General features: G+C 47.7%; 11 protein-coding genes and 3 long non-coding RNA genes across 20 annotated transcripts; 3 read left to right on the top strand and 11 right to left on the bottom strand.

The window, feature by feature from the left end:
- Positions 1–12,266: 12,266 nt before the first annotated feature.
- HOXA1 (homeobox A1) lies at positions 12,267–14,961 on the bottom strand. The gene is made up of 2 exons (XM_065665935.1): positions 14,151–14,961; positions 12,267–13,725 (listed from the first exon to the last, which is right to left on the bottom strand). Exons 1-2 carry the CDS (start codon positions 14,767–14,769, stop codon positions 13,367–13,369), a joined length of 978 nt encoding a protein of 325 aa, XP_065522007.1. The 5' UTR covers positions 14,770–14,961; the 3' UTR covers positions 12,267–13,366.
- Positions 14,866–18,895, top strand: LOC136007749 (uncharacterized). Its single transcript, XR_010609839.1, has 2 exons — positions 14,866–15,184; positions 18,446–18,895. It is a non-coding gene; the product is annotated as an uncharacterized LOC136007749 (long non-coding RNA).
- A 213-nt stretch (positions 18,896–19,108) lies between these two features.
- On the bottom strand, positions 19,109–25,429 carry HOXA2 (homeobox A2). The gene is made up of 2 exons (XM_065665932.1): positions 20,859–25,429; positions 19,109–20,171 (listed from the first exon to the last, which is right to left on the bottom strand). Exons 1-2 carry the CDS (start codon positions 21,343–21,345, stop codon positions 19,426–19,428), a joined length of 1,233 nt encoding a protein of 410 aa, XP_065522004.1. The 5' UTR covers positions 21,346–25,429; the 3' UTR covers positions 19,109–19,425.
- Positions 25,430–25,839: 410 nt separating this feature from the next.
- On the bottom strand, positions 25,840–71,037 carry HOXA3 (homeobox A3). Of its 5 annotated transcripts, XM_065665930.1 has the most exons (6): positions 70,662–71,035; positions 58,663–58,767; positions 44,533–44,725; positions 44,045–44,156; positions 40,751–40,829; positions 29,102–29,380 (listed from the first exon to the last, which is right to left on the bottom strand). In XM_065665930.1, exons 1-6 carry the CDS (start codon positions 70,852–70,854, stop codon positions 29,184–29,186), a joined length of 879 nt encoding a protein of 292 aa, XP_065522002.1. In that variant the 5' UTR covers positions 70,855–71,035; the 3' UTR covers positions 29,102–29,183. The 5 variants fall into 5 exon arrangements, with proteins under 5 accessions (XP_065521999.1, XP_065522000.1, XP_065522001.1 ...); XM_065665931.1 differs by lacking the exon at positions 58,663–58,767 and having other exon boundaries at positions 70,662–71,037; XM_065665927.1 differs by lacking the exons at positions 40,751–40,829; positions 44,045–44,156; positions 44,533–44,725 and adding an exon at positions 25,840–27,366 and having other exon boundaries at positions 28,792–29,380; positions 70,662–71,009.
- Positions 46,180–48,535, bottom strand: HOXA4 (homeobox A4). Its single transcript, XM_065665936.1, has 2 exons — positions 47,868–48,535; positions 46,180–47,358 (listed from the first exon to the last, which is right to left on the bottom strand). Exons 1-2 carry the CDS (start codon positions 48,457–48,459, stop codon positions 47,030–47,032), a joined length of 921 nt encoding a protein of 306 aa, XP_065522008.1. The 5' UTR covers positions 48,460–48,535; the 3' UTR covers positions 46,180–47,029.
- On the bottom strand, positions 59,733–62,576 carry HOXA5 (homeobox A5). The gene is made up of 2 exons (XM_065665940.1): positions 61,718–62,576; positions 59,733–60,722 (listed from the first exon to the last, which is right to left on the bottom strand). The coding sequence occupies exons 1-2, from the start codon at positions 62,280–62,282 to the stop codon at positions 60,472–60,474; spliced, it is 816 nt and encodes a 271-aa protein (XP_065522012.1). The 5' UTR covers positions 62,283–62,576; the 3' UTR covers positions 59,733–60,471.
- HOXA6 (homeobox A6) lies at positions 63,457–67,655 on the bottom strand. Its single transcript, XM_065665943.1, has 2 exons — positions 65,978–67,655; positions 63,457–64,615 (listed from the first exon to the last, which is right to left on the bottom strand). Exons 1-2 carry the CDS (start codon positions 66,411–66,413, stop codon positions 64,356–64,358), a joined length of 696 nt encoding a protein of 231 aa, XP_065522015.1. The 5' UTR covers positions 66,414–67,655; the 3' UTR covers positions 63,457–64,355.
- An 898-nt stretch (positions 71,038–71,935) lies between the features above and the next one.
- On the bottom strand, positions 71,936–75,440 carry HOXA7 (homeobox A7). The gene is made up of 2 exons (XM_065665944.1): positions 74,839–75,440; positions 71,936–73,770 (listed from the first exon to the last, which is right to left on the bottom strand). Exons 1-2 carry the CDS (start codon positions 75,212–75,214, stop codon positions 73,487–73,489), a joined length of 660 nt encoding a protein of 219 aa, XP_065522016.1. The 5' UTR covers positions 75,215–75,440; the 3' UTR covers positions 71,936–73,486.
- Positions 75,441–80,916: 5,476 nt separating this feature from the next.
- On the bottom strand, positions 80,917–84,336 carry HOXA9 (homeobox A9). The gene is made up of 2 exons (XM_065665942.1): positions 83,492–84,336; positions 80,917–82,362 (listed from the first exon to the last, which is right to left on the bottom strand). Exons 1-2 carry the CDS (start codon positions 84,039–84,041, stop codon positions 82,124–82,126), a joined length of 789 nt encoding a protein of 262 aa, XP_065522014.1. The 5' UTR covers positions 84,042–84,336; the 3' UTR covers positions 80,917–82,123.
- Positions 82,686–85,993, top strand: LOC136007750 (uncharacterized). The gene is made up of 3 exons (XR_010609840.1): positions 82,686–82,997; positions 83,293–83,621; positions 84,791–85,993. It is a non-coding gene; the product is annotated as an uncharacterized LOC136007750 (long non-coding RNA).
- A 4,131-nt stretch (positions 85,994–90,124) lies between these two features.
- HOXA10 (homeobox A10) lies at positions 90,125–93,262 on the bottom strand. Its single transcript, XM_065665934.1, has 2 exons — positions 92,388–93,262; positions 90,125–90,962 (listed from the first exon to the last, which is right to left on the bottom strand). Exons 1-2 carry the CDS (start codon positions 93,205–93,207, stop codon positions 90,688–90,690), a joined length of 1,095 nt encoding a protein of 364 aa, XP_065522006.1. The 5' UTR covers positions 93,208–93,262; the 3' UTR covers positions 90,125–90,687.
- A 7,620-nt stretch (positions 93,263–100,882) lies between these two features.
- Positions 100,883–112,865, bottom strand: HOXA11 (homeobox A11). Of its 3 annotated transcripts, none has more exons than XM_065665938.1 (3): positions 112,787–112,865; positions 104,418–104,964; positions 100,883–102,983 (listed from the first exon to the last, which is right to left on the bottom strand). In XM_065665938.1, exons 2-3 carry the CDS (start codon positions 104,944–104,946, stop codon positions 102,751–102,753), a joined length of 762 nt encoding a protein of 253 aa, XP_065522010.1. In that variant the 5' UTR covers positions 104,947–104,964; positions 112,787–112,865; the 3' UTR covers positions 100,883–102,750. The 3 variants fall into 3 exon arrangements, with proteins under 3 accessions (XP_065522010.1, XP_065522011.1, XP_065522009.1); XM_065665939.1 differs by lacking the exon at positions 112,787–112,865 and adding an exon at positions 105,085–105,409; XM_065665937.1 differs by lacking the exon at positions 112,787–112,865 and having other exon boundaries at positions 104,418–105,409.
- LOC136007751 (uncharacterized) lies at positions 102,063–107,266 on the top strand. The gene is made up of 3 exons (XR_010609841.1): positions 102,063–102,151; positions 102,312–102,477; positions 106,978–107,266. It is a non-coding gene; the product is annotated as an uncharacterized LOC136007751 (long non-coding RNA).
- Positions 112,866–119,978: 7,113 nt separating the features above from the next.
- Positions 119,979–121,492, bottom strand: HOXA13 (homeobox A13). The gene is made up of 2 exons (XM_065669195.1): positions 120,820–121,492; positions 119,979–120,223 (listed from the first exon to the last, which is right to left on the bottom strand). The coding sequence occupies exons 1-2, from the start codon at positions 121,490–121,492 to the stop codon at positions 119,979–119,981; spliced, it is 918 nt and encodes a 305-aa protein (XP_065525267.1).
- Positions 121,493–138,340: the final 16,848 nt, after the last annotated feature.

Consider the following 138,340-nt stretch of genomic DNA (forward strand, 5'->3'; position numbering starts at 1 on the left):
CCCCCTTCTCCATCTTCCCACCTCTTTTGCCTATCACACCAGCGGCTTAACCGCTGGAGGCTGGGGGGTGTGTTACTAACCAGTCTATTTTGGGGTTTGATTTTTTTTTCAGGAGATGGGAGACGATGTGAAGCTCATTTAGGCCAATAGAACCATTATCTTGCCTGCAGAGGGTTTCTTACCAATGCCAGAGCTCCTGAGTCCAACCAAGGGGCTTAGCAGAGACTGTGCAGCACTGTGCTGAGTGCTGCCTCTGGGTCGATGAGACACCCATCCTCCCTTTCCTCCACATCAGAGAACTGGTGTGGTCAGCAGCAGGGTCAGGGCTCAGAGGGTTGTAAGTGACCAGCCAAGTGGCTCAGACAAGCTCCTTGCTGCCCCAGCTTCAGCTTCCATGTCTTCAGCCCGGCAATCATTCCTCTCCATGGCATACAATGAGCTCTGCAGAGGAGGGGCTAGAGCTGATCTAATTCTTGACACACAAGGTTAAACAGATTCCTTGTATCTCCAGCAGCCTTATTCCCTGTGCTGAAATTGAGTATATCAAATCCCTTGCCACAGTGTTATCCCTAAGACTAGATGTGAAGGAAGTGAAGCCTGGAAAGGTACCCAGGTATTTCCCTTCTTGAGAACTCTGTCACGTCAAATTGTGGTCTCCTGGCACTGTTCACATGAGTGCAGTTACTCACAATACGAGGCCACATGCAGTTTTGAGCCCACGGCTTTCTCTCTAACCACTGCTGCACTTGTTCTGACATTTCCAGCCTCACTTGACCAAATTATATGTGGTTTTAGGCAAAGACATTCAAAATTTAATGTGGAATAGATGCAGATTGAGCCCACATGGGAAGCAGGAAATACAATAGAAATATGCAACTCCATTATATGAATTTATCAGTGTACATTCTACATGCTTTATAAATTTCTCTAGCATGATCATCTGTTTCATTCCTAGAAAAGAAAAAGCTAGCAAATATGAATTTCTGGAAATAGGCAGCAGAAAGAGATTGACTTGAAATAAACAAAATAGTTGAAATTAAATTTTCTTGGCAAGATTTGCTTGTGTTGTTCATCAAATAAATGTACATTATGTCTTGCACTGTTACTCAGCTGTGATCCTATAATGTGTTTTCTGCATCCTGTCAGACATATGATCCTTTGTCCCATAATAGACCCAACTATCTCACAACCAGCTGAGCTCAGGGTCATCCCAGGGTCAGGCTGGTTAAAGATGGCTGTCAGTTCACTGCCTGACTCACAGATGCACTTTAAATCACCTTTATCTTACTTGTGCTGATGCTTTCCAGCCATCACTGTAGCAGGGGCTGTAGCATCTGTGTACAGTGTAGGGAAATGTCTTGTAGAATCCCTGAAAATTTCTCCGTGATATGCAATGTGCAATGTGCCCAATATAAAGCAAGTGCAGCTTGATGTATAATGTGAAATAAGAACTATTTCAAATTCCTTTATGGAAGGTAACTAAACAATGTGGTTCTCACCCACCTTCCAAATGAAGACAAAAATTCAGAGTGTGAAATTATCACCTTTCAGATCAGAAATGTAATTATTACTTAGCCTGAAATTTCCAGCAAAAGGAGTATTTGCATAAGGAGAGATAATGTGGGAAATGCATCACCTGATGTTTTTATTGTGATAAATACCTCCCTTCAGTTTCTGATGCTATACAACTTCTTAATGTTTGTCACTACTCTCCAAGGTATAGAAGAAAGACAGGCCTTAATTGTAAATTTACACATGCTTTATTGCCAGTGCAATGGCATGAACACATTTAACAGGATTGTCATTCCAGTTAATTATGCTGATTCTGACATGTACCTATCACGTCTAAAATTGATAGTGCTTTTCGACCAGTTAGTAGCATTACAATATGTGTGCCTTTCTCTCTAAGGTTAAGCATCTTAGGGGCCAGAGAATGGCAGGAGAAAAGAGTCTTTGCATACTAAGTAAGCACTGCTAGCTCAACAGTCAAACCTCCTTATAAGAGAACTGTAGGTAGCTCAGCCCCAGCACATGTTCTGCATTTCTATGTGTGCTCCAGCCCCAGCCCACCTGCCCCAGGCAAAGTCAACAATCTTTATTACACCTAATAGTAAACAACACCATCCAAGCCCCTCAGAAACTCTTGGTCTTGTTCACAGTGCGTAATGCTAGGCACCCAAGCAGATGGTAACACTTACTAAAGATATTAAAGCAGAATAAAAGACATCAGAAAAGGAGGCAACTATTAGAAAACACTTTGTAGCAAGGGAAAAACAATTTCCATGTTTTCCCTGCAGCAGAATTCTGAGTCTGTAAATTCCAGACTGAAGAAATTGAGGGAAGACTTGAAATCAACAGCAAACTACAAACAAATATCAGAGAGCAAAACACCGTCCTTACCCTCAGCAGAGTTATCATTGCTTGGATCAAAGTCTCACTTTAAAACTGCTCACTGAAAAGGCAGATAGGAATCTGGGGAAACCATACATCCTCCTTTCCTTCCCACACATCTGAGTATAAATCTTGTGGGACATCCCAGAAGGGAAATGGAGGTATACATATATCTTACAGTCACACCTGGCTGACAAGGGTAATATTTTCAGATTGTGGGAGGAAGGGAGGGAGTGCGGAAGGAGGCAAGGAGGGAAGGAAAGAAGAAGAGAAGGAGGAAAGAGAGAGGGAAGAAGATGTTTGCTTTTGTAAAAAATTTATCAGAAATAATTTCTGTCACATGATCCACATGCCTTTTAAAGAAAAGCAAGCTCCTGTGTTACATCCAAAAGCACAAAACCATGGGTGATGCGGTCCAAGCTAGAGCAGACAGCACAGAAAGGAAGAAACCTAGAGGAATTATAAAATACATTAAGGAATAACAACTGTCTTGAATGGTCATGTGAAATGCAACTTGGAATACCTCCCCATGCACTATAGCAGCTTCACACTGCTCCTGGGAAAGGAAAAGGTATCACCACCAAAGTCTCTGCTCTCTATGCTGTCCCCTGCTCCTGCCCAGCCGGGGCAGCAGTCTGTCCCTCCAGCTACCCCACTGCTCTATAGCAAATATCCTTGGGTACAGTGGCAGCAACAGCCAGCAAAGCCCCTGCATGGTGGTCCTTCTTCTTTCCTCATATCAGCCTTGCCCTTTTGACCACTTTCATCCTAACCTGGATTAAAGCATTGGCTGCACCAAGGGCTGGAAAACTGGAAAAGCTTGGAGCACCAGTGAACAGATCCTGAAGAGCTTGTCTCATAGGTGTGGTTAAGCATCTGGGAAACATCTAGATAAAGCTTTATTTATTTATTTATTTATTTATTTATTATTATTTTAAATAAGAGAGTAAGCTGTGTACAAGGAGAGATTTCTTCCCCCAGTTTTCCCAATAAGAACTTCTGCAGCTCTTCACCTTTTGAGTGCGTCCAGAGTTTATTTTGCTGGTCAAGAAAAAGCAGTATTTTCAGTAGTGGTACTCTGGCTAAGCACACATCCTCCTGTTTACACATGAAGGAATGTCCTTCCGATAGTGTAGAGCATGGTGCCTGCCTTCAAACCCACATTGAGCAGGTATGTCTCAAGACAAGGTAGCTGACACACTCCATTCCCTTCTCCCTTTTCTCTTTAAGCTCAGATAGTGTTAATTCCCCAAGTAGTGACTTTGAGGGCTACTTCCACAGTCCCTTTCCTGAGAAACTCGCCACTGAAACTGCTAGAGTGTTTTATATAGCACAAATACAGCAGGAGTTAACCTTTTCTGATGCCTGATGGCATTTTTTACTTTAAACATTTTAGTACAATAAAAAAGTCCTACCCTCTGGGATGTGAGTGATAAATCATAGATTATTTAATCTTCACTGAAATGCAGATTGTTTAGAGTTTTTTCTAAAGGCTGATGTATTTTCATTGCCCTGGAAAATATTTAGAGACAAACAAACCTAATTTTAAAGCTCAGGCTGGACTCCATCATCTTTAGTGCTGCTGTTTCAGACTGATATGGAATTGCACTAAACAAAAGACCTGTTTCAAGGATTAAAAAATGAAAAAACATGCCTCATTGCCATGAATCATCAAGGACACACCCATGCACCCATAGATCACTCTCTTCCTTCAACATAGACACCTCAGACACATTAGCACATGAGGGAGCTCTCAAAGGTGCTTCACTGAGAATGGCTATTTGAATTTCCTGTATGAAGTAACAGCATCCTTCTCACTGAGGTTACACACTGAGTGCAGTCACCAGCAGTACAGAGAACCCTGTACAGATGTGCAGGGACCGCCATCCCACAAGGCTGGACACGCACGCTGCCCTCAAGGAAGGGGCCAGGTCCTTCTTGTCTCCTCTCAGCAAACACGCACCTGAATGCTGTTAATATTGCTCAGCTCTTCCATTCATCTCCTGAGCAGTGTTTTGGTCTCTAAGACAAAAGGAATTTTATGAAACAAAGATCTAAGGATTGAAAATGTGTGTGCAAAGGAGGAAGGGAGTGTGACAAACCTCATAGTCCATGTGAAAGGTTGTTTTGCTTCTGGACCAAAGGGGAGGAGGCCTGATCCTGCTCCCATGCTAGATAAGCAGATATCCTGCAGGCAAGCAAAGCTGGCAACAGCCTGAAATCATGGTGAGAGTTGAAAAGCTTGTTTTTCTGTATGCACAACAAACCAGATATGTTGACAGAAAAGCAAAAGAACATCTGCTCGTGCTGATCTATGAACGCTCTCCCTGGCTCCATTAACCTCCATTCTTTCTCTCTTTTTTCTCTAAACTGAAAATTATAATTTTAAATGTTCAAGGCTTTCATTTCTCTATTAATCAAATTAAGTCCCCTTAGCCACAGTTAAAATACTCTGTGAGGTGCTTCAGCCAAAGATCATTTGCCTTGCAATTAGAACTCATTTTTAATACAACAGAGGGGAAATAGAGAACCACAGCTTTAGAATCAATATAACTATAAATTACATGGAAAAGGAAACTGTAGTATCCTAGCTTGAAACAACAGATTTATTATCAAAGTGGGTAGTATTGTATCGACAGAGTACATAAGGTTTATAAAGAAAGAGGGAAGAAGACACACAGAGAGAAATCAATGTTAGCATGGGCTCACTGTTGCTTTAAATGCTGCATTTGTGGTAATTAATTTTCACTTATTATTTTAAATTGTAAAATGTCACATTGAAAAATGTTTAGTGGCTCAAAAAAACCTCTCTGCAGTACTTTCTAAGGCAAAACTCTACAGATTTTAATGAAAAAGGTCTGCAAAAGATGGTTCCATTATGTGCTCTGTATTTAATCCTGGTTAAGACAAGTCACTAAAGGGCCTCCTCAATTCCCGTATTTTGAACAGCATTATAGTTAAGGTTGCAACTAAGATTTATATGTAAACTTAAATGGTTTGCATTTATTTTGATTCTCACCTACTGGGTAGGGTGACAAAATTGTTATTTCTGGTAGCAGTAAGTATTTTATATGCATCATCGTTCCCTTTCACAAGCAGGATTCCCCTGTGGTTGCTCACATATACAATACAAAAAACCCTTCGATGTCTGACCATAGGATTTCTTGTTATGTTTCAACTGCTTTCAGTGCACAGCCTGCCCTGCTGTCTGCAGTTAAAATCAGAAGAGAAATTTTAGCTCCTTACTGAATACAGAGTTTGCACTTAAGGCCTGATCCAGAGCTCAGGGTAATAGTTGTGTCTTCTTCTGTCCCAGCTCCAGTGAAAGTGAGGCTCAACCTGTATGGCTGACTGGTCTCAAAACACACTACTGTACTCAAAAATGGGAATACACAGAGATTATATGGATTTCTAGAATCTCTCACCTGATTTGCAATTATGCCATTTTGAGATTCCTGTTAGAGGAGACTCAGCAGAATTTTCAGTGTGTTTGGGTTATGTTAATGATAAGCTTTACTGTGCTGTTCAAATCCTGGGGTGAGAAAGTTGTGATCTGAAGAGAGAAAAGTTTCTCTTTTTCCTGGATTAACAGGCTTACGGAGGCTAATCTTTTGATTTGCAGACCTGAGGGCCCCAGGTGAGCTGAATCTTCCTGGGAAACCAGCCACAATAGGTCCCACTCAAAGCCAATGTATGTGTGGGGTCAGGTACAAGTCTCTGCTAATATTAAACATCTGTTAACATTCTTCAAATGAATCTAAGTTCTGCGGGAACATGTTCCTATGGATGAAGACATTGGATGTTTCCTGTGCAGTGTGAGCTGAGGTATATCACTGAGGATGGGTCTTCTCAGGCCCTTTTTGCCTCCCCTTCTATTTTGGTGATCGTTGCCTTGCCTTCTAGCACTGCCAGAAATACAAAAACTTAAATATTGGGGGGGGGGAGGGGGAATGGTAATAAACTACAAAGCCCCACAGGGTCCTGCCTGTCTGCAATACCCACTTCCATGTCTAAGCATTGTTTGCACTAATATTGTTTGCTGGAAGGAGTGTTCCTTGAAGATAACATGTTTTGCCCTGTGAAATATGCATGACTCTGCTGGCTCACCTCGCATGGGATCACCTTTCAGTTTCTAGACAGTGATTTTATTTTTTTTTTTTACTTTCTTTCTTTATTTTACTTTCCCCCCGCCCCTCCCCCCCCCCAGCACAGCATGAGGAACATAACACTGCCCCAGCCAATGCAGTTTGGTCCATGATCCATCCATCCTCAGAACCATGCATGGATATTAAATCCACTGATACTACAGAGTAGCACTGCAGGGATTCTATTTTTTGCAAAATAGACTAGTCTGGTTAAAGTCTCTGCCATTGCTGGGTACTAACAGGAATATTTTATAACTATGCTACAAAAATAAATTGAGACTTGGGTGGCATTTCCACTGCAACTGATGTTTTTGCGCAGGAGTTGGTTGAGGTAGTAGACCTGTTGTAAAAGTCAAGAAAAAGCTTTGCTTTACTGGTACAGAGCAGATTCAATTAAAACTGTCTACAAATCCCCACCCCTGTGGTTTAGCCCTTTCCATAACCTTCACCTTCTTAGGAAGCCAGGGAGAAGTCTGGACAAGTGGTTATTCTCTGAGACTCCTTCAATGTGCTGCCACTGCTCTGTCCCCAGATGGAGTCTGTGATTTACACAGATGTGCTTTGCACCTGAAGGCTTGCTGGTGTACAGTGGAAGAGAGGTTCCCACTCCCTTCCATCCCCCATTTCCACCGCCAGCCTCATCCTCACCCCCATCCCTTTTCATTACTTAACGAACCCGGTCTCCTGTGTTTTCTCTGCTCTTTATTCCATGTCACCGGGGCTGAGTGACTGCTGAAGATGAGAGGCGATGAGGAGTGTGAAGAAGGAAGCTTCTGCCTTTGGTCTGAGCCTGACAAGAAATGATGAAAACCACATGGGCTATGAAAAAGTCCAGTCCAACTTTCTGTTTACCGAGCTCCCTAGAAACGTCAACATCTGTCACCAAGTTACCCCTAAAAGGGGCACCCCCTTTGCTACGGGACCCCGTTGGCAGGTCCCATCCCTCTTCCCCCAGCAAAGCCTGGACGGGAGGGGTGTTGACAGAGGCAAGGGGAGGTTATCCGGGATTTGGTGATGGCTGTATTAATAGACAAAGGACAGCAGAAGCGATACCCCTACCTCAGCCCTGCCATGCCACCGGCAGCGCGGGGGGGGGCGGCCAGGCACCCTGGCTGAGCTCGGCGTTTGCCCTCCTTGCAACGGGGCCTCGGGGAGTCACCCGCGGAGAGGCGCAAAGCGGCCCAGCGGCCGCAGCCCTGCTTCGTTGTTATTACAATGCACACAACGAATTTTCCCCGTATTAGTCATTTCCCGAAGATCAGACCAGAGGACAGCTGCGAATGCAATCGATCCCTACAAAATGTGTTAGCAAAGCATTCAATCAAAGTAGATATTTCCTTGGATTTATTTCTTTTTTATGTTTTAGTAATCGATAGCATATTGCCTTTTTTATTTTATTTTATTTTCCTCCTGGCGGCGAGTGTCCCACCGAGTTACAACCCCGCGTAGGTTAGAATTAGAAAATGTATAAGTACTTATGCGCAAAGCCAGGCGTATCGCATGCAAAGAGCAGCCGCTCCGCCGCGCCGGGACGCCGGGCAGGCAGCGGGCAGCTCCCCCGGCTCCCGACCGCTCCAACACTTCCTACACGCTCCAACAACTGTTGCGAGCGAAACGCTCCATGAGCCCCTGTATTTTCCTAATCCGTCCGCTTCCCGCTGGCTACACCACGTCTTAGACCCATGCGAACACGAGAGTTGGTGGCTGAGATTGTCTTCGTGTCCTCTCGCCTTCCCTCGTTTGGGCTTGTTTTGTTTGTTTGTTTGTTTGTTTTCTTTTTCCCACTTTTACTTTCTTGGACAGGGAGAATTTTTTCAATACGTTGAGTTTGTATTTATAAACTGAGCACTTGGCAAAGTCATAAACTAGCTGCTGGTATCATTGTAATCGAGGTAGATCATTACATTTTTATGAGAATCAGTAGTCCTGATTTAACTTAACGAGATACACATTTCTAAAGAAAATAGACTGGGAAGCCAAAATAATTTTAAAAGTAATGGCTGAAACATTCTCCCTGTGGAGCAAATGCTTAAAACACATCACTGCCCTATAAAAAGAAGCGTGGAAGCATTTTCCGGGCCAATTTCTGCTCGTAGTATTAGAATGTGTAATCCTTTCGAAGTTGCATGGCAAAGAGTACTCCTCACATGATCAAAATCAACAGTTTCACCCCAGATTCTTAGGCACAAGGGAAATCTTATTTTCCCTAGAGTTCCCGTTGATGCCAATGGTCTTTCTGAGCTTGAAACAGGAGTAACTGTGACCTGTAATACTTTATGACACAGAAAATATGAAGGGGTAATGTTGATAGTGAAAGTCGGCCGAGTAATGTGCCTGGGGGGGGGGGGGGGGGGGGAAGGGGAAGGAAGGAATGTTTGCCTTGGAAGGGGAGAAAGGGAAAAGGGAGAGAAAAAGAGAGAAAAAGTGAGAGAAAGAAAGATGAGAAGACAGAAAGAAGGTAAGAAGAAAGAGAGAAAGAGGGAGGGAAAGAAAGAAAGAGAGAGAGAAAGAAAGAAAGAGAGAGAAAAGAAAGAAAGAAAGAAAGAAAGAAAGAAAGAAAGAAAGAAAGAAAGAAAGAAAGAAAGAAAGAAAGAAAGAAAGAAAGAAAGAAAGAAAGAAAGAGAGAAAGAGAGAAAGAGAGAAAGAGAGAAAGAGAGAAAGAGAGAGAGAAAGAGAGAAAGAAAGAAAGAAAGAAAGAAAGAAAGAAAGAAAGAAAGAAAGAAAGAAAGAAAGAAAGACTTTTAATATTATATTGCCATTTATTCATATATTATTAATTTCACTATTTATGTATTCCCTTCCTGTGGTCACAGATTTACTGCGGTGTCACATAGCTAACTGCTAAGGAAAAACAAACAAGACATTTTGCTCCTAAGATTATGCGGAAAAACATTCTAAAACGATTCAAGAAACCCCACAGACCCTCTAAAAACTACAGACTTCGCCTCCCCAGGTTGCCCTCCCCGGCTGCCCAGGTTCTCCCGCGGCCCCGGTCGGAGTCACGCTGGGCCGGGCCGGGCCGGGCCGGGAGCTCATCGACTTTCGTGCCCGGGGTCCCCCGGCAATTCTTCGCTGGGAGTGGGATGAGAAGCAATTTGCCGGTGAAAACCCGCTCGAATCTGTAGCCCAAACGTGAGCTGCCATTAGAGTGGTACTAATAAATCCCTATTAAGCATGCATTTATGCAGTGATTGCGTGAACTTTGGCCTTTGAAGAGTCCCTGCAATTAGCAGCGACGTCCATCGCGCTTTGCCCAGCTTTCCTTCTACCCTTTTTCCATCAGTGATGGAGAGGGCAGTAGGGCCCCGCCAACACCTCCCACAGCCACCCCCGTCTCTGCCGAGGGGTGCTCCAAGCATTCCCCCGTTTGCCTCTGGACCCCTCCGTCTAAATGAGGATCCCTTGCGGTGGGATGTTTCCCGCACCCCCTGTATCTCTCCCCTGGAGTACCAGCCTTTGTGCAGGCGTCGGCTGCAGCGCGGACGCGGAGGAGAAGCTAGAGCTTTGTCGCCTCCGCAAAAGAGCAGAAAGTGGTTAAAATTTAGTAAAATCGGCTGGGCAAAAATGAGCTGAAAGTTGCTACTGCCGGGGAGACAGCGAGAGCGAGAGGGATGAGTCTAATTGTCGCCTTTACCAAGGCTGTGAGATTAACTACTGGGATTTATTCTAAAGTGACCCATCACCGAATTCATTTCTGCTTGAACTTTCGGTGAACCTGAGATTAAAGAGGGGAGAGCAGCTAAGCAGTTTGTTGTTAGCTGCCTTTTCAACAGCCCTTTCAGACTGAGTAAATATTGATCGGTTTCAATCTGATTGCCCCAGAGGAAAACACCAAAGCATCTCAATAGCCTCCAAAAGTAAACTTTAAAGGTGAACAGCAGAAATGGCCCTAAGTATGATAGGAAGATGCTAAACTCCGTTAGACATTCAGATGCGGTTTGGGTTGGAGTTTTCTTGGCTTGGTTTGAGGTTTTTTTCCTTTTCTAGGGGGTTTGGCTTTGTTTTTTTGGTCCTCCTGAGAGTCTAGAGAGAAAAATTAAAATAAATTTTGAAACATATGAAAACAAAAGGATCCCTACGACCCGAAGGGTCTCCATCAGGCCGAAGCACGCTGTGATTTATTTATTTATTTGTTTGTTTGTTTGTTTATTTAGCGATATCTTTGTGGTAGAAACTCCAAGGTAGAGATTTTCATTTGTCTTTCCCACACTCCCCATCCCGAAAGGCTGATCGTACAGAAATAATAATACTGCTAACAAAATAAGCCAGGATCGGGAAATTTGGGGTGACAGTTTGAAATCGATCAGGACTGCGAAAAAAAAGATAACCCGGGGTTTGGGCTTGGAAGGGCAAGGGATTCTTTGACAATGAATCGTTCACCGCAAAACTGACGCTCTGACAAGTGTCTTGTCTCTCGCATTTAGGTTATAATTTATGGCAGCTCTTTCTAACGCATTAAGTCAACACCCGGGGAGCCGGGTTGCAGATCCGGATTCCAGCAATGTTTAGATCCAGATTTCGATATTTAAATGCCCTCATTGGCATGCAAATGCCATTTTAACACATCCAAGTCTCTGGAAGAAAGCCATCTGTTTTGCTTTGTGGCTTTACACTAATAAACAAAAGGTAAAGTATATGGCAGTCGGGAAAATGAAAGAAATAGGGGCACCGGCGGGAGCCTTTGGAGACAGCCCTGCTCCCTTGCAGATCGCTCAGCTCTTGATATGGCCGCCGCGCCTTGCAAATCAGGGCTTGTCTCTTTTGACACTGAAGTGAAGAAAATTTCATTGCCTCTCTGCGGATCCCGCAAAGCAAATCCTGCGTGTGCAGTCCGGCCCCGGGAGAAGCCAGGGAGTACCCATCCCTCCGCAGCTGGGCCACGAGAAGGAGATGCTGCGCTTGTTTGCACTGAAATTCAAGAGGCATCAGTGACTTGAAGGACACCCCCTCCACCCCGTCCAGCTGTGCATTTCTCTGGTCCCTCCTGCCACGTGCTTGCTCTCCCCACATGCGCCCCCGACCCGACCCGGCCCGGCCCGGCCCGCTGTCCACTTGACATCCCTTGGAAATCTAATTACCTGCCAAAATTTACTTTCGCCCCCCCAACAAAAAAAAAGTGGTGGTGGTAGTGATGAATAGTCCAGGATTAACAACACAAGCACTCTGCCAAGTACCTGGGACACATCTCCAAGCTTGGCACCCAGCAGCCACCATGTTTGGGAGCCTGGGACAGGGCAGCAGGAAGGAGAAGCTCGATCAGCTCAGGGCCCAGGCTAATTGAATATGCAGCCCTTGGCGAGGGGCCTGAGATGTGAGGAAAGACTGGCCGAAGACAGTCTCTGCTTTTGAAGGGTGCTCTGTTTACGTAAGTGTCAGCATCCATCCTGAGGTGAAAAGGTTAGCACTTGACCCAGGAAGTTCTCGTGTTTGTGCTTCAGAAATAGAACAGGATCATAAATTCCTCCCAGTTATGGAGGAGGAGAGGGCCTGATATTTCCAAAAATATTGTTATTTGAGCATAGGAAAGGAAGAAGCTTTTTGTTATGAGTAAGGCTGGGCAGCCAGAGTTCTGACCCTGGCAAAACAACTCATGAGGAGTTACACTGGGAGACTTTTCCTCCCTTTCCCCCTTGGAAAGGCCCCAGCAGTGGAAAAAGGGAAACCAAAGTTCTGAGCCCATCCTGTGACTCAGCGCTGACGTCACGCAGAGGTAGGCATACAAAGGCTGCCTGAAAGTGGAATATATTTATTACAGACATTATAAGGACCCGTAAATCTTGCTCAGGCTTCCACCACTGGTGGAATCCCAGAGCCTTTCATGATTGTACAGAAAATCAGGAGGACATTTCGCTCACACACGACAACTGATAGAACTCAGTGTACCCGCAGTACAGCAAAGCACGGTGCATCATGCAATGGTCTGGACACCAATCACAGAAATTATACATTCATTTGGCCATTCGTCACATTCACAAGTAGGTTGAAAAGACATCGAGTCGAAAGTAAGGTTAATAGGAAACTAGGAAGAGGTCTTTTGGACAGTTAGACCCTTTGGTTGAGCATAATCCAGCACAGCTTTGGGGAAGAGGGGGCAAGCACACCGGGTAAGGTTTACAAAACCTAGTGCAATTGAAGCCTTGTTTGTCACATTTAAAGAAATAGCGCTACTCTTTTTTGTTCTGAGGTATCTGCTTGAGCTTAAGACGTTTACTTGATACGGTCGTCAGCTTTACCAATATAAAAGTGGATCCAGTTTGGCGAATGCGCTCACCCTGCTTAACCTGATAATCGAAACGTCATTTCTAGAAAAATCTGTAAAAAGATAAATCTCTCGGACAAAGTATTTACAAGCAACAAACTCATAGACACGAACGAAGAATACATTAAATTAAGGGGATGAAAGTCCTATTAGTCGTGTAAACACTTGCAATAGTGCATCTCTTCATGAGGTTATGTACCCTAGATAACCTGTCTGCCACTTCGGGAAACTCGGAGGACCGTCCTTTCAGTGGAGGAGGGAGACTCGTGTGCCAACACAGATCCTCCAGCAGAAAAAGTTTGGGACGGTTGCCGGGGTTGGGGGGAGAAAACCCGCTGGCACCGAGGCACCGGGAGCCGGCCGATGGGAGGCGAGCTGGCGACGGAACCGGTACCCCCGGGACCAGGCGGCGTGGGAAAGGGGAACTGGGTGGGGGAAGGGGGAGCAGGGACCTCTCAGGGACAGTGACCGACCAAGGGACCAACCGGGAGACCGACATAACGGCGGTGAAAGGACGCGAGCTGCCCTGGCGGGGCCCTAGCATCGGGCGGCCGTCAGGGCTCGGCGGGTCTCAGTTGGAGGCAGCGAGCGTGTCCGAGGCGGCGGAGGAGGCAGGCGAGGCGGTACCGGGCGAGGAGCAGGACTTCTCCGACGACTCCTCTACCTTCTCCTCGCAGCCCGTGGGGGTGGCGGGGGAGATGGGCAGAAGCCCCTCTTTCTCCCTCTTCTTTTGCTTCATCCGCCTGTTCTGGAACCAGATCTTCACCTGTGTCTCGTTGAGCTGGAGGGAGGCAGCGATTTCTACCCGCCTGGCCCTGGTCAGGTACTTGTTGAAATGAAACTCTTTCTCCAGCTCGGTGAGCTGCTTGGTGGTGAAGTTAGTTCTGACTGTGTTGGGCTGCCCCACGAAGCCGTATTCTCCAGCTTTGCCTGTGAGGGGACATTCAACAGTAAGTAAGAGCGAATGATTTATAGGCGACGTAATCAATATGTCCACACCGGCTAAGTGATAGGGAGCAAGAACTTCTTAGGATAAGGGGGAAGCCCCGGCAGGGTGAGTGATGGAGTGCTAGGTGCTAAACCGGAGTCAGCCTCTAGTGTCAGAGGAAACTTGATAAGTGGTTTATGAATTACAAGAAATATGACCGCGGGAAAGGCGGAGAGGGGGAGTCGGGAATAAGCGGCGCTGGCTGCCAGCGCCGTGGGCAGACGGCAGCGGCTGCTCCCAGAGGTGCGGGCCGTCCCACCTGTCCTGTACTCCGCGGGCACCGAGCCGTTTCCCCCAAACCCACGGCCGAGAGAGGGAGAGAAGGAGAGGAGTGGCCCCCGCCCCGGCCCTCCAGCAGGCCACTGACCTGTTTTGGGTGGGTTTCTTTTCACTTTCATCCAGTCGAAGGTTTGCGCCGGTGGCAAGGTCTCAGCGGAGGGGGAGCGGGCGTTTTCCCGGTGGCCGGCGTGGAGGGGAGACAGGGCATGGTTGTAGGTGCTCAGGGACAGGCTCTGCTGCTCCTGCCCGTAGGGGGGAGGCACGTACTGAGCGGGCCCCCCGGCGTAGCCCTGGTGCGGGTGTTGCGCAGCAGCGGAGGACGAGGAGATGCTCCCCGAGTACACTGCCGGGGCGCAGGGAGGGAAGCCGCCGCCCATCTCCGCGTCCTGCCCCAAGGGGTATGGGCCGTATGCCGGTCCGAAGCCCTGCGCGCCGTAGGTCGGGCCGCAGCCGGGGTGCGCGTAGGACACCCCCAGGCCGCCGTGGTGCTGATAGGCGGCGGGCTGGGTCGGGGGGTGGTGATGGTGGTGGCGGTGGGGGCTGATGGGCACCCCGCGGCCCGGGAGGAAGCGGTCCTCCCCGCTGCAGCTGCCGGCGCTGACGGCGCAAGGCTGGAAAGTTGTAATCCCGTGGTCAGGGTGGTAGGCGCGGGCGGCGCAGCCCCCCGCCTCGCCACCGAGAACGGGGTACTCGAGGAAAGAGCTCATCCTCGCTGCGTCCCTCTGTCACGCCGCCACCGGGTCTTCAGCGTCCGGCGGGGCCGCGCCAACTTTCCCACTTCCTCCATGGGGCCGGCAGGAAAATGACACGAAGGTACAGGCAGCGGGCAGGCACGTGGGGGGCGGCAGCCAATGGCTGCGGCGCCTGCGGGACTTTCCCGGCTCCTGCCGCTGATAGATCGCCGCGTCGAGGGCATTTAAAAGCCGAGCTCTCCGACGGCGCGGCACGGAACGGCACCGCGGGGCAGGGCGGCGGCGGCCACCCCCCGGGGGGCCGCGGGGGGACCAGGCTGGGCTGTCGCACCACCACCACCGGGGTCCCGCCCGCCGGCTGAGAGGGGAAGGCAAGAGACATGCGGAGGCTGCGTCCGGCCCGCGGAGACCACCGGCTGTCCCCTTCAGGGTGAGTGCTGCTGCAGCCAGGGTGCCCCTGCACATCCCCTGCTGTGGGCGCTGTCAGGCTGGCGTTGGGCACCTCCGCCGCACACACCCCCCCACCCCATCTCCCTGCCGGGGACACGGGGGTGGGGGGGCTCCTGAATCCGCGGTACGCGTCGAGAGGCTGGGGAGGAGGGTGGCTGGGACAGCGCTGTGAGCACCAGCCCTGGAGACGAGGATGGGGATGGAACTGTGGATGGGGTGTGGAGTGCTATGGGGAAGAAGAATGAGAATGGAGATAGGGATTGGGTTGAGGATAAGGCTGAGAATAGGAATGGGGCCGAGGATATGGATGAGGATTAGATGGGGTTGGAGATGGGATGGGGACGGGGCCGAGGGATGTCGCTGGTCCTGCCCCACCGTAGTCCCAGCGCGACGCCAAGCCAAGAGTTAAAGGGGCTTGTCCAGCCGCATCACCAGGCGGCCGCGGACATTAACATGGAAATGAGCCGCTCTGGGGACTGACGGCCATTGTGCTCTCCTGGGCCTACCGGCCTCTCCCTGGCTCCTATCCTTGCTCCTTCCGCACCCCTGCCGGGATCCCCGCACCAGCCTGGGGCTGGGGTAGGGGAGGAAGAGCAGGGGCAGGGGGACGGATGTTTGGGCGGGGGCCCGCGGGCTCCGCAGCCCATCTGCTGGGACCCCGCGGTGCCACTGCCGCCCGCCCTTGGACCGAGAAGGGGGGGAGGCTGCCCGGAGTGCCTCGGGCTGCCCGGGAGGCGGCCCGGAGCAGGGGTAGAGGGCGGCGGGAGGTGCAGGGCCCACCTCCCCGGCCCCTTTGTCCCTGAGCTCCGCCACCGGTCCGGCATTGGCGGAAGGTGGCAGATGGCCAGTGACAGAGGCGGCCAGTGGCAGAGGCGGCCCCTGGACCCTTGGGAACCGCGCTGAGCATCGACTCAAACCTACCCCTCCCCATCCTCACGTAAAAAAATGAAAGGGTCCGTGGGCAGAGAAGGAGGGAGGGAGGTGGGATGTGTTCAGTTTACGTGTGCGGAAAAGGAAAGGGGAGGCAAAGGCCGGGCATCCGTCCGTCCCGGCGCACCCAAGGAGAGGACGGCACCAACAGGCTTCAGAGAGGCGTCCTGCGAAACGTTACCCTCTGGGTTAGATGGATGGATGGAAAGTCATGTCCCCTGCCACCAGCCCCAGGAGGGGCTGTCCCCTCTATTTCTGCAGGTGTATTTCCAGCCGGCTCCTACATTCTTCTGTTCTCACGCTCAGTTCTTGCTTGGTTTGAAATCCAAAAGGCTCTTCTACCCTGCCACCTCTCCCTGCTCACAAGCACACATACACAAACCCTCACGCTCCTCCCTCCCACATAGACTACAACATCCTCTCTTAAGTGCAAAGTTCTCCTACCACCATTAGGTTAGCCCTTACCCCATGCCACCTCCGTGGCCTCTCTACTGCCAGGCAAAGTCAGAGGGCTCCTCTCTCCACCACGGGTCTACCCGTATGCCCTCAGTATTTCTATTTGTTCTGATTTACAGCGCAGGCACGGATGGTTAAGAGCCCTCTGGAAAGGTTCAGTTTCTTAAACTCCAGAGCGTAGAGGACAAGAGCAATAACACTCCAGAGGCATTTATGTCATTATACTGCACCAATTTTGGCTATGGTTACAGCTATAAACACATTTATTTCATTCTTGTAAAGCAGTTGTGATAAATACTGCGTAAGGCAGAGAAAAAAGGCAGGCCGCTGGGACTGTTCACTAATAAAAAGGCTGGCATCTTTTCAGTGCTTTTTCAGCCAGCCAAGGAAAAACATATTTTACTATAAACAGATACATTTTACCTGTAAATTCCTCCGAATTACAGCCCTTCTCTTGCAGTCTCCAGCACTCTGAAATCCTTTTCCCTCTCCCTTTTTCGTGCCATTGTCTCTTTTGTTGCATTGTCTCTCTGACGAGGCTTTGGGGGTTTGCTGCCTGTACTATGCGTGGGGGCAACATCAGCTGCCCGGCAAGGGGGTGCTGCAGCCCCTTCCCCTTTGCCGCCGGCCGCCCCGGCCCCTCCGCTCCCCTCTGAGGCTCTGCTCCGCTTTTTCTGCCCCAGGACTGGGAGTGATCCCAGCGATTTAGGATTTTCCGAGAGATTGTACCCCCTCTGTGGCTCTAGGGCTTATCAAGAGACTCGGAGGCGACTCCTGCTTTCTGAGTTCCCCATTTATTTAAACAGCGTTTGCGAGAAGTTTAAATCTCGTATCGCATTTTCCTTTACTTTTCTATTTTTCCCTTCCCCACCCCCTTTTTTTTTTTTCTTAAGTCTTGACAGAATGCAGAACTCTGGGCACAAAAGAAACCCCAAGCCCGTAAGTGCTCTTTGCTGTCCAATTTAGCCCAGTGGCAGAGGAGTTAAAATGCCGATGAGGCTGCTCACTCTCCGCAGGGACAGGGCTGGAGCAGAGAGGAGGAGAAGAAGCAGGGCCGAGGTTTCGCCGCGTCCGCAGCTCAGCCAAGCTGTTGTTTTAAAAGAGCAATAAAAATGACTTATGACTAAACGCCTTCTCACTTAATGGTTTTAGACGGGGATTCCCAGACCCGGCAAATACGTAAGAGGATTTTTATTTGTGCATGTGTTCCTGCAATTGATCTCTTTGATGACATTCTCATTCATAGAAAGAGTTTGATTTATGACTTTCGGAAGAATTGCGTTCAGCCCTTCCAGCTATAACCCACACATTCCAGCTCCACAACGTGTTGCAGGGCTGGGAGAGAGCACTCCTCGCACGGACGGACAGCAGAGCCGCGGCCACAAACCTCACTCGCCCGTGTAATGTAATCACACGCACTCACACACACACACACACAGGGAGACGCGATTGTACCCGCCCGGGATCCCCCAGCCCCGGAGCGGCAGAGCCTCACTGGCATCTGTTGCTCAGTTTTAGCCCGAAGGACGGGGCTCACCCTGCGTTTTGGAGTCCGCTGGCTGGGTGACAGGCAATTTGGTGGAGGTTTCTGAAAGCCCATCTTTGCTGCTGCCAGCAGAGAGGGGGGAGTCCCGAAGAAATTGCAACTTCAAAGTCAGAGTTTCTCCTTTTCGTTATCAGTCCTTTGCCCCGCAAAAAGGTTTAAACAGAAAAAAATCTATCTTCTGTTGTGTCCCTGCACTGCTCATCAAAAGGACGGGTGAAGGGGCTGATTCTTCCCTACGTTTTTTATCCTGTGTTTCTGCCACCCTTCTGATTTTACAGGCACTAACTTCTCCATTTCCTCTCCTTCTAGGGCTGATTTCTTGGACCGCTCAGCAAGTAAGAAGCAACCAAGCCCCTTCTCTGTGAGGTCTGATATGTTCTAAGATATGCTTCCTGAAGCAGCTTGCTGGCTGCTAAACACTAATTTCTAGAAAAACAGGATTTCCCCCTCCCCCCAAAAAAAAAATTGCTTTTCTTATATGTAACAGGCTAGTTTCTGCAGGAGACGCTTATCCTACTGAGTCTCTCTTGTGTTTTCCCTGCAAGAGAAAGTGCTCGTTCATGCTTTTGTTACAGCTCAGCATTTCCAAGCTTTGTATCCTCACAGAGATAAGATGTTACATTTATACATTAAAAGGAAGAGGTCTCCATCAAAGCTGCGAATGATTTTAGTTTCTCTGGTTTCTTTTTGTTGCTTTGTTTTGTTTTGTTCTGTTCTTTATTCCGCGTGAAAACCCTTGCAATAAAGAATGTGAACCTATTTTCCCTCTCTAATAAATGTCCTAAATTGGCAAAAAGGGAGAGCTCCCGGTCAGAATGCTGGATTTTGATTATTAGTAAATAAATAGTACAAGGGATGGGAAGGAATACCCTTCATGTTATCTATCAGTCTTGAAAGGAGAGAGAAAGAAAGATGGAGGAGAAAGAAAAAAGAGGAAGCTCCTTGTAACAAACAAGAATTTATTCTACCAAAAATACTTATGACAATGCATCCTAATGCAATACAAAAATAAAAAGAAAGTGAAGATACAATTCCTATATGATCACTTTCTTACAGACCTCATATATTGCTTTCATAGAAGGACCTAGAATGTGGCTAGGTTAGAAACGAACACAACTATAACTTCGTAAGAAACGGCAAAATGGCATAGCAGAGGGAGGTAAAAAACAGAAAATACTGACCAGGAAAAGGGAAGGGGGAAATAAAATAAAATTAATTAACGGGGGAAAAGTAAAGAAGAAGAATAAGGAGGAGAAAGCAGGACCCTTGGAGAGGACGTCTTTAATTTCTCAGTAATTCAGATGTTGCAAGTCAATCGTAGTGAGTGTGTCTGTAAAAAAGTCAAAACTGTCAGCAGAAATATCTACGGGACTGTCTAGAGATCCTGGCAAACTGGGAGAAACTGCATCTGAAAGCTGTAGGCAGGAATCTGTGGAGAAAACGTTAAAGTCCTGTAAAGAAGTGACATCTAGGGCCTCAGGACTGTCATTGTTTAGGCCAGCTGCACAGTTCTGGGCCATTGTTGAGAGGCAGTTTTGAACAGTGGGTGACTGATGTTGAAAATGTTTCAGATTTTTCTCATTGCTCGTTAAAGGCGAAACGGGGAAAGTTTGGGACTCGCCATTGTGCGCATTCTGTGCCTGCTGCTGGGAGAGGGCATTCTGCTGGAAAACGTAGCCTTCCCGCTCCAAGAGAGCACCGGAGACGTTGCTGAGGGCTTGCTCGAAGAGGGATTTCTCCTCCTCCTCCTCCTCCGCCGTTTTCTCGGGGTCCTCTAGGGTCTTAAATTTCCCGTCGCTGTTCTGGTTCTCCTTGCACTGGGTCTGTCTCTTGTGCTTCATCCTCCTGTTCTGGAACCAGACTTTGACTTGTCTCTCAGTCAGATCCAGCAAGGCTGCAATCTCAACCCTCCTTGGTCTACAGAGATACTTGTTGAAATGAAACTCTTTCTCTAGCTCCAAAAGCTGGGTGTTGGTGTAAGCCGTCCTCAGCCGCCTAGATCCACTGCTACCGCTATCGGGGATTTCAAGGGGGTCTGTTAAAAAAAGAAAATAAAAAACAAAAAAGAAAAAGAAAACCACCACCACCACGCGCACCCCAAATCACCACGGCGATAGCAGCGAAAGTGAACCCAGAGGCACGCGCACACAAAACAGATAAATGCACAGGTTGAATTTCAGCACCCCAGCACATCGCATCCCGGAGGGGAGGGAAGGGGAAGTGCTCTCTCTACACGTATGTGTCTATATCTATATGTCCATATAGCATAAAATAGCAACTGCAACAAAATGGCCGCCTTTGGATGCAGTAAAGCCATTGTGTTGCAGTGCTGAGCGCCTGGTGCTGCGTGCCCCTCGGCCACCTCTGCCAAATCACTGCATCCAGCTCCCCAACCTCCCCACACCAGAGCAAACTTTATATTAGCCATACCGCAATTTATAATTAATGCATCAGCTGCTTAGCTAAGCGGGAGCAATCTATCACTCTTCATTACTGTCAAATATCCTAACTCTAAGACGGCGAGACAAGAGAGGTCAGCTCCAACTCAAATAAATCATCCCACATTAAGCAACTTGGGGGAAAGTTTGGGTTTCCCGCTAGCCCGGCCAGCGCCATCCTCCCGCCCGCCCGCCTCTCCGCCTCGTCCCCCCGCGAAGCCGGGGGGATGCGGGGAGCCAAAAAAAGCGGCCCAGCGGGGCCGGCGGCGAGTCTTTGGACTGACCTTTGTGGCTGAGGCAGGCAGGTCCGGCGGCTGAGGCGGAGGCCGAGGCGGGCGGCAGCGAGGATCGCTTGGACGCCTTTTTCTCTTTCATCCAGGGGTACTCCGGCTGCGGCGGGGCGCCGGCGGGGCCCGGGCTGCCGCTGCGGCCGCGGGGGCTCGCCTTGGGGCGACCGCCGCCGCTGTGGCGAGGGTGGCTGCCGGGGTTCAGGCTGGGGATGGTCTGCTCGAAAGGAGGAGGAATCAGTGTCGAGTGTGAAAGCGTCGAGTTCTTGATTGATGAACTTTGAAATGTATCACCGACAGGGGGAAAAGATGTCAGGCACTCAGCAAGCGATGGCTGGCTATTGATAAAACCGATCTCTCGCTCAAATGCGAAATTCATGGCCTTCAACTGGCAGCCCCCGCGGAGAAAAAGTTCGCTCGGATTCAGGGGGCTCGGGGGGGAAGGCCCAGGAAAAAGGAGAGAGAGGAGAAAAAAATATAGCATAGAAGATCGCTGGTGGGGTGTTTTTTTTCTAATTCACTGATTACAGCCGTATGGGGACCGTGCTACTATTAAACTATTGAATTCATGGAGACAAGGTTGAAATTGGACCGAATTGGCTGTCACATGATTGCCTCTGCCCAATGACAATTTGGGCTTTAATCAAAAGAAGCCACTGTCTGTTTGATTGATCCAAAAAAGTCGGGAAGGAACGCCTCATTGGGGGCCAGAAAGGATTTATTTACACTTTTTTTAAAGAAGGAAATGATATCTCGAGTATCTATCCCCTTGGCGTCCTAATCTGAAATGATGGGGGGGGGGGAGGGTGCGTGTGCGTGGATATGTTTGTGTGAGAGGTTGCGAGTGTGTGTGTGAGTGTGTGTGTGGCTGCTTGTCCTGCAGCCTGCTGCCTCCCTCGCCTCCACCCGCACACTCTTCTCTCATTGTTTGGGACTGTCAGGAAAACGCTTTGCACCTCACAAATCATTTAAGCACCTCAATCTGACGCCTTGAGTCATTAACAAAGTAATCCATTAATCTTCAAAGTTTTGACACCGCCAGGCCCCCGCATAAGAAGTTGCACCCAGACTGGACTCTGAAGCAGAGTGTCTTGATTTTTTCTTCCTAGGAAAAAATGGCACTTCCTCTAAAACTAGTTTCTTCTTCCCGACCTAGTCTCGATGGGCTCCTTTTTCTTCCCGTGTGGGTTTTTTTCTTTTTCCTTTTTTTTTTTTCCCTTGTTTGTTTCTTCTTATCTTTCTTTCTTTGCTTTTTTTCTTTTTTGCCTTTTTTTTCCTCCTTTTTAATTTTTTTTCCGTTTTTGGTGGCTATCGGGTGTACAGTACGGAGAACAATTGGCCGCCGGTGCTGAGCCATTGTTTAACAGGATCTTCCTCAGCAACCTTGCTTCTAGGGGAAGAGTCACATAGGCAGCAGCCCTTGTGCTTCATGACTTCCCTCTCCAGTTGGCTTCCAGGGATTGGACCGTAAAACATAACCCTAGGAGTACCTCTGGGCGAGCCAAATCGCGAGTCTGAAAACGCGTCTGGCTGTTGCCTCTTTAAAAAAAAACCCAAATCCTGTGCCTTAGCTTGCAAACGATACTCCCGTCTGCTGCCATAATTTGCTTAATAACCGTAGTAGGCTGGCTCTGGTGAGTATTTTCGATTACCAGGAAATATATGGGCTGGTAGCGGGTTTGTTTTCACGGGGCCAGGCTGAGCGCAAATGCTGCGGGGTTGTGACTTGAGAGACGGGCACTCGCCTCCGACGCTTGGCTCTCGCCGCCGCCGCCTCCTCCTGTCGCCCCTGCTAGGTCGAGGCAACTCCCGAATTTGGAAGCTTTGGGCACAGTTTTCCGACCAGGCTGAGGGAGAGCGATGACAATGCTGGCCACAGCCACCAGCCTGATGAATCTCGTGGTCACAGCCGCCCCGGGCAGCCCGGATGGGACTTGCCTTCCCGCGGAGCCGGGGGGGCAGGCGGGGTGGGGGGCGCCGGAGCCGAGGAGGGAAGGAGCTTCCGAGCCGCTCTCCGTGTCCTCCAGGAGCCAGGGACCATCGCCAGGGCGATGCCGAGCCGCCTCGCTTTATTTTCGGAGCTGCCAAAGAGAGGTCAGCAACAGCCTTCGCAATTTAAAAAAAAAAAAAAAAAAAAGAAAAGAAAGAAAGAAAAAAAGAAGATGGAAGAAGGAAATGGAAGAGGGGGGGAAAAAGGAAAAACAAGAGCCCAAGCACTCAGCGGATCAGCCTGCGTTCAGACTGCACAAAGTGCATTTTAAAAATCGGTTTTAAGTTAATGCACTCACAAGATGTAGCATATCTGCGAAGGCATTGGAGAGAGGGGGAGGGGAGTGGCCGGGAGACTTTAAATGGGCTTTTTGGTGGTTGCTTGTTTAAATAAAATATAGAACGAGACTTGTCATTTAATCCCTCAAAAGGGATGCCTTACAAATATCGATGCTGTTGGAAAATGCAAGGGGTTTAATTTTCTTGCTTTTAGTCCAAACAAAGCTCTGGTGGTGCCTGCGCGCGATCAATCTTGGCCGCCAAAAGGTTTGACAGCTACTGGCCCTTAAGAACACATTTAAAGCTTCTTGCTCTTTCCAAGATCAAATGTGGCCGAGAAAAGAGGCAGAGCAAGAAACGCAAGTAAACAAGGAAAAAAGCTGCTTTTAAAATATGCTGGCAAAGGATTGGGCTGCTTGTGGGAAAAGTCCGGTTTTATTTTGCTTCTCAGTGCCTACCTCGCTGTCGGACTTTTCTTTAATTTTTTTCCTTTTTTCCTCTCTGGAAAATATTGGGATTAACAGCAGGATGACAAAAAATAAAGGGAGAGGTTTGGACTATAACCAGGCTTTGTGAGTAAAACCTGTGTGGGTGTTTCTATTCTGCACATTTGTTTCTTGTGGTCAGTCTAACACAAAAACCACCTGGAACAAAAAACCTTTGGAAAGAGGACGCGAAATTCTTGGGCAAATCGATTACTGCTGCCTCCAGAGGGATCTTTAAACCGGGCGAATCTTAAATGCAAAAATACAAATTCTCATTTGCAACCTCTACGCTCCGAAGAAGCGGTTGAGTATGGTTTCTGCAAAGAAGGGGGCAAAATCGCTTATATTTTATTTTCTTCGGAGTGGGGAGGGGGGGTGAAACACCAAATTCCTTCTCTTTGGACGTTTTCTTAAACGTACTTCTTGGTGTTAAAGGATCCCCACAGTAAGAATCACCGGCTGTACCGTTACCTTTTGTTGTATCTAACCTAACTGCTCCGAGGGGTGGGGGGCCGGCTTGAATTTTATAACGGGCACTTATTTGAAAAGAGCAGCGTCTTGCAATGTTGCAAAAATGCTTCTTTTGCCTGCAAAACAATAATCAGCCATTGGTCTGTGTTAGGTAATAATCAGGTTTCAATGAAAAATATCAGACTACATAACCTTTCCTTCCACGGTTACGTATCTATATACACAATAAACAGCACGGTATAAATATATTTGCAGTCCTTTTCTCTGACTGAGCATGCTTTATCTCTTTATGCAGAAAAGCTCTATATAGATTCATGGATGCATGACAAGGCTTCAGCATCAGGCAAGGATGGTTCTGGGAACAAGATAAAGCCCAAAGATTAATAATATTTCAGCAGGAGACCAAAATGGCGACATTTTTTTCTGTGCTTTAAAAGATACAGATGGTGAACAGCATGCGTTATTATCTCACAGCATAGGAATATGTCTTTATAAACGTGCAGGGGTATATTTTACCTAGTCTATTAAGGTCCATTTTGATTTATCTTTCAAGTTTCAATCTAAGTATTACAGACATTTCGCATGAAAGGAAGAAAAATCGCATTTAAACACACACTGGCGAGTTTCTGCCTTCCACCTCTAGCCGACTCGGACCGGGAACCCCCGCGGGTGCCCGTTTGGGGCCGGGACAGTAGTCCTTGTGTAATACCGTGCTCCCACACGCACCGTACACACGCACACACAAGCACACACATCCACACGCATGCACACCCCCGCGGGAAGAGAGGGAGCACAAGGCTCCCCTCCCCCACAGCTTCAGGCTGCAGTGGGAAGGGAAGGAGGTTCAGCAAACATGAAATCACCTCAAAATAAAATGAAAAATAATAATTAAATATATATATATTTAAAGAAAAAAATAAAAGCCGCTTTAAAGAAAAGAGACAAAACGGCAGCGGGAGTGGAAGGAGCTGTGTCCGGAGGCAGCGATGCTCGGCATTCACCCCGCTTTAGCAGGGGCCCTGCCACACAGCCTTTCCTCCCAAAGGCTGGGGGGCTCCGCCGCTCAGCTCCCTTCCTTTCCAGCGGGCTAGCCCGGGACCCGGCTGCCCTTCAGCACCCACGCGGGGCTTTATCCGGAGCTCTGTTCACTTGTGCTTAACTCACAGACACACACACCCGGCCGGCAGGCCCGCCGGGGAGCCAGCGGAAGCTCCCCGACCTGCACCGAAGACGGTCTCCCCCGGAGCCCCGGGGAGGGGGCGATCCGCGCCCGCCTGCCTTCCGCGCCGGGCGGGCGCAGCGCAGCGGGCGCAGGAGGAGGCGGCGGCCGCGAAACCCCGCTGGGAAAAGGTGAAAAAAAGAAAGATAATTTTTTTTTCCTAAAGAAAAGGAAAAAAAAAAAAAGAAAAAAGAAGGGAAAAACCCATCCTTCTCCCTGCCTATAAAATGCTGAAAAGGCGTCGCAGAGCCCTTCGGGTGGATGAATGGATCCTCGTGTGAGCTTACAGACGAGTTTCCCAACTCCCCACGTCATGTAGGGCTCTCCCTTCCCTTGTGCTGTGAAGAACATGTTCTTAACTCTTTATTATTCAGAATAAAAACTTTATTTTTTGTTTTGCTTCTTTTTTTTTTTTTTTTTCTCCCAGAACGTGAGCAGCAAGGAACGTATAACTTTCAAAACAAATCCAGCCTTTTCAGCTTCACACGCTTCCCGCCTAACTGGAGGTTACAAGCATAAAGTATTCAAACCGTGATCTTTTTTCCCAGATTTTATTGCATCGTCATCATCATCGTTATCACCGTTTTTAATAAAAGGAGTTATAGTTTCCTTTCAAATGACATTTCCAACGCTTGCCAATATGCCATCTAACATATGGCCTGGTAAATACCTCCTGAATATTCAGGGTACAGATTTTTCATATATATATAAATATGAACAAATGGGGATAAATAAAATTTTAAACACTTAGATTATTCAATGTTAAAAAAAAAATAAATAAATCTGAATGTTCACCAGCATACACACATTGAAAGACTTACACGTATTAATAATTGTCCAGGGAGTCCCTGTCCAAGCGCTTTTGATGTCTTTCTTGCTATTTAAAAGAAGTGCAATAAAAAAAATTGCTTCCCCGTGGGATCAATCATGTACGAACAAATTCACATTAAGAATTCCTTTTATAGAAAATTTGTTCATATACCCTGTTTTGATAAAAGTGTAGAAGGTAAAGTATAAAGCCTCTGCATACTCCCAAAGTGAGACACAAGGCTACAGTTCAAGAAGATAAATATCCACTAGTGAAACTATAGAGCAATTCAAGCAACAAATATTGCTACGTCACATAAACTAGAAAACGCTTTTACCAAAGGAAACAAAACCAACCAAAACGAACAAAAGAAATGAGAAGGGGAGGGGAGGGCACATGGCAGGGGGAGGAGAGAGAAGGGAAGGGATGAGTACTCTCCAGAAGCTGGGGGCTTGGTGTTCCACTTAGTGACTCCTGTCTCTTACAGATGGGTGAGTTTGGGTGCTTCCTGAATTCTTCCCTGAGAAGGATGGTGAGCAGTAAGGTCTGTGTATGTTGGGTGCGGATCACAAGGTCCATGGTGGTGATTGTTGGCCATTGGCCCAGCCCCGCTGTAGTCCATGTTGGCAGAGGGAGGAGGATGAGGGAGATGAGTTAGACCAAAGATGGAAGGCCCGGAATTGGTCATGGTCTCCACGTAGTTGCCCCCTACATAGACGGGGCTTCCCTGTATATGTGGATTCCCATAACCGTTGCCTTGAAGAGGATGAGTATCATATTCAGGTGTCACAGCTGCTGTCCCCGTGTATCTCTTTTGAGGAGGTGGGCAATTATTAAGAGGAGCGGTATACGATGCAGGGATGCCATAGGTGTTTTGATGAGGCTTGTTAAATGGTGGAGGCGACTGGGGCTCATAAGGGACACTGTTTACTAAAGAATGCATAGAGTTTAGATATCCCCCAGCAGCTGGAGGGACAGGGCTTCTGCTTGGGGACTGTCCTCCTGAAGAGGTCATCATGCCCTTGCCCTTTTGATCCTTTTTGTATTTCATTCTGCGGTTCTGAAACCAGATTTTGATCTGTCTTTCTGTGAGATTGAGCAAATTAGCCATCTCTACCCTTCGTGGCCTGCAAAGGTACCTATTGAAGTGGAATTCCTTTTCCAGTTCTACCAGCTGGGCACTTGTGTAAGCTGTACGGGCTCGCTTAGAGGAGGCTTGCCCTGGAGGGCTTTTATCACCAGCACAACTCTCACCTATGTAAATCACACAAAGAACACAATCAGCACGGTGTACCCCAACAAAAGAACCACAGACAACAGCCAACAACACCAGCACCTGGAGAGTCCAGCTCTCAGACACGAGATGGGTGTGCATGTATGCAACAAATACTCTCCCCTATGGCATGAGCTGTCATGCCAAGCTATAAACCAAAACAGACCTCCTTCACCTCACTAGTAGGACCATATGACTTTTAAGAATGGCAGCATACAATGTATCTTGAGCTTTGCGTAAAAGAATAGGAAAAGTTTAAGGAAACACAAGTGGAGTTTAGCAACTTTGAAGGTGAATCTATGGCTCTGCTCACATGGTGGGACCAGGGTCTTCAAGAGCTAGCTGTTCTCCACTGCTGTAAAGACCTGCTGCCCTCTTTCTCTGAAAAGCCTGATCTATGCACATCATCCACAGATGCCTGAAAGCTAGGTATCTACAACAAAACATTACAACATATAAGCTTAAATTTACAGTATAGCATTTCTATCATATCTAGCATATAGCATAAACATATGGTAGTGATTGGGAAGTATAACATATATATAAAGAACATACAGTGGCTAGGCTTGCATATAGACACACAGACATATTTACATGTTACTGCTTTTTAATAAAACAAATATATGATATGGAAGGCTATGAACAGCACTGTTACCAGGGCTTTAAAAAGCAGACTGACAAAGACATTTGCTAAAGTTTTGAACTCTATTTTCAAGGCAGATGTAAGGAAAAGGGAGGAAGAGGTTAATAAAAGTCCAACTGTTGTTATCGATTTGGGTTTCCTCAAGTAATGAAAGTGTTAATATACACTTACATCCCTCAAATAGTATTTTATGGGCTGAAGTTCATGGCATTCTGGAATGATTTTTGTTTACCAGGCTTGTAACTTTGCCAATCATCTTGTTAAAATAGGAAGAGGTTCTGACTGCGTGCAGGGCATTGATCCTGCCTGCATGTGATTATGAGCTATTTTATTCCTGTTACACTTCAGCAGAGATAGGTCACTGTCTTATTAATCTAAGAGCACCATGCCAACAAAGTACTTGGGACAGGCCTCTGGCTTAAGGCCTGGGCTGCTCCACACTGAGATGATTTACTAGAGGGGGGATTACGTAAGAAATGTGATAGATGCAGGAAGGCATAAGTGGCTTAGCCATAGGAAACAAAATCACTTCAGACCCATCCTGCAAAGCTGGGAAAGCTTTGCAGGGAGTGGTTTGTTCACTGAGCTCCCCTTGTGAGTGGTGGCAACCCCTTTCCAAAAGCTTGAGGGGATCAACTTGGAGAGGAAAAATGCCTCCTCCTTTCCCTCCCTAAAGCAAAGGTGAGCAGGACTGCCCTCCTCCCCGCTGGATGGGTGGCCAGCCCAGGGGTACCCAGGGAAAGAGGGGGAACATGTTTCATACCTGAACTGGAACTGCTGTTTTTCTGCTTTGCGTTTTGCCGAGACTCTTTCATCCATGGAAATATCTGTTTGGACATGGTGGGCGAGTTAAGAGCTGTGCTCTTCGTGGGGTTGGCTGGGGCAGGGTTGCTGCTGGCATTTTGAGATGGTGAGGTGGAGGATGGAGGTGGAGGCTGCGCCTGCTGGGCTGGAGCTGGCTGTGGTGGGGCTTGTGGGTCGGCGAGGCCAGGGGGCTGGAGAGGCTGGCTGGGAAGGGTCCTCATGCAACTCTCACTGATGTCATTGGCCTTGTGGTGGGACACGGAGCTGCCGGGGGACTGGAGGGAGCATGCAGGGCGGTGGTACTCAGTTTCCACAAGTGATGAAGATGGAGGATATTGCTGCTGACTCGCATTATAAGTGAAACCATTTGCTCCTTGGTAGGGGTAGGCACCGTAGATTGCAGAGCTGTCGTAGTAGGTCGCTTTTTGCATTTCGTTGTTTCCCAATATTTATTTCGCAAACTGACAGGGTCTTGACACCCTCGGAGAATAACATTGGCACCCCTCTGTCACGTGGCACTCTTCCTCCAATGGCCTCTCCGGGCAGACCTGGGGTGTGGGGTGAGCAGAGCAGGGTGAAGAAATGGTACAAATCCATCTTACTTTCAATAGCTAAGTGACATGAAAGCCATAAAAGAAAAAGTGGTCAGCAATATTTAGCAGCATGACTTGGCCTCAGGCACAGAGCATTTCGATATAAAAGCTGCCTGGATTTACTGGCAGCTACAAATATGTGCTTTGCTGCACCGGGATAGGGGCTTTCTAGGGTATTTTCTTTCTTCTTAAGAAACAGCACGAGGGGGTTGTTCCTTTATCACTGAGAGGCTGTTTTAGTACCAGTCTCTGAGGTAAAGGTGATCGAGGAATCGGTAATGCAAAGGGGCTGGGCTGTTCCTTCATTCCAGTTCTAGGATCAAACCCTCTTCTGTAATCTGCATTATTTTATTTTCTCTCCAGGTTATGGCTCTCCATACAACTTCAAAGAAATACACGGGATTGTTCCTGTCTACATGTGCCAGGGGGCAGGAGAGGGGTGGAAAGGTTTCCTAGCTAGGGATATTTAAACACCCTGATCCCAAGTGACGGATTTCGGCTTGTCTATGAAATGCTCGATTGGAAAATAAACAAAGGCAGAGCCTTCTCCCCTCTGCGCTTGCACCCCACCCCTAGCCGCCCAGGTCGCGCACCCCGGCAGGGACGGCTCCAGACCGGCACTGGAGCACGGCTGGGGCCGCCCCGCGCAGCTGCCCGCCCGCTTCCCACCAGCGAGTGGGGCCGGAGCCCCAGCTGCACCCAGAGCAGGGCGAAGCCCCCTCGACCAGGCCAGCAGGGCAGGTGGGGCGCTCGGGCGGTAGTTGGTTTGGGGTTTTGTTTTCAACAGTTATTTTCAAGACACTAACTTTTCGTGGAATCAGCCAGGTCCTACCTGTTAAAACATGATGGATTGGGGGAAAAAAACACACCAGGAACCTGAAAAACCAGCGTTCATCTCCATGACCACGGCTTGAACTTTCCTTCCAACTTAGCGATAATAGGTTCTGTCTTGGAAACTGCTATGTAATTTGATGTATGAGGGTCACTTGGCTGGGGAGAGGGTGGACACAAACCCAGAGAATGCTTTTCCTGCCCGGGCGAATCCCTTTCTTCCCCCCTCCTCTTTTGTCCCCCGTCCTTCTTTCTTTATGGATTTATTTATTTTTTTCCCCCACCAGGTTAAAGTCTACAGGTCACCTGCCTGAAAATAACCAGTTAAAGAACCTCCTGCATTCCTGAGAGAGGAGACCTGTGCATAGTCTCCGACCTAGGAGCTCTTTCCACACGCGCTCACGTTGTTCTCAGAAACTGAAGTGTGTTCCTTTACCGCGCCCCCCCCTTCCCCCCCCCCCCCCCCCCTTGCTGACAAACAACCACGTCTTTTCGGATCAGAAGAGCTCACGTTTCTTTTGCCACTTTCCCAGTACTTAACCAGCTGGATACTTTTCCCCCAAACATCTAACGAGGACAAATGCTTAGGGGCGAAAAACCTTACACAACACATGCACCAAACGAGCTCATTCTACGCCTTTCAAGTTATACAAGTTCTTAGAAAACAGTATTCCCATTGTTAGGTCGTAGCAAAGTGAAGGTAACACACCTACAGCAGGGCGGCTACCCTGTCATTGCACTAATCAAGCTCCTTGGATGTTATTAAGCTAACAAGGCAATGGAGATCTGAAGAGCGCACACAATTTCCAGTTCCTCGCCTCTCCTTCCTGATGCTATCGAGGCCTGGTGTGATTTTTCTCAATTCCTTTGAAAGAGAGAATATAGACACCCCTACCAGAGGAGAAAGAGGAAATAATGAGCCAGCGGTGTTTTTACAAAGGCACCTGCCTTTCATGATCGCGACATCAAATAATTCGTCTTCCCTGCCCGCTGGAAAGTCTGCCGGTGCAGGCAGGGCAGGCAACACTGAGCCGGGATGCGGGACGCGCTGCTCCCGCAGCCTCCTGCCAGCAGACAATGGGCAACCTTGCTCCGAAGGCAAAAATATTATTGAGGCTTCGGCAGCCTGCCAGCAAGAGGAGAAAAAAATAGCAATAAAAAAATCATCAGCTGCCGCCTTTGGTTTCGCCAAGTTAATCACTTCCTACAAAGTTCTGGAGCAGCAGGGGTAACCTGAGGAGCTCCCGGCCATTCCTGGCGAAAGCGGGAATAGCGGGATTAAGAGCGACAAGAATCACTGTAATAACAGCGCCCTAACGGGAGAAGGGGGGTTGGTGGGGGAGTCTGTCACCTCAGCCGGTGCCCGGAATGGAAAGCGCTCTCCTCTCCCCTCGGAGACAAAAGGCCGAGTCTCACGATCACATATGGGCCCCCAGTTTTTGCAGGGCCCAGTTGATCGGCTCCATCTCTCTATTTGTACAATACATCTCTCGGCCCTTCACCAACTTCTCTCCCCAACGCTCTGCCTAGAGACAGAGATGAAAGCTGCTTGGGGGACGCAAGTGCCCCCCGTTTCCCCGGCACCCCGCTTAAGCTATTCCCTACCCATCTCCTTCCCTCCACCTCCCCCCTTCCCAAGCACACCACATCTTTGCCCTGTAATTCCCAGCCGAGCCCCAAACTCTGACTCTAGGACAAAAAAACAGGCAGCCCCCCTGAAAGATTTCCTGAAAGATAAAGACAAAGTTGAGAGAAGGAAAAGGGGGGGAGCAGGGGGATTGTGGAGGGGGGGATAAGACAGGAGAGAAAGCTGCCTGAACACGAAGTGTAAGGGTATCAGTCACTGCCTGGAAGGAAGCCCCAGCTTGTGAACTCTTCTTGAACCGACATTTAAGTCTACGGTCATAAATCACTGGGACATAAACTCCGCCATTCACGACTGATAGCAGCGTATTTGTGGCCTGCTTACCTTAACTTCTGACGACTGAGGCGGAAGCCAGCATGCTCGCTCTCTCCCTCTCCCTCTCTCTTTTTTTTTTTTTTTCCTTTCAAATTTTTTGGAGCCGACACGACCCCAGGAGCAGGCGCTGTCTGCCCCGGCCCGGTCCCTGCAGCCGCGGGGTGGGCACCGGCTCAGCTCCTCCGCACCCGGCACCCCCCAGCCTGCCCTGCACGGGATGGGGACGGTTCCTCCAGACACCGGCCTCCCCTGCTCCTCTCCTGCTCCAGGCTGCCCACCCTGCCCCGAGCCGGTCCCCGGCGTGCCGGGCTTCCCCTGCGAGGGGCACGGAGGATGGGGATGTTTCCCAGGGCTTCTCTGGGAAGGGAAGGAGAGAAAAGGAAGGAGAAAGGGGGGCGTGGGGGGAGTGGAGTGGGTAAAAAAAAATAAGTGAAAAAGAGAAAGGAGGAAAAAAAAAAAAAAAAGGAAGGAAGAAAGAAAGGCGGCCGCCTGGGGAAGCCTGGGGCGGGGTGGGGGCTGGGGAGGGAGCGGAGGAGCGCAGCACTGAAGGAGTGCGGCCCCCCCTCACCCGGGCGTCACCGAAGTCCAGGAAAATTATGCTAATGAAGACAAACGGCTCTCACAAAGGGTCGCTCGCTCTCACCAGGCTCCGGGGGTGCTGCCGAGAGGGGGCTTGGGTTTGTCCCTCTTACCAGTGGGCTTGGGGGGCGTCTGCGGAATAGCCCCTCTGCCGCTCCCCGCCTCCGAGAGTCCCGCAAAGCCCCGGCTGAGTCCCGGGGAGGGGAGCAAAGACCGGAGAGCTGGGACTGTGTTGGGAGAGCAAACCGAAGCCCACCAGGATCCCCGCTCTGGGCAATGCTTTCAGAGCCACGCTGGAAATCATTAGAGTTACTAATTATTAACTCATGCATGCGTGAGCTCACAGACACACAGATGTACACACAAACACCCCTCGACACCACCCCCCCACCCCAAATATTCCCAGCTCCCGGGACGGGTACAGAGGCGCTCACTCTCTCACACACACACACACACACACGTGCTGCACAGGCGATCCGGGTGCCCTCAGCCAGCCGTGGGGACCCGTGGGGGCCAGTCCCGCGTAGACGAGGGCCCGGCGCAGAGCAGATTCACCTCCCGCTCATCGGCAGAGCTGGGAAAGGCGCTCAGCAATTCCTCCAACGCCCTGGGTTTTCGGGGTGGTGGTGTTCGCCCCCCCTTTTTCTCTGCAACAGTATCACGGCAGCCACCGTGCAAACGAGAACTTAAATAAAGTTGCAGCCCCTGCCTCTCTGGCAGGCGGTAGCAGGACTGTGGGCTTCGTGCATTCAGCGGAGGCTCCGGATAATGCCTAGGTGTAAATTTGACGTTACTTCGTTAATTAAGGCATTACAAATATAAGTAGTGCGGTTAAAGCACGAGGGAGCCCGGCGTCATCTTAAAGCACAAACAAAGCGAGAGGGAAGCGAGAAATAGAAAGCACTACAAGGCTGGGGTGGCCTCTTACGCATACCAATGGTTTTTGTCATTTATGGCTATGCAAGATTTATGACTTCATGCACCAAAGCTGTAAACAGAGCACTAAAACAGAAAACACTTGCTCCTTATGGCATAAGTGAGAAGGCACCACATGAAAGGGGAAGCAGGGAGCGTAGGAGGAGAGGCAGAAATCCCGCGTACGCGTTTTGCTTCAAATAACCCCTTGAATGTTGCATCGGAAGAAAAAAAAAAAGTCTTTTTAGTCAATAATCAACCCCACACTTTCTTCTGAAACTGCTGATCCGCCGTTCGCCCACTTGCCCGACCAAATAGCGAGCGGCAGAGCTGCGCCCCGACGGAGCCCCCGGGCTGGAAAGGAGGATTTGGAGAGGGAAAGCGAGCCGGGGACTGCGGAAACCTGCGGCCGCCGGGGACACGCCGGTGTGGGGAGCTTGCCGAGAGCCTGGGCCAGGTTTTCCTGGGAGCGTGTTTAAACTTGGGAGCCGACTCCAGCAGGATGCTGTGACTATATGTCTGTATTTAAGAGCGGGGAAGGGGAGGTGTGGGGGAGGGGGGGTCTTCCTAAAACTGAAGGGATTTGCAAGGGACTTTAATCGTGAGAACCAAAGTGGTTCGTAGGAATACTGAAGTGTTTCCTCCATTCGTCTTACTGCCTGCAAAGAGTATTTTGCGAGATTTCGCCTATTAGCCCCGTTTCCCCAAGCCCTCTCTCTCCCAAAGAGATAATTTTAAACATGAGAAGATGATTATTTTTTTTTTTATGTCTCCTATGATGTTGGGATAAGTGTCCCAACGCGCAGATCCCCGCTGCTTTTATCTATCTTTCACTCCCAGAGGCTGAATATTTTCTTTCTGCTTCATTCCTCGGAGAGCGATAGAGTTTAGCACGGGGAGGGACCAGCATCATTTGGGGCTGATTCCCGGGTCAGAAGTTGGCTGCTTTTTCTTCTCGAAGGGTTCCACTCTGCGGGACTTCCCTTCCCCTCTTCCTCCCTCCCTTTTAACGGAATTCCTTTTAGTTTCCGAATAAAATAATGCCTGTAAAGAGCTTTGTCCTTGGATGCTCCGAAATGGAAGCAGGGAGCACCATAATTCAAGACTGATTTGGGGGATCTCTCAGTGATGAAATAGCAAGGTAGGGAGTTTCTGAAAAAGAGAGCCAATTCTAGAAGTGATGCCTGTCCAAGTAGTTAGAGAGTTAGGAGATGATATTAGCTGCCTTAGAGAGGGGCTGGACTATCGAAGCAAGCCGTGGTTATTCAGAATTATTGTTTCTATTCCCTAACGCTGAAGAATGGTACCGCGCTCTTTGCTATTTGCTTAGAAGGCTGAGTTTGTTTACACATCTCCCTGAAATCCCTCTATCCTCCAAAACTCTTCTTGCTTTCTCTTGCTCTAGAGCAGAACTGTATTATTTATGAGTGTTTTAACTGGGTCAATATGCATCCGAACTGGGTCATAAATCAGAGGAAACGCTGCCAAGTAATTGAGCTGCAATTAAAGCTTGTACTTTGTTTTTGAGGCGCGTTTTGGCCCATTTCAAAACACGGCAAAGCCAACCTTGGCTTTTAGACACACAACTGGGAACGAAATAGCTCTCCTCCCCTCCCTGAAGAGGGACGCCGGGTCTGAGAAAGTACAACGTGCTTCAGTATTGTGAGAAGGGGAAAAAGCGTTTCCTTGGGTCAGTTCTGCTCTGAGAGCGGCTTAAAGAGCAGGAAAGCAAGAAACCAGGCCAAACAGGTCTTTGCAGAACAGCCGCGAATAGCTCCGGGTGGGTATAACCTTTTATTTTGGTTTGTTTTCAGCGGAGTTTTTTGTCATAGTTCTTTTGCCTTCCCCTCTCCCTCTCTTTTTGACCCCTCAGAAGATGAGTAATTACAAGCACCTAGTGACTGGGTACCAAACACTACAGCAGGAATGGGTGAGAGACGCGGAGCGACCTGGAGGAAAGCGAACCCCAGCTTTCCCACCTTCCCCAAGCCGGGACACACGGGGGAATGTCTTTTTTTCTGTAGCATTTTGCCCTCCTTGGCTAGTCAAGTACTCTTCAATTTTCGAAATTTAGAGTGCATTCTTTCTATATAACTATACACATGTATTTATAAGTGCATGCAAATACTTAATATATTTACCCTTATTTATGGATATATCTATTTTTATGTAAACGACGACATGGAAGTGAAATTAGAACTAGCATATATTCTCCTAGAAGATGATTTCCACTTTTCCCCATTTTATTCTCTCTTTCCAGATTCCCATTCAGAGAGAGAGGGAAAAAGAAGCCACACTTCCAAAGCCGATTTATTGTTAGAAGCCAAGACTGGCTCTTGGTTCAGCTCTTTCTCACGGCGGAGAAAAAACGAGAAGCTCCCTCGGCTCTTTTGGAAAGGGGAAGCTTTGCCCAGAGCTAAGCACCCGTGCAGCCCTCCGCACACGGTAAACAAAGTACCACCGAAGCATCATAAATAAAATGGCAGCGTGATCACACGGTCATCGATTTACGGAGCGGCAGAGGCAGAATAAACCCCCATAAAACAACAACCGCCACCACACTCGAGCACGACCCCGACCGAGGAGCACTCCCCTCAGTCGTGTTCTCCCACTTCCCCAAGTACATAAATACATAAACAAACACACAAATAAAATAATAAAAAAATAAAATAAAATTAAAGCGGAGGAAACATCCAAACACAATAAAAGAGGCTTCCCATCTCTAGCAGGTCATAAATAATGATAAGATGGCAATGGAGGGGCTGGAGTGGAGGCAGCTGGGCATCAACAGCAGTGTGGGATCTCTACGGAGAAAAATAAATAAAGCAGCAAACTCTCCCTGCTCTGCTCCCTGTGAGGGGAGAGTTGAATATTTACCGCAGCAAATTGAAACAAAGAGGGAAGCAGCCCGGCTCCGGGTGCCCACACACCCGCACGCACACACACACACGCACTCCTTCCAGCCTCCGCCACTGACCTTTGCCTCGAACAGCCATAACTCACCACAGAAATGAACAATCAACGGAAATACCTTAAAATAAAATCCATCCTTTCTAACGAAGCATTTCGTCCTCTCGGCTCGACAATAACCTTTCCATAAGGAACGAAAGCTGTCAGAGAAATGGCCAGCTCTTGCGGGGACGGTGATGGGGGCAGGAGGAAAGGGAAAAAAAAAAAAAAAAAAAAAAAAAAAGGAATAATAGAAAGCAGTGCTTGCTCTGAACAGAAACTGGAAAAGCGTAATCGCAGACGGAGCCAGACCGGGTCTCCACTCCAAATGCCACAATAATGCGCTGTATTATGTGCTCACGTGGTCATACGTCAACTTAAATCCTTTTATTTGAAATAGGGAATCATTGAAGGAACAGGGTTTCTTAGCGCCAGCCTTTGCTTTCTAAAGCCTCAACCCAATGTGTTAAAGGAGAGTTTTTAAGGGAGGAGGGGAAAAAAAAAAAAAAATCCAAGACATGCTGATGACTGGGAGGGGGGGGAAGAGCGGTTTGGTTCTTTTTCCTCCCACATCAATATTTCTTTGCACAAAGCCCATTGGAAGGTAAGAGGAAATTTTCATATAATATGGGGTTACGCTGCACTTTGATACTTAGCCTAATTAACCGGCATTTACTCCCCAGGCCCGCCGCTCTGCTCCACGTCGCGTATCCTCTGCAACCCCCGAAGAAAGCCCAAACCCTAATACTATTATTTCCAGCCCCCTTCTAAGTGGGACTATTACCAGCCTTCCCCCCACCCCCAGCCACCTCAGCCCTGCCATTGTACAGGGCTTGCTCAACTCCCACACGCTACATCAGGGCTCCTGTAGAAACTAAAAAGACCTATAATTACCTGACAAAGGCCCAAAAGAGTCTCTTCTAAGAAGCTAGTTGATATTTGTCCTTGTAACACACTATGAAGAATATGCCTTCCTTCACTGGCGTGGCTCTGAATTTTGCAAAACCTTTAGGGACCTTGCTGTTAAACCTGTGCTTACGCATTTCCTATACAGCTAGTTTGAGTGATGCACAAAATTATAGGTTTCTAACGATGAAAAAAATTGGGGAGGGGATCTCTCTGCCTAAGGGGGAAAAAAATTAAGAAAAAAAAAAAGAGCGAAGTTGCATGCGGCCCTGGAGCCAGGCAGCTTCGCCTGTACGCGAACACACCACGTCTACCCTGTAGGACTGTTTAACTTGTGCTATTGACACAATAAGCTAAACAAACAAAATAAACCCTCAACTCACATAACTTTTCTGGAAGGAGTCAAAGAAAATCAGATAATTCACGCTTTTAACTTGTTCCTTGTCCAGTTCTGTGACTCCAGCATTTTGCATCGTGATGTATATACCCTTGCCTAAATCTTCCTACCATCCCCCGAAAACCCAAAGAAAACTTCCAGCTAACTGTATACCCCCTCTTACTGTTTCACCTGCACTTCACTGAAGAGTGGAAGTTTTCTTTTTAAAGGTGATTTTTAGTGTTATGAGCAAACCTTGGGCACTCCCTCTTGACTGGTAAAAGTGGGCCACTGGAATTTAAACCCATCAGTAACAGTGTGTAGTAGTGGACACTGCAGCTAAGTCAGCGTGACATTACAGCGGAGGAAGGATTTGCAATTTTTCATATGGAAAAGACTAAACTAGTAGCAGGGTACACATCTATTATCCCTCACTAAGAACTGGAATAAACCCTTTATAGATCTTTGGAAAAAAAAAGAGAGCATTTGATACACACAACATGCCCAAGTCTGTAGCTATCAGCACGACTGGGACCTCCACAGCTCTCGTCTTTAATGTAAACCGAGGCTGATATTTACCCGAGGTGGACTCACGACACTTTCAAATACTGAGCGCTTAGATTCCATAAAAGAAACACACAGAGAAGTTCTTCTGCAACAATGAAACTGGAAATAATGGGGAACGGAGCAGATGTTGAAAAAAGCAGAGCGAGTCTTTCTTGGGGCTGTTGTAGAAAAGTTATCGACTGCTTTGTGTCAAAAGTAGAAAGATGGCCTTAGAAGTTACAGTCCTGAGCAAATAGAAACTACAAAAGCAATAAATCACAATCATAAGTCAGCTTAAATGCCTTAACGCTAGCTGTGGCTATTGGCTTCAAAACCCTGTTTCTATGAACATCTTTATTAGTATTAATGGCCAAGTTAATCCTGAAACTACTGTTTAACAATTAACTTCGTGTATGTAATGGGAAAACTAATTAATTCTTAAGAAAAGTAACTTCTTGACGTGTGAATACCTTCCACAGGGTGTGCTTTGTGAGGGCGGAAGGGGGAGTCTGCCTAACTTTGTGCTGTCCTGGATGGCAGCTGAAAATTATTCTCTTCCGCCGATTTTGGAGAAAGCTTTCTTTGCTCTAGTATCGCGATTAAGAGTTTGCAAATACAAAATCAGATGATCTTGTGAGTCGCAGGCCCTAGAATTCCCCTGCCACCCCATATATTGCTTTGTTCCTGTTCTTGGACATTCAACATTGTGTTTTATTACCTTGATGATTCAGAGACCTGAAGCATGGCTTCTAGCAGGAAAAAAAAAAAAAAAAAAAAAAAAAGTGGGGTTTGTCAGTAGGTCTGCTACTGATTTTTCTGTGCTTTATACACATGGTTTCGAGCTGAGCTGAAATTCCACGCTCAGTAACGACAAACAGATCTGAGTTCATAACGTTCCTTCTTTAAGAGAGACCCTTTGTGCCAGCTCTGGCATTAATAGCCGCTTTTACCATGAATGCTATTCAAAGTTACCTTCAATATCATTAGATTTAGAGGTTTTACTGTCTTTCAAGTTTACTTTCGTGCCAGTTGTTAAGAAGTAAGCCTATCACTCCCATGTGGAGACGAAATAGGAATCACTGTACTATCTAAGTATTTACTTCCTCGCTTCCTCGAAAGATTTGAAATCTGCTGGGATGCAGAGCTGTTTACCTACATCTGTGCATCTGATAGAGATAAAGTTGGTCTTTGATCATTTCCAAGTAGATAAAAAGAACAGAGCCATCGACTGTGCTTATGAGAGAAGTCCTGCCCAGAGTCAGCTGAGTCTGCCAGAGTTGGGTCCGTTAAGGAATCCCAAATATCTCTGCAGGCAATGCTGCTGGTACATGCCACCGGTGGAAGGTTCCTTCGTGCCGTATTTTCGCTTTTGATTTCCTAACACAAGCGTGAATAGACATTTGCAGAGCCTTTTTGTAGTTAAGATTTAAGCAGCCCATTAAGTCAACACAAAGAACCCTTGTAGTCTCGTAATTTATGACCGCTTTTAAAAGGTAGTAAAATATACTAATTGTACATCAGCGTCCAAAATAAAGTAGGCAAATCTACCAGGAATTTGAGCTAATTCTGTGTAATTCTCCCGTCTCGGCAGCCGGCACAAGAAAATTGTCACTATGAAAAGCATTACTTTTCTCCTGCCTAAGAACCCAGCACATGCGAAGGACTCCAGCAGCTCTGAACCACCAAACACCAACGTCCGCCCGGTGCAAAGCAGGCCAGGCCAGGCGAATTCACGAAACTTACTCTGATGCATGCACTCAGACAGAAAATCAGGTTTTCTAATATCCCCACATGCACTCCCCATGTTTGCAGGACTGACTGCGGAGCCCTTCGAGAAGGAGGCAAACAGACAAGCCGCGACGAGACACTCAGCACAGATATGGCTCCAGCCCGCTGTCCCTCGCCTTACGCCTTTTGATTTGGGAAGGAGCTAAGAATGGACAAAGAAATTCTCAACCTCTTTCGCTCTTCAAATTACTTTGCATCCTTCCTGTCCCCCAATGCCTTTATAAGGATGGCGATCACTCAGGTCCCATACGCTTCTTTGTCTGCCCAGACACGCGCATTCACCACCCTCAGAAGATGAATAGAGCCAATCCAGGGAAAAGGAAAAAAAAAATCCAGCTAAGTTAAATATTTATCACGACAACAACAACAAAATCTTATTCAAGCAGGCTTGTTCTGCGTGCAGGTACCAGGCAAATGGCTTGCTTACAGCTGCGATCGACGCAAAAGCAGAGCCCTGCCGCTTCCCTGCTCTTACCTCCTCCAGCTGCGCGGAACTGCGCGGGAGCGCTCCCGGTTTCCAGCGCCCCAGACCAGCGGCTCTTTTTCGGGGCTCCCTGTAAACAAGCAACAAACAGTGACTTACCGGGGAGTGCAGGGGGAGGTGTTTTGCTCCTTCATAGGCAATACATGCTTTGCCGGGTACGCTGGGAAAGCTGCGGAGCGGGGCAGGCAGGGATGGAGGAGCAGGAGCGGGCTCCTGGCGCGGAGCTTACGTGGGTTCCCACCCGGGTGAGGAGCAAGGGGAGCTGAGAAATAAAAGCGTGCGGATGTTTTTTTTTTTTTTCCCTTCTTTTTTTTTTTTTTTTTTTCTTTCCCTCCCCGTAGACAGCTATGCCTTCTGTCTCCAAGTGTTTGGAAATATTGTCATTCCAAACTCTTGTTACATGAATGTCTGCTTTATTTTCCTCTGGGAAACCTTTGTTTAGGATCATTTAATCAAGAACAGACATTAAACACAAGTCGTGGCGTTCATCTCTGTTGAATAAAACGCGGAAAGTGTTTCAGTTTAAATGCAGGGCTTATTGTGGTTGGCCTTTTATTTAAACGGTTCGCAGGGCCCAATCCTGCCACCACTAAGAAAAGCCTAAAAATTGAAAAAATTTCCTCACCGAGGAAGGATCGGGCCCAAAGGCCTCCACCCTTTTTTTCTTTTTTTTTTTTTTTTTTGACTGACTGAAAACCATTGAAAGAGGGAAAAAAGTGGACGGCTTCGCTTCCTCTAAAATAAATAATATTGCACAATCCAAAAAGACAATAGTCAGATTATTCGCATGCCACTTACTGAATCACGTTTACACCGGAATTTGTCAGATATAATAATGTCCCCTCCGTATTCATTCTAGCTAATAAAAGCCGCCTAACGCATCTTAAAATTGCCAGTAAATGTAAACGCTAATAATTTAATAACGCCGCTCTTGCGGAAGGGTGTCATCTGAACCTTGAAATTATTAATTCTGTCTTGGGAGAACTTTTCGAGCAGAGATTTTGCTTTGGTAATTTAGTAGTTCCATAATTACGCTAATAATTTAAAATTTGGTGTTGAACTCCAGTCTACATAAAATCGTGCCATAATAGCCTACTAAGCTGTTTATTGCCGTCTCGTAAATTTGAGAGCGCTGACTGTTAAAATCTTCTGGCAAACACAAAAGAAAACGGCAAGTTCAGCCTGTAATCTCAGAGCCCTGGAGGTGCTGCCCAGGGTTGTTCTGAGCTCTACCTTCCGCCCCACTCGGCTCCGGCACAAGAAGATCCCCCTGGCATTTTATGCTTAGGCTCATACCTTAGCCGTTTTGATCCGTAATCAATAGGCACGTTACAAACGGCAATAACCATCTATCAAGCGTGTCGTGACTGGGTTGCCCCACTCATGCTAAAGATGGAGCTTGTATCTAAAAGTGGTGCCAGCAACTTTCTGTTATTTATTTTGGAGCGAGGAAGTCACGCTACCATATTTTACAACGCCACAGCCCTTTAAACTATGCTGCTCCCTGAAAGAGTTGCTAAGTAGCAGTAAAGCATTTTACAAACGCTATGACGCTTTTTCCTTTTTTTTTTTTTTTTTTAATTTGTTGTTATCCCAAACTCTAATATTCATTGCGGCACTTAAGTCCGTACATAAATCGTTCAGACTAATGAGTCATAGAGAAATTCGCCCATGACTTTTCCTGTACAATGCTCACTGCCTTTCCATTGCATTTTTGGCCCTGCATTAGGAGCCGGTGATTTATTAGCGCCAGGAAAATTGAACAAAGCAGGTCCTCCTGCACTGTGGCACCCAGCCTTCCACACTGTGAATTAGAACATTATCAAGTGTGTTTGCCTCGGTAACACTTAATCACCAAAAGCCGTAATGTGACCACAAGGCAGCTAAAACAAAGATTGAACATTTCTAAATATTAAACTTGTTAAGCAAATGCTCAGCACACAAAGCAAGCACAAACAATTAAAGTCATCAAGCTAGAAATACACACTACCTACTTACCAACACAGACCCTATTGCTTGCTTAAGAAGTTTAGAATCTTTCAAGATAAATCAGGTGGTGGGTTTTGGGTTTTTTTTTCTTTTTTAAGGGAAAAGAAAAGAGAAAAAGAAAAAAAAAGGAATAAAACCAAACTCCAGTAATAAGGAGTTGAGTTTCACTTCTGAGAGAATCACTCCTAGTGAGGACTGACGGCCATAGATCCATTCCTGACTATCTGCATTAATTATTTAATGAGTCACGTGACCCTGAAGATTAAGATTTCAATATCTCCCCCAGAACAGACGTAACACCTTTATCTGCGAGTGCAGGGATCCTTGTACTTGGGTCTCCTAATCTTTCCTGGCTTTGACAGCTCCTCAGTTTCTAAGGAGAGTGCTTGGGAATTAATAACATAGGTTTGTCCCGCTCTGTGCAGCGAGATGGGGCAGGTTTGCACCCCTCTTGTGTCTCCCACATTAGCCAGTTCAGCCCAGATCTTTACTGTCTGCAGGACCTGGGGCTGTAAACGCTGCTGGCAGGGAGCACCAGGGGATGCCTTCCGCTGACCAGGACAGCCCGTCCGCGGGCCCAGGAGGAGCCGGGGGCGCTACCTGGGGCCTTCGGAGGCAGCTACGGAGTTTCCCCTGCCCAAGTGGAGAGCCCTGACCCCACCGGGACCCGCGTGGGCCTGACTCAGGCGCCCGAGGGGATGGCCCCGTGGTGACCTCCACCCCACACGTCAAGGAACGGCCAGGCCGGGAGCCTCCGGACCCGGGGAGAGCCCCCACAGTGTGCGGGGCTCCAGGGGCCGCGCCGCCCGCCCGGCTCCGGCGGAGCTGTGGGAACGGCGGGCGGGCCCAGGGCAGCCCGGATCGGGCACCAGCGCGGGGCAAGGGGGGACACGGAAGGGGCTGGAGTTTCATGGTATGCCTGTCAAGACCTCTGCTTGTGTGAGAGCTCCCCCCACCCCTTCCTCGTTCACAAACACTGGGCAAGAAGGCCAAGGGAAGGCAAGCACCCTGAAAAGGGGGGGGGGGGGGGGGGGGGGAGGAAGAAAATAAAAGAAAGAGAGAAAGAAAAAAAAAAGGAAAAAAAAAAAAGAAGCCCAACATTGCGTAATCCTCCAATGCAGGCTGGCTCTAGGTGTTAAATACCACAAGGTGCTTCTCACAGCTGAGCTCCCTGTGTAATAAAAAACCAGGTATAGCAAGATCTTGCAGGCAAAGCAAGGAGTAGGATCTTGGAGAAGCAGCATTTTTCTTGGGGAGGGGGGAGGGGGCAAGGGGGTAGGGAGGAGAAGTGGGTACCGAGGTTACCGGCGTGTCGTTCTCTGCGGCCCCCGAATTGACTCCGAGGTGATTTGGTCTTTCTTTGAAAGACTGACAAACTTCCACTTCCAGCGCTTTGGGCCGAGCTCGCCTTTGTGGCCAGGGCAGATAAATCCGTGTGTAAGAGACACCGGGAGAGCGGGAGAGAGGGAGGGGGGCGAAGAGACATTTAGGTCCAAGTGCCGGATTAAAAGGAATACTGTCTTTAAAGGTCAAGGGTTTGAAGGGTCAGTCTGCTCCTCTAAAAAAAACAATTAATGGGATAGAAAATTTGTCCTCTCGGTGAACTCCCGGTTGCCTTAGCAAAGGGAGCACAATGCGAGAATTTAAACTGGACGATGTAATTTTGGAAGTTATTGTAAAGACGGGCGGTATGGGAAGAGGAACACAGGGCTCCCAGGCCGGGAGAAGCTCCCGCTCCCAGCGCAGGCAGAGGAGGGGGGGGGGGGGGAAAGAAGAAAATTTACCTTAAACGATGATAATCTGCCATGGGGTATTTTGCAGCCGGCGGTTCAATCTCCAGCAAGAGAGTGTACATTTTTTTAGCAGACAGCCAAGATGCTGTGGCTCTACACATGACAACCATTTTTTTTTTTTTTTTCTCCAGGAAAATCCTTTGCGTCTTCACAGACTTTTCCAAGAGAATGCCTTTCAGAACCGCTGTTGAATTACAAAGAAGTATTTATTGTAGGAGGTGATTAATGATTCTCTCTAAAATTGCTATTTGCAGCGTGATTTCATTTCTCTTTACAATGGGAGCAAACCAGGTTTATACGCTTAGACTGCACACTAAAGAAATCCTACATCACCAGTTAATGTTTCAGCTGGAATTTTACTCGGTTGTCCTAATTTTGTCTATAAATATATTGAGAGATTCTCGAGCAATAAGCAAAACGAAATGTAACATGCTTGCAGATAGTAGTTACCTCACAGCTGTATTTTTCTGCCTCTATAAGGAGGCAGCTGGCAATTCAAGGTTTAATAAACATCAATACGAAAGTGGAAGCACATTTTTCAGGCCTGCTCCTTGGTCATGTTTGGAGACAGAGGTGTTTGCTGAGGGCATTTTACAACTGCCATCTCTCTGATGCTGAATGTGCTTTGCCAGTGGCATGTTATGTTTTCCTCCAGGACGACCCCTCTTCCATGGCCAGGCAGGGATGCTGGCAATACCTTTGAGACCTGGCGCTACCTCACCCAAGGGTGATGATGCACCTGGTCCTGTCAGCCTCATTCACCCGAAGAGAAGCACTGATTCAAAAAATCCCTCTCTTGAATGCATTTGTGTAAGTCAGTCCTGGCCTTCAGGCCTTCCCTAGAAGATTTACTAGCACTTTAGTTCTTTTCCAATCCTTTTCTTACCCGGTTCAGTGCCACTCTCCATTGAGGAAGCCCTGAGCAAGGCTCCCCACTACCAGCTCCGCTTTGCCTGCCCTCCTTAGCTGCCTGGAAGCAGCAAGATGCGAAGCCTGACCTGGAGCCGCTGGAACCCCATTTTGCCACAGCTGTTTCAACCATTTCAGTCAAATAAACCTCTTGAGCTGTACACAGTTTTATGTTTCTGCCGAGGCTTTCTCAACACATTTTGAAATAGTCTTTAAAAGAAAATAAGAAGGAAACAGAAATATGAAAGCTTAGAGAAACTAAGTTACCGCCCATGTTTTCCCCTTCCAAAGTGCTGGCCAGTTGAGAAATCATAATCGGGTGAAAATGAGCGAATAAATTACGGCTGGCTAAAGATTCAAAGTGTTATCGTGGGGAGCATGTGTGACTTCTCCAGCAAAACCCGACATGAGAGCTTGCTGGCTCCCAGTAGCAGGGTTTCTCTGTAAGGCACCTGAAAATAGACGTCGCACAGACAGATATGGACAGCCGGGCTGACTCTGCCCCAAGTCCGCTAAAGACAGCACCACTCACCTACACAGTGAAGCAAGACCTTTCCTCGTCCTGCACCTCTCTTTTTCCTGGTCAGGCAATTAGGAGTCATGACATTTTTAAAGACACCATTACCCTATCGACAAGATGAATCCAGGTCAAAACAATGCGTGAAACCGTTGTTTTCCATTCCTGGTGCCAACACAAGCACAAGGTGGATGAAAAAGCACTGAGTGGACTTGTGTTTCAAGCGTTTAATTCTTTTGTACAGAATATTCTTTATTACCAGCATTTGGCACTGTTATACATTACACCAAAAATCCACAAATTGTACATGGACCCAAAACAATTTAGACGGTGCCAAATATGAAGACAGCGACAGCCTTTATAGCAATATTTCTTTAAATAAATGAAATAGGGAATGTGGAGAAAAACTAAGATCACAGCTACTGCGGGAGCTACACTTAAACCCAGTTAAGTTACCTTTGATACATAAAACATTTCCCTTCGACAGCTTAAGGGGACATTTTCCGTAAGTCCTTCACCTTCCTTTGCCGTGTTTGTTCTCTCTCCCGTGTCTGCGTGTGTACATAAGTGCGTGAACACACTCACACATCCGCACAAGGGAACCCACGAACACGCTACAAAACAGCGCTATTCAAGTCAATGCCTCACACAAGTGTCTCACGAGGTCTTTGCTTTGTTTTAACCGTCTTTTATTTGTAAAGTGTTCTCCTAAAAAAAAAAAGGGAAAAAAAAAAAAAAAGGAAAAAAAGAGTCCGTCTTAGGTACAGAGAATTCGTCCATGACAGCATCCAGCCCTCTCTTACACCGAGGGCAAGGGAGCGTTTCCATAAATAGAAAAAAATGATGGGCATGGAACCATTATCTATATACAATGTAGACAATCGTCCGGGTTTTGGTTTAAACATGTGCCCGTTCTTGGGCACGTCTCGTCTTCCTTTCCTGCTCCTGTTTTGTTTTATACAGTTGTTTGGTCCAAACGGCCAGCCTCCAACACGGGGCAGCTGGAAAACCCCAATAGATAGGTAAGTATATATATATTAGGGAAAAAACCCACAACCGTATTTATAGCGCGGCTGCGTTGGATGTAGCCCCATCGAGAGGGTGGGGGTGGCCCTGTGTCTGTGCTTTGGACTGCTGGCTCAGTGTGGACTGGTTTGAGGAGCGCATCTTTGTGTTAGGCAGTTTGTGGTCTTTCTTCCACTTCATGCGCCTGTTCTGGAACCAGATCTTGACCTGGCGCTCAGAGAGGCAGAGGGTGTGAGCGATCTCGATGCGTCGCCTTCTGGTCAGGTAGCGGTTGAAGTGGAACTCCTTCTCCAGCTCCAGGACCTGCTGTCTGGTGTAGGCAGTGCGAGACCTCTTGGGCTCCCCTCCGTTGTAATTGGGATTGACTGAAACGTGCACACACAGGCACACGCACATACACATACACGCGGAGGGGAAAGAAAAGGAGAGAAGGTGGGGGGGGGGGGGGAAGGGATGGAACATAATCATTATATAATAACTTGACACCAGGTTCACGTAAGATACATAAACGGCAAGAAAAATTGTTTCGCAGCCTATCGACAGTGGGGACAATCGAGGAGCAATAAAAAATGGTGATGGGCATTTGGGTTAGAAGAAAAGCTTCAAAGACACATGGCCCAGAGCCACTGCAGGGCAATTAAATTTATGGGGGCTATAATTACTGCCCTAACAGTTTGGCGTCTCGTAAATCTTTTGATAAAGGACCCCGGATACAAAAGGTTTCTCACTTTTTTTTTTTTATTAGGAAACGCGGAGGGAGAAGGAGGGAAAAAAAAAAAAGCGCCACACACGCAACGACCCATCCCGGCCCCGGGAGCACCCTCCCCCCTTCCCTCCTCTGCATCCCCACCTCCCCCTGGCAAGAGCAACTCACCCGTGCTCACATGGATCTTCTTCATCCAGGGGTAGACCACCGGCTCCTTCCCCTTCAGCCCGGGCAGGCTCTTGTCGGGCAGCAGCTGGCAGCAGGGCCCGGTGCCGGCCGCGGCCGCGGGGGCCGCTTCGCAGCGGCGCTGCAGGGCATGGCCTGGGAGCAGGGGTTGGGCCGGGCCGGGGTGGCCCTTGGCGGGCGGTGGCGGCGGCGGCGGTGGCGAGGCGCCCGGGGGTGGCTGCTCGGGGCCCGGGGCTGCGCTGCCGGCGCTGCTGTAGCTGTAGGGCGCCTGGGGATAGGAGGGTCCCTGCGCCGGGTAGAGAGCCTCGGGAGGCGGCCCCGCCGGCCCCGGCTGCGCTGCAGGAGCCTGGTAGCCCGGTTCCCTGCGCGGCCGCGGGAAGTACTCGGGCAGCGCCGGGCCCGGGTGCGCGGCGTGCAGGTGCGGCTGCGGCTGCGGCGGGGCGTGCGGGTGCGGGTGGTGCGGGTGGTAGCTGGCGGAGCTGCCGGCGCTGCCGCTGTGCTGCGTGTACTCCTCGCAGGGAGGGAATTTGGGCTCGATGTAGTTGGAGTTTATCAAAAACGAACTCATGGTCATTAATTTGTGAAGTGCAAAAATACTAATTTTTCTCGCGTTGTCGTTTTTCTGGGCTCGGCGAGGCCCCTCCCCTTCCCCCCCTTTCTCCCCTCCCTCCCTCTCCCCCTCCCGCTGCTGTCAAGTGCTCGCCGCTACCAAAGTTTGGGCCTCCAGCTGCCCCCCCGCTCCTTTCCCAGTCGCACTCCCCTCCCTTCCTCTCTTCCCACCCCTGGAGCGCTTACAACACACACAACACCCAAATGCACACACACCCCCCCTCACCCCCCGCCACCCCACCACCACCTGACCGCCAGCGCCAATTACCGCGCGGGGCCGCGGACCCCGGATCAGGAAATGGAAGGAGGGCGAACGGCCGCGGGGCAGCTCCGAGCCCGCGGACCCACCGCGGGGGCCGCTGCTGCGCCTCCTCCCCGTGCTGCGGCTGCCCGGCAAGGGAGCGCCCCGCCGGGGGCTGCCGGACTCCAGCGGCCGCTCCTCACCAGCATCCCCTGCTCCAGCCCGGGCCGCGACCGGCAGTGGCGGTGTCAAGCGAGATAAAACTAATCCAGCTCTGACAGTCTTTCTTCCCTCTCCCCGTCCCGGCACTTTTTTGTTTCTCAGTTCCGCCACGGGAGAGCGTAGGAAGCGGGGCGAGGAAGCGGAGCGCAGCCGAGCTGCGCGATCCAGAGGGAGGCAGGCATTGCACAAGGCGTTGCACAATCCTTTTAAACGAACCCGGCTCCAAACGCCTGGAGTCGGGACTGCGCGCAGGCAGAGGGCGGCAGCTGCTGCCGGGCACGGGCCAGAGGCAGCACTGCTGGGTCTGCTCCCAGTGCCCAGCAGCCGCTGACAGCAGTCGGCCGGCCGGCAGGGAGCTCTGGGGCCAAACCTTTGCACCTTCGAAGCTGTGCTAACGGGAGGGATAGATGCAAAAGTTCGTACGAAGGTGGCGGGGAGGCAGAAGAGAGTCCTTGCAGGGCTTGCGGGGTGTGAGGGATGTAACGAGGCTGAAAATATCGGGGAAGAGAGGGGGAAGGGAGGGAGAAAGGGGAAGGCGGACGCGACGGCATCAAGTACTTCCTAGCGGCGATGGCAGGGCTCCCTGCGAGCATCCCTCCCGGTGGAGGAGCGGTTTCCAAACTACGAATTTAAGTCCGTCGGTTTGGTATGCCTCGTTCTGGCCTTATTAATTTTCTATTCCAAGCGAAATAGCTAACGCCTTCTCAGAAGGAACCTGTAAACCTTGGCGTGGAGGGGAGAGAGCACTGGGGCACTTCTGCGTGGCTAAAACTGAGATTGTTAACGATATTTGCAGCTCAGAGGGGAAAGAGGCAACTGCCTTGACCTTAGGTAATTGAAATTTGATGGTTAAATTAATTACGCTCTTATTCTAAGGGGAAAAAAGTACTTATTGCACATCAGCTAGTCTGGGACATACGGCGTTAGAAGCGAACTTTTCGGATTTTTTTCTCCCCGTCCTTTTCAGGAAAGCATCTAAACACACAAATATTTACCGCACCCTTTGAGAATATAATTGCTGAGTGGGTAATCTCATCTGCTGGTATGCTAAAATACATCTAATATATCAAGCATAAATACGATATGGTTTAGATCTTGCCCTCCTAAAGATATTACATTAACAGTTAGCCTGGTTTAAATTCAGATTATTGTCCTTTGCAGTTTTATAGATAATGGATATATGCAATAAAATTCTATTTGAATATATATTCTATCTAACAAGGTACACATCGTATCGATTTATATTTTATATACACACACACACAGGCACGCACATTGCAGGCTGCTTGTAATATGTTAGAACATTTCCAGCACTTGGGTATACTGGGGTACTTATCTAAACAATCACTCATTTCCTCCTCCTATCGAATGTCTAATTTGTAAAGAGAGTTAAAACACATTTACTTACTCATTTCCAACAGCACATCTATGGAACTCTTTTACTGGGGTAATAGATAAGTTTCTCTATTTACTCTGCATGGAGAGGAAATGCGGTTATACACATGCACACAGAGACAGCCATAGCTGCTCAACGACACACATTTGACAGGAAAGGGAAGATTGTTTTATTCATCAATATATATTAAAAAAAAAAAAAAAAGAAGAAAGAAAGAAAAAAGAGAAAGGCTGACGGTGAAAAACAAACCAACCAAAAACACCCCCCCCCCAACAAAACCCCTACAAAACCAACAGCAACTCGTGTTGTAAAAGAATAACGCTCTCATCCACATGACTGTAAAAAAATCAAAGATTACCAAAGCCCACCACGAGCAGACAGCATTATCTCGGCATAAAGAGATACATGCACACGTACAGACACATACATACAAATACCTGCCGGCCAGCACCAGATGAATTACACTGAGTTATCCTAAAAATATTATCCTGGGCACAAGTCCTGAGGCACCATGGTCAGAGCACCCCAGCAAGCTGCCGTGCTCCCACGCCACGGTAAAACACAACGAAAAGTGGTGTCTCGGTTTGTAAGCTCACCGGTACATTGGCCGAGCTGACGGGGCTCTGTTTCGTATTATTTACCGTGATTAGGTCTCAAAGTATACTTGTTTCACTGTCCCTCTTTCTACCGTGGGGCTCTGGCGCTCGGTTACAGAGAGAAGGATGCAATTTTCTATACGACTGTAAATCTGCAAGATGACCTGAGCTGCTCAGATGAAGTCCTGTTATTTTCCTGTGGTTCTGTTAGCCTGCGAAGATGTGCTGAGACAGGACCTCCAAAAGGCCTGTTCCATGTCTTTGTGGTTTTGTTATCATAAACAAGAACCCAGCCAAGACCACCAAGTGTTATCTTGCACACGGCCATTTCGACATTTTACTGCAAGATTTATGGCTGTAATAAACAATCTCAGAAACCCTCTTTTTTCCCCCCGGTACTTCCCTTTAACAAACTTGTAGCATCATCCTAGGCTCACAAAGAAAGAAAAGGAGAGGAAAAAATAGGCCAGCTCACTTTTTTTTTTTTTTTTTTTTTCCAGAAGGACTAGAGGCTCGATTTCACTGGCGAAGGAGACTTTAACCAGTTAATAAGGGAGGGAGAGTTTCCCAGCCGATGCTGGCCGAGGAAGAGATGGGGACGCCACCGGAATTGAGTTGAGAGGGAGAGTCAATTTTCTTTCATGCACCAAGAAGAGGCAACCTCATACATACCCAAAGGGGGGGGGGGGCGGAAAGGGAATCCCCCTTTTTCTTGTGAAACAAGCAAGCACTCCTGCTACCCTTCACATGCGCTGCTAAAACGTAATTACTCCGAAAGAGAAAATAATAACAGCAAGAATAGCAATAGTAATAAAAATAATAATAGTAATTCAAGTCAACCTTTCGTCGTGTCCAGGCATCCTCTACCGAGAGCGGTAGGAGGATGGAGAATCACACTAGCAGTCTGTTTTGAATTTGTTTTGAACCCTTTTGAATATATTTAGCCCCAGCTTTCCCGTCTTGAATGCGAGGCTGTCCCAAGTTTCAAAGTGACCGAAAAGTGACACCGTGTGCATTTTGTTTCTTATTAATCTTACACATTGACAGTCTTTGTTAAATAACAAGGCGTGCCCTTCACCAGGCGACATTTTCATATTTGTTAGACGCGGTGACCTGAAGTTCACCTCGGCCTTGGACTTAGTTTTTCTAAAAGGTCTATAACAGTGTCTTTTAGATAGCGGGGTGCTTTGCCCAGGTCATTACTTCTAAGGGAAAATTAAGAAAAAATCGCGGGAAAATGTAAACGTTACGGAATGTATCGACTGTATTCCTTCCTTTGTTCCTGGGTATGATACAGCCCCCGAGGCTGCTCCTGCTTCTTTCCTACAGTCGTTGCTGGGGCAATGCTGGCAGTTTTGTCCCAAGTTCAGCATTTGGCAAAAGCAGTGGCTTCCCTGGTATCGAGGCTCCTTGTAACAATGGGGGTGGTTGGCGGGATTTGCTGGGTCTGTCCTGGCGCAGTTAAATAAACACGTAAAATGTGATTTGTGCCCCGATTTGAAATGAATGGTCTTTTGAACAGACCTTCCATGCCAGAGAGCAGTGTGCCGATGCAGAGAGTGAAAGGAAAGAAAGAATTCGTCTCAAGTTATTAACTGTTCTGCTCCAGGTTGTTGCTTTATATATTTTATTTATTTAATTTTTATTTAGGGAATAATTTGAACAACAATTCAGAAGAAAGAAACTGCGATTTATTGAAATCGCATATTCAACTTCTTTGAAAATATTCACATTGATGTATTAATTCTAAAACGGATAGAAAATATGGAGTTCTAGACACTAATTGTTTTGGTGAGGAAATAAACCGATTTCGGTCACCTACTCATGAGTAAGCCGGTTATAGTAACTGCTTTCATTGTGGGTATATCAAAGACGCATTGTTATTCTTGGAAACAATCCGCCTGCTATTCTCTAACCAAATAGATATTTGGCTACGGCTTTTAGCTTGTTATCAGGCTTCGCTCTTACACCAAATAAATACTCTGGATGTGAAAGGTTATACACTATCTCCAGCGAGGGCAGGCTCCCCAAACGTGCAATGCCAGGGCTCGCTACAAGTGAGCAACAGCAGCAACTTGCGAACACGGTCTACACGCCGAGCAAACACTTGCACTATCTACTTCCCAGGCTTCAGTAGGTACTTCAGACAAAATCTCCAATAATCGCTTTGGCTCATCTCGCATATTTCTTCTCAAGGAATAGCACTCGCCTACTACGACCTAGCTGTGTCTCTTGCAAAGGATTATCCTATAACAGCTACACAGAGGCCGGTGTAGCCTCCTGCCTTTGGTGTGGAAAGGCAGCAAATACACGGATGGGGGTGAGGTGAGCTCTTTCCAGGCTTCCTCTCGCCACTCCTCCACAATTTTCATATCAGTTTAGGAATGTTCGGAAACATCCTTTCTCTCCACCATCAAGCCCTCGTCCTCACCATTTCAGGCTGAAGCTGGTCTGCAGTGATCTCCCCCAGAATGAAATTCCCTGTTCAATATTGGCCAGTTCTCCCTCCAGAGTCGCCTAACGCAGGGGCTATAGCTTCAACACCAAGGCTGTACTGGGAACAAAAAATCCCAGCTATGTGGGAATAAATCTTTGCGTAAAGAACTGCCACAGAACTTTTTCTTTGGTGGGAGGGAAGCCAAGGGAACGGAGGGATAGGAAAAGAAAATCTCCCCGCTCCCCATTTCGCTGGGAACTGCTGCCTCGGGTAATTCCCGAAAGCTGTGAGAATCCTGCTAATCACGGAGGAGCATACAGCCAGCTTCCCCGCAATATTTTCCACCGGTAGCACAACAAGGCCCCACCGCCCAGCGTTTTAAAAGAGCTCCTTCGGACCAAACATATAACCTGTATTATCTCCGGCATGTCCTGTTTAAGTACAGTTTAGTGGTCACTACAGAAATGAGAGCAAAGACAAAGATGCGGCAAAGATCGATACAGGCGTTAATAGCTTCCCTCCTATCTTATCTTCCTGCCATTTTGCAAAGTGAGAAGGCTCAACATTAAACCTCTTAAAGCAGGTTATTATATAATAAACAAGGGTGAAACAGTTTGCTACCTGGCTTTCGGAGGAGGCAACACCAGCGGCTGCCGTGGAGGTAACACGCGTGTTTACCTGCCACGGCTGAACCCGAGATATTCAGACAGAAATGTGGCCGATAATTCAAGATGAAAAACAACGCGTATTAGTCTTGAAAAGAGGAATTTTCTATCCTTTCCTCGGTAATTGAGGTCATTCAGCCAGCAGGGTTCACCTGGAGTCCATACTGTGATACACACGTAACTCAAAGCTATTTTATCTTTTGTGCTGATAGTCAAGATCTCGGCTATAACATTGACATCAAACTCTGTCTGGGCGAATGACTAAGAGTGGTGCAAAACGTAAACTTTTGACCCTCAACTTTTTGACCTGCAGTTGTAACGCCCTTAACCACAAAGATATACAAAAGCTATGCAGCTTCTTTTAGGAGTAAGAGACTCGCACTGTTTGTTTCAATAGTTCTCCCCTTTCCCCCAGCTTTCTAAGGGCTTTTCTTTTTTTTTCTTTTTCCTTCTTGCTGTTGAGAAATCGGATACTTTTTTCATTTTTAATTCTTGCCTTTTTTTTTTCTTTTATTTTCTTTAATCTCGCAGCTTTGTAAAGTGCTGTTAGATTGCACAGCAGCCTTTCGGCAGCGTTGGAGGGAAGTCTCTTACTCAAAGGCGCTATATGGTTACAATTGCAGGTGAAATGCTGGGTAAGTTCTGGGCGTGAGGTTGGAAGGAATGTAGCGACGAGCGTTTGGGGAAAAGCTGCAGCTCTCTGCTGCTAGGGTCTTAGTCATTTCTCCTTGATTTAAACATAAAGAAACAACTCTAATTGTTTGCGAAGCCTTGTCTAGGCAAACGAGTTGACTGTGAACTTGGTCTAAAGCGAGCTCTGCTGGTGATTCCTAGGGTGTGCAGATTTATCTTTTCTGCATTTACTTAACCTGGCAGTGAACTGCACGGGCTGCCATTTGTTATCCAGAGACAGACTTCACCTCAAGCAAGGACTGTTCCACAAAATTGCAATAATTACCCAATAACCTTCATAGCAAATATTATTATTGAAAAGACATTTTTTGGGGGAGGGGATATAGAAAAGATTCCTTATGCGATTCCTTATCCTTGCAAATTCTACACGTTCTTTATGTCAGATTTGATATTGTTTGTGCGTGTAGCCACGGGAACATGTGACTGTGATGGTCCAAGTGTATCTGCCTTCCAGAGAGATATTCGTGAGGATGCTTTAATTCGAAAGGAATAATATTTTCAAAGATGACCAGGCGGCTGTGGGAGATGTGGTTTTTTACTCTAGCTAACAGCTCTAGCAGCAAATCCGTGAGATTTTAAGGGCAGGAAAGAGGAAGAGCAAAGAAAGCAAAGTGATGTCTTGACTTGGTCAGGAGATTTAGATATGTCTGCATTTAATGCATTGAATCTGTATTTGCGGGGAGGGAAAAGGCACTGCCCCAGTATCCAGGGTTTGAAATCGAAACCTCATGATCCGCCCCTCATGATCTGTTCCATTCAATTTCCCATGGAGCAGATTGCAAACCCCTTCATTGTCACCCTTCCACAGACACACACTTACTGAATGTAAGGAAATAGCAGAATAATAATTTCCCCATAATGTTCTGCAATTAGGGCGTTTGCATGGTTTAGACAAGGCTGCAGAGCTGTAATTTACGGATGACTTTCCACCGGGTTGTTATACTTCTGCTTTAGAGAAAGTTGCGCCTTGCGAAGTCACTAGTTACACAAATTAAGGGAGTTGCCTGATCTTTAATTGTCTTTACGCTTAGACATGACACACTGCATTCAAGTATTTCTTTCAAAGGATTAAGTAAACTATATTTGAAATTGCGTAACACCACTTGCCATGCCTAAAGTAAAGCAAACTAGCCTGCATTAATCCCCCAAACAGAGCAGAAAAATAATGTGCGCAGATAAGACCTCTCTTCTAACTCCCAGCGATTATTCTGCATTATATTTTTCCCTCGGAAAACAATTCGGACCTGGGAATATTTTGGTGAAGTTCGGCAGGCTGTGTTCTCTTGAATTTCAGATTTAAAGGGGATTAGAAAAATCTGACTGCATTTCTGGATTTGAATGGCTTCAGCCGTGCTGCTCGGGAGAGGGCAGGGCCAGAGATATGGAGAAGTTGTCGTTTTTAGCTAACTTTCTTTCGTCGTGAGAGAGATTCTTGCAGTACGGGTGGGTTTATATGTTTGTGGGTTTGATTGGTTTTTTTTCTTTTCCGTACTCCGTGAATCTCTGTACACTCCTTTATGTGGAATGTGGTCCAGAAGCCACATTCAAAAATGTGACAAACCCTAATAGCAAACCTTTTCGCCCTAGACAGTGAAAAATTACTATCTGAGGTGATACCCAGGTTCCTAAAATAGTAGTCGAACGGGTGTGAGTGTGTGTATATTCACTGGATCATTCAAATAACGCAGCGTTGTTGAATACTGAGTAATCGCGAATGGTTTGTGTCTAGTATCATTCTCGTTTACAAGCGAATGATATTCCTTGGAAAAGGACCTGTACATCAATAAAGCCCAAACTTTTAAAGGGTTTTCATGCCTTTACTTAAAACTATAAAATTTTATGGCATATAATATAATGCACGCCTATCATATATAACTTTCTGGTATTCCTATTGACAGAAATGTGACAACTAGTGTACTATAAAATCCCCAGCTGTTTATTACGGAAATTATTTTCAAATGTGCATTTGGATACGTAATTTTAAAGCCTTTCCTATTTTTTTTAAATATAAACTGTATGCATATATGTTTGTTTAGTGTTGATAGGAAGGATACACAAACACAAAGGCTTCGGACTCCATGTATCTGACACACGAGGTTGACTCTAAATACTAAATATTTGTAAATCTGTGAGATACTTGAGCTAAGCCAACGGTTTGTACAACCGTTTCTTTAACGTTAAAGACAAATAAATAAATTAAAAATAGTATTCAGTCAGCAATGTGCAGACCTTGCAGAGGTACACAACAACGTCACCCGCTTGTACAGTTGCACCTTTCTCTTTTTCACTCAAAGTAACAGATGCAGCCTAAACCTCAATATTCAAAGGAGATAGCACTAGCAAAATAAAACAAAGCCCATCTTCCAGCTCTCCTCAAGCCACCCTGTTCTTTTACAAACCTGACTTTATGTCACAAGAAGGGAAACAATGCGATCTGCTGAATCCCTGCTACTCCAAACCTGAGCAGAGAAAGCGATACTCACTGCTGGCTTGAAGATAGATATATGAGATATGTATATACAAACATATATACTTTTTGGAAGCAGTGCTCAAGTCTCTTCCCTAACTAGTCAGTCTGTTCTCCCTGAGATTACTCAGCTAAGTAACATCTCTGAGGGTAAGGATCAGGCCTCAATGCTACCCAGAGAAAGACAGAGCTCCTTTCACCCTTTCATTCAAGTCCTGGAAATTCAAAGACTAAAGTAAAATCCGGCCATAAAGTTTATTGCTGAGTAATCACACTCTAGTGAGAACAGTCCACTTAAATAAAAAGAATGTTGAAGTAAACACGCAGCTGGGGCCTACCCCACAATGGCAGCCAGCAGTATAAGGGAGAGAGGGAGAGAGCAGAGCTAGGGGGATATTTACAATCTTCAATAAAGCAAGCCCGTATTTCATAATTTGCAGCACTCTAATGACCTGTAGTCTCTTGTATTAATGCTACAAGTTACAGTCAATTGGTTCGCTTTAAAAAAAAAAAAAAAAAAGAAAAAGAAAAAAGTCACAGGAACATATATATGTATGCACACGTACACACCCTTTGCATACATAAATACACTGATATTAGACATACATATGCATGTGCATGGTTTTACACAGGCGCACACATTGATTTGTACATGCATGCACACATGAGCACAATTTAAATATATTTATACTTATGCAATTACGTATAAGAACTGGGAAAAGTTATAGCAATGTTATAAATGCACAACCCCAAAACGCACTATACGCTCACAGATGGACATATATACGTAGCTACAGTCTTCTGCACAACCCAGTGCAGAAAACAAGAGTCTTAAGCACCCAGTACAGTCTGTGCCATCTTAATACTACCTCTGATGTGCAACGTATTTCGCCAAACCAAAGATTATTAACGTATCAGCATGCCTCCAACTCTATCACGCCTACATAAGACACTGCCCAGATAACATCAAACCTTATCTATTTTGTTTCCCCCTTTTTTTAATCGCCTGCAGTAACTACTCCTTGCTAAACAAAACCTCTCCAAAGTTGGAGAGCCTATTGGAGGAAAGGAAGTAATTATCTTCTGCGGTAGTCAAAGTGATTAAAGTTAGGCCCCAAAATCCATCTCTGCCAAAGTCGCTTATTGTGGTTTACTTTGATTTGATCGTTAAAATAGAGAGCTAGCTGCTGCGAGTGAAGGAATGGGGGGGGGGGGGGGGGGGGGAGAGGTTGGAGGGAGGAATTGCATCGCAACCTGGATCTTTAGTGGTTGATCCTGCCTCTCGGGCTCAGTGGGACCGTCCTGAAAAGCTCCAGGCGGAGAGGAAAGGAAAAGGAAAGGTAAAGAGAAAGAGAAAAAAAAGAGAGAGTCGAGAGGCAGCGAGAGCGAGCGGGAGCCTCGGCATCCCCACTGTCCAAATAAACTTTAAGGAACTTGTGCACAAAACTTACCTTTGACTTGCAAGGAGCCATTTTTCATACAGTATTGAGAACTTGTGGTTTGGATACTTCTGTCCCTAAACCTGACAATTTGAATGGCCAGGAGGCACACGTAGCCTGCAAAAGAGTCAAATGAAGTCCAGCGTCAGTGAGATTATATGTTATGTGGTATATAATGTTGGATGTCAACTCCCCAAAACCATAAAACTTACTTTAATGGCACCACGTGACTTTTTATAGCCAGTGAGCCTATCTGTCTGTGCTATGGATGATTTTACGATCTAATTCATAGACAAAACCCTATTCATTTGGCACCCAAATGTCATATAGCCGGAACTGGGGCTTATAAAGTTTACTGTTTTATAACTTTTAAGGGAAGGCATCAATGTAACCCGTCAGTAAATGTGCAAATCTTTAGTTGCTCTTAGAAGCTCAGAAGAGTTAACCATTCAAGCTCTGATGGGGTAAGTAACATTACGCTTATAGCAAACTAATTGTAGCGAAGAAAACCAAAAATCTTTAAAGGGCGGAAAGTGGGAATGTGGCTAGCGAGGGTTACTAATAGACGCAGAGGGCTCGGAGGTGTCTGTCCTGCAAATATACTTAATGAAACCACAGGAGAAAATCTAGAGCGATGCAAACACGTCTTGGAGTTAGCAGCGTGTTTTAACAAAGCACATGGGGTGGGTGTTCTCTCTTTTTTTTTTTTTCTTAACCATCAACAAACATCTAACAGTTGATTCACCCACAAAGGGTGTTGATTGCGGTCCTGCGATACAGCTTTCCATCTAGCGAGAAACCAGTAAGGAGGTACTTGTGGTCAAACTTTCAATTAAAAATAGTGGTAGCGGACAATAGCAGCACCTACCATTTGCAACGTGCAGCAAGAGCCAGGTAAAATAATATTACAAACTCTGAACGAGTTAATTATTTTTTTTCAGAGGCAAATCAGGAAGCACAACTTCTTGCTTTGCACAAACCAGGTCACGAGAACTTTACAATAGAAAGTTTATTGTTTTGTTGATTTCCAGTCAGGTTTTTTTTTTAAAAACAAATAATAATAAAAAAAAAGCTGATCACAGTTTGCTCAAACAGCCAGACTTTGACTATATTTGTAACTTTGTTCACAAAAAACATACATCACAGAAGCTGCGCTTAATAAGAGCCACTTCTAAGAGTTCGTGCAAAGAGTCATATACAAAGGCACAGCAAGGACATACTGCTTGGAATCACAGTTTTCGTCACAGATTCACTATTCACTACACGTAGGACAAGTTCAGTTGATTTCATCATTTCACCTCTACAACAGCATTAATTACACAGGAATTATATAGGTAGTTTGAATAAAAATATTTTTAACAGCTTGGAGCTATACAGACATTAACACTTGACCACACATGCACAGTTAAGCAGGTTGAGTGCAACACATAACATTTGTACTAAACCGGGGGAGGGTTCCTTTCTCTCTCCTTTTTTTTTTTTTTCTTCCTTTTTTTTTCTTTTTTTTTTTTTTGTTTAGTTTAGTTTTGTTTTAACAGTTACTTCAAGTAACACAGCTCGCTTCATATAAATAAGTTAAAACATCTATTATTTTTTCAAGACAAAGCCATTCAAGACAAAGAAATGTACGATAAAAGCAGATCTACTTATACACGCGAGAGAATGGTAATAAACAGGCTCATGATTAAAAGATGAATAAGGGCGACAAGAACAGGGTTTCTTCACAGAAGTAACACAAGGAAGTTTTAGAAAGTCAACTTAGTACTGACATGAGACGCAGGGTCAGCTAATACTGCTCAGTACTTTTAATTGATCAAACGCTCAGGGACGGAATGCCCCTCCTGCAGCTGCCATGCTCATACTTTTCAGCTTATTATCCTTTTTCCATTTCATTCTCCTGTTTTGGAACCAGATCTTTATTTGTCTCTCTGAGAGGCAAAGAGCATGTGCTATTTCAATCCTTCTTCTGCGGGTCAGGTATCTATTGAAGTGAAATTCCTTTTCCAGCTCCAAGGTTTGATAGCGGGTGTAAGCAGTCCGAGCCCTTTTCCCTTCTGGTCCCCCTATGTTGTCTGGAAGAGAAAAGTACATGATTTAGATTCTCAGCAGCCACTCGGATCTTTCGTGACTTACTGCAGCTACCAGCGTCCAGGACCGTTATTCTCAGTCCTGCTTGGTTTTGTTTCTGGTTTGGATAAACGCTCAACAAGTTTCCTCCTCCAGCCCCTTTAAGGAAAGGCTTGGGGGAGGGGGGTTTGGTGGCTTCGGTAAGTTTTCGCTTGCATTTGGCGTTCGATTTTTATTTTTAAATTGAATTTTTGGTGTCTTTTTTGGAAGGGTAACACCCCACCCCTCCCGCCTTCCGCAGATAAGCTGTTTTGGAGGATGCTTCTGCTGCTAGCTGTGTGTTCAGGGCTGGGAGAGCAAAGCTGAAGCGTGCAGCCCTTTCCCACGGCTGAGCTGCGGAAGGCTCTGGGAGGCTCCTAGCCCCCGGCTGCTCCCCCAGCACCCAGGGCAGGGCAAGTACCCAGGGCGGAAAGTTGCTCCACTTCCCCGCTCCCTCGAGCCCTCTCCCCGGAGTTTGGGGCTACTCGCCCCTCCTCCCCCTCCCTACGGCTTCCCAGCAGTGAAAACTGCCCTCCTCGCCCTCTCCTATTCTCTTTTTAATATGGCTCGGCAAAATAAATGGGGTCAGCCGCGCCGTTCCCACTGGAGGAGCCCCCTTCCAGAGGAGAGCCGGGAGCAGCCTCTGCTCCCGAGCCCCTTCGGGAAGGCGCTTGCTGCTCTCCCGCTGCCCGCCGGGGCCGGCGCTGGGAGCCAGCCGGGCTGGGTTAGTGGGGCCGGGCGGGTTCTTTATATTTCTTTTCATGTTTTTGGTGGGGGACACGGCTCTCCCGGAGAAAGGAGCCTGCTTCCCTGAGAGCAGAGTTGTGCTGTGCGCGGAGGCTGCCCGCTCTCACGCCCTCCTCTCCCCTCTCCCCGACCTTGCTCGGCACAGCCACCCGGTTTACATTAAATCCTCCTTTTTCTCCAGAGAAATAAAGAAAGAACAGGGTATTTGCTTTACCATGACTTATGTGCAGTTTTCGCATCCAGGGGTAGATCTGGGGCTGTGAAGGCTGGGCTGTGCTTTGGTCGGTCGGGGCATTTGCCTGCTCGCTGCTTGCTGGAGTGTCTTCCTCAGTCCCGGACGAGGTGCCAACCCCGTCCCTGCTGATGTGCGTGTTGCTGCTGGAATTGGACGAAGTGCTGGTGGAGTTGGCGAGGGAGTTTTTCACCCCGTGGTGACTCTCGCTGGTGACAGGCGAACCGGCCACGGCGGTGCAGGGCAGAGGGTCGGGGGGAGGCGAGTGGGAAGCCGTCGCAGGCTGGTTGTACCTGGGCTCTGTCGAGGCAGAGGTGGTGTTGGCCGGGTAACTGCGGGGTCTCTCACTGGCACCAAAGTGGGTGGAAGCAGAGCGCCCGACGCTGAGGTCCATGCCATTGTAGCCGTATCCGTACCTGCCGGAGTGCATGCTGCCGGAGTCCCTGTATTGCTCGCTCACCGAGCTGTGATCTCCATAATTATGTAACGGGTAGTCCGGGCCATTTGGATAGCGACCGCAAAATGAGTTTACAAAATAAGAGCTCATTTGTTTTTTGATATGTGTGCTTGATTTGTGGCTCTTGGTCGTTTTGTGCGTCTATAGCACCCTTGCACAATTTATGATGAATTATGGAAATGACTGGGACATGTACTTGGTTCCCTCCTACGTAGGCACCCAAATATGGGGTACGGCTCCACATCACGTGCTTTTGTTGTCCAGTCGTAAATCCTGCCTGATGACCTCTAGAGGTAAACTCGTGCACTGGTGGGGGAGTTGGGAGGGCGCGGGCGGCCCCGTGCGCGCCGCCGCTGCGCGCCGCCGCCGCCGCCGCCCGCCCGTCCGCCGGCCTCCAGCGCCACCCGCTGGCGGCGAGGGAGATGGCGGCGGCTCCGCAGGGTCGGCCCGGGGTGACGGCCCCCGACGGCGACGCGGAGCGGGGCACGCCGCAGCGGGCAGCGGCTGAGGGGCGGCGGGGCCGGCAGGGCTGGCTCCCCAGCCGCGGCCAGCGGAGAGCTCGGCGTGCAGGGAGCGCTCCGCTTTGTGGCTGCCTTCGCCGCCTTGCGGGGCTTATTTACACCAGTTTACAAATTCTGCGTGATCCATCCTCGGGTGTTGGCCACGCTTATGTCCCTTCTCTCTCTACATATATATCTTAGTTTATTTTTCTCCCCCCTTTTTCCCGTGCCGGCGGATTCGAAAGGCACCCGGGTCCTGCCCATGCGAAATGGCAGGTACCTATGAAAGACAAATATCGTGCAGCGTTTTTCCTACTAGGGGGTCAAATTCCAGGCAGCTTTACAGCCGCCGCCGTTTTTCCACCTCTCGGGAAAAAAACAACACCCAACAAAACCAACCAAACCTCTAAATGCGGCGGTAGCCATTTTGCATTAGTGTTTTCCAGATTTGGCTTTTAAAATGTTTACAGCGGTAGCCCAAATCGCGCTGCCTTCCAAACAAAAGAGCCTCGGTGCATATACAAGTGTATTTGTACACAGTTTCACACGCACACTCACGCACACACAACATACTATAGATATAACGTATATATTAATCAATATTTTCGCTGAGCTCATTTTACTTGTACAGAACTCGAAGTGAAAGCCTTTTATGGCAGCTACTTTTCTCTACAGTATCTATTTATATTTTTTTTTTGTTTCCAGTGCTAAGAAATGCGAATGTGAATTAGGATACCACACAAGCGGGGAAGAAGATCACCGCCTTAATGATAGACACTTTTCTTTTAATTCAAAATGAAGAAAGTAAAATAAAAAAGATCGACCCAAGCCCCCGAAGCCCCAAGAAATGTAGTCCATAATTCAAAGCCCCTTCAGTGTATAGCTGAGCTCACCGAAACCTCAGTGTAAGCTCAACGGGAACCACAGAAATTCGCCCGCCTCGAAACCTCTTCCCTCGCTTCCCCTGAAATTTAACGCCGAGTTTTTACTTTAATACCAGTAGTGCACATTAGGCAGTTTAGCGGCATTTAAAATAAATCTCTATGCAATTCATCTTCGCTTTAACTGCAAGATTATACCCAGGGGGTTATAGAACAATTTTTTAAAAGGATTTTTCCTTTCCTTTTTGCTTTTCAAATATCTTGTACATGCATAAAACTTTTTTTCCTCCCCTGCAGACCATAAGCTCCCAAACACAGCATAACGAGATAGCCCGACGTAGCGGGACTTAGCAAAAACAGAACCCCAACATTTCCTAAAGCCTCTCGTATTTCTACAATATGAATATTGTTACTTAAAAAAAAATTAAAAAATCCCTCGCTGGTCTCTTCTCACACAGGTACGCCAGGGACACTCACCCACACACAGATGCTCACCTCAAACATTTAAAAATCTCGGCTATTTCTCTAAGACTTTAAGCAATGCCATCTACGCTTTGGGAAGGTGGTTATATACATACATGCCTGTAGCTCGAAAGCTAGGACTTCCACATATATTAAAGAAAGTCACAGATGATTGCAAATGTACATCTTTTAACCAAGCCTTTGAGGAATTAATAGACTGTGACAAACCTATAGGATTTTACTAGCGGAAGGAACACAACGTATATAATAGGAATAGTAAGCGCTAAGGAAAGGCCTGGTAGCGTTTATTAAACGTGGTTCTACTCCCCTGACTTTTCCTCTGTTTCTTCGCTGCTGGGCTGTGTGGAATTTATGAATTTGTTTTCCTTTTTCCATTTCATCCGCCTGTTTTGAAACCATATTTTAATCTGGCGTTCAGTAAGGCAGAGAGCGTTTGCAATCTCAATACGTCGTCTTCGGGTTAAGTATCTGTTAAAATGAAATTCCTTCTCTAACTCTAGCGTTTGGTATCTGGTGTAAGTTTGCCTCCCTCGTCTCCCATGAGTTCCATATACTGTACCTGTAGAAGTAAAGACAAAACGATCGCATTGGACAGGGCCCAGTGATTTCAGACCAGAAAGAGCGATTAGTATATTCTGCCTTCTTTTGCAGGCACAATCACAGAGGGGTGGGGGTGGGGGGTGAGAATTGCTGTGGTTTCCTGGAGGCTTTTTTCCCTTTTTTTCTCTTTTTGTACCTCTTTTCCTTTTCCCCTGCCTGACCAACTGTAAATGCGGATGTGCAGCGTGCTTAGAGTGATGGGATAACTGGGGTACAAAGAGGCTTTAAGGTGGACCTAGGGAAAGTGCAGTAGGTAGCACCCGTGTGAATCGCTGAGCACTGTGTATCCTCTGCGTGCTGCGAGCCTGTGCACACACACACATGTACAAACACACGTGTGCGATCCGGAGAGCTGCACGCATGTGTGTGTTTGTGAGAGTATGCACGCATATGCGGGTGTGTTTACACAAACACGCTCTATTGCCATGGTTGTGACTACAGAGGGGATGTGATTTAAGTATAATTATAGACATCAGCTAAAGATCATAGAAGAGCCTCTGCCATTTGCTCCGGAATTTATTGCCCTTGAATGCAAAACAGCATCAGAATGGTCTTGGAAAAAAAGTGTAACTCTCCAAAAAAGAAATGCAACCCACAGTCCAGCAAACATAAACTCGGGAGGAGGGAAGCCATTAACAGACACTGAAAGTAAAAGTCTTACTATGGGATTCTTAAAAATAAGTGCCACCCCAATACATAACCCCCTCCTCCCTTTCCCCCAAGCACCACTCCTGGTCAGAATAGTTCAATTACGTAAAGTTCACTCCTAAGTCAGAGAAAATCAGAAATGCGATGCCATGGAAGTGCGCCCACGGCCCCAGAAACGTGCTTTCAATCTCCAATACTTACAGGCTAATGAGCTGGGGGAGGGGGACGAGGAGGAATGTGCCACAAATGCATTGGATCCTCAGAACAGAGGGCATATTCCCTGCATCGCTCTCTGACACAATGAAGAAGAGAAACAGGGGCTGTGGGGTGGCTTTAGGAAAGTGGTAAAACTGCTCTGCTCCTGGTTTTTCAAAATTTTTTAAAATTTTTATTATTTTTTCTTTTTATTTTTGCCTGCTTCCCAAGGATTCCCCTGTAACTTCCACCAGTAAACCCACAAGCTGGGCTCTCGGCCACCCATCCCAGGGTGCCAACGTGCCAGGTCTAAAATAACCTGGGAAGGTTTCCTGTTACACAGTGCTCTGCAGGACCCGTGTCTCTCCAGCAGCCTGTACTTTGTTTAAGAACCAAATCAAAACAAAAAATCTTGGGGAAAGAAACTTTTCCTCCCCCCCCCCCCCCCCGCCTTCCCCATTGCATCCGAGTGCCTTACCAGCGCAGGAGTTCATCCGCTGCATCCAGGGATAAACAGGGCTCGTGTACTTCCGGTCGGTGCCTTCGTCATTTACAATTTTGGCTTGAACGCCGCTGGATTTGTACTGTTGATCGGGAGAAAAGTGCAGGTAGTCCCCGGGCCCTCTCTGTTTGCCAGTGCTGGAGGGAGAAGCGCTACTAATCTCCTTGTCCGAATAAAAACAAGAGGCTCCGTACTCATAGGAAGCCCGATTGCAAGCAATGACGGTGTTGGACTGTTGGTAGAAACAAGGTGAGGTGTAAGTCTTGTCCTGCAGGCTGCTTGCCCCGTATGAAGCTGGAAAATGCCTGAGAGCATCATAGCCCGCCGGGTAAAGGGGGATCTGCCCGAGGAAAGAGTCCTGGCCCCCAGGCAGGCTCCCCGGGAAAGTGGGATTCACGAAATAGGAACTCATTTGCTCTTCCCCCTCGCCCGGACCGTGATTTGTTGTGTATTAGTACATCTGGCGATAACTATTAGGAGTCATCGAAGTGGTTTGTTTCTGGATGGCCGAGCGCCAAAAGCGACAGCAGAAAATAGGAGCAGCTGACGGCGGGGCGGCCAATGGGAGCGCGCGCGGCGCCCGCTCCCCCGGGGCCGCCGCCACCGCGCCGCCAACTTACCGGCAGCCCCGGCCCCACCGCGCCGCCCCGCGCAGCCCCGCGCAGCGCCGCGGAGACAGCCGCGCCCCCGGGCGGCACCGCCCCGCCGGCGGGAGGGAGCACCATCGTAGTAATAATAATAACAATAACAGTAATAATAGTAATATTTCCAGGCAATGTGACAGCGGCGGACGGGGGGGATCCTCCCCCACGGGGGGGCAGGAGGTGTGTGGAGGGGGGCCATGCGCCCGTCGCAGGGCCGCCAACTTTTAAGGGGGGGAGCCGCGTAGCCCTGTGGGGACGGTGGGTGAACAGCTCCGGCCCTCCGGTGGAGGGAGGGGGACACGAAGGAGGGGGGCGAAGGAGGGAGGCAGCGGTGGATGCTGGCGAGGGAAAGTTTTGAGCGGAGGGAGCACGTGAAATGGGGAGAGCAGCGCAGCGCAGAGCGGGATGGGGTGGGGGGAAAGGCCGGCCTCTCTCCATTTTCCCACCGCTATTCCACAACCGCATCCGGGAGGTTTTAGCCCATTTTTTAATTTATTTCATTGTTTTCACTCCGCTGAGGCTTCCCTTCGGAGCCCGCCTCAGCGCCGAACCTGGCTTTTGTGAGAGAAACTAATGCGTCCTGCGTGGAAGAGGTCTCATATCTTAATGAACACCCTCATAATTAACGCGGAGGTTTCGGCTATGGTAGGAAACGGTGGGCTTTTGGAGAATGAGGTTTTTGGTTTGCACCAAGTGCCCTGGAAGGCCCCGGCAAGGGCTGAGCAGGCTGCCGGAGCCCCCTGAGCAGCCCAGCTAAAGTTCCACGTGTCTCCGCTCCCCGAGTTTCCCCCCGCCAGAGTCGAGCCGAGGGAATCAAACATTCAAATTCGAAAAGGAACCAGTAGGATTATTCCTAATTAATACAGCCCCTCTAATGAGTCAGCAGAAGCCAATCAGTTTCGTTGTTGCTCCGACTAATTTGATTAAACGCGGATGTGTGTTTTTAAGAAGAGGAAAAACACCAAACCAAACATCTACATGAAACAAACATTTCCACCTCAAATTTTCAATGGCAGTTACCTCACAGCGGAAATAAAATTCTTGGCCCAGGGCAGGGAGAGTAACAGTGCTGATGAAATTCGCTGAGGCGCTTTGAATTCAGCCATAACCCTGCAGTTCCTGCAGATAACATGAGGTTGCTCATTCCAAGCTGTGTTTACTCATAATCCGTGCCCATTGCAACAGATTGAATAGCCTTATTTTAAAGGCACTCTGATGGAAAGTGACATTCGTATGAGCCCCGTTTCCTAAAGTAACTTTCAAAAGAGAGTTTTGTTGTTGTTGAGAGACTATTTGCCTCATTTCCGGGGGCAGATTACGGTACCTATAAAACAGTAGTGAGTTAAAACATAGCTCCACAATAGTTTGTATTGTTCACAGTCCCAGCTGGACTTTCACATTCAGATGTTGATTGCCTCCAATTTTTCCCCCTTATTTTCCAACTTCCTTAACCTCTTCATCCCGGCTAATCCATAAACACACCTGGTAGAACTACAGCTCCCTAGCTTCGTGCTTTGGGAGGTCATTTCGGAAACGCGTATTTCCTGAAAGTCAGCCTTCTCCAGAAAAAGTTCTTTTTTTTTTTTTTTTTTTTACTCAGCGCGAATAGTTACAAAAAGGAAACAACATCATCAGACAAGCACACAGCATGCTAAATACAAAAGGGGTTTTTAAAGAGCAGATTTCCACCAGCATAGTTCAGAACGAAAACGCACCATGAAAAATGAATACTGGGGGAGAGCAAAACCCACCGCCTCACTTTTCAAAAGTTGTGACCAGATGGTGTTTTTTTAATCCATCACACAGAGACCAAAATTAAAAAATCGAGCCAGGCTTACTTATATTTGCATGTTATAGAATCGCTTACAGATTGATTTCTTTTTTCCCTTTCGTTTCCTTCCTCTTTTTCAAGTTATTGTTTGCGCTTAAACCAAACTGTAGCAAGCCCGACCGCAGGCAGCGAAAATATTTCTTCTTTGATCCCATAATATGGAAAGGACTGAAATGTGCACGTTTGCTTTGCTGGGTCGTGTTCGAGTAGTTACTGTGACAGCTAAACAATCTGCACTGCAATCTCCGCTTCAGTCACATTCAAGCTTCCTCTCTGCTCCTCCCCCTACCCCCAGAAAACCACTAAGTACAATAATCTGTGACCCCCCAGATCTGCCGGGGAAAATGCCCGGCCTGGCCACATTTCACAGCAGTTTCCCTTCACCATTTCCCCACTCTGGAAAGCAGAAAGCCAGGCGCTGCATTTTTGCCACTGCAACAAAGTCACACTTGGCGATATCCGCGGATTTTATCCGCCTTTTATTTGTTTGCAGAATGCCCCGCACCCCCAGCACCTCCTCCGCCGAGCGCTTCACCGTCCTCCTCCGGCCGAAACCGGGCCTTCTGCCCCAGCCACCCTCGGATACAGGTGCGGGGCCAGTTACCCTCTTAAGCTTCAAAGCCTCTTTCTTCTTGTATATAAACCCACTTAAAAATCCTTCTCATGCTCGGCAGCGTCACCACAACCAACCTTTACCTAATAGCTCCTAATCCAAACAGTTTGGGCAAGCCGAACCGTTGTTTAGACTGACGGGGTACCGGCAGCCTGGCTGGTAGGGGAGTCGGGCGGCTCCTCCCCAGCTTCCCCCGGTGATATTTTACAGTTGACACACACCGCGGTAGAAGCGAAGGGGAAGGAAAGGAAAGCAAGGGAAGAGAAGGGGAGGGGAGGGGGCAGAGCCGGTCCTGCCAGAATATCTTGCCCGGGGGCGAGTTGCGATGCTGGTGTAAAAGACTGTTGGCCGGAATTATTTAATTATTTTGATTAATGTTATTATATTTTTTTTGTATTTTGGGGGTGCTCTCTTTGGGTTTCCCCCGAGCAGCTCTGCCCTTCGCAGGGCCCGCGGGGGCCGCTCGGCTCCGCTCCCTCCTCCGCCGTCCCGCCACGCCGTGGCAGCACTGAGCACCCTTTGCCCCGCAATAAATAATCCGGCGCTCACTGCAGCTCCAGTCCGGCGGATACCGCAATGCAATGCAAATGCAATGCTTTATCAGCCCGGCAGCACAACCACAGCCGGGGCTAACACTTAAAGCCCTCCGAGCCTCTCGTTCGCCGTGGGGAGGCGGGAGCGGCTGAGGTGAATAACTGGGAGGGTGTCCGGGGCGCTGTCCCCGGGGCCCTCTCACCCTCGCCGGCATACACTGTGGGGCACCGACCCGCTGGCCGCCGCTCCCCCCGCCCCAGCGCCGCACGGTAACAGTCACAACAAGGAGAGAAAGGGGGAAAAAAAATGGGGCAAAAGCTCCGTCTCCGGCTCTGGGATCGTTTTATCCGTTCCGCGCAGCCGAGGCTCGCAAGCTACCCAAGGCAGAAAGCGCCAGGAGCGCCGTTCCCACGAACCCACGGAGGGGCACGGGGGGTTTGCAGGCAGCGCTGGATCTGACAAAGAAAATCAAAGACATATTGCGCGCTGTTTCCCCCATCTAGAAATAACCTTTCGCTAGGACATGCCGGGGAAGCCAGGAGACATTGTGCTGACTTATGGTGGATTTTTTTCTGAAATACTAAAACATAAATTACATCTAAATTTCAGCCGTCGCAAATGAACTCTAAGTTAATGCTGCGAAATAATGAAAACATAAATTAATGTTTGGGGGGGGTAATTTTTTTTTTTCCTCACACTGGAAAAAAAAAATCCCCTCGTATTGATTCTGTAAAGCTGAATTATTAGAAAATAACCGCATGCCACAGAGCCCCCTGGCAAGCACAACCAGAAATAAACTTCGTTCAAAATAATAAAAAAAAAAAAAAAAAATCCACGGCTTCCTCGCTAAATAATAGAAAGTAGACATTTTATTTTGGCATAATTTTGCATGCATTAGTTAAGTCGAAATCATCCGAGCTGCAGCCACGTCTATTTTTGGCCACCAACATTTCCACTTGTTTAAATTGCACATGTCTAATATTTAAACGTATTAAACTATGTTTCCCTGCTTACGGTAGTGTCATATACATTTCTCACCTTTTAGGTTCTGGCTCACAGGAGCCCCTGCGACTTTGACAGCTGTCGCTTTGGCTGCACAGGAGACGAATCGCCCTCCTTTTGGTGCCAGAAGAAGCAGGAAATTAGCCAGGTTGCAAGTTGAAAATCTGCCACGCCAGTGCTTTGAATCCAATATGCCACACCTTCCAGCGGGGGAACTGGAAATTGCCATCCCGGATCTGTGTTCTAGGCGGCTGCTTATGCCGAACCTCCGCACACTTTGTTCACTATTGCCTTACAAAGAACAAATGAAATGGGGATTGAAAGCCAGAGAGATCCGAAGCAGGACAGAGCTCAGCAAAAGAATGCGGCTCTATTCTCGCAAGGGAAATTATAAAAAAGTTCATGTTCACGGTTACCATCCACATGACCGACAACGACCAATGGAAAAACCGAACAACTCATAAAGTTGTATTGCAAAGTTGTAAATTTTCATAAACAACAACGGATTTATGGCCTTTTCCTCATCACTAAGAAGAGGCAGGTCTTAGAGAGGCGCCATCTTACCACAGAGGCTGCACTGGAGTTTTTTAAAAGACCTGGAGTTCGTACTAATTTTATTAAATTTACAATTAGTAGGTTGAGCAGGAACGGAGTGTGGTAGAAAAGGGAAACTTCTGTGCAAATGGTGCTCTGGTTCTACCTGTGTTTACCCGGGAGAATAAAGGGACTTTTCCGATAAGCTTTTTAATTTTTTATTATTATTATAATTGTTATTATTATAAAGATTGAAAATTTCAGATCTCCTTGACGTTACATGGTACCTGGCAAACATTATACATTTTCTAAAGCGGGGGGATTTCCCCTCCTTTTTAATGCCCCCCTGCTGCCCTCGAAAGCCGTCTGCACACCCCGCATATCCAACACCCGTACCCGACCAGATCATTTACACTTGGAAGTTTCTCACCGCACTTTCTGCTTATTACGAAATATTATTTCACTGCGTGCGATTTCGGCTCTCTCGCCGGCCGCCTGAACTAGCGTTAGGACTGCGAGAGGACGGGGAAACGGTGGAAGGAAACCCTCCCATAAAGCAGGCTTTTCGCTTTATTAATCAACAGCACTAGCAGGAAAAAAAAAAAAAAAAGAAGACGAGATAGAGAAATTGACTGATTCCTATCAATCCATCACCTTGGATTTTTTTCCATTCTGATTACGGAAAATAATATTTATATGGTCTAATTTCTGTATGTGTCAATGTAAATTATTTTTTGATGTTTCCTTCGAACTGTTTCCCTAATAAAGAAACACAATTCATTGTCAACAAGCATATTTATTTTCTGTATAACATAAAACACATTTATCGTGGGAGATACTTGAACACGGTATCACTTCCAAAGAGAGTTCACGGACATTTTTTTTTCCCCACTTCCAATACTTACACGGCATATCCAAATGTTCACAATGAACACATCGAAACACATTGTAACATACAATTTTTGAATGAACTTTAGTCAAACCTTTACGACGGATTTATACAGAGTTCTTAACAATACACCATGCTACAAAGTTTCCAAATTAATTACATACTTCCCAATTTATGATATGATCTTACAAATGAGCTCTAAGACGAATATAAATGACAAAGAAAAAAATAACAAAACAAAACAAAACCCAACCAGTATCTGCCATTGTAGGAAAATTCAAGGTATTACATAATAACACTTTCAGATAATCAGGACAAACAGTTGTTTTTTTTGTTTTTTAAAGGTGGTTACATGGTAATTTAAATTCAGTTTTCAAATAACACTTCGCTATATTAAGTAAGATCAACCTAGAATAAGAAAACGGCCTTTAGCAAAGGCAGCCGACGGTAGAAGCCAATGGGAGATATGAAACCGCTTTGTACAATATTGGTGTGTGTTTGCTTCCTCACTCGGAATAGTAAAGAATCAAGAACAAAGATATATTGCAGCATATGGTTTTCATTTATAATTGCTTTGGAATAAATATATTATTTTAAATTTAAATATATTCAGCCTTTTCGGTACCAAATTCTATACCAAAGCTATGGATGCGTGCTTTTCAAACGACTACACTTACATTTCTAAAAGCATTTTGCGATTCACATTAGTAATCTTGTAACATCCTTTTGACTACTAAAATACAGTATACTTTCAAAGATAGGTAGGCGGAGCAAGATATATAGGTAGTCTGGAAAATAGGTAGTACAAATCATTGCTGTAGATCATAGTGGTTTGTGGAACATCTCCCCCCCTCCCTTACTTGCTGTTTAACCTTTTGTTAGTGTAGCTGTTAGTTATGATATTTTTCTAACAATAATTAACAAAAAAAGAAAAAAAGAAAAAAGAAAAAGAGAAGTGCAGAGCTACTTATTCAAAATTAGGTAGTTTTTATTAATGTGAGCCTAATGCACTTTTCCCCTTACACTTGATTGGGACTATTGAGTCAGGTAGTTACTTCGAAGGTCATGGTTTACTATTTGTGCAAGCAGCGCTTCTCCCAGTGAAATGTCCCCTGGAGAAACCCACCCACCCGTTTTTGGGTAAACGAAAAAAATAAATGATTGTAGAATGCTCTTAGGAGATATTACCAAAAAGGTTCGGCACAGGGTAGGTCTGGGGAGCACGGGAGAGTGGACAGAACGCTGGGAAACCACCCCAAGAAACGTTTTAATGTCTGCAAACGCTCGCTTGCAAGATGATTATTGGAGGGAAATGATTCTTTTTTTTTAATAAAAACATTAAGTCTCTCTCCATTTTTTTTTTCTCCTTTAAAGGGAGCTTTCCCAACTGTCATGTGCATACATTAGACTAAGAGATCACTTCCTCGAGTGGGACTCCTTAGTCTTCCTCTTCCTCATCTTCTTCCACTTTCTCGACAGAGGCTGCTGCTGACGTGGGCTCTGTGGGAGCCGGGGTGCTAGAGCTCTCTTCCTTGTGCTCCTTCTTCCACTTCATCCTCCGGTTCTGGAACCAGATTTTGATCTGCCTCTCCGTCAGGCAGAGAGCATGGGCGATCTCTATCCTCCTCCGCCGAGTCAGATAACGATTGAAGTGGAATTCCTTCTCCAGCTCCAGGGTCTGGTAGCGGGTATAGGTCTGGCGCCCTCGCTTCCTATCTGGACCTGAAAACAGGCACAAACGGCCATGAGTTAGACAAGAAGAGAGAAGAAAGTTTTCTCTTTCCAATTTTTTCCCCTTTTCCTTCTTAATATGCTTTTTATAAATAATAAACAACAAAAAAGCTGCCGAGCAACAGCGAATGATCCCCTCCTCTCACTTCCACCCGCCCCCCCACTTTCCCATAACAAAGACATCTCAGCCATACGACCTGCCCTGCTCGGGCAAGGCAAAAATTAAGTTCCTCGAGACCTGGAAAAAGTGGTGAGAAAGCATTCAGGAGAAGAAGTGGGGGAGGAAATTGCTTTTGGGAGGAGGAACTTTCCCCCCAGGCGATGTATTTCCCTAAAACCTTCCAGACTTTCACGTTTCGCAAGTGGAAATAGAGAGCTGAAAGGTTGGGCCGTATTTATTTTATTTTAATATCGGGGGCTTCCTCTACACACCCCCTCCCACCCTGCATGGATCGTAAACAATACATCGCATTTAGCTCCAGATTCGAGAGCTCTCCTTTTTCACACACTCTCCCCCCCCCCCAGTTCCCCTCAACCCCACAACACACACCCCCCCCCGCCCCGTTTTCCTGTTTAGTACATTTCTATAGATCCTTATCTCCGTGGAAAGGGCAGGGAGGGACAAGTGTGGCACGTCTCCGTAACATGGGCTGGCAAAGTCCTCAGCAGCCCGTCCCCCGCTCCTGAGCTCCCCTCTCCCCTCCGCCTTTCCCAGCGAGCAGGATTTTTCTGCCCAACTTCGACAGAGGGCAGGGGAGCCGCTTACCCGTGGGGGCTCTGGAAACCCGCGGTCAGCTCTCCGCATTTCTATAGCAAACAGCACAAATCAACTCAATGCTAAAATTCCATAGCAAATGGAGTTAAATAAATTTACGAGGCTAGAACCCATTAATTGGGCAATAAAAAGTTTTATGATACTCATTTACATACAATGCCACGGGCTTTCTACGCAATGGCGCCTCGGCTATAATTAAAACCATAAAGGCTGTGCTGACAATAATTCTGGCGACACGCTTTGCCTGGCTGCCACGGCTTCAAGCCCTCTCCGCTTGCCCCTACCTGAAGACCTCATCCAGGGGTATATCCGGAAATTAGGCTCAGCCTGGTTGTGCAGGTTGCTTTCCTCCGCTTTCTCACAGCTGGGTTTGGTTAGCTCATTGCAGAGGACGGGAATGTTCTGATCAAAAGAGGAACAATGCAGGTTGTAGGCATCAGAGCCCAGGCTGTATCCGGAAGAGAACGGGCTTTGATATATGGTACTGTTCACATTGTACAAGCCGGGCATGGAGGAGGCGAAGGCACCCGCGCCTGGTCCATAGCCGCTTCTCTGGGAGTTGCTTGCAAAGGAGCAAGAAGTAGGCTCTGCATTTTGGAAAAGAGAAGCCCCCGCCGTATATTTGCTAAAAAGCGCATTCACATAATACGAAGAGCTCATAATTTTGACCTGTGATTTGTTGTCCGGCAGGCTTCAGTGTCGGTTTTACGAGGTAGCGTGATATATGATAACATTACACCCCCAGATTTACACCAAACCCCATTTTCTTTTGGACTGAGCTGCCTCGAGCACGTGACCGGTCATATGACGGCGTCCGCCAATCCCCGCCCGCCTCACAGGTGGTGCCGGCCGCGGCCCGCCGGTGCCCGGACATGGACGAGTCGGGGACGCCGCCGCTGCCGTCGGGCCTGGGAGCGCCCTCCAGCCGCCGCCGCACCCTCGCCACCCCGCGGACGCGGTGCAGTGCTTCCCCTTTCCCGAGGGGCGGACGCGCACGTACTGTCCCTTAGACAAACCGGGGGTGTTGTGAAAAGTGAAATCAGACAAAATACAGAGTTTTACGGAGGCTGCTCATCACCTTTGCCTTATTCTTTTTTTCCCCCGTAAGGGGGAAAATAAGCAGGCGGTAAGCCGGGAGGGGGTTTCGGAGAAGTACCCCGCACTCACAGGGTCCAGTGGCAGCGCCGCCGGCCCTAAAGGGCTTCCCCGAGGCTGTAAAATCAAAGGGTCCCCCTGGAGTGAGCCTCCCTTTAGGACAAAAAGGCAGGGTCACCCTCACAGGAAAGGGGGAAAAAAAAGGGGGGGGGGAAAGAAAAAAAAGAAAAAAATTAGAAAAACCCCACCTTTCTGAACCCTGAAAATGAAAAACAAACCAAAATCTCCCGCGCTGAAGAAATCGCCTACAAAGGGCTTCAAATCTCAGCTGTCTGTTTCATGTCCCTTTTACCTTTACGGTCCTACATACCTTACTGTCCTAAGGGTGAGGCGGCAGCGGGACGCTGAGATGACTGGGAGCGTTGCTGCTTTTCTAAACAGTGGGCTCCCCAACAATGCGAATGGCTCTTCATTGAGGATGCTGCAACGTGCCCTTCCTTTAAACGGATCGTAAAATGAGTTTCCTTCCCTCAGACAGGGAGTCCTGGTAAAGACAGCTTTTACTGCCTGACTGTATTGCACATCATAAACTGGAAGGAGCACAATGGAATTGCCCCGGAAATTCTCCTTTCAATTATAGTTTGGTGCCCCGTGTACAAAGACTTTCTCACCAGTTAAAATTGTTCTTGGCGATACTTAGCACGGACCCTAAACTTTACGTTTTTGTGAACGTGGGACATCCCCCACACACACACACTCTACCCACACCTCCAACACACACACATACATACACACCCTTTGGGACTCTTTATACGTGGTTACTGCAGCCCCATGAATATAAGTTACTGACAGAAGCAAGTAAATCCTCTACAGCCAGATCCCTGAGATATTGGTGCTTCAGAGCACGCAAATGTGGCTACTGTATGTAGATATTTGCCAAGTGTTAAGCACGTGAAAATGCAGTTATTATTTGCAGGCATAAGGGAGAAGCTGGTGAATGAGCCGCATTCTGTTATTTCTTCCAATTCGCCAATATTAGACAATATCCCTGCGGTCGCAGTTGCGATGTGGGAACACGCCGTCAGAAGAGGCTGCTTTAAAGGAAAAAAGGCCCAAGAAGTTAAACGAATGGATGCAAACAAGACGACGACCAAGAAGATCAAAGAGGCTGAAGTAGATGACATTAGACCAATAAATTGCTCCTCTGGTGACAACATACCAAGATGCAAGAAGAAAGAAACAGCAAATATAACCGGTGTCTAGACTTAAATACGGATAGCATAGGACAGAATAGATCAGCTGGGTGGTTGTATTTCGAGCTCTCTGTTTCTGTGTAATTTACTTTTATATATTTTTCTTTGCATCTGTGTGTTTACTGCCGTCACCTTTTTCATATATATGTGTGTGTGTGCTCGTATATATATGCTGCTTTCAGCTTTTGGGTTTTTTTCTGCCATCCCTTAAGATTTCTGAAAAAGTCTTCTCTAAATAAACCTTAAAACGGCCCCTAGACACGGGTCCCCGCCACCTTATTTACTGCTTCTCCTCCCCCCCGCCCCGCGCGTTAGCCATAATGCTGTCTCTGAAACAGACGCTGAAATTTCCCGTTTTGTCGCTCACAAAATCAAGGTGGATCCCTGGGTCTGAAAGCGCACTTTCAAATTGAAATTTTAAATTTTTATTTTTTCCCCAGTCGGGGAAACGGCGAACGGGCGCAGATTTCAAGGTTTCCGTCATCGCAATATTCTCACACACTTTAAAAATAATACTCCAGGCGTGATTCATTGCATTTATTTTTTTTCTCATGTGAGCTCTGCACTACCTCTCTGAGCTTTTCCGGGAAGTAAAAGGTAGTGACAAAACGGTGTTCATAAGTAATAAGCGACCTGGGAGCACTACATGATTATTGCTTGTGTATTAAACAGTGTCTTGATGTGGTTCATACTAGAGAAGATTTTGTTGTTTTGGAATCTGTGCTCGCTGTAATTTAACCACGATTATAATGGAGCGCACTGTGCCAAGTTATTACTTAGTATGACGATGCATAAACACTTTTAAATTTCAATATAATTTTATTGCCCAAGGAAAAAAAATCATAATACATTTAGCAATGCCACTGTAGACAAACATTTGATCTGAAGGCTCTTGTTAGAATGCAGGGAGTGGCTGTTACTCTCTATCCCTAGAAAGAATTAACTCTTTGAAACTGTGTGTGTAAAAAATAGCTCAGTGCTCGCATTTCTTCCCGATTCTGAATTTCGATATAAAGGGATTGGCTTTGATTTAAGGAAATGTAAATAAGCCGCGGAAAAAATATTCTGTTGCGGAATACTATGCAGCTACTTGTTTACTTGTCTGCCTTAAAATTGAAAAATTCTGCGTTCATACTTCAGACCCTATTTAATGATTCTTTTCCTCCTGCTTTTATTTTCTTTCCACTTACTTTCCCCCCTTCTCTTTTGCCAACTGCAGTCTGAAAACACTCCACAATTCCCCACTAAGCCTCATTCTCGACACGCTAAAGCCAACAAAAGCAAAAAGGGAGGAAAAAATAGGAAAACTACTGGAAGAAATCAAAACAGAAGGCGAGGAGAAGTTAGGAATGACTTTGAGAGACACGTCAAGTTTGCAGAACATCAGTCCGTTCGCATCTGTATCATATAATTACAGCGGGTCCCACTGAGCTGAAATTGCTTGGGACACAAGCAGAGCTTTTTATTTGGATCAAAGACAGCTGTTGAGAAATTTCAATCGCTGGTAAATAATTTTCGAACAGGGGGTTTGCGGTGCTGCCGCTTCCCGCTACGCGGGGCGGAGACGGGCACTGGAAAACCCGTCGCTTCATCCACCACTCCGAAGGGAAAGCCCTCGGGTCCTCTCCTCCGGGGCTGATCCGGGGGACCCTCTTCCATCCTGCCCGAACCGCTTAATTCCCCCTTGCTCCCAATATTTCCTTTTTGAGAAGCCCTTCGGAAGGTCAGGACAGCCTGTTTGCAGCCTCAGAGCTTCATCACAGAAGGGCGAAAGTCTGGGCCAAGAGAAAGAGGAGCTACTGGTTCAGTGCCAGGGTTCAATCCAACTCTATTAGCTAATAGGAAATGATTCGGCATTTTGAGAATAATAAATGCAGGATATGTTCTTGGTGCAGAGCAAGCTTTACTTTTGCCACGGGCGCAGCCAGCGGGGCCAAGCGGTGAATGTCACCATAACGGCGCCCGGTGCCAGAGGGGCGTCCCCCGCTGTACTCCCAGGATAAGGAAAGGGAAGAGGGGGAACCTCAAACTTCTCGGCCTTTGTTAAAATCAAACCAGAGGTTCCCCCCCGAGTTATTCTCCCATAAAGTCGACATTTTAGGAGCTTTCGGGGAGGCGGCCGAGCGCTTGATGGCGGGCAGGCACCGGCTCTTTCGCGGTGTCACAGCGCCACCTGCCGCCGCCTACACGCCAGCGCCACGGCCGCCTCGCCGTCCCGCAGCGTCGTGGCCCGCGGAGCCAGCGCCTCTGCCCGCCAGCGCCCGGGAAGATAAATGTCCACCTCCCAGCCTGGATTTAAGCAGGGGAAGGCCAATAAAAGGTTGTTATTTCCGCTCGCCCGCTTTATCTAAAACAGCCAGACAAAACAAATGAAAAGGCTTTTGTAGAAAATCTTAATTGTGGCTGGACAGTTGTAAACTCATTAAGAGCCGAATTCCAGACAGTTTGCAGACCCGTCATTTATTACACACTCTTAATGCTGATTCTTTGAAGTTGCCTCTGTCTGCAACAACAGAGGGCGTCCCAGCATCCCCAAATACTGGCTCAGGGATCAATTAGGGGCTTTTTTGTGTGTGTGCACACCAGAACGAGCTCCCTTTTGCTAATTAGAACTCATCAAATCTTACCCCCGGGTTTCTCCTCTTTTTTTTTTTTTTTTTTTGTTTTTTTAAGGTGAAGCCGAAAGCTTTTTACCCCTCCCGCAGTTCCGCACATCTGTAAACTTCTTGCCGGCTCCCTAAGTTTTGTCTTTAGCCCTGCAGCGTTTTACACCCCATAAACGGTAACAGCAGTCATTTTCTTTTATTGCACTGTATGGCTCTGAATTTTCCTAACAACAACTTCTGCCAATGCCATAAGTGTGTTCCATCTTATTTTTCTTTAAATATACATATGTGTGTGTAAGGGTACGCCCGTAAAACAAGAAGGCTTGTATTGTTATTCGACATATTTGCAAACAAGACTCGGTGTGCCGCAGCAGTGTGCTGCGGTTCATATTATGGAGGATATCTGCTCTGAGCAGTAAGATGTCCGCCCAAAACAAGGGTAAATTTCAGCAAGCTCACAGACTTCGCTGTTTTCTTTTGTTGCTGAGCTTGGTTTGGCTTGGGGCGGCGGGGGAGGGGTGAGTGCAGCGGAGGGATGGGGGGCGTGCGTGTGGAAATCTTCCACTCCAAAGACACCTTCTTGTGTTTTTAAAAAATAAATCCTATTTTGTCTCCGGTGCTCTAGCCTGCTTCCAGCCCACCTCTTTCCTTCGGCTAAATCAGCGAGTGAAATTGACACCATAAATTCTGCTATAATTGTTTGTAAAATTTTATCTGTACCTATATCTATATATATACACATATATAATCTGAGGCGCTAGTAAAATGCAACGCGTTATTTTTATTTGCCACGGGAAATTTAAAAGGGAAAAAAAATATCCCAAATGCGATGGCAGGAGAAGGAAAAAGGGAGTGATGTTTGAAATAACATATTTTGCATGGGCAATTATCTCTAAAAGGGATAACCCTAAAATGAAGGCGTTTCTCACAGAGCTTGGGAAGTACGCTAAGCGCTAGGCATTTTCTGGTGGAGGCTAATTAACCATCTCAGCTTAAATGTCGCTGTCTGAGCTGATTTACATTATTGTCCCTATAGCAGAACGTCGGACATTTTGGTTTGGTCTTAAATCCACTGCCCCGCCAGGCGAATTTATTAAATCCGCGTTAACTGAGTGCTATGCCTCCACTGCCAGGGGAAGGGGCTTCCTCCTCGGCCTGCTTCCCAAATTATATCCGGAAGGGGGGAAGAAAAGCCTCCTCTCAGCCAAGCAATGGCATTCGGGACCCGGATCTTCCCATTTCGGACTAAAATAAGAGCAAATTTTATCTCCTGGGGTCTGCATTTATAGAACTGACGCCGAAATAATATTGCCTCGGCGGCTGCCCTACCCTTGCCGCATCTGTGGGCGAGATTCAGCGTGCTATGGAAGACCCCCTTCTTAATAATCTTAAAGCATCACAAAGTAGAAAAGAATCAATATAGTTTATTTGGCAAAAAGTTAAATATCATTTCAACACAATGATTTGGTCAGTAGGCCTTGAGGTAACTATTTCAAAACAGACAGTGTACGTTCTGCATCAACATAACTCCCCGGATTTCTTCCTTCTTTTTTTTTTTTTTTTTTTTTTTTTTAATCGATACAAATTTACAATAACCAAATGTAGGTTTTTATAGCGTATAATTTATTATCAATAAAATTAACCTTCATTACAATAACCATCAAATCATTCGATTAAAATTAAAACGTAAACCATAGGTAGTTACCCTTCTCACATATACGTATAGCTCCGAAATCTGATAACTGCTCACTGGTGCAAAAACAATATTTAAGCTAGTCTGTTTATTTACTTTTTTTAATATATAGATTGTATATACAACCGACAACGACAGTACTATATATATATCAATTGTGCATACTAAAATGACTTGCTTCAAACCTTAATTCCCAGACATCCCAGACAAGCCTTTTTTTTTTTTTTCCTTCTCTTTTTGCGTTGGGATATATATAATATATATATTTTACAATCAAAGGTTAACTGTCTAATTATACAGAAAAGACTTAATACACTACAGAGCTATACTCTATGCAATTTTTATAATAAACAACCTGAGTTCAAATTGAATTCTAGCTTACACCATTACATCCGGTACAGCACCCAAGCACATAAATTGAGTCACAAACATAATTACCACAATAAAACACAGTGTTCAAGTATTAGAGCAGAGATCTCTCTGCCGCGCAAAGAGCGAATAAAATTAACTACGTAAGACTAAACTATACAGTCCGTAAATAGTTGTGCATTATGAAAAGGTAGTTTTTTTCTTTTTTCTTTTTTTTTCTTTCCATAAGTGAAGAAACAGGTAGATTTATACAAGCCAGCTAAACAGCCTTTTCGTGCTAATGCCCCCTTTTTCTTTCCTGTTAGAAAATTAAAAGTCTTACTGTACCTCTCCTGGCAAACTGCTCTCTGTGACAATCAAGGTACAATCATAATCACAATTTGCCAAGGGAAAAAAAAAAATGAGGCCTGGACCCAGACGCATTGCATGGCAGGGCTCCAGGGAAGGGTTTTTTGTTTTGTTTTTAACTTATTTTTCTTGGGGTTTTTTTCTCTTTTTTTCTTTTTTTTTTTTTTTTAACTTTGTGCATTTTTCATTTAACCCCATGTCGCCGTCATTCGTCCTTTGCTCGATCTTTGTTGATTTTCTTCATTTTCATCCTCCTGTTTTGAAACCAGATTTTCACTTGTCTCTCAGTTAAATTGAGGAGCCTCGCCACCTCGTATCTGCGGTCCCTAGTGAGATACATATTGAACAGGAACTCCTTCTCCAGTTCCAGGGTCTGGTGCTTGGTGTAAGGGCAGCGCTTTTTCCTGGTGGACCTTGCGTGGAGCCAGTTAGCAGCTGGATTATCTACAACGAAAACAACAGGAGAAGTTCAGGCTCGGGGAGGGTGGGAGTATAAGGAGAAGGGGGCTGGGAAGGGAGATCCACGCAGGACGAGCGGCGTATGTGTCCCGATATTGGGGTTTAGAGGTGCCTCTCATTTCCCCAGGCACAGGAGATAATGAGGCACAATGGATTCCAAAATACACACACATGGAGAGGTCACACGCAACGACATGCAGCAGAGCCCCGCAGCTCCCACCTCTCCTCGCCTTTTTTATTGTTTATAGGATGCAATTTTGAAATACTTTCTCCTCACTCTCTCTCTGCTAGCTCCCTCCCTCCTTCCTGCTCCCCCCCCCCCAACTGCCAGCCTGCGGAGTGACCAGTCAGACCAATATGTCATCGAAATTGTTTCACTTTTTAATTTCGGCCTTCTCCTGTGTCATCACTGGCAAGACCCAGGGAGCTGGCAAGTCAGTCTGCAGCTGGCATAATTAAAACCTCGCCCGCTTAGGACCCTCATTCGCACGGCGTTAATAGCGATAGCAACCCCGAGGCGTTCTGCCACCAGTTCCACAGCTCTGGGACCATCCAGCCCTGCTGGGTTTTTCCACCGAAGAGACGAAATGGGGGAGGGAAGTGACCAAGTCAACGGCGAGGTTTGTGCATTCAGCACCGCAAGAGCTTCCCAGGCCTGCGAGCCGTCTCAAAAAGACCAGATTCACATCCGATGCTTTCTAGACACCCTCTCCCCGGCGTCTGCTTGGGGCAGGAGGATGCAAACGCGTCCAGCGAAGTTTGCTGGGATGGCTGAGGAGGGAGGGTGGGCGGCTTTTGCCTTTCTGGATTTGGGGGTTGGTTGGTGGGGTTGTTTTTGGTTTTGGTTTTTGTTTTTTTTTTTTTTTTGCTCTTTTTAAGTTGCAGCTGTAGGGTGGGTTTTTTGTTTCCTTTCAGCCAGGAAAGCCCGAGCCATCCTAGATCCCGTTCAAGCCTGCGGAAGGCAGCGCTGGCTTCTGCAGATGGCAGACCCCCGCGAGCTGGAGCGGCGGCGGTGGCAGCCGGTGCTCGGCCGCGCAACTAACCGCAGCACCTCGCCACCTCCCCGCCGCCGGCGCAGTGCCCTGAAGTCCATGACCCTCGCAGTCCCACTTACTTGGATCGATCTGCGGTTTCTCTCCGTTTGCCTCACTTTCTCCATTGCTTTCAGAGAATGCCCCTTCGTGGCTTTGCTTATCCCTATCAACTGGAGGAGAACCACAAGCATAATCAGAGAGAGACAAAGTGTGAGTGTCAAACGTGGTACAGTCAGCCCTCCTGGCCGCCAGCGGTTCAGGTTTAATGCCGTAATGCCTGCCGGTAGGTAACCCGGGGAAAGACAAGGAGCCCGGCACAGGCTCAAGCCACGAACGCATGTACCTGCCGTCGGGCGGTGCCACAGGCGCCTGGTGGTGCGCGTAGGGGTGGTAGACGGCGGGGACGCCGCTGGCGCCGGCGGGGTGCGCGGGGCTCCAGGGGGGGCCGAAGACGGGCGCCTTGGGCTGGAAGCTGCAGGGGGCCAGCTCGGGGTGCTCGGCCAGCGCAGCCGGCCGCTGCGGCGGCGGCCCCAGTGGGGCGGGGGGGTAGCGGGGCGCCGACAGCTCGTCCCCCTCCGGCACCAGGAAGGAGTCCACGTAGTAATTGCTGAGGGTCCCGGGAGCCGACATGGCGGGCGCGGGCGGCGGACCCGCCGCGGTTCGGGGCTGCGGGTTTCACGTAACAACTTGGTGCTGGCGGAGAAGTAGACTCAGTAATAAGTTGAGGGCAGCCCGGGCGCCCATTGGCTGCCCCGGTCACGTGGCGGGGGGAGCAGAACAATAAAGTATAAATCAGTCCGCGGGCTATTAATGGGTCACTGTTTTCCAGCCATAATTTTTATAGCGAGGCCATATGTTTTTATGCAAAGGGATATTTGAGTTATACGGCGGGGTTTGTTTTAATTGTAGCCAACCGAGATGAAAAGATCAGATTCCGTATTACGCTCCCCCCTTCCCTCTCTCTTCCATCTTTTACCTTTTTTTTTTTTTTTCGTTTAAACGGACTATTTTATATTATAATTAATCATCCCATCAGTGGGCCGTGTTACCCTAGGAAAAAAAAAAAATTAAATAAAAACCCCCACCACCCTTGTGATCTGAGACCTTCACATAAAATGATACCATAATAAAAAAAAAAAAAAAAAAAGCAAAATAGCAGTTGCGGTATACTGTAGTTAAATATGTATTTATTATATTTCATAAGGAGTTATTGTTTCAGGAACCACGGGGTTGTTACTAAGTCAGTACCTATGAGCGCGCTCATTTGCATCGCTGTGTTTCACAGCAGTAAAAATTTACGAGTGCTTGGAAAGGTTAAATTATACTATTGTGTTTAGTTTGGGAACTCACTGTAAATAATACCGTTCCGTTCACAGCAGAGCCGGCATCGAAAAGTCAAATTCAAATTATCCCCTTCCAGCAACCCGGCCGCCGGGTCGGAGGAGCACCGCGGCAGGGGCTGGCTCGGGTATTTGGGCTGGCCCGCACCAAACTGCACTTCACCACCCACCCCACCCTGCTAGAGAGATCGCGGCAGTGACCGGCACACCCTCCGAGTCCTCCCCGCCGTGCCTGCCCGCCCCTGCCCTTGGATGGGGCCGCTGCGAACGCGGACCCCCTCGCCAGGCCGGGGAGAGGAGGCCAGGGCTGGGCGGCCGGAGGTGAACGAAGACTTCGTCCCGGCAGGGAGAGAAGGAGTGCGGTCAGAGCCGGGCGGCGGTATTTATCACGACGATTAATTCTTTAACTATGCAGGGAAGCAGCGGGGGGAAAAGGGTGAAAAAGCCCCGTCTCCCCGCTGCCGAAAGGCACCCTGCTTCTCCGGGCGGCTATCAAAGGGGCGCTCGCAGTCGGCCGTCCCGCAATCTGGTGAATCAAATTTATGTGCAAATATAGTTAGTTATTTGCTGGCACCTCCTTTTGACTGCAGGACACACGCTAGCGGCATCGGAAACCGAGCGGAGGGTTACAAGAGGGGAGGGTGCGCGGGGGAAAAGTAAGAGGCGGCCAGATCCAAGTCCAGTGTTAGGAATTAAAGTCGTGGCTGAGCGCTCTGCAAACACGCCTGCGACTCCCTGGGTTTTCTCCTCCGGCGGAGGCTCACGCTGTTTATCCCCGCGGTTAGAGAAGGAGCGCGGTCAGTAGAATGCAGGGGGCACAAAAAATCTCGGCGAGTGGCTCAATTTACTCGAAATAGTTTTTATTGAAAATAGAGCCCGGCAAATGGTAGGGACGGCTGAGTAATAATTAAAATCACGTGTAAATATTGTGCATGCGAAAGTGTGGTTCTAATTAGTTTTACATCGCTATGTGGCTGTCTCTCTCCCTCTCTCGCTCCCCCTCTCTCTTTCTCTCTTTCTTTTTCTTTTCATGTCTTCCCAACAGTTTAATCTGAAATCTTACAGAGATCCGATTTTAACAACGTTCTCACCCCCCATTCACGATTACAAAGGCCCATAATGAAACTATTATCCCCCATTAGAGTTCGAAAATTACGGAACAGTTGCAAGATCTCCACAAACAAGGAGCCCGTTATTTTCTAGCAATTTAAAAGATGCAAATAAAGCTCTCCTCGGTTGTTCTTCTTCTTTTTTTTTTTTTTTGGTGGTGTTTTTTTGTGTGTGTGTGTGTTTTGGTGGGGTTTTTTTTCTTTTTTTTTTGGCCATTGTATAGACACGCCGTAATAGTACAAAATAACTGTATTTCTTTCCTGGAAAGACGGAACTCGACGTCATTTGTATTTATTATTGAGAGTCAGCTGTGGTGAAATGTGATTGTAGAACTTCCTTTTTCCATTCAGAAAAAATAATCTTAGCTGCAGGAGTCCTGGATGTTTATATTCGAATTTGGGTTCTCGACTTGCAGCGGGTTTCATTTTTTTGGTTGCCCACCAAAAATAATAGCAAATGAATAACAATAACAGTAACGCTTTAAAGAAAGTGCCTGAGTTTTTATTTCCCTGTAAAATTCTGCCTTTGCTCACTGTCAGCAGCCAAGTGGCAGGAGCGGATGTACAGAGAGCAAGGGATAAAATACAGCAAATAATTACAGGCGTTTTTCACGAGGTCACGTTGCTGATAATAACGCTGGAGCATTCGTCTCTCTTTTCGTCTTTTAGACCCCTTTTTTCCTCAAAGCCCATTTTGCAAGCGAGCCACCAAGGCTAGCGGGGGCTCCCCACGATTTGCGTTGCAAATTACTGAAGGTTTTGGTGGCTCAGACATTCGGAGGCAAAAGCCTCCAAACGTTCACATCAAATTGCACAATGAAATCCGAATTCCCAGGAACGAAGCACCGTTGGAGCCATCGTGCCTGAACAAAATTACTCCCTGCCCTCCACCTCGATATAACCAAGTTAGCAGAGGTCCCACCCTACTGCCTTTTACCCCAGGTTGTAAAAGGAAGGACCCTGTCGGTTTTTAAGTGAAGGGTATCTGCAAGCCCTGTTACTTTAGCAGGAGGCGCGGAGCGTACGCGGGCGCGGGGCAGGAATGCACGGGACTTGGCAAGCACTCCTGAACGGGAAGTTCAGGATCGCCTTTCCCTAGGGTTTCCTGCCACCGCAAACCTCTCTCACTGAATCGCCAGTGCTACGAATGCACGGAGGTATTCTGGCATGGCGGAGAGAAAATAAAACCCTATAATTAAAGTAAAGGAATCAAAAATCAGGATGATGCTGAAAAAAAAAAAAAAAGAAAGAAGAGAAATAAAGAGCAGAGGCAAACCTATGTACAAAGACCGTACAGGCAGGCACGGACATACACACTGTAAACACACTCCCCGCACGATCACAGCAGATAGCCCGTCAGATGTGCAGTGGGGGTAGAGGCAGACATAAACACTTAAATTTGACTGCAACGTCGAGCTCTGCTCCTGTCCCAGCCAAGGACATCTCCTTCTCTAAGAAAGGCTAGGATGGGTCTAGATGAATCCGTTATCCAAACTCCTCCGAGTTCCCGCATCCCAGTTCGAGTTTTGAAAAAGTTGGGGGTTTTTTTAAATATTTTTTAGGCAGAAATAATCACAGTCACTACCAAATAAATAGAAATGCATACACACTGAGATCGAATTTTCTGCAGTTTCCCCTGCCTGCCTTCCAGCTGCCGAGGGTGCCCCGCTTCGCTGCGGTGCCGGAACTGGCGGAGGGCTCGGCGGGAGACGGCCCCTGCCCGCGGCAGCGCTGCGGACACAAAAGACGGCGGTGGTGGCAGCGGCGGCGGGCCCGGAGAGGTCGCTGTTGCCCTCTCCGCCGCCGCGGAGAACGGCCGCGCCGCAGTCGTGATCGTAACCGAGGCCTTGCGGGCCGCGGGGAAGCCCCGGGGGAGCGGATCTGACGGGAGGTATCGCGGTGTCGGCGGAGCCTCTCGACAGGCCCAGGCGGGCAATAGACACCCCCAACATGGGGTAGAGCAGCCGGCGGGGCCGCTCGGGGCTGCGCACCCGCACCGCGAGTGGGGTCCACCCGGCCACTGCCCCTGCGCTCCGGGGCCTTGTTTGCGATGGGTACGCGGAGCGGGGCCGGCAGACTTGATCTCTCCCAACTCCCTCCCCCAGGCAGGCTTTCGGGTCTCTGTTTTTTAATAAATCCAGGCAGAAAAATATAAACAGCGTTTCTCTCCCCCCACCCCCACCCCCAAGCTTCTCCAGCCCCCCGAGCTCGACACACGCCGAGCGGAACACAAAACCGCACCTGACCTTGAATGCAGCCTACGAGATATATTAAAATCCCGCAAGCAGGCAGGGACTCGCTTAGGAGCTAGCTAACCTTGAAGAACTTGCCAAGCTTCCCCCCTCGGCTGCCGTGTTTATCTGAGGAATCAAAGGAGGCTCCGTTGCAGATGGGGAACAATGGCATTGGGACTTGACGCCTACAGATCAGTTCAGCGCTAAGATTTCTTCGGGCAGAAAGGACCCTCGCACCAAGCATACCTGGTGATGATATCAACTGAAGTAATTAAGGCAGTTTCATGCTGTAGAGAGAAAGGTGGAGCCCCAACAACATGAAACTACCTAAACCACAGAGCAGTTCTCAGGCGCTAATTATTACTTTCCCATTGCCGTGGTCCTTAACGCAAGGATCCCGCTACAAAAATAAAACCAGAAACGTGACTAAAACATCCCTCTCTCCCGCCCGCCCCGCCGGCGCCCCTCCGCGGTCCCCGGACAGCTTCGGGTGGGTTAATGAAAACAAGAAAAATATATAATAACATCACCATCACCACCCCACCCTTCCCGGGCAGCTTTCGCCTCTCCATGCAGATACAATCGGGAAGAAAAGGCCATGCACGCCAATGTTAACATCACGAGAAGCTAAAGGCTCCCAAGGAGCTAGGGTTCAAAGTCTGTCCCCCCCTCCTCCCAGCATACATAGCCCCGCAAGGAAGCATTAGCTCTCTCTCTCCTCCCAGACCTCCTTTTGCCTTCCCTTTGTGCAAGACTCAATCAGTTAAACATGCAGCAAAGAAGGGAGGATGCAAAGCAAACAAAAAAATCCCAACCAATAAAAACCCAAAACAGCATAGGTGAAATAAGCTCTTCCACATGCAGACAGGTAGGGAATAGTCTTGTCTGGAGGAGACCACTGGCAGGGAGGCGAGGCTGGGGTACCCCCCTCTCCATGAGCTCACCTTTACGATTTCTTCTCAGCCCTGAGATAAAGCTAGAATTTTGTCACCGTCCTCTGATGTAAAAGATCTCCGCACACTTGTAGGTGTTTGATTAAAGAAAAAAAAAATCATTTCCCTACCCTCAAGAAATAGTAATTTGCTTCCTCAGTCTATGCAGCTCCTCGGTCAACTGAAACCACTCGTTCAGGACAGCAACAATCCAGATATACTAGCAAGTCATAAAACTGAACAAAAGCCGACAAACCTTAGAGCACCATCGCTATATGGCCCAGACAAATTACGACCGTCTAGGTAATATTTAAATAGATTCCTAAAGTAATTGCAGGGGGTTTAGGCAACTATTCCTGTTGTAAAAGTTCTCGAAGACATAAAGTAGAACCTGAGGATAAACAGTCACAAAAAGAGGTAAAATTAAAAGGATTCATTCCACGGTATTTTATTCTTCTATGAGAACATAAACATCGTCTTTTTCACGCACAGCAGCATTACAATATTAATTTATTCCGATTTAAGGTAAGAACTAGATATAGCTAGAACTAACATTTATAATAATGATAGAATGCATTTGCTTAAAACAGTATCGGCATTTTAATAATAATAGACATTTATACATATCTGTATTTATAATTTTTCCCCTTTTTTCTTTCTTTCTTTTTTTTTTTCTATTTTTTTCCACCTATATGTTTCACCCTTTAATGCATTTAACTTCACAGTATAAAGGAAGACGAACATTTCCTCCCTCGCAATCTCAGACTCTGGCTCAGAAAGCCCGTCTGATGATCAGGATATATAGTTTTCAGTGAAATTAGTGAGGAAAAAGTGACCACTTTCTTCTCAAAGGGGAATTTCTGTGTGCTTGTCATGCGTTACCAACGGTAACGTTATTTATAGACAAAAAAAAGATCACTATTTCCACATATTTAAGCAAAACTACATTAAGTAAATATCTACAACCAGAAAGAGAGAAATTCAGAGGTAAGTGTCATAATTTAGTCCATGAGCAATACGAACGCTTTTATACCTTTAAAGAGAAGAGATTTCATTTTCCTGGCCAATTTTAAAGCTGTAATATTTACTTTTAAGGTAAAGCAAAAAAAAAAAAAAAAAAAAAAAAGAAAAGAATCTCTCTTAATACCCGTTCCCATGAAGCCCTGTTAAAGGATGCCTGCATTTCATTATTGTAAGTCTGCTTTTCGAAGGAAAAGGGGGAGGGGAAGAAAGCTCCCAATATATAGAAATATGGCAAGGCTTAAATTCTTCATTGTGCAGCTACGGACAGTTCAAGTTATACGGCTTCTAATTTTAAAGAATACTCCTTTAACCAAGCTTGTTTACTTTTCAGAGAGAGAGATATGGGGGAAAAGATATTTGCAGCTCCCGAAATGGCATTTATGTGTTTGAAAGCTTAAAGGAACAAGCCGGCCCCCGGAAAGGCCGAAGGAAGCGGGGAGGTTCACGCACGGCATTTTGTGCATTAACTTAGCTTTAGTCGTGTTCCCCCACCCTCCCTTCCCACTCCAAAGTAGTTCTTAAGAGGTTAAGGACATATTGAGAGCCCCTAAAATCGTTAATCCATACAGGTGCGGATGACTACAGCCTAGGAAAATGATACTGGCTCTTTAAACCATAAAGATGTGTTTATGGGTTCATCAAGAGAAATTAAAGTTGGCTGTGAGCTCCCGAATCCTATTTTCTCTGTTCATCTTCTTCAGTTTCATTCTGCGGTTCTGAAACCAGATTTTAACTTGTCTGTCTGTGAGGTGGACTGTGCGGCTGATCTCTAGGCGACGCTCACGAGTCAGGTACATATTGAATAGAAACTCCTTTTCCAGCTCGAGAGTTTGATGCTTGGTATAGGGGCACCGTTTCTTTCTGCCACTTTTTGCCGTGAGCCAGTTTGCTGCATTTTCTCCTTTTGAATTGCCTAGTTTTGAGAAAGTAAAAAAGGGACGTTACCAGCGGGTAGAAGGCAATGAGCCAGGGAGGGACAGGGTGGAAGGAGCATCTGTGTGTGTGCGGGTGTGTGTTTGGGAAGCTCTCTCTGTCACTTGCAGGCTGTTGTAATGTGGGGTGTCTTTGTGGGAACCGAGAGCTTCAAACCGGTTTCCCAGTGATCCTGAATCCGACGGGGAAAATCTCCCTTTCCTCAAAAAAGCTCCGGCCAGCCTCGGGAGGGGCAGAGTGCCCCGCTTAGTAGTTCATCTCCGACCCTCCAAAACACGCTCTTATTAGTTCCCCCTCGGCCTCTCCGAGCCCACTGCTACTGGGGGGTGCTTGGTAAATGGCCTGGAGGCTTATTTCACACACCCTCGGGCACCTGCTTCCAAAAAACAAAGCATGCGTGGATCTGAACTTCACAAGCATGTTCTGGAGTTAGGAAACAAGGTGAGCTGAGGAGCCGGAGCCTCCCTGTCTTCCCGGGGAGCTTCTCCTCGGGCCTCTCTTATCCAACCATTTCTGGGAAGGAAAAAAAACAAAACAAAACAAAAAACACACCAAAACCCTCAATACTAAAAATCCCCCATTACAGGCTGTTTATTCCTATCACTGGAAGTGGCTAGGAAAGAGGTAATACTGATCCCTCGATGGCTCGGAGTGGTTCCTGGTTTGGGGTTGTCTCTCTAGTAGGTTTCCGCTTTCTTGTTTTGTTTTGACCTTATCATTTTCCAATGTGCCGCTCTGAAGGAATAACAGAGCGTCTGAAATGCAGCCGGAGAGAAGCGCCTGCAAAGTCTGCCGCCCAGGGAAGGGGAGTTATTTTTTTTGCCATGGGGACCCGAAAGGGAAATAAAGAAGCGAATGAATAAATAACAACCCTGTTATCTAGTGTAGACGTTGAAGGATATTCGCGGTGCATTCATCAGTCTAATTTGATGGCAGTTCATAGATGGCACATTTCAGCGCGGCTGTTATTCCGAAAAGCATTCTGGATCGTAAAATATAACTTACCGAGTTAATAGGTTTATTTATTGGCACTGCCTATTGCTTATTTTGGATGCTTTACAAACATCTCTGTTATCTGGTAGGCACCTTCACATCACAGGGGAAAGATTGATCTTGTTTTTCTATATGTTTAAGCAGCATGCGGGCTAAAGTTGCCCAGAGCGGAGACTCTAAGGGTTTTAAGCTATAGGATGGACATTAATTTTTACGGCAACCCCATGCCCTAATATTACGAAGTTCAGAAGGTCAGTCTGAGAAGCGCTTCTTGGCAGCCCCGCGGGGCAGCTGGGATCCTCCTTTTGCATCGCGATGCCACTATGATCCGCAACCGTTTTTTTTTCTTTCTTTTTCTTTTTTTTTTTTTTAATCATCACCACCACCATCACCATCATCACCATTCGCTTACCTACGGGCTCTTTCTCGGGAGAGGCTTTGCTGCTCTCTGACGGAGCTGGAGAGAGCTCTTCTGCGGTGGAAGATGAAGCCTGAGTTTCGTCCTCCCTCTGGGAGACACATGCCAAGGGGCTGGGGGAGCGCTCCTCGTCCTCCTTCCTCCCCGCGTCCGGGACAGGAGGCAAAGATGGAGGCGTCTGGAAGCGGCCGGGGGGCTGCGGAGGGAAGGGGGCAGCCCCGGCCGGCCCCGCGCCGTAGCTCTTGGAGGTGCCATAAGCCTGGGAAAGGCGGAAGTAGCCCGGGACGGGGACGCCGCCGCCGCTGCCGGCTGGGTTGACCTCGGCACTCAGCCGAGGGAAAGGAGCGAGGTCGGTGGCAGCCGAGCCCTTCGGGCATTTCTCTGAGTCATAGAGGCAGTAGGAGCTCTCTTCTTTAATGCTTGGAGCAAAGGAGCACGAGGTGGCCTGCTGGGTCTCCGGCTCTTCCATGCGACAGGACCGGGGGGGGTCTAGCCACACTTCCATCCCTGACACGTAGGGGTGCGAGCTGGGGACCATGCTTTGAGAAGTACCTTCATTGCGTTTGCTCAAAACGGGGAAAAGTCCGCAGCTTTGCAGCCCGTAGGACAGATCGGACGGTTGTGGCAGGTAGATACCACTGTTGGGGTAGTAGCCGCCTCCTCCTCCGCCTCCTCCTCCTGCTCCCGCCGCTTCCCCTCTGCCCGAGCTGATCAAGGAGTCTACCAAAAAAGAGTTTGCAGCCGGGCTCTCGGAGCATGACATTGTTGTGGAATAATTTGGCGAAGGGAGCAGATAGCCCTTCCTGGCTGACATTTCTTGTGCAAAACATGCTGAATATGATTAGAGATACCCCCGCACAACGGCAGACTCTTGCAGCCAATGGAAGCCCGGGCCTCCCCAGCAACCCCTCCCCGTCTGGTTTCGTATGCATAGAGCTGCTCTCAGGTCGACCTCTGAATTTGGGAGATAGATGGATATTAATGTGCAATATGGATTTCCATAGACACTGGCTCACACACTTCGTCCATATGGGCAAGCGCCTGCTCCCAGGCAGGAGCCGCGATCCTGGGAAGCAAAGGGGAAGGCGAAAGGCAAGGAGCTGTCTTTGCCGGTTCTGTCTCCAAGTTCTGGTCCTTTCTTATCACACTCTCCGCTATAAAATAGCCAGGCGGTCCTAATGTTTATTATACCTAGGCTGAAACGGTGTCCAGATGAAGCTTTTACTCTCGCTCTTCTCTCCCCGCGGTTGGGCTTTCCGGCGGCAGTGCCTGCTCACCTTCCTGCGCAGCCTGAGTGTGTCTCACGAAATTAATAAAGCCCGGCTCGCCCGGTGTTTTATGCTCAGGCTCTGCTCATTTTATTTGATTGTCTCGTTTTTTAAGAAATAAAAGACGTGTTATTGTTTATCACGGATCATTGGAAACCGTAAAGGGGCCTGGTGCCTCTCGCCTTAAACTGCCGAGGAAGGGGGCTGCTTCCAGCCTAACATCACCGCCACGACGCCAGGCTAGGGTTAAATTTCCTGGAGATAAAATGCTTGCTGCTGCGCTGAAGAATTTCTTGGGGAGCAATGCCATTCTGTGAGGATTGATTGTGTGGTTGCAGTTCCTAATGCTTTAGTTAACGTTGGATTCTTCCAGAGGTCTGATTACCATTTAAAATATAAAGCTAGACATATGCCACAGAAAGAATCCAGACGCTAGCAGTTCAAATGGATCCTCGCAGGATGCTGCGGACCCTGTTTATTGATGTGTTTATATTTGAGCGATCATTTTTATCTTTCCCCCCCTTAGGTCATTCGCTTTTTGCCTCTTCAAAAGCACCGTCTCTTTCACAAGCAATGTACTAAATAATAGAAAGAAGAATAAGTAGATGAATCCTGAGATACTAGACAGCCTGGTCTAGTCAATTTGCAGTTGTGGCGAAGGGAGCAGACAGATAGCAGACAGACAGGGACGCAGACGGAGAGACAGATAGATTTTCTAATTAATTGCTTAATTATAGCTTGCTTTCACTTCCATCATCTCTCTCTTACGCCATTTCGAAGTCGCCTCACTGCCTGGTCCGCGGAACTCCGAGCTCAAAAGGAGACTGAGGCTGCCCGACGCTTGCTGGCCACCCAGAGTAGCCAGGCTCGCTCCCCAATCCCCCACGCTGGAGAGCCTGACCGGTCTCCACTTCCCGTGGAGCAGGCGGGGAAAGCTGCTGCCGTCCGGGCATCAGCTCCGGCCGGGGCGATGGCCGCGGCTTGGCACCCGGTGCCATGCCCAAGAGGGCGCTGGCGGCGGCGGCGGGGCCGCTGCCTGCGGGCGGGGCATTGGCGGAGCTGGCCGTGGGCCCTGCATACCCCAGTGCCAGCCCTCAGCCTTCAAGCCGCCCCGAGGAGCAACCGTTCCCCTCCACCCCACGGCTCTGTTAAGCCCCCACTTGGTCTCGCCCTGCAGCGTGTGTCTGACACGGGGAAACGTTTTTTCCGTGGCATGACAATCCCCGGAGAATTCCTCCCCCCTCTTCTTTACGGCGGGAGGTGAGTGCCCCTTCCGCAGGCCCTCCTCAGTCTCCCTCCGTGCCTGCTGAAAGCGCAGGGAAAGCGGGTGGAGGCTTCTACCTACAACTTTGCAACACCCATAAAATCCTTACGCAAAGGCGCCTGGCTTTTCCAGTGAGGTGGGGCGAGCATCACAACGCGGCTTCCTTCTGACCGGTCCGTAGGATGCAAGTGACTTGGGTAGACCCCACTACCTATGGAAATCCTCCGTGGGTTATTTCCTTCCCGTATTTCGTCCTGTAATATTGTTTGTGTTTTCCCAACCCGACTAACCCCGAGATGTGTTAATGTGAGGTGGACAAACCCTCATCAGATTCCTATGCTGGTCATATCGGTGCTAACAAAATTAATACTACATAAGAGGCGGGTTTATTGGCTGGTATACAGGAAGGCTATTATCAATAGGCTTAGAGTTATAAATACAGATCTAAATAAAATGAAACGTGAGCCCAAACGCCGCCTTCCAAATACATTTCTCTACATAAGTCAGGTATAAAAATTACTCCGGGGAAGTCCGCTCTTGCGGTATGTTTATTTTGCATTTGCCAAATTAAATAGAAATGGATTGCAAACCTAAAAGCCATACGGAACCAAGGAGCAACACCTGAAATCCTTCCAAAGCTGTTTTTAAAACAAGCAGCTCCCTTTAAAAAAATTGGATTAAAGGGGAAAAAGCCTATAAAAGGACGTTTCCGTCCTCATCAGCCGGAACGAAACGACTCGAAATGCTCTGGAAGAAGCACGAGTTGGCTTCTTCTCCCTCTTCGCAGGCCAGTCAAGGGAAATCAGACAAAAGGCGTGGAGGCCGGGGACAGTTTGGAAGGTTTAAAGTTTTCTTAGGCTCCCCTAGTGGGTTTTGCAGCAGAAGGCTGGGGGTTGCCCGCCCTTGGAGGGTGTCAGGCCCTGCGGGAGCTTCCGTTGGCGGGACCCGGTTGTGCTGTGTTAGTAGCGGTGTCCATTGTGGGTTTGATGGTCAAGGCACAGCTTCTGTCTAGATCATGAACTCAGCTAGGAGTGGCATTATCTCCGCTTTCTTTAATCGCTAACAAGGCCAAGGCAAATAGTAACCAGCATCGTCAAACCCAGTGAAGTAAAACTAATAATGTTCGCTTGATTCGAAACTATAAAAGATAATGGTCAATTCTGACTAAACGGAGCTAATTTGGCATGCGCTGGGTGTAGCTACTGCATTTCCAACCCTTAACAATGTGTCCCTTGGAGCTTAACCCCCATTTAAATGAAATTTTAAAGAATATTGTGGACGCCAGGGGACGAGAAATACTTTCTTTTTAATTCTACTCCTGTAAGTAAAGCTATCTGAGGGTCTATAAAACCGAGCAAATAAAATCCTGAAAAATATCAAAACCGGCGAGGAGGTGCTTTCATGGAGAATCTAAATTCCTGGCGTACATAGACAACAATATCAAAATAAAACTTTATTGATCTAAGAAAAATATGATAGATGCATTAATAGCGTCGTTAAGCCGTTTTATTGGTCTGACTAAAATTAAAAACAAAAAGGGAATAAATAAAACCCGACAGCTCAGCCTGAGCAAACTCTGACTGGAAATCGCAAAATGGATCATGTTAAACCATGATTTATCTTTTTATTATTGGCCAGTATAACCCAAAAGATCAGCACTGTTAATCCGGAGACGCGTTTTGCGAGCTAATTAAAATATGCTTTTATTTGTAGACACGGGCAAACTGCAATTCGTGAAAACGTAAATGGCCTTGCAGGCTGTTGCAGGAGTGCATGCGCCGCCTATCTGAGAATACAGCCGCGAATTACGTTTTATACAGCTCCAAAAATTAATGCAAGCAGGGTATAGTTATTTAATACTGGAACTGTCAGTTGTCAAGAACGTGCGTGTGTGCCAGATTCCTCCTTTTGTGTGGTGGGTTTTGGTTGGGGTTTTTTTTTTCTTTCTTTTTTTTTTTTTTCTTTCGCCTGGAATTGCTCCAAAGAAGGCGGATTTCAAACAGGAGGTTTAGGAACTGCGTCTGTGCCAAGTTAGGTGACAAATGAAGGCCCCACTAATTTTATCTTTACTATAAACTCTTTCATGCTTGTTGTGGTGGTGGTGAGGTTGGCTTGTTTTGGGGGATTATCCTGATAAAAATTAGGCTGAGATTTAATTTTATTCCAGCCATCCGGAGGCTTGTTCTCCTAACCATGTTTTATAGTATATGTGTATCGTTTTACTCATTTGGATTAGGAGCACATTTTGCAAGTAAGTCCGACGAGCTCCAAATTCTAGTGTGCGGCAGGACAAAATACACCCAACTAATTCATTAGGGCTCCGTCTCCTCGCCTTTCCTCGGCAGTGGCGAGAACAACGGGGCTTTCTATTGTCCAGAGAGCCCAGAACGCCGGGCAGAAGCAATAGCAGTATCAGGTTATAACATGTGCCGGGGAAATCTTACATACCCCAATCCGTCTTTTAAGTGTACCCCTTCTGCTGTAAGAGATGGGCCGCACAGCTGCATTAAGCATTTGAAACTGTTATCCCTTCTCCCCTTTTTGTAGCTGTCTTTCCTTTAAAAAAGATCTGGATGCATACACAAATGTCTTTTTTGGTTGCAGTACAACTTGGCTCTCAGACACACACTTTGGCCTGAAGTTTCGATTTCAGAGCGTTTAATGAAAAGATTGTGACAAAAAAAAAAAAAAAAGGAATACAACAAAACAGAAACCCAAAGAGCTTATGAAAAAGCCTCCCAGGGGTTTGAATGTGGTATGTGAGCTGAAGTTGAGTACACGATTAATTAAACACAGTGTAGACACTGAGTTGGCTTCGCCTCCTCCCTCCAAAACATGCAAACCCAAATCATGTGAAATAATAAACAGTTATTGTAAGAAACAAGTTTGTTTTTTTTAAATATTATGCTATGACTGCGGCCGTCAGTAAAAAATTCGTAACCAGAGGGCGCTTTAACTGCTGCTGGGGTCCCTTTGATTTATTCAGCCGAGTATTGAATGGGGCAGGGAAACAACGAGGGGAAAAATAAATATTTGATCAAATATGCTGAGTTTAACTTGACTGGTGTAAAATGAAATGTTGCAAAGGGACCCTCAACTCACCCTGCTATTTTCCGAGATGTTGCTTCTCACTTCTTGGCATTGCTGAGGGGAGGTCAAAGAGATAAACATCCCGGAGCTTTTAATGCAGCATCTTTGATGAAATCGATCGGTTCCGATAGGCGTTTCAAAACAGCTCTCTACCGAGTGAGCATGTGCTTTTAACTACACTTGCAACAGTTCCCTGAGAGCACAAGGGCGCTTTCTTTAAGAATGCTGCAGACGAGTTGCATTACTTTACATGAGAGAGTAAGGATAAAATGACCGCTTTTTTTTCCCCCTTTCTTTCTTTCTTTCTTTTTTTTCATTTTTTTTTCTTACCCGGACATTTGTTTTTAAATTGAATATCTCTCCTAAGAGACATGTGGATTAAAACATGCAGCCAAACAAGTATCTCCTCCATATAATACCACCTTCTCTCCCGCCTTTCTCAAATGGAGACATAACAAAAACATGTGAAACTTTTATGGGCGAGAAAAGTAACCTGGAGTTAGGGATACTCGTAACCAGGATAGAGTTTCAAAGCTGCAACCCAGAGCAGCCCTGAGCACATGAGAATGCGTGACTATTGTTTGTTTACAGCCCATGTGCTGGTTTAGATAGATAGATAGATAGATAGATAGATAGATAGATAGATAGACAGACAGACAGACAGACAGAGGAAATCCAGCCCTGGTCTCATATAAACATTGACTTCATATGCAACTACATAAAGAGTTTTTAGCATAAGTGTGCCAAAACTTGTTTACCACAGCCTGTGTTCAGCTGCAAGGAAGCAGCCTATCCTTGAGAGTTACCAAACGACCCCAACTAAACTACAGTTCAAGTCCAATAAGATCTTCAGAGTTGTCTGTCATTTGCAGTCTCTGTTGCCATAGATCTACTTGATTGAAGACTCCTACTGTTCCAGACATAAATGTCAAGTTTCATAATATTTCCAGTGTTACAAATTTTTTATAACTGGAAGAAAAATACAAGTTACTCTGAAAAAATATTTCCAGATAACGTGGGTTTTTCCACGCTGATGGCCAAAACTTTACGAAGAGAAAATAAAAGGTCAACTGCAACTCAGAAAGCCCCTTCTATATTATTTCACGTCGTAATCACCAACTTTTTGCATCGCTTTCCTTCCCTAGGGTTATTTTCCGTTGTGCTCCGTGCTTGGATCCGGGGCCACCCCAGCTGGCTGAGGACCACCGCGACCGGTGCCTGCTCCTCTCCCTTCTCCACTCAGGGTAGATGGATAAAACACTTACCTCCGCTCATGTTCCAACCCAAAGCCCAGAGGCTTTAACTCCACCGAGAAGCCCCAGCAGCTCCCTCCCCTCCCCCGGCATCCCGAGCTGCTTTTTGTAACGAGGAGCCCGGTAAGTGCAATAATTATCCGTGCGGCTCCAGGGATGCAAAATGAACAAAGGCCAAGATTTTTTTTTGCACGGCTGCTCCCCACGCCTTGGGCGGCTTTGACATTGATCTGAAGATCGCCATCTTGTGGCAAAACAGCCTTCAAACCACCGCCGTCTGTCCGTCCGCCCGCCCGCCGTCCTGCCGCGGGGCCCCGCGGCAGGACGGCGGGCGGGCGGACGGACAGACGGATGGATGGTGGAGGGCAAGTGGCCACTCACCTCTCGGTGCGGAAAGCTCTGCTGCCTTTATAGCGATGTATTTCGTGCAGGCGAGCGGACAAGTCACGGACACTTTTTATGGCCACATTGTCACAACACAGAGGATGCGATTTTATTGGGCTAGGAAATCAAAACCCCTACCAGAGAAACTTCATGGCTTAACTGTCTCTGGGATTGGCTAGGAATGCCAGTTAATTTTTAACCAGGAAAGGAAGCTTTCTGGCTTAACTTTCCTTGCCATTTAGCTCACCATCCGTCCCTCTGTCCCTCTCCCACTGCCTGTCCCTCTGTCCGTCTCCTTTTAACTGTCATCACCCCTTGCACACTAGGCAAACAAACAAACAAAAAGTTCCCTTTTTCCACCCTCACTTTTTAACATCTTTGTGCAGAGGTTGCCTGGCTGGGTGGCAGTTGTCAACAAAGGCCCATAGTCAGTAAGTCCTTCACCTCAAGGTTATGGGTGATGTCCAAGCAATACAGAAGTTCAAAGCCAGTAAACAATGTGAAAACAGAATGTACTTTCTTCTCCTGATTAGGATTAGGGTCAACATGAAAGATTCAAACTCTTCTCTAAACACATTCCTATCTCAGCTATTGTTTAGGGTTTTATCCCCCCCTCCCTCCCCTAACTTTCTCCCTCCAGCCCTCCTCCCCTTCGCTCCCCCTGCCCGCCTCAGTCCACCTCCTCCCTGTCTTGGAGATCAAGGACAATTTCAAACAGTCCATTTCCACCACATGCTTTTTTTTTTTTTTTTTTTTTTTTTTTCCCCAAAGACAACAATTTTCTTAGGGCTCAACATCCTTCGGCTGGCTTAGACCTTCCCTTTGGTTATAAATTTCCTCTGGTTTATAATATCTACCCCAAAGGCTACTGACACTGCCAGCATTTCCCAAGGAGTTCTCCTGGACTCATGTGGTGGGGAGCAAGCAGCAATGTCACATCAAACCCTGGAGCATAGAACGTTGCCTTACCGGCCTTGGCAGGGTAAGAAAAAGGCCTAAGACATAGCGAGCTACCAACATACTTCATTATCCTCTTCCTGCGGCCCCCTAAAACGACGCTTGAGCAAGCCCAGGTTCACTTGCTAACTCCAGAGCAGAAGAATTAGCTGCGAAGTTCCCAAAAGAAGAATAATTCTCCCCAAATGTCTGAACAAGGTCACGAGGAATTTCGGGTCCCAGAGTTACATCAGATAAAAGAACATGCAGTAACTTAACACCAGAGTAAAAATATAAAGTTTCCATTTTTTTATTTTCTTTGTGCGCTGTTCCACTGTATACATGCAACCAAATACTTCGCATATTAAAAGAAAACTGTATATACATATAGATGATACATGTTGAAAACAGTGATGTCATATAAAGATATTGCATTTCGTGAACCGTGACAAAGAAATTACATCCATTTGGTAAATTTATTAATAAAAAAACATTCTTATCACCACTTTGTTGCACATGTAAAGAAATCCCAAACCCTTTAGCCCCAAAGGAACAACACCACCACAAAAAAACAGGTGAGGGGGAGAAAGGCATTCGAACAAAATAGGTCATGGGTTCTTTTTTCATTATTTACAAGTCTTGTAAAACACCGTTCCTGTATGAAATATACATTCATATACTCTCCACAGCAAATTACCTTAACGATAGAACACAGTATCCTTTGTAAACTGATGTAGAATTTTAAATATTTTCCTTTTTTTTAATATATTTTCTTTTTTAAATTGCGGGTTTTTTTTGTTTGATGGGGTTTTTGTTTGGTTTTTTTATGTTTTAATTTTTATTTTATTTTTTTTATTTCTTTCACGCTTTGGTTCCTGCAGGGAAATATATATATTTATAGATATTTAAAATAAGTCCGAACAACTCTCAATTCTTTGCGTATGTCGACTGGGCTACAAAGTAGAGCTCTTGACATTTAAGGTAGACAACAACAAAATTACCATATTTACATTGTTTGGCTTCTGTTTAAACTCCTCACTAGTCACCTTTAAAAGAACATGAAATGGGGTTATTTTAATGATCCAATGTTAGTGCATTGCACAACTCTAAGTTTCAATTAAGTGTTGTGTGGTATTTGCTAAACTGTCGTTCTCCACAGGTATTTCCTGAAGAAAGTTTGTGAGCCAGAAGCCAGAAGGTTAGTTTCCTTTATGGAGTTGTTTCTTTTAAAACGCTTAAATTCACACTTCTCCCCCCTCCCCCCTTTTTATTTTTACTATTTAAATATGATTTGTCTCCGAAAAGATGGCAACGCATACTCAGTTGTCATAAATAATACAAGAGCTAAAAATCTGCTAATTTCTGCTTTCAGTGATTGCTTCTTTACGATATATGGCGAATTTATACCTGATTTTTTTTTTCTTCAGTAAATAATTAAGTCTTTCATTTAGTTCTCTTTCTTCCCCCTAGCCCTTTCCTCCCCACACCCCCCAAAGGAAACTCTATTAGAACCGTCACTACATCCACATTACAACTGCTCGCGGTTGGCTTGTGAAGGTGCAGGCAAGTCATCCTCCCCTCCCTTTAATTCTCTGTGTGTTGGGTGTGTGTCCCCTCAAGTTTTCCTTTCAAACACAGGGGCAGTAGAGCACTGCCTCTAACCTAGACATATTTTCTGCTAAGGAAGAACAAAAGGTTATTTCTCAGAGTTTCTATTCTGCAGTGGTCCTAGGTGGGTGAGCTCGACCTGGCAATCTCCAGACCCTGGTCCGCAGCCGCCCAGGGGCGAAGGAAGGCAGGGAATGGGCGAGTCCGGGGACAGAAGGATGCCATCCCCCAGTCTGTGCCCCCTGAAAGCAGTAGCAGGGTGAGCCGCAGTGCCTGGAAAGGTAAGAGGTATGGATTTTGCCCTCAGAGGTGACGTGCCCCTTCCGAAATGGGTGCCATGTGTGTCAAAATCAAATTGATTCCAGTTGATATGTAAATATATCGATATATGTAAAATCACCATTGAAGTTCCCAAGTGGATTTACATGTATGTAAAACCTTGGATTCTTCTAGTCCCGTCAGATACACACCTCCTTCCTCCATGTAACCCCGTGGCTTGACCTTGTCAAGGGCGAAATCTGAATTTAATCTCGTCTTGAAAAACGCTATGAGTCTTAAAGTAGTGGATTAGCTGAGTAATATTGTAATCGGTCCCTGTTAATTTTTTTTTCTTTCATTCTTCTATTTTGAAACCATATTTTCACTTGGCGGTCGGTCAGATTGAGCATTCGGGAGAGCTGGAGGCGTTTCTCTTTGTTTATGTAGACACTGAAGAAGAATTCCCTTTCTAACTCCCTAATCTGATACTTGGTGTATGGGCATCTCTTTTTACGGGTACGTTGTCCACCTGTGGAGCGAAAAAAGGCAGAAGCGTTTGAGACCTGGCGGGGGCTGAGGAGAGGTAGGGGGGACACAGTCCAAAAAAACCCACGTTAACAGGGAAAAGACGAGTTCTGCCCGCTCCAGGGCCGGCGGTGGCAGGTCCGGGGCTGGGCGCCAGCCCCACGCCTTGGCCGGTGCGGGGAGCCGGGGAGCGGGACAGACCGGGACCAGCCTCGGCCCCGGGTGTCGGGCAGGGCGAAAGCAGGGTAGCAGGGATCCGGCCTCACTGCCTTGGCCAGGCGGGCGGCAGGAGGAAGGGCTGGTGGCGGGGGGTTCCTGCGGGTTTCACGACCTGGACGGAAGCCTTTGTAGAGTACTTCGCTGGGCGCCGTGTACACGGAGCTGCCCAGGGAGCAGCCATCACCTGGCTGCCTGCAGCGGGCAGGGGGGCAGCGGGACCCCGCGCCCAGCCTTCTTCGAGCCTGTACCCGCTCGGATCTCTCCCTCCTTCCCTAGGTTAATCCCCAGCAGAGGAAAAAAGCCCTGAGCCCAGGGCCAAGGCGCGTCATTCTCCCCCAGCCGGCTATTTTCAAGCATGCTCTCTGCAACACCGAGGTATTCTCCTCTCTATTAGCCATTACGGTTTTAAAGTTCATTAAGCAGAATATAAAAGGTTTCAGGGTTCAGGAGCTCTTTACGTTAAACATAGCTCCTATCCGTTTAAAAACTTCCTTTTCTGGTACAGTTCATTGTCGAGGTATTTTTTCCCCCGAGCCGTATACTGGCTTTGCCTTTTAAAAAGCCCACATAAAAAAATCAGACTTTGACAGATTGAATAACAATTGTAAGTAACAAACTGTTGGACAGAAGGCAACACATAATTGCCACAGTGCTTTAGTAAAATGGCTTCCTTTAGACAAAAAGGCCAGCTTTAGGTTAATTTGTTTCTTTTAATATATTGCTGCAGTTCAGGCGGCTACTTTATCTGTTAAACGCTATTCTAGTGCAATCGTTAAAAAGGCTAAGGCTTTGAATTCAGCTCCTAACTAGACTTCTGGTGCAACACATGGCTTTTATAAAATCACTGGATTACATTGATATCAAAGGAGTCGGGATCGCCTCTTTTCTTTTTTTTTTCCCGAATTTACAGGCACCGAACGGACGTTATTATATTTTCGAGAGCTGACCACAGAGCTTTTTTTTATTATTATTAAAAAAAAAAAAAGGAAAGAGAAAAAAATTTTTTAAGGCATCCATTGCCCGGTGGGTATTTCACGGCCAATTTCAGCACTAAACACGTGATCTCGCCTTTTATAACAAAGTTTTGTTGGGGGAAATCTAAAGGCCCTTCATAAACCTTATATGCTTATAAAACAGCATATAAAAATTTAACAGCGGCGGTGCGCTAGATTTCAAGCTGCCTTTCCTAAAAGCGCTCGGGCGCTGCCTTTATACGTACTGGAGCTGCCGGATTTCTCCTCATTGTTGCCGGAAGATGACTCCGGGCTGCTGCTGCTCTCCGGCCGCCTCTGCCTCTCCTTCGCCGCCGCCGCCGCCGCCCTGCTGCAGCCGCCCTCCGAACTTGAAGTTGCCGCCGCCGCCCCGGCGGCCGCGGGCGCCTTCTCGCCACTCTTGTCTACCGGGTAGTCCGCCGAGGCCAGGTTTTCCGCCGTGCCATAAGCCGTCTCGAAAAACTGGTCGAAAGCCTGGGGCAGGACCCCGTTCCTGCCCACCGTGCTATAGAAATTGGAGGAGACGTTGCTGCTGGGGTGGTAGACGTTAGCTGTGTTTTTGCCGAACATCTCGCCCATGCTAGCAGTGTTGGTGGTAGGCAGGCAGTCTCTGTGCATGATCTCCTCTGCGGAGTAGCAGTGGGGCAGATTGTTCCTGGGGTGCCATTTACTGGAGGGATCAATGGCATATTCCCTGAAGGTAACTTCTCTCACAGGTTGGACCTGGGGTAGGTTGGAGGAGTAGGAGTATGTCATAGGGCGAGAAGACGGGGTCTGGGGCAAAAAAGAAGGGAGGCTGGAAAAATCAGGACCCGAGACGTAGTAAGTACAACTTGGCAAATACATGTTAGAGGAACAAGGAACACGCTCATCAAAATCCATCATTAGGGCTACCTCGGCTTCTCCGCATTAGCTGAGCTTAACATGATTCTCTAACGCAGCTGCCTCTTTGAAGCAGATCCGTGAAGTAAGAGATGGGGAGACGTAAGCTGACGTGGAAAGCTCTCCCCGGCGGCGGCAGGGAGGTGCGGTCACGTGGCCCGACGTTGACATTGACGAGCGGCGGGTCCGGGCCCCGCTCCCTTTGTGGCCCGCGCGGGGGGAAGCAACAGCTCGTCGCCGGCGCCCAGGGGCGAGCCGAGCGCGGGGGGGGAGCCCCGGGGGACACGGACACACCGGGCCACTGCCGCAGTTCCGGACCGGGCCGCCCGGACCGAGCCGCTCGCTGGCGCTAGGACACAGCCTTAGCGGTCCCCCCAGGGCAGGGTGAGACCTTCCCGCTGGCCGTGTGAGGGCTGGGGTGTTCTGCGGACGGACGGCAGGCTCCCGGCGAAGGGCACGGCAGAGATCCAGGCACGGCTCCTGCTGGAGAGCTGCTGCCGAGCAGGAAACGCTCCTCAAGGAACCGACCTGGGGCTTTTTTTCCCCCACCCCGGTTTTTTTTTTTACCCATTTGTTTTAGTTCGGTTGGAGTTCTCCCCCCTCAAAAAAAAAAAAAAAAGGAAAAAAGAAAAAAAAAAAAAAAGCCCTCGCCCCGCAGGGTTTTTCTTGAAACTAGGAAGAATGTGCCAGGGTCAAGTCTGTACTGATTTTCATGGTGAATAGATTACATGCTTGCATTCATGTTCACTTCCGAAGCGCTTAGTGTCTTCCTTCCCTTACTTACATATTAACCTCAAATACCCCGCGCGGCTTCAGTCGAGCTTTGCTGGAGGTAGTTAACAATGTCGGGTTCCCAGGACGCAGGTTCCCCCTCCTCACCCCCTCCAAACAGTCCCTTGCTCATTCGCAACGCCAGAAAACCCTTTAAATTGCAGACCACGGACCTAAAGAGTGTTTGCTGATCTCTCCGCCTCAACGCTGCCGCCAAATACATGGAAAACCAGTGGAGATTGGGCTACCCTAGCTAGACAAATACGCAGAGTTTAATTGCCAGAAGCCTAGTTAAAATTATTTTACATACTGTTAACCCCTAGGAACAAACTTGCCGTACCGGGATACTTCCCTTTTTGCTTCGTACCGTCGCTGAAGTCTGAGACCCAGGGAGACCTATTTTTAAATCGTGGTTAAACTTTTACTATTGTTGCATGAAAGGGATGATATAGAAAGCGGATTGAACAGGGCAGAGACTAAAAAGTACTTCTCTGCCAATAAAAATGCACACCCCACCGAATGAGCAGAGCCAAAGAAAACAGAGAAATACGCCAAAGAATACAGCACCTTTTGAGGCATGGACATCCCTAGGCTCTCGGAGAAAATATTTTTTTGCTATTCTGATGCTCGATTTCAGAAAAGAAATATTTGGGTTCCGGCTGGATTTCATCAAAATAGAAAAACAGAACGGCAAAAGGCTATTGTGAAGTTGGTGCTCTTAGGAAATCAGACGTAGTTCAAGATCCATGCCCCCGTGGACTTTGGAGGCTAAAGGAAGGGAAACGAAAACGTTAGGGAATGAATACTTGGATTTTCCCCCCTCTTCCTCTGCAGTGCTGTGGAAGTATTTATATATCCGGAGAAAGTTCTCCAGTAAATTCTGGAGATCTTCGGTATTTAAATGTCAACATCGATTTGTTTATTTATTGCTTAGCTTATCGTAACTGACTCAATAACAAATCTAATCATGTTGTGCACAGAGAAAATATTCTCATTATGTATTTTCCCTACATTACAGTTAACTATTGTGTTTTAATTCAAGCTGTAAATTCACTATTATCAAGTAATTACTTTGCAGTGGAGTAAACTAATTTATTAGCATTAATGTTTATATGCCTTTTTCTTATTTTACAGGGGTTACCGTTCACAAATCAAATGCTCTGGACGTATCCCTGTAATGAACTCTTTATTTTGGTTTGCTGCAAGAACTTCTTACGCTTACTGCACGTCTGCGAGCTGAACTTGAAATTAATGAATTAATCTTCCAGCTTGACATATTTGCTAGAAAGTGGATGGAAAGAGACTGCGCGTAGTCAAAACCGCCAGCAGAAGACTGCAGCGTCGTTTAAGGACTGTAAAAGGGTTTGGGGGTTTCCCTCTTCTTCTCTCTTTATTTTTTTTCCTTTTTTTTTTTCAACTTGGGGGCGGGGGGGTGTGTGTGCAAGAGCTCTGGTTGGCCTTTTCCTTAACGTTATACTTTCCGCTTCTGAAGGGGGATGGGGGTGTGGGGTGGGGTTGGGGGGTCGGAAGCCCTCTTTTGGTATCCGAGCGCTGTTTCTTTTCCCTGTGTCCCCCCCACCCTTCAATTCCGCAGATGAAAACCCTCGCCCCACACCCTGCTCACACTCAAACACCCCTTCCTTCCAACAAAAAGGAATGTATAAGGATTTCAGTGACTTTGAGATAACAAAGGCACCACCACTGCAGAGCCTCGCCCCGCCTCTGTGTGATGGCAAACAAATTCTTGCACTTGTATTAGGGCTTTTAAGGCTATAATTGAACACGGCGCGTCTAGGAGAACCGAAAACAGTTCTAGACTGACCTGCGGTTTTATAGCACTTTGGCAGTCAACTTCAGCTTGTGTCAGAGCAGACATGACAGAGCTGCCCAGTGCTTAATCGCGGGACGCCACATCCTCGGGCTCACTGCAGCCCGCCCCCCCTCCTCCTTGCATTTCAATAAATTTCAAACCCTTGGGTTAGAAGTGGGGAGCGGAGCTGGCACAGGTTTGTATGGGGTTCGTCCTCGCTCCTTTCGGCGGCCGGGGCTGCGGCACTGTGCGAGGCTTTGCCGTGCCAGAGGTCGGGGCTGCCTCTGGGAAACAAAAGGAAATTAAGGCAAGAAGGGCGAGAATGCAACTGCGAATAGGCGTGTGTGTGCGTGTGGGGTGCGCGCGTGTGTCTGGGCGTATGTGTGCTTGCACAGCATGCACAGATGCAGCCCTGATGCCTACTTCTGCATCGCTCGAGTTGTGTGTGTGTATCCCCTCAGCCCCTTTCCCAAACTTAGCAGCTTATTCGTCTAAGCTCTTTAGCAATGCAAGGGGACCCCAAAATGCTTCTGGGCTCTGCATGCAGAGTAAGCGGGAAGGGTGATGGAGAAGACTGCGAGAGGTGCAGCTTGTCTGCTCACTCGCAGACACCCAAGGCATAGGCTGTTCTCTACTTTATTTGCTGTTAAGTGAAACAGAGATAATGTATGCTTAAAGTCCCGGAATGTGCAGGTAATTGCAGGGAGCCTGCTGTTAAGTTGCTGTGTTCAGCACAAATATCTATGTTGATTATTTAGTCTAACGTTGAATTGCTTTTTTAATACAGTAATTGGGACTTCCGCGTTGAGGAAGAGGGAAAACCGAGCCTTCCCCTCGCTAACCTCACTGAAAACAACATAAACAAAGGCAGGCATTTCGTTTAGAGAAGCAAAATGCATTCGTTACGCTTTCCCATGTATTTCGGCCGGATTAGAGAGGGTAAAACCGCTCTGAATTTGGGAGCTCTCCTGCAGGACGTTTTTGCAAAGGAGAAGCGTGGCCAGGAGGTGGGGAGACTGTGAGCACATTTACCCATAGCTAAGCTAAACAAAGCGAAGTAAAAAAAGCTACATCTCTTCTTTGGAGGAATATAAACAGAGCTAGGACGCCTCGATAGCCAGCTTTTATATATACAGATGGCGTGCGAAGGGGACTGGTTATGTTACTACCGCTAGTCTCCAAGAGGTCAAGTTCTAAATTATCTAAATTGTTGGCTTTTTGTACAGGGTTTTGTTTGGGAAAAAAAAATAAAATTGAAGCCGGCCATTTACCTTGCCAATAGGGTGAGTGCTTATAATTAACAGGAGAGACGTGTGCTAAAAGGAATTTGCGTCAAGAGTAACTAATTAAAATATTACACGACGGCTGGCTTCAATTGCTGCTGCTCCTCTCGCCTGGGAAGGGTGAGGGGTGTTCCAGCTCGAGCAGGAGAAAATGTCCCAGGAATTAGGACAGTGTTCGGTAAACCTGGGGGTTGATTACAGTCTACAAAGGCTTATTAGAAAAAACTAGTATTGGGGAATTCGCAACCTTATTGCCAACGAAAAGCGCAAATCCCTCCCAACTTTTCCAATGAAAATAAGGCCATAAGGCGATAATTCTTCACAAAATTGACCAGGAATGCTGCTTCAGGAAAAAAAAAAAAAAATTAAGTGCTTATTGTTTGGATTTGAATTTTTTAGGGCTTGGAATTTCTTTGCTGTTGTTTCCTCTTTTCTATTTGCCTTTTTGTCCGGTATGGAAAGGAACTATGCGTAGTCTTTGGTTTTATTTTTCTTTTTATTTTTTAACTAAATATGTTTCCGTAACACTGCAATAGGAGTGTGTTTCAATAGTTAGCTAAAACGTTTATAATAATTCAAATAATTGGTAATTTTTTTAATCCGCGAGATGGAAGCCCCGTGCTGTAGTATGGGATAGAATATTTATTGTCCAAAACCTGAAGCGGTACGGTTGTGATTTTTCTAGGGAACTGCAAAATACGTCAAAAGAGAAAGGGAGGATGTACACACGATTCAAGTCAAGGTTATTCTGACTCTTTTTGTTGTATTTAATCGCGTTATATTATTTCAGAGGCTTGAACATCTCGAAAGGCTGTGCTCATCTGTCCGGGGAATATTTTAGACTGATTTTTGGTATCGATTCCGAAATCTATTCCTCCATCACCTTCTGTGTTTTTTTAAGTCGCTGAGATGGAAAAGCTTCTGAGGGTGGCTGGTTTTTACCTCTTCCCAACCCTCACGTTTAGTTTGCCTGTTAGGATTAGACGGCTACAGCAGACCTATAGAGATCTACCCATCGCTGGCGACCAACCCGGCTGTTTTGCATCCTTTGTACATTCGAGGGCTCTATCTAAAGGCAGACCCTGACTCCGACAGCTGCAGCAAGCCAAAATACCGAGGGCTCTTTTTTTATTATTATTTCTTTCAAGACACGAAGCTTCTTCCAGAGGGATAAATTCCCTTTTTCGACTATTTTCCTGCCCTTTTGCAGCCAAACTGGCTGTTGTGACAGACTCCCGGCGCCTTCCCAAGCGCGGGGAGTCCTTCGCAGCGCCCTCTTTCGCCACCCCACCCCCCCTCCCCTCCCCGGGTCTTCTAGCCCTGCCTGTCCAGGCTCCGGTGAGTTGAAAGCCTCTAAAATTCGGTTTGTTTTATATCGGGAATATTTTATATTTAGTAGCTTGCTCGTGAAAGAGAATGGAGGCAGTTTTGGCCATAAGAGGGATATGAGGAGGTATTTTCTCAGACGGCAAAGTATATCAGAAATTGGTTGACTGACGGTGCTCCTATAAATGTCTCTTTTTCTTTTTTTTTCCTTGAACAGTCTGCGAGACTTTCCCGACACACGAATACTCACATCCAGTCACCCATTTCACGCACACCCCGTTTATCCACATACAGGTGCAGAAAACTTCGGCAAAACTAGGCTGCGGGAGAGGGGTGTCTAGACCAAGCGGCGGGCTTAAAACGAGCGCGAAAGCAAATTTCCCTGGTTATAATCCGTCGGTACAGCAAAGCAGGCACTTCCCAGCTACTCCCACCCAGACAAACAAAACCCCAGTCTTCAGCGCCATTTGTAGGAAGCAGGTAGCAGTCCCCTTTCGTGCCGATGTGTCTTTATGTGGAATTCATCAAAACGGTTTAGGGAACATCCCCAGAAATCCTTCGGAAGTGCGGTGCTATTAAATGACGCGGTTAGCCCTACATACGGCCACATCTCAAGCGATGTTCCCACGCAAAGTTCGCCCGCAGCCCGGAATGCTGCTTTACCCTCCACCTTGTGGGGGGGGGGAAGGAAAGGGCCACCAAAACATTCCCATGTCCACTTAGATTTAAAAGTATTGCTACAACTGGTGCCTTGAACTTGACCTTAGATTTGTTAATCCAGGAAATATATTCAGTGAGAGGGGGATAAAAATACTACTGCGTTGCCCCGAACAAACGAGCATATTTTTCCTCTACAAATTCAAGATGCAAACAACACACCAGAGTTAAGAGATATATAATGTGCCCTCTCGATTAAGAGCAGAAAGCTACACAAAGTGAAATGTCTCAATGCCAAAACAAGCTTGTCATAGATAGACTGTTCCTGCGATGCCAAGATCCACACTTTGCCACAGAAATTCAAGTCAAAGTAATTGACTTGGATTCTAAGCTAAATTGAATTTTATAGGATATAGGGTTCTCTCTAATCCACATTGAATTTTAACAATGATTTATAAAGGTTTTTTTTTTTTTTTTTTTTTTTTTTATTTTGCCCACCTCGCCAAGAAACACATCAGATTTTACTGTATCATACCGCTAACTTTATAGGGGAACCTTATTCACATATCGTGAAACCCACCGAAGTAAAGGCATTTCTTCATCAAGGATTGTTTTAGGGGGCGGGTACAGGAAGTATCACTATACTGGGGCTGTCAAATCAACGACTTCAAAGTCCCAACTTCATATTTTGATGGACTCTCAGAACTGCATTACAGTGAAGGTACCTGTATTTGTGTAACCTTTATAGGAAGCTATTTGTCTAACAGGAGCTTAAAATCCTCACTGCAGCTGAGGATGTGATCACATACCTCCGTATAGCTCAGCCAGCTCCATAAGGACCCCTTCTTCTCCATTCTCTCCTATGTCACCCAAAGATATCCATAAAAATAGCACTCCCTCTAAGCCTAATATGGCTGCTCTTGCCTATGCCGGGGTGGAAACCTCCTCACAGTCCCGCTTATTTTCCCTTTCCCGACTTTCCAACAAAGGCTGATACTAATATCACTCCTTACAGAAATCAGGGCACATCAACACGACAGGTCGTCACTGTAGAGGCCGAGGGAATTCGTGCAAAACCCCCTAATCAGACCGGGCTCAGTGTGTTGGTTACTCCTTTCTCTTTCGGTTTTACTTTCCTGCCAACTGTTCGTACAGCATGGTATTTTCATTTTACAAACCTTCTTGTATTTAAACATAAACCAACCAATAGCTTGAGACAATGCCCATTCAGGATTGCTTTGTACTAAAATCCATCATCTTTTATGCCTAACGGATGGCATCTCGAATGCTAAAACCAAACTTAAAACACCCTGCTCTTCCATTGCTCCTCTCCCAGGCCGACTACAGAGGCCGATTTATACGGTCAGGAATAAAAGAAAGCACTTTCCTTGGTGCGTTTAAATTAAAGCAATCAAGGTGAAGTTCAGATTAATTTAAACTGGCAGGTTACATATCCTGGCTGGCATTTTCCTCTCTAGATACACATAGACAACAGCGAACAGCAGACAGGTTCAACATGCTTCCCCTCCTTTCTTCCCCACATAGCCGTCCACTCTCCTCCCCATCTCTAGAACGGTCAAAATAATTTCAGAGGCAAACACATGTCAATAAACCAACCGGGATTAAAACTCAGGAGCCGCTTTTCCACACAACCAGACCCAAATCTGCAAGACAACCCGGCGCAGCACAAAGCCCAGCAAACAGCAGCTCTATCTGCAAGTCTGCCCACATCTTGGGCTCTGACCCCTGCTTCTTCTGGTTCACTTTTCTGCCAGGAGCCTTCTTTACATTCTACCTATTCTAGAATGGGAAGCAGCACCTCTGAGAAAGGTGGAGCCAGCATTCAAGCTAGGAAAAGCAATCTTACTTTTCTCAGCGGGCTCTTCGGCTCTGTTAGCCCAAGCAGCCTTCTTCAACCAGGTCCCGGCAGGGGAAGCAGCACTCCGGCCTCCTACACCGTGGGAGAAAGGGAGTGTTGTGGGGAGGTAAAGGGGTGGACTGGGGGGAGAGAGGGGGCCTGGGAAACCCTCCACAGAGGCCTTTCAAATGACCTTGCTCCAGTCATGCAAGGGACTTTGCGGGAGGACCGGGTGGGTGTTTGGTGTTGGCTTGTTTGCTTAATTCACCACCGAGTCAAGGGGAGAAGAGAAACATTCAGCCGCTTCCAGGAAGAGCATGAAAATCTTACCCCACCATCCAGAAGTCTCTCGCCTGTGCAAAATATATCCCCACGGAGACTGACAGCTAGGATCCTGCGTTGGGCTGTAGACTTCCAGATCAATGAGGATGGATTGCTTATTATTTGGTTTTCCTCCTTTATTTCCTCCTTTACAGATCAAATATACCCGGTCCACAAAACACTCCTTCGCGATCTCTCAGTGACTTGGGTTGCTGTTGATTTGTGGTTTTATATAATTTTTTTGTTCTAGTTGTTGTTGGTCTGTCTTTAGACGAAGGGAAATCTAGCCACTAGGGCACATCGTCCTTCTTGCCAGCTTCAGGCAAAACGCAGCAATATCACAGGATAATGACGATTATTGCTGGTATAATTACTATTATTACTGATATTTAGTTTTTTCCTCTCTCTGTCTCTCCTGGTTCCCTAGGATTTCCGATGACGATTTGCACACAAGGTGATAGCAGGAGGCTAAAATGCTGTCTAATTCCACGGATTCCCATCGTACGAGGAGGAGGGGAAAAAAAAAAAAAAAAAAAAGAGAGAAAGGAAAAGAAAAAAGAAAGAAAAATGGAAAAAAAAGTCCCAGTGTTTTTGATCACGGGACACCCGGCCGTTCCTCCCCAGTACACCCCGGGTCACCGTACAGTAATGACCGTGGGTTGTGCGTTGTAGGACTTGACCTTTCCTACGTAGAAGAGGGCGCTTTCCTCTACGCTAAAGGGAGGGGAGGGAGGGGGGGGGAGCGGTGGGAGGAAGAGAGATGCTCTCTTCGGGGATGTTTAATCACAGTTCAGATCTAGGAAGGGGCAAAGCTTCTGCCTTTCAGCACGCCATGTTGAAGCTGTTCGCTGGAGGGAAAAAAAAGGGGGGGGAAATATCTTTTTTTTTTCGGTTTTTTTTTTTTTCTGAAGGGGATGCGGAGGCGGAGGGAGGATAGAGGGAGGAGGAGGGGAAGAAAGACTTAATGAACATTTGCATTTCGTACCCTAGTTCATGAATCAATTGCGTTCAAGGAGGAGGGGGCCAAGGGGGCAGGGAAGGGCTCCCGGGGTGGTTAAAACACCCGCGGTGGGGGCGCATCGGCCCGGCCCCCACCGCCCCACGTCTCTGCCCCACGCGGAAAAGCCAACCCCTGTCCCGGCCCCCCCCTCTCATTTTAGACTCCTTTAGCGGCGCAAGGCCATCTCTTCAAATCATCATTGAAGTGCATTAAAACACATCTCCAAGTTATGAATGGCAACAAACGGCCTTTTAGAGCCTGCCAGTATTTTTTTTTTTATTAAACGCTGTCTTGATTTTATTGCTAACGCTGCCCACGGAGAACGCTGAAATGTATCAGGAATGGGGTTTTATTTAAGCCATAACCATTTTTTTATTTTTGAAATAACTAATTTATAGGCTAAAGGCCGAGATGCTTACCCGTTCGTTCAGGGGCGTACAAAATCAGGGCGCTGCTCTGGAAGCTATGGGCGATTTTCTTTTCTGAGCATGTCGATATTGAGCACCATATTTTTTCTGTTTGCTGCTGAGGCCATCTCTCCTACCGAGGTTTTTTAAGCAGGAGCATTTCCGAGCAAAAGGAGGCCGAAAAAGATACAGCTTTGCAGTTCTACTTATTCTTTTCAGAAATATGCTCCTGTCAAGGTTTATTTCCCATAGCAAACCACCTTTGCTACTGCCAAGAGCTCGAGGCGGGGATAGATTAAATACCGGATTATTCTCTTAGTAGGAAAAAATATAAAACATTTGCTGTACCCGCCCGCCCTCCTCAGAGCAGTAAAGGCCACTGTCTGCCCGTGGGAATTCCAAATCTGAGGGACCAAGGGCGCCCAGAATTAGGTGATTTTAAACTAACACGCTCAGACACTGGGAATCAAAATAGACATCGCTGAATCCCGCAAGAATTACTTGAAGTGAAACTGAACTAATCTTTTTTTTTTTTGTCTTCAATTATGTTTTGCATTTTACACGGCGAATGAAATACCGCTCTGACATTAATGTTTCAATAAATAAACCCAATATGCAGTAATAATTTTTCTTCTCTGTCCTTGAGTCCCTCGGCACACTCTTAAATATTATACCTAACATACTGAATATTTTAATTTCATGAGAGTTGAGAAAATAGAGACCCTACTTTGGGTTATGAACGCTTTGGTTTTTAATTTTGTGTTTGCTATCTTTTCAAATCCTTCTTCCGGCATTTTTTTGTTTATTTATTTTTTAATGTCTGCAAGTAAACCTCCTCGCACACATAACTGCACAGTGAGCCAGGCACAGTAAGTTCGCCACCACCATTTAAATACATTCTCGGTAACGCGAGGAATATAATAATAATTCTGCTCGAACCGCGTGCAGGGACGGGCTTCATGAGATAAGGTATCACGTTGCTTAATTATTTTCGTTGGTGATACATTTACTTGCAAAGCATATTAAGGATGTATTTTAGGACGCTGGAGGCAGATTGGTGAGAAGGGAATATGCAATACAACAGCAATTTGTACTTGAAAATGCATGTGCCAACAGCTTTTGGACGGTAAATGAAGGTAATAAATAACACGAACACACACACACCTACTCACCCTCTCTCCCCCACGCTCCGAGACCACACCAACCCGGCCGAGGGACGGAGGGATGAGGGCGCGATGTGCAGCCGTGGGCCGCCAGACATGCGGTGACACCGATGCGAGGGCGGGCAGGCCACAGGAGACCCGCACACAGTGAATCTTTCGCGGCTCGTAAAACCCCAGACTCACGCGTCTAGGTGCTCTGAATCCGCGTCGCAGAGGGTTCCGCCGGACGCTGCTGCTCCCCGCAGTCCCCTCATCTTGGGTTCCCGGAGTTCTCGGCCTCTACTCACCTGACCAAGCCACTCGCCCCCCATGGGACATTTTCTGAGCTCGGCCTCGAGTCGGGCCTGAAGAGGTGTCAGCAGGTACGAGAGGAGCCGCTGTCACCGCGGGACCTAGCGTGGAGCCTCCTGAATGGAGCCGCCGCTTGCCCGGTTGTCCGGGGGAGATACCCCGGCGGGATGGGGGAGCTCCGCAGCCAGCCCGATCCCTCTTCCCGGCGGGTACTCTCGGTTGCAGGGCCGGGAAACACGACCTGCTCCTCCGGTTGAAGGCTGCGAGAGCCTCGACGCTGACTTACATGATAGCAGGGGTCCGATCCAAAATGTTACCTTACTCCTGCCAGCCATCGCGAGTCAAACGCTCCCGGTTTTACCCTGTGAAATATATATGCGGCAGAGCTATTTGAACAGTAGTGGGAATTTAAATTCGCTAATCCACGGTCAGTCTAGAAATGTTTAGCAGATTTGAACGGTAGGTAGTTCAGTGTGAAAACAATCTTCAAACGCTAGCTCCGATTAAAAGTTACCATTAAAGGAAAAAAAAAACCCCAACAACACAACAAAACCCAAACCCCTGTTATTTTACTAATGTCGGCCATATTCTCGTTGTGGGTTTCTTTCAAGGAGCCCTTGAATTATATCGCTCTGGGGCATGGTGTGAAAATAGAAGATCCTGCCTAAGATACGGAGGATTCGAATCCTGCCTATCTCCCCCATCTCCGACCTGCAGTACATGTAATTTGCGGCTTGTCTCATGCAATAATTATACCGGTTGCGAAATATAGCGGAATAAATAGAATTATTCACTCGGAGAGGGAACAAGTGTAATTCACAAGTGGCTTTCTCCAGGCGATTGAACTCCTTCAGGAAAAAGAGTTGCAAAAAGGCGGAGGAAAGGCGACTGTCCGGTGCTTGCAGCCGAGACAACGGGCGGGTATCTGCCCGAGGGCGTCAGGTACAGCCGGTGGGGGATCGGCCACCAGAGCCAGTCCACAGCCCCTGACCCCGTGCAGGGTGCAGCCGGGAAGAGAGGCGGCGGGCGGCTTCAGTAGCCCCAACCCCAGCGCGGCGCTTGCTGCCTGCCTCAGACCCGATGAAAGCCCCAGGCCGCGGGAGTCGTGGATGCTGCTGGCTCCCCGAGGGCGACGGGGGTCCCACGCGGGTCCCCTGGCCCGTGTGTATCCCAAGGCCCTGCCTTTTAGGCATGGGATGTTGCCCTCTCGGGTGATGTGCCCGTGGGTCTTTGCCCACTGTTCCTCGCCCCGGCCTCAGGCCGCGGGCAATCACCGTCCTCGTTATAAAGGGCTGTTCCCCACCACCATAGAGGGACACGGTGTCACCCCAAAGCACAGCTCAACTTCAGGGCCTGGAAGCCAGCTGCCATTCCTATATCTCTTCCCTCCTATTTTCGGAGCGGGACGTGGAAAATCTTGGCCAGAATATTCCTGTCCAGCCCCCGAAGCGATGCAGCCGACATTCCCACGCTCCGCAGCCGCGGGTTTTCACGGCTTGAAAAACCACAGCACTTCCCAGTCCCTGCTCACCCCGAAAGGCTCCTGCACACGGCAGGAAGGTTAAAAACCCGCACGGACGGAGCGCAAAGCCCCGACATGCCAGCCTTCTGGAAAACAGATCCCGCTTCAGCAGGTACTTTTCATGTAAGTTGTTGCACGAACGCGTTACAGCTAGATCTGAGGGGCGGAAAGCGCTCAGAGCTGATCCCTGTCGAGGTGGCTCCTTTTGAATTTCACAAATGTAAAGCTAGAAGCACTAAGAGAGCGCGGTAACTGATACCCTCTAAATGCACCGTAAAAGTCCCCCCCAGTAGCTCTAATTAGAGCTGCAGACCACCGCAGGAGACGGGAGGCGAAAGCAAACATCTCTGTGTGCCCGACTGAACTCTCCCGCCACCCACAGCACCAGCCAGACACCGACGGCTCCTCGCCTTGCACCCTCATCCCCTTGCCGGGCACTGGCTGAGCGCCGATTCTCAAGCCCGGCTAGGGCTCACCGGTGTCCTGCCACCACTAGAAAGACAGAGAGAGCAGAGCACAACTTGCTCCGTGCTCTGCCTTGCAAGCTCAGGCGTATTCTACGCACAAGGTTAAGCGGGTCCCACAAGCGTGCGCGCCCGCCGGCGGGGAGGATGCTGCATGGGAGCGGCCAGGTGAGGGAGCAGCACGGCGGCGGCCACGAGGTGGCGCTGTCGGCCCGCAGATGCCTGCGGCGCGGGTAGCTGTCAAAAGTCAAGGTCACAAATCGGCTTTTTTTCCCTCAAGGTCAAGGTTTCAGGCCTTGCCCGTCCTGTCATCGCCACGCAGAACCCCCCCCCCACCCTTCCCGACGAGGCACCGGCGGACTGGGCAGCTTCCCTTGTCCCAAGGGCCGGCCACTGGCCTCCATTTCCAGGCCAGGGCTGCCGCGCTGCGCGGGTATCATCCTGCATTTCCTCCCCCAGGCCCCCAGCCCTCTGCAAAACCACTGCTCATCATTACTGAAATATTTATAGTTTAGGAACGCTGCTTATCAGGCGTGCCAGCCCTCAGATAAACACCATCCAGAAAAAAAAAGCCCACCATATACACATAAGGTACGTAATGGAAGACAACGGTATTACAATTATAAGACAGATACATTATAATTTTTTTCTGATGAAATGCACTTAGGTATGTAAAAATAAAGAGTATTTCTGTCAGTGTTTATTACAGTGACTATTTTATTAACAGTATTAATACTACTATACCTGTCTACACGTCTCGGGTTTTCATTTTTCAGTAGAAATATAAAAAAAAAAAAAAAAAGAGGGTGCACAAGTACATTTTCACAGTGCGCTGATTTTTTTTTTTTTATTTACAAGATAGCTTCTTATAGTGAATAAAAACAAAATAATGTGCTGGTTGAAATAACTGATTGGATTAAAAGGTGCTGTAAAAAGAATCCCTAAACGTTCTACTGCGGCCTCATAACAGACAATAAACAAGGAGAAACGACTAATTACTTATAAATCAAAATATAGATTATATAAATCAAAATACTTCTGGGAAAAAAAGTATTTCAGTTAAAAGTTCTTGGATTTTTATTCTGGGAAAGGTTTGGCTTTTTTTCCTATTGTAAAGAAATGCCAATGTTCACGGGTTTTCTATCCACCCAGAGTCAAATACTAAAAATTTTCCGGGGACTTAGGGTATGAATTCTCGAAGATTATTTAAGGTTTATGATAGGCATAGTCCTCAAAAAGGTATCGATTGTACGGTCTCCAGGAGAAAATAAACAACAACAACAACAAAAACCAGTTCAGATGACAAGAAATCATCTGTTGAAAATAAAAATTAAAACTGAAAGACATCTCCAAGCAAACGTTTTCCTTCCTATCCCCACTACTTCGCGATGTTTTAGAATTTGCTATCAAGATAGATCCACCACAGAGCTTCCTTCATTACTGATGTCTCTGAAATCCTTATTCAGTACCTTCGAGGTTTATTATTATTTTTTGACATTAAATGCATTGTTTAAAATCTTACAGTAATTGTATTTTTTTTCCCACTATGGTTTACCTGAGCAGTCATACAACATACAGTTTGGATTGCAATGGAAGAAAACCAAATTATGTGTCCACATCGACATCCTCACGTTAATCACCTCTTGCATCGTGGCCACGAAGAGTCTTCTCAAATAATAAGGTCGTAGAAATACTTACAAGTGTCTCAGAAAAGCGTGTCTTAACTGCAAGTGTATCTCTCGGTGCTGGGCGGGTGGGCTTTCCAGTCTGTCAGTGATACTGGCTGGCTGCTTGGGATTTCAGAACTGTCAGTTTTAGCCATTTTGCAACAGCAATATTAAAAAAAAAAAAAAAGGCAAAAGTAGGAAAAAAAAAAAAAGAAGCTATAATTCCAACGGTACAGATCTCTTGTTCTGAAATAAGAGGTTCATCGTCTTTTCTCTTTTTAATTATTATTAATAATTATTTTAATCTGAACACGAAAAAAAAATGTTCTGAAACTTTTGAGTTGCTGCTTCTCCATTTTTAATCCATTAACTGGTGGTCTTCAATTTGTTGATCACTTTTTTCTCTTTGACCCTTCTGTTTTGGAACCAGATTGTGACCTGTCTCTCTGATAGATTTGTAGTCGCCGATATCCTCCTCCGTTTGTCTTTGGTTATGAATTTATTTGTAGCATATTCCCTTTCGAGTTCTTTTAACTGGACCTTTGTGTAAGGCACTCGTTTCTTTCTCCCACGTCTGTAAGAGTTCGCGTCCGAGGGATGCGAAACGACGTCTGGAATAGAAAAACCACGGAGGGAAGCGTTAGAGAACAGCTCGAACCGCTTAGGACATCTACAAGAGGTACAGGGCTGAGAGTTACAGCGCAGTCCCCGCCTGTCCCGCTCCAGCCCGGCTGTTAAAGCCCGGCTTAGCCTCCGGGGCTTCCTTTGCCTGGCCGCCGCAGGCAGCTTTCAGGCGCGGGAGGGCTCGCTGCTGTCAGACAGACAGCCAGCCACGGCCACAGAGTCGAGGGAGAACCGCGCGGGGCTGCAGCCATTCCCCCAGCCTGCGTGCTCCGGCACTTACGGGAAATAATATCGCAGCCCTCCCCGCTGCCCTTTTCAGCTGTTTCCTCTCCCGGTGCCGGCAGCGGGGCCGGGCGGGCTAGGCGGGATGCGCCGTGAGCCTGTGGGGGGCAGGGGGCGGCACCGGGGCCTCTCCAGCGGAGCTGGGGCATGTGCGAGATGGGGCCGGGGATCGCGGGGGGGAGGCTGGGAAGGGTCAGGCCGGGGATGATCCCGAAGCCCCGCCGGCGGGATACCCAGGAGGAGTGAGTGGGGGAAGAAGAGAAGGGGGGGAAGTTGCAGGGGAGCCATGCAGGTGTATTACCCGGGAGGGTGGATTTCCAGAGGTGAGGTGGCTGGCTCTGCTCCTTGGGGCAGTACACTTGCCCATTCCACCCATTGGTGATGGCCCAAGGCTGGTAGCTGTCCATGGGGAGCAGGGGGTCGTGGCGCGGCTCGCCGGGGCCGCCGATGGCAGGCACCACAGGCATATCCAAATAGCCGGGCACCGGCTGGTACGGCCCGGCGGCGTAGCCCTGGTAGAAGGCGAACTCTTTGGCCCGCGACGTGAACTCCTCGCCGGAAACCGAAGTGTCCATGTACTTGTCGGCGAAGGTGGAGGCGGGCTGGGCGCAGGATTTGATGGCGTTGTGGTGGGTCATGCGGCAGGGGTAGTAGCCGCTGCCGAAGTAGCCGTAGGGTAGCGCGGCGCCGGAGGAGCTCTGCACGGCGGCCGAGCAGGGGCTGCATTGCTTGACAGCGGGCTCAGCCATGCCGGCGGCTGGGGCCTCGCTGGAGGTGTAGGCAGCGGCGCTGGGGGCGGCCAGGGGCGCGGGGTGAGCCATCAGGTTGCGGCAGGGGTTGGCCGCAGCCGCCGCCGCGAAGTTGCTGCCGGCGTGAAACCCGTCCATGTTCTTATTGATCTCATCCAGGCTGTTGTCGTAGAGGAACATGACGGGCTCGATCCAGCGGGGGTGGAGGAGCACGGAGGCTGTCATAGCCCGCTCCGCATTGAGACTAGTGGCTCTTTTTTAAAAGCCCCAAAGACTGAAAAAAGAGATACTGAATCTGCGGGACTTGACCAAGGCTGACGCGCCAGTGTCGCGCCAGGCCGGCCCTCATTGGGCCGCGCTCCACCACGTGATATGCAAAGCAGCTGATAAACATCTGAAGGAATAAAGTAGAGATAATTAAATAACGCCATAACCGCGCGGGGCCGGGTCCCGGCACGGGGGCGCGGGCACGGGCAGGGGGGCGGGCACGGCGAGGTCCTGCTGCAGCGCGGGGAGCGGGCGCGGCGGGAGGAGTAGAGATGGGGGGGGGGGGGGGGGCCGCCCGTCCTCCGTCTCCCTCCCTTCTTCCTCCTTCCTCCGTCCGGCCCTCCCTCCTTCCCTCCCTCCCTCGCTCTCTCGCTTCGCCACCGAGGCGTGAGCATTTTGGCCCCGTTGTTGCCGCGGCGCGCTCCTGAAGGTGCGGGGCTACCCCAGCACCCCGCCGGATTTCTCCGCCGCTCCGCTTATCCCCTCCCCGAGGGCCGCGAGAGCCCCGGAGGCCTCCCCTCATATACCAGGAGGGAGGCCGAGCCGCACTCCTCCGACCCCCTGCCTTCCCCGGCCTGAACCGGTGCCTCTGCCCAGAGATTGCTGACGGGGTCCCGGGCCGCATGCCGGGACAGATAAGGCTCTGGAAACAGAGCCTCCCAGGGTCCTTTCCGGGTGTTTTCCTCCTTCCTTCCCGCCCGTCGAAAGTCCAAGACCCATCTCGCTCCTCTCGCCACAAAGCCTCAGAAGTCAGATAAGAGGAACAGACCAGGAAATCACGATTTTATGTATTATTATCCTTTAGGATGCGCTCGGGGAGCGGGAGGGTTAATTGGATCTCCATCGGCGCTCTGCTGTATTATTCGTTGCTGTAATAATAAAACCCGGGGCCTACAATTCGGCTTGAATATTTTTTGGCTATAAAATATCATGTCGGCTTGTACAGTGCACGCACGGGCCCACGGCGCCTTTTCGTGCTGGGAAAAATATGGTTTCTTGGCTGAAAATTCTTATTCTTCGAGCTCGTACCTCTCTGCAGGCGAAAGCTAAAAAAAAAACCAAACCCACAAACTTACAATTGCTTTTCCTTTTCGTGATATATATTACAATCTTTCATAGGGCGAAATTATTTCAATTTTTAATATTCTCCCACTCCCACAGGCGCAGATGCATTTCCCGTCGTTATTCGCGTACAACCTTGAACTCTAAACCCTCCATCACTGAGCTATCAATAAACTTGACCTAAAGCAGCGTTCATCTCGTCGTTAGCTGTTCTCAACATTCTCGCGTGTGGACGAAACAGCCCCAAATACTCCCATCCTGAAAACTAGTTCTATTTCCCCCCCTCCCCAATTGCATGTTGCTTTGTGTTGCGCCTGACAGCTCGGCGTATTTATTATCCTATTGTGCTTCCCATTGACGTTGTCGCATTGTTTTGCCCGCATGGCTACAAGCGCAGAGCAATCCCGGGACGTACATTGTTACCGAGCAGGCTTTTCCTTGCCTAGCGCAGAGCTCCCAGCCATGAGAAGTAGCCCTTTGGCGCCCATGGGTTTTTGTTTTATTTTTTTTTCAAGGTGCTTTTTCCGATGGGTTGGGATACCTGGAGTCGCTGTCATTCCCCTGTTAATTTGGCACCGTTTTAGCCCTTTTTTCCTTCGTTGTAGCCAATAAAGAGTTCCCATCTTGACTTTGCATATGCTTTTCCGCATTCTTCCTCATGACCAAAAGCAAATATTTATTCCCTGCATATTTCTCCTTTTCTTTCAGGCTCCAGTTTTGAAACCTGTGGATTCTCCAGGCCAGACATTGCTTGACTAGCATGAACTGGGTCGGTTTGTTTCTCTCTGTTTTCTCGAGGCTGCTTCTGAAAATCGCGTTGAAAAGGGACGGCGGGGGGCAGATGGGGGGCACTAAGTGGTAAAGGAAGGCAGCTCTATGGGGCAGTGCTGTTTTACATACGGGTTAGACACGGCTAGAGGCCAAGGTCAAGTTTAAAGTTGCAGTCTAGCCAAAGTGAGAACTGTCATTCACAGCCCTAAGATCTGTCTAATTTGTTAAAAAACGGGTAGCCATGAGAACACTAATCTCCACAGCTCTCCCCTTCCCCAGCTCGGCCCCCCTCTGTAAACTCCTCTCCTTCAGCCGCTGAGCCTTTCTCCCTCATCTGACTCTGCTTTCCAAGCCATTTTCCATGGGCAAGGAGAAGCAGTGTGGAACTGTAGCTTTCAGCCCCGGTGCAAACTGTAAAAGTGGTAGAGGGTTGGGGGGGCGAAGAGGGGGGTAAAGGGAGAGCATCCGGTCTGTTGAGTTTTAGTGGTTGTTTTTTTGTTTTGTTTACCCACTTGGGGCTGTTCCAGCCGTGTGTGCAAAAGGGAGAAAGGAGATGAGATTAAAGAGCTTTTCTTTTCTCCCTACCCTGCATCTCTCCCTTGCTCTAGAGCTCAATTTAATCATTTGGGAAGAGGGCCATGCTTTTCATGGCGATAAGAGCAGTGATACGACTGTCCCTGTCCCCTGTTTGCCATGAAGGGGGAGGAGGTGGGGGGGGGGTGGGTTCTCAGGGAATGGGACCGTTTCCTCAGAAGAGGCAAAATGGCATCTGCAGGGCGCGTATGCAGCAGCAGCATAACAGTTATTGTCGGATGCGTAACTTTACGCCTTTGTTTTGCTTTCAGAATTTGACTGACTTTTACTAAATTATTGACACCAGGAGAGGAGAAAAGCCTTGTCAACTATTTTAGATTTCATCCCCCCCACCCCCACCCCCCCGTAAGTTTTCATTCCCCAGCTGTAATTTCTTCCTGCCTTAAAGGGCATTTAGCATTAAATATTAGAAAAGAACGGTGAGGGCTGAAGGCATCGAGCAGAACAGATGTTCTTCGAAAATCATGGACCCTGTAATGAACACCAGGGATAAAAATATGCCCGAGACAACCCCCGTCTTGCACATATACCGTTCCTTACCAATTGTGGAAGAACTTTATTTTTTGCAACTTAAGTCTTGGGATGCGCTGGAAAAATTAACCAAAACGCAGAAAGAGTTTATTGATTGATTTGGCCATGCTCCACAAACGCTTCATTTTGGGACATTAACTTGATAATTGAATGCTTCCATGCATGCAACCGACAGACCAATCGAAGCTGCTGCTTCTGCTTCTTGTTCTTTTTTTTTTTTTTTTTCTTCCCCTTTTTCGTCCGAAATAAACTTAGGATATAGCAAATACGAACGTATGGTGGAGTCTCAACATTTTTTCCAAGAGATCTGATGCAAACCTCCGAACTGCTTTGCATTTATATAGCGTATAAAACATCGTGGAGAGAAATACATCTGTTAAAACGTTTCCTCCAAAACGACTATTAATTCCTTAGGGAGTAAGAGGATGAACAACCATGATCAGCAGGAGGATTTTAAAAGGTGCTGAATCCTTTTGGAGCCAGGCAATTTCTCATTGATTTTCCTGTTCGGCCGCAGCCCCACCTCGTAGTGCACGGCCATGCCCATCTCAGGTACTACAAAAAGCTTTAGTGGCATTTTCTTCCCTTGGCTGCCCTGAGAGTGGTCGGATGCGTTTAACCCACTTCGCAGGTGTGAGGGTAGAATTTTGCCCTTACAAGTGCTTTGAACCAGGTGTATTCCTGGCACCGTGAAGCCAAAGATAGTCTTGGCATGGTGAGGGCTGCGGGATTTTGGCCTTAAACGAGAGCATATAAATTGTAAATCTCCCCATGCGATAGGAGTATGGCCACTTACTTTCCTAAAGAGGCCTTAAAATTTCGCTTTCCTTAGAGAAACAAAAAGTGTTTTCAGCTGAATATCAGCTTTTGCAAATACGGAGTCTGTCGACAGAGCATATAGAAGGTTTGGGATGTTTTTTTTCCAAGCCAGCCTTTGTGCGATAACACCCTCATCCACTTTCCAGAGCCCTGCCGCAGGAATCCCCGGCTGAGGGGAATTCTCATTTCTTGTTGTATAATCGCAATCGTACAAATAGAGAAGAAAAACTATCGCCCAAAGAAATCCACTCTTATTTTTCCATCCACTGGTTAGAGCTAATTAACGAGCATTAAGTGGGGGGGAAATCGTGGCTGATTGCTGAAAATATGTGTTTGTGACAGAGCTAAATCCCCTAAACCCGCTAAAAGGTCTTAGCTGATAATGGAGGGGCTAAACGGTGATCTTGGTTAGTACTAATAATCTCGGTTCTACAGAGCCCAGGAGTCTTGGAAGACGCGGAGTGAAGTGATAGCAGGAGCGAGAATCTTAATCGAACTTGATTTTCATGAGCAAATCAAATTTACCTGCCGGAAGGTTAATTTGGAGCAGTACTGTCACAGATGTTTTCTACCACAATTTCTAAAGCATCAAGGATTGAGATAAACATTCCTGCGTCGGTTTTAAAGACACTTTGTATTTCAGGATATTCATGTGTTTCTAATGGAAGTAAGCAGCTTTACGAGCTGGGTTCGCAGGACATCTTAACTCTCTCCCTCCCACTGCGTGCTAAGGTGGGGGGGTGGGGGGGCGGTGGGGGGTTGCTTAGATAATTACAAAATAAGAAGCATTTGTAAAAGCAAATGCAGAAGGGGAAGAGTCCGAGATTTCCGAAGGCGTCTCAAAAATCCTCAGGAGCACATTAGGTACGGACCTACCTATTTCAGTCCACCCCAGCTTCCAGACTGCACTTCCTGTAAATGAGGTGTGCTCGAAAATAATGTAATTGCTTTCACCAGAAGTGTGGGACACGGATTGGTCTTTATGGAGAGAGGTCTCAGCAGATCGCTTCACTCGGTGCAATTTGTTTTTCAGTTTCAGCTCTAGAAAATACGTTGGAGGTATTTCACAGGATTAAAGTGAAAATGGGAATGATCCTGATCTCTGTCTCACGGTCAAGGTCTTTTTTCCTGCTTTTTTTTTTCTTGGGTGGGGGGGAGGGGGGCTTTGTTTTACATTTTTCTCCTATAATATTTTCACAAGCGCATTTCCAGGGAGGGTGCGATAGCTTTCTGTTTATATTTGGCGGGTGAAAGCAACAGAAGTCTGGCGTTACGCGGTGGTAGGCAGCAGAAAATATTTTACTTAAACTGTCGCGTAAATGTGGCGATGAGGAGAAGCCCTCTTGGGCTCTCTGTCAGCTGCAGGCTGCCTCAATGCAGTGATAAAGTCCTCCCTACAACTTACATTAATTTTGCCATGTAAACTGAGACGGATTTCTTTGCCATCAGTTCTGTCCACCCGCACAAAGGGCGCAGAGAACATTTTTGTTTTACTCTTAGTCAATCCTGATAAGCGAGGAGGCCAGGCTGGCCGTGCAAGTGGCCACTGGAGTAGTTTATCAGGTCGGTTACATCTTCCAGGTGAAAATATTCTTGTATGAATGTGTAGTAGCAACAGATAACAAAAAGATACTCAAGTTAATAATCCTTGATTTTGTTGGGTCTATCCTCCGATTTTCAGGATTCAGCGTTTTGCGAGTAAATTAATTTCTTGCCTTATCTACCAGAAGGTCAAAATTTTTGGTGGGGAAAAAAAGAAAATAAAGGCAGGGTACAGTGAACTGCAATAACATATCCTCTCTATTTCTGCTGGGAGCTTGTAATAATTGCTACCACATGATCACATGGTGTATTGTTGCAGCCTGATTACAATTAAACTTATCCCTCCACCTTTTTCATTACGAGGAAAAAAAAAGTTCTTCCTGAGCTTCAGGCCCATTTTCTGCTGTTTTATTTCCCTTTGAAAAGCTGTCGGAGAGAAGCCGAAGTTGCTCTTTCCTTTATAAAGCAAGAGAAATCGTTTCCAAAAAGCCCTTTTCACCACAACTTCCCTGTAATAGCGTGACATTTACACAGCTTCCGAGCGGGAGGGCTCAGGGGCAGGAGTGGACTTTGCTGATTTCTCCAAGAAGTTGCAGGGTCTTTATTAGTATTATTTTTCCACGTTGAGTCCCGAGCCGTATCTTCACCTAGGGAAACAATGAGGCTCCCAGAGCTAAAGACGCCTGTGCGCAGTATCTACAGAAAGAAAGGAAAGAGGGGGAAGAAAAAAAAATCATACAGGAAACATTGGACATGTTTGCCTTCACTGGAAGACAGCTGTTTGAGTACATTCTCCAAGAGAGTTTTTTGGTTCCCTTTTCAGAAGTGGTTTTAGTGATTAAAACATTGACTTGATGGAGGCAGTTTATCTCTAATGTCTGAGTCTGTCTAACAGCTCTTTTTCCTCACTTCTCCAGCCCTTTCCTCAGATGAGACTGTACATAACCGGGGCTCTAAATCGCGTCAGCCTTAATTTGTATCTGAAGAGATACGGGGACTCACTGCGCAGACAGGAGGGGAGGGTGACTCTATCTGGAAGTTACCTGAGGCACGAGTGGGGGCCATCCTACTGAGAGGACATAAAAAATCCTAAAGCCAAAGCCAAACCACGCTGCATCTGGCAGCTCTCTGCAACTCTGCCAAAGGTGGTGTGGAGAGGAGCAGGAGTGGAGGCAGGAGAAGCCCCATGGCTGATATCCCCGGCCCCGTTGGCTCCTCCAGCAGGCCGTGCGGCTGTGGGGCTGGTTCGCGGAGCTCCCTGCCCGTCGCCTGGCATGGCACCGGGCTGCCTGCCCACCAGTTGGGGAAGGGACTTCCACCGGGATGGGCAGCCGCTTCGAGGCACACCTGTACTGGGAGACCCGGCCGGGTGCCGGCTCCGACCCAGGGGACCTCGCCACGGCTCCTTCCATCTCCAGGGCACAGACGGGGCTCGTCTTTGTGTTTCGGGTTTTCCCCTCTGTACGTTTCATCCGCTTCTTTGGGTTTTTTTGGCGGCAGGCAGTGGGTGAGAAGGGAGGTGATTTGCTGTAGGGGAGCACGTACCCAGGCAGGCAACGGGCGCGCACACCTGAGAGGCCCCCCATGTCTCCTCGCCCTGGCTGTAAGGTGTGCGTGTGACCACACACATGCCTCTCGCCTCGCCACACGCTGAGTTCTTCCCCTTGCCGAGGGTCGTCCTGGAGAATGGGGCTCCCCTCGTCCCCGGGATGGTGTTCCCATTGGCCCTCTCCCACCCCCGGGCTCATCCCACCTCTGACTTGGTGAGAGCCTCCTTCTCGCACGGGTGAGACCCTGCGGGGACAACCCTGGAGGCACGCTTCACGAGGAGAACCTCACCATCTGCACGGATCTGAGATCAGTTTCGGGCAGAAAGAGGCAGCTGTACTCGGCTGAGCCCTCAGCACCGCTTAAATGCCCTTCGTCCACGTCGTGGGTGCTCTCAGTGCCAGCCACCTCCCAGCAGAAAGTTACTCGATACTGTGATATGATCCCGTGTTCTCCAATTAGCTTTACATTTCACCAAGCACACACATTTCTGTTAACAATTTATTTGGTAAAAAAATCCAGTAAAATCGGGGTCTAGAAAATGCATTCTAGCGCCTAGGGTCCATTTCTCAGGTACATGTAATACGTGCTGCCTTTAATAACAAGAGACATTTGCTACTCTTCATGTCAGATGGAACTAATGTCTTTCCATCCATACCGTGAACACATTCTCTAAATAGGAATTATACAGTATTTTCCTTTAAACATAACACCAACCAAATGCAGACTAGCTGATAACTTGCATCTCTGGGTAAGCATATTACTCCCTTCATTTTTGCTGAATCATGAATTTTTCCAAAAAGCTTTTTGTATTTTATGTCTTCTTTAGATAAGCACTTACATATGTGGCCCTGTTGAAGGCTAAATCCCATTCTTACATACGCGACAGCTGACTGTACTTCTAAGATGTTATTTACTCTGAGCTCAGCTTAAAGTGGTGCGTTTGAGGCTGGTGGTTCATTATGAAAAGCGGGAGCAGAGTCGGTCCGGAATTAACCCGCACTCAGCGCACTCCCGCAGCTCCCATCTGCACATGCCTGGGCTTAGAGCTTCTCATCTGTGATACGGACTCCATGTGCCCGAGCACACCGAACTGGGGGTCCTTGAAGGTGGCGGTCAGCTGGACCCTGGACACCACCTGGCATTGCCAGCCTGTGTCTCTCTCCGCACCTAGGAGCGGGTGTGGATGAGCGGGCGCAGGCTCTTCCATCCCCTCCACGGGCCAGAGGCAGGGGAAAAGGGAAAGAGCAGGGACGGCCCCAGCCCAGAAAAAGCATCCCTGCTGCAGTGCTGGGAGCCTTCTGAGACAGAAACCAGAGGAGAGGGATCCAGGCTGGTGCCAAGGAGCTGAAGCAGAGCTCAGGGCACACGCCAAGGTTCCCACGCTCAGAAGACAATTCGCAACATCCCTGGAGCCAAAGTATATTGAGTTCAATAATGGCACGGAGAAAAGGGAGTGTTTTCACAGCAACCTCTCTGATATAGGAAATAATGAGCTGCGAAACAATAAAGGTTAGTCTCTAGTCGGGCATGCCCCCTGCTCTCCCGGAGCAGATACCTAAAGGAAGAAATTCCCCCGGCCAGTTGCACGCAACCCGGGGCAGCCTTCCTGCAGATGTGTCTGCCCTGGTGCCAGCCAGTGAGTATCCCCGCTCCGAGCCGCTTCCTCCCTATTGTGGGGAAGATACTCTCTGGCTGTCAGTAATTACTAATTGTCATCCACTTTCACAAGACCGTATTTCTTTGCAATTTCTCTTGCCGAGTGTGGGGACTATGTCAAATCATCTGTCATCTCCCGGCGCAGCCCGCTGCCAGCCCGCCCCCCTAAAAAGAAAACAAAAGAAAGAAAAGAAGAAGAAAATCCCAGCTGAATGTAACATAGAGCAACATCTCTTAGGTGGTGTTGCAAGAGAAACATAAAGGCTGGTGTTTCTTTGCTCAGCAGAAGTATCTATATCCACCGGGCACCGGTTTCTCCCTGTTCTCAGGTCAAGAAATTCTCAGTCCTGGGGCCCTCTCTATCTGGAGAAATCCAGAACGGAGTGTGGACACGGATCCAGGCTGAAACCTGTGTGTGCAGCCAGTAGAAACTGGTCGGGCCCAGGCTATGGGGACACGGCAGCGGCACCGGCGGGGATGGGGAGAGCCTACGAGGAGGTGGGGCACGTCCCGGGACCGAGGGACCGGAGCCCACCTGCTGTGGGGGGAACAGCCTGCTCCCGGTCCCATAACCCGCCAGGAAGTTTTACCTACAAGGAATAATTCCGCTAAGAGGTGGTGAAGGCACGAACAGACACGTCATCACCATTCTGGGTGATGTAAATATTTGGCAAATGAAGAAGAGGGAGCTTGTCTGACCTATTAATTTTCGCTGGAGCCTGGAGGGAGGTGGGTTCCGGGTCTGTGCACGCTGGGGGTCACTAAAAGAGAGGTCAGAAGTTTGTACTGAGGTTCCTAGGAAGCCTGGACATTGCCTAGACAATAAAGTAACCCTCATTTCATAATGCTCTTTCAGTCAAGTTTGCATCTTTGATAGGATGACAAGACCGTTGCAAAAGGAAAAACCAAAATCCACTGTAGCTGGGAAGATGACATTATGTATGCGGCTATCCCAGTGAGAGAATTAAGATTAAGCTTCATTTATTGGGGGTTAGTGTGTGTGATGGATTGTACTACTTTTTTTAACAATAACCACAGGATCGAAACCTTAAAAACTGTGAGCAAGAATATCCCAACTGCCATAAAAGCTGCCTATATATAAAAAGAGAATCCCATATAACTCCACAGCGGAAATCGGTTAGCAAGTATCCTCTGCCCGTTTGCAAACATCAAATGTTCCTGCCATATGTCTGTTCTTATTTGTATACCAGCTAAGAAACCTGAAACGTATATATGAGATATTAAAACGAAACATGAAAGATTTTCTCAGAAATCTGTAAGAAGGGAATGTAGGTCTGAGGCGGGGGTTAAAGGAAGTAAAAAAACCCAAGTGATGCTATTGCCAAAAACTTTAATATTGAACAACACAGCTGAAGCTTTTATCACGGTACGAAATTTACAGCCTAATAATTCAAACCTGCATGCTCATAGCAAGATGTCTCTCCCCCTTTCTGGGTACCCAAAGGGGTCATTTTGCTCTCCGAGGTGAGAAGCATACCTGCAAGCCAGGAAAGTCTTTGGGAATGACAGGTGACCAGAAACGTGAGAGAAAAAGGAGAGGAAAAGGAGAGAAAAGATAATGGCTTTTTAGGATCTGTAGAGATTTCTGATACTTAGAAATCGAAATGTGGCATCGGTAGAAGTCACTGAAGTAACAAACCGACAAGGAAACCCCAGCCTAGTAAAAAGGAACCCTGAGAAAAATGTGTGGGCCGTAAGAACTGTAGTTTGAGTCTTCACAAAGTGGAGGATTCCTCCGTAGCTCCCCCTCCTCATCCTTTGGGCGGGTGGTGGGGCTTCCCACATCTTAACTGCCACAGGATTAGGTACCAGCTAAGAAGTTGGAAATGATCTGAACGCCTTGGAAAAAGAAGAAAGGTGGGACGGGAGGAGAACACCCGATTTAGAAAATATCCCCTAACTCTCCACAAAATTGGAGAGATGCTGGCGCTGGCTCTCACTGCAGCTTGGAAACGCCTTTCGTGCCCAAGGAGAAACCACCTGCTACACGCGGGCAGCCTGGCACCCCCCGGCACGGGAGGGTAGGTCTCTAAGATGCCGACACATGGTTCAAAGCTCAAGGTCAACGCCTCCCCCTTTCTCTTTTCCTCTTTGACCGCTCCTCCGTCCTCTCCCCAAAACCCGCGGGATAGATGAAGACACGAATTTCCGCTGTGGCGCAAGGGAAACCTGGAGCCGAGCTCTCCCGCGTGTTTTCTAGCCAGCCCCTTCACCCACCCTCCTTCCCCCCCCCCCCCCCCCCCCCCGTCTTTCCTGCCTACCCCTGCCGAGATCTGGAACCCAGAAAGGAGCAGGAAGGGTTTCGGGTAAGCTCGGGTGTCCGCCGTCCCGCCGGGAGCGGCGGGTGGCAGCACCCCGCATGTCCCGGCTTGCTCGGGTGGCTCCGCCGGCGCCGGGGTAGGCTCCTGTCCCCTGCCAGCGATAACCGTCAGGTATTTGCAAGGGTAAACAGAGCCCCGAAGGCTGCGGGGGGAAGGTGGATATCGTTTCCTCAGTTTCAAGCACCGCCCGTGACAAAGAAAGCGAGGCACCGGGAGCAGCACGACGGGCTGCAGGGGTCGTGGGGCTGATGCCGGCCGGGGGCCGGTCCCGCCGGGGCAGGACCCGGGCGGGGCACCGGGAGCCTCCAATGGGGGCGAGCGGGGGCCGCGCTGCGGGATGCCACCATCCCCGGTCTCGGCTCTGCGCTCAGCGACGGCGGCTCGGCGGGGCGGCGGCGGCAGGGCTCAGCGGCGGCCGGAAGAAAGGAGAGGAATGAAGAAGAGGGGAGCGGTGCGTCCGAGGAGCCGGGGTAAGCGCCTTCCCGCGGGGCGGAGGAGGTCAGGGTGCAATTGCGAAGGTTTCCCACTAGATGTCTGCACAGCTAATGATAGTTGAAGGCTCCGTCCTTTCCCGGGTGTACCCCCAAGAGCCCGACCCTCCAGCCTCTTGACGTCTGTCACCCCCTTCAGAAATGAAATCCCTTTCCCCCTATCATCCTCCCTCCGCTTTTCTTCCCCCCTTTGTTTAATTTTTCTTTAAAGAGCATTCTGGAGCTTAGGCTAGAATAAAATACTAATTTTTCCACAGAGAAAGCTCTCTGGTGTACGACTCATGCTCTTGGAATCCTTTTATGACCTTTGATGTGTTTAAATAACACGGTAAAACTGTGCACACACCTCGGATTAAACTTTAATCATCCCAAGTCAAGGACATCCAGGTGGTAAATGACTTTACTTTGACATTTCTACTTTAGAACAATATATGATCCCAGTCGCAGGTCAGAGAGACGTTCCCAGTCTTTTCACCCTTAGAAGCTCAAATATGATTTTATCTACAGAGATTAGAAACTCGTCTATCCTGTCACTTTCTAAAAAATAAAATTAAAAGAAAAAAAAAAGAAAAAGGAAAGAAAAAAAAAAAAAAAGGAAAGATATATAACCAATCCCCAAAATCAATGCTGCCGGGATTCTGATTCTATCAGGTACCTACATACAGACTCCCCATAGGACACTGAAAACGTTCCTTGCTGTTAAGCACTGCTCTGCCTCTCGTGGGCTATGTGTGTGTATAATGATCCATACGGGAATCTAGACAAGTTTTCATATACATGTATGCATATGCTCCCTTCGTGAGAAAAGTTGTGCCGTAGTTGACTGATTTAAGAAAAAAAAAGAAATCCTCTGCAGACTCTCTGTGGTCCCGGTGAAGTGCGAGCACCCCCTACGAGCCCAAAGTGAGCTTGGGTCCTCACGAACAAAACACCCTAACAAATAATAAAAGTACGTTTAAGAGAAATCTGGAACTCTTTATTTGCTCCGCTGCTAGCACCTGGTTTTGAATCGGACAACTTTGGATTAAGACGTACAAAAGAAAGGGATTTATGGGCCTTTTTATTGTCAATCAAAGTTAGTGACAACTAAATTTTGCGTTGATTTTTACCAACGGATCCCTTCTCAGCCTCGGCGTATGCTTGTCTTGGAAGCTGTGGAGCGCAGGGAGCTAAAGCCAAGACTTTTGCATGGAGTTTTAGGTCTTGGACTCAGTTATAGAAAAGGCCTAAGCATGGGGAATCCCATCCTTCTTTTTTATTCTTTTTCATCTCAGCTTTGACTGTGTGCTTACACCCGCTCAGAAAAACAAAAATAATAAACAAAAAAAAAACCAAAAAGAAAAAAAGGAAAAGGAAAAAGAAGAGGTTAAATATGCGATAAATTTAGAGGGAAACTGGTGGGAGGGAGGCGGGCTAGGGCAATTGGCTTTGAGGGTGCAGTTAGAAGCAGGCCCATGTAGGTAGCGCAGTCTTACTGGGAAAGAGGTGAGATTTTGGCTCCACTCCGGAGTGGGGCAAGTTCAGTTCCTCGAGAACTTGCGACCTTCGCAGCATAAAAAGCAAGAGAGTGAATGGTCAGCCAGCCCCTGACACACGGCAGGAGAACAGAGAAAAGCATTGACACCCTCCTGGGGTCTGCCCGACCCCATGAAGTGTGGAAGGTGCTCCCGGCTCCCCGCTGGAGGCACGGGGGACAGAGGGGGGAAACGCTGCTGCCACAGAGACCTGGGGTCGTGCACGGACCTTGGCCCATGCCTGAGACTTTACTCCCCTCATTTCCAGAAGTTTGGAGATGTTGAGTGAGAAAAAAACATCTTCGCCAAATTTATCGGGATTTGGTGAATTGTAGGAGAGAAAAGCTCTGCTCCCGCTCCCTCCCGACATTTCTGGGCTGGGCCAGGCGGCGTTATTGTCTTACGGACTGTTTCTCTTGAGTAGAGATAATCTGGGCGAAGGAGACCCGGTCGCCATAATCGTGGCTCCCTGAAGGAGGAAAGGCTGTTCTTTTTTTTTTTTTTTCTTCTCTAAAATTCACGGGTCTAATTATTTAACTGCTCGCTCTCTCCTCCTCTTCTAACTATGAACTCAAGATGTTAAATGCTGGAGAAATACACCAGTTGTTTTATACCGAGACAGAGCCTTTACTTGTGAAACTCGCTTCTAAAAAAACCAACAAAAAACCCCAACCAAATCTGGAAATAATTAACTCGTACAGTTGAGAACATTATGTTTCTTATACTGTAAACGTGTCCTTACACCTTTACAAGACGTTACAGAGGACTTACTCAACTAATTGAAACTGTTATATAGCAGCATTATGTATTCGACATACTCGTTACATTTCATCTTTATGGACTTAGAGTTTTATTCCTTTCACAGTCTTGCGATTTCCACCACCCCCCCCCCCCTCCCCCAGCAGCCGGTCGTTTAATCTGCAAGAAGGAGAGACACTCGAAAAGCTGCGGAAACAGAAGCAATTTAGCGTTATTTTCTCTATAGCGGGGTGAGACGGATCACACAAGCACGGACATAGTACTGGAAAAGTAGGTAGCTCGGAAAACAAGAGAGCCAAAATTTTATCCGCTATTCCAACACCCCTGGGAACTATGTAGATGTGTGTACTGGATACTTTCTACTAGGTGGATTGGGTGGTGGGACCTCCTGCTTTTCTCTTCCCCCTGAAAAAAAGAGGAAGTAGTAGTAGTAGTGGTGGTAATAATAACAATAATAATAAAAAGAAGGAGCTTTTTCAGATGCATTCTTGATCTGGGAAAGAGGGAAGAGCAAAGCTGAGTGGGCAGTGAGATGCACCCATCCCACTGAGCACCAGCATTGGGTGGCGATGGCAGCCCCATCGCTGGCTGACCACAGGGATAACCCTCGCGTGGGTCCTGGAAGCCGGCACGGCGCTGCTGAGCATCTGCATGTGGGCGTGTGTGTAAGTGTGTGCATATGAGTGAGTGTGCAGGGGTCACAAGTGCGATTCTTTCTCCTTCCATGTCTCCTGCCCATCCTCTCGCCTCTCTGTCACGTCCCTTTCCTGGCCAAGGCGACTTTCTCCCGCAGTTTGTCCTTCATGCTGGTCGCCAGCGAGCCAACAAGGAACGGTTTTCACTGCTCCCACCAGTGTCACGCCTTCGGGAGCTGATGGAGACTTTTGTTCAGCCCAGAATAACCAGCGTTTACACAGGCTGACACAAATGCCCGATTCACGGGCCGGAACAGAGACCAGGATGTGGCTGTGCTCTGGGCTCGGATTTATGCTAAGACACAGTCCTGCAATTATCATATTACGTTATTTTCAGCGCAGAGGGCAGCAGCTATTTAAAACTAATAAATTCGTCTCTTCTCCCCCCCAACCCCAGATTTCGTAGCTGATATTTAAAGGCAGAGCCTGACACATCAAGAAGAAAGGCAGACTGAAGACGTGAAATCTAGTGCAGGAAGGATCACTTATAGGAGGGAGGGACATGCATATTTCCCTCTCGCGCGTGTAGGAGCCAATACGCCCACACATTTACGGCTGTGCTTGTAGATGACGGCGAGTGTAGAGTTTGAAAAGATGTTTTATGAAGAAGTGTTTCCAGGGCAGTGCTGCAGTTTCAAATCTACAAGCGAGGCTTCCCGCACAATAATCAGTCTGCATCCCCGTCCTTTCCGTCGCCTGTCAGAGCAAGGAACCGCCCCGGCGAGCCAGAGATAAACCTCCGACTATAGGCTCATCCTAGTCTGTAACGCCGAGTATCACTTGACTGCAGCGGCGGGCGGGACGCGGAGCCGCGCAGGTGCCGCTGCGGAGGGCCCGGCCCCGCTCACCGCCGATCCCTGTGAAGGACCCGGTTTCGGGAGGCAGGTGATGCGAAGAGTGCAGCAGCCGAACTATGTGCGCTGCAAGCATTGGCGCTGTCTCCTCTAAACAAGGGGATGTGAGATCAGTGCCGACTGACGGCTCCCCACAGCCCCGCTCCCTCTCCCCGTTTCTCCTCCCCTCCCTCCCGCCCGCTCTTCTCCAGGTCTTTCGCTGGTTTCAATAAAAGGCAGGGATTTAAGCTTTCTCCCCTTCAAATCAAAGAGGTGTTAGGACTGACAGGAACGAGGGCAGCTGGGGTATTTTCAAAGATATTTCCGAACAATAAAGCCCCCGAGATACCCGAAGTTTCTCGGGAAGCGAGCATTGTCTAGTAAAACAATGACGGTAAATAAATCAGTCATCGGGGTCCCCGTCGGGATCCTGGCGGGGTTTAGCCCGGGTGGGTGACTCTCCTTCCCCGGCTCTCTGCTCATTAGAAAGGTAATAAGAGACGGCGGGGATTTACCCCGGGGTGGCGGAGGAGGGGGAACAAGTTTGCCAAGGCCCAGGCACCGGGGACAGCTTTGCGAGCAGCTGCCTGGCAGGCGGGCTGTGAGAGCCTGGGTAGCCCGTGGGCACCGGGAACGGGATGCCGCGCGAGGCTCTGCCCGGCCCATCGCTGCCGCGTCGGGGCTGCGCGGGCTGTGTGCTCACGGCTGTTTCGCTGTGGCCGACGCTGCTTTGCTCGCCACCCCCTCTCTTTCCCTTTCTTTAATTTTTATTGTTTTTTTTTTTTTTTTCCCCAAAAAAGGTTAAGCGGGTATACAGTAAGATTTATAGGCCTCTGTGAAAAAGCGAAAATTAAAACAAGTCTTTCAGGTACAAAATACACTCCCGAAATAAAGTTTCGAGATTTATTTGCTCAATTTTTAGTTGATAAACTCCATATTACTCCGAAGGGAGAAACTTCTCTCGCTTACTGTGTGTACGAGGTAGGATTTACACTTGCACAGAGGAATCATATTAGGAAAGAGACGGTAAAGTCCTTTTGAAGGTGATCTTTTCAGCCCCGTAGCCGACTGTCCCCCTAGAACAGAGTGAATTTTCTGCTGCCCTGCTTAAAGTGAAGCAAAAAGTTTTATGGCCTCCACCGCGGTTTCAGTTGAAAAGTTTTGCATGAAAGACGGAGAGATTAATGCCCCAGAGCTAAATTTTCTGCTGGAGAGCTTGGAATCCTGCACAGTCCCGAAGGTTTACTAGTCAGTATGCTTTTTCTGCAGAGCTCGTGTGCTCTATCGAAAGCCATTCCTGAATGGGTATATTTTGCACCGGGTTTAACTTTTAAAATGGTCACCCATTTTAAATCTTGAGAGGCTCAAAATCAAGGTATAGCAGTTCAGTGAAAAATAACCCGCCCCAGCTCTCTACTGTTAATGAACAGAAATTATTCCACTTTCATCTCACCCTCAGAAATATTTTTACTTAGACAGGGCTGGCTGCTAATTGGGGTGTGCAGTTGCCTTTAATCTCTTGCACAGCACTTGGAACCTACCCAGAATGAATTAAAATAAGCCTGATAAACAAGAAGTAAACATGGCTTCCCAGTAAAACTCGTTTTATGATCACAGCTTGTATGCCACCTCAAAATATTAAGTTT

This window comes from Lathamus discolor, chromosome 2, assembly GCF_037157495.1.
Source record: "Lathamus discolor isolate bLatDis1 chromosome 2, bLatDis1.hap1, whole genome shotgun sequence".
Lineage (NCBI taxonomy): Eukaryota > Metazoa > Chordata > Aves > Psittaciformes > Psittacidae > Lathamus > Lathamus discolor.

Bases quoted from the DNA above. Each gene is read 5' to 3' on its own strand.
- HOXA1 (XM_065665935.1), bottom strand. From the start codon at position 14,769: ATGAGCTCTTTCCTCGAGTACCCCGTTCTCGGTGGCGAGGCGGGGGGC. The intron at 13,726-14,150 runs GTCAGTGGCCTG...GTCCCCTCACAG, and splicing joins AAGAAACCCACCCAAAACAG to GCAAAGCTGGAGAATACGGC.
- HOXA2 (XM_065665932.1), bottom strand. From the start codon at position 21,345: ATGCTATATTTTTTTCTCCTCTCTCTCCTTTTTCCTGGGCCTTCCCCC. The intron at 20,172-20,858 runs GTCAGTCCAAAG...TTTTTTTAACAG, and splicing joins TGCCTGCCTCAGCCACAAAG to ACCCCCTTGAAATCCCCGAT.
- HOXA3 (XM_065665929.1), bottom strand. From the start codon at position 29,263: ATGCAAAAAGCGACCTACTACGACAGCTCTGCAATCTACGGTGCCTAC. The intron at 27,367-28,791 runs GTATGAAACATG...TGATTTACATAG, and splicing joins AAACAGCAGTTCCAGTTCAG to GTGAGAGTTGTGCTGGTGAT.
- HOXA4 (XM_065665936.1), bottom strand. From the start codon at position 48,459: ATGACCATGAGTTCGTTTTTGATAAACTCCAACTACATCGAGCCCAAA. The intron at 47,359-47,867 runs GTGAGTTGCTCT...TGCACGTTTCAG, and splicing joins GAAGATCCATGTGAGCACGG to TCAATCCCAATTACAACGGA.
- HOXA5 (XM_065665940.1), bottom strand. From the start codon at position 62,282: ATGAGCTCTTATTTTGTAAACTCATTTTGCGGTCGCTATCCAAATGGC. The intron at 60,723-61,717 runs GTAAAGCAAATA...TTTCTCTTCCAG, and splicing joins AAAACTGCACATAAGTCATG to ACAACATAGGGGGACCAGAA.
- HOXA6 (XM_065665943.1), bottom strand. From the start codon at position 66,413: ATGAGTTCCTATTTCGTGAATCCCACTTTCCCGGGGAGCCTGCCTGGG. The intron at 64,616-65,977 runs GTAAGGCACTCG...TTACTTCTACAG, and splicing joins GCGGATGAACTCCTGCGCTG to GTACAGTATATGGAACTCAT.
- HOXA7 (XM_065665944.1), bottom strand. From the start codon at position 75,214: ATGAGCTCTTCGTATTATGTGAATGCGCTTTTTAGCAAATATACGGCG. The intron at 73,771-74,838 runs GTAGGGGCAAGC...GCCTGTTTTCAG, and splicing joins CCCCTGGATGAGGTCTTCAG to GTCCAGATAGGAAGCGAGGG.
- HOXA9 (XM_065665942.1), bottom strand. From the start codon at position 84,041: ATGTCGGCTCCCGGGACCCTCAGCAATTACTACGTGGACTCCTTCCTG. The intron at 82,363-83,491 runs GTAAGTGGGACT...TTTTCGTTGTAG, and splicing joins GAAACCGCAGATCGATCCAA to ATAATCCAGCTGCTAACTGG.
- HOXA10 (XM_065665934.1), bottom strand. From the start codon at position 93,207: ATGTCAGCCAGGAAGGGCTATCTGCTCCCTTCGCCAAATTATTCCACA. The intron at 90,963-92,387 runs GTAAGCGAATGG...TCTCAAAACTAG, and splicing joins TCCCGAGAAAGAGCCCGTAG to GCAATTCAAAAGGAGAAAAT.
- HOXA11 (XM_065665937.1), bottom strand. From the start codon at position 105,075: ATGATGGATTTTGATGAGCGTGTTCCTTGTTCCTCTAACATGTATTTG. The intron at 102,984-104,417 runs GTACGTATAAAG...TTCGCTCCACAG, and splicing joins GGAGAAATCCGGCAGCTCCA to GTGGACAACGTACCCGTAAA.
- HOXA13 (XM_065669195.1), bottom strand. From the start codon at position 121,492: ATGACAGCCTCCGTGCTCCTCCACCCCCGCTGGATCGAGCCCGTCATG. The intron at 120,224-120,819 runs GTAATACACCTG...TTTCTATTCCAG, and splicing joins CTGGAAATCCACCCTCCCGG to ACGTCGTTTCGCATCCCTCG.